The sequence below is a fragment of the Scyliorhinus torazame genome, chromosome 13 (assembly GCF_047496885.1).
Source record: "Scyliorhinus torazame isolate Kashiwa2021f chromosome 13, sScyTor2.1, whole genome shotgun sequence".
Classification (NCBI taxonomy): domain Eukaryota; kingdom Metazoa; phylum Chordata; class Chondrichthyes; order Carcharhiniformes; family Scyliorhinidae; genus Scyliorhinus; species Scyliorhinus torazame.
In genome coordinates this window covers 111,797,642-111,941,820 of record NC_092719.1, presented here as the reverse complement: position 1 = coordinate 111,941,820, position 144,179 = coordinate 111,797,642, and the positions used below count along the sequence as shown (strand labels likewise).

Genomic DNA, 144,179 nt, shown 5'->3' with positions numbered 1-144,179 from the left:
CCCCCCGTGTCAACCGTTTGCCCCAACAGCGCCGCCTGAGGGTGACGAAGCTGCCAGGGAGGCCGAAACCACGCTCCCGGAGTCGCAGCCACCTGGACCCCCACCAGAATCACCACCGAAGCCCAGACGATCCAGAAGGACGACCAGGCCACCCGATCGACTGATTGCTTCACTGTGACTTTAACCATGAACGAACACTTTGTAAATATTCTCGACAGCCCTGTAAGGAGGTATCACGGTACCTCCATATCTGATCGTACCATGTTAAAGGCGACTGTTACCACTGGCCACCACCCCCGCCGGACTCTTTTTTAACAGGGGGTGAATGTGGTAATATCAGGTATTGCTGTACCTAAGAGGCTGATGACCATTGGTTAAACTTCGGAGTTTACCATTGGCTGTTGATACATAGCTCCGCCCTGACAGGCGGAGCATAAGAACCGGTGTCGTCCCAGCAGCCTTCACTTTCTGTACCGAAGCTGCTGGGGAACAAGTTCTAGTCGATTAAAGCCTTCAGTTATGAAATCACTTCGTCTTGAGTGTAATTGATCGTGCATCACCTCTATAACAGCATGAAGTAAGAACATTATTCAAAGGTACAAAGAACAACAACAAAAAACTTTTAACTTCTATAACAGTATGAAATGGGAACATTATTCAAAGTTACATATATACGTTCTCCCTCTCTTTACTTCCATCCCAAGCCTTCTTTTTTAATAAAAATATATTTGTTCAAGTTTTTCAACAAATTTTCAACAAAGCCGCCCCCCCCCCCCCGCAACAAAAAGAAAGCAACAAGAACACAACAAGTAGAAATTATACATTGGATTTCCCCCATATATAGTAACACCCCATATAACAGTAAGAGAACCCCCTCCCACCCCTGGGCTACTGCTGCTGACCTCCTCCTAACGCTCCGCGAGACAGTCTAGGAACGGTTGCCACCGCCTGAGCAACCTTTGCACAGACCCTTGCAAGGCAAACTTTATCCTCTCCAGCTTGATGAACCCTGCCATGTCATTGATCCAAGCTTCCATACTACAGCTCCTGATAAATCGCCGAAACCCTGCCTTCTCCAACCCATACACCCAAAATCACCCTGTGCAGAATCCCACGTGCCGGAAGCAGCGGGAATTCCCTCACCTGCCGCCTCACAAATGCCCTCACTTGCATGTACCTGAAAGCGTTTCCCGGGGATAGCCCAAACTTCTCCTCCAGCGCCCCCAGGCTCACAAACGTCCCATCAATGAACAGGTCCCCCATTCTTCTAATCCCTGCCCGATGCCAGCTCCGAAACTCCCCACCCATCCTTCCCGGGACGAACCGATGGTTCTCCCGAATCGGGGACCAAACCGAGGCCCCCACCTCGCCCCTGTGTCGCCTCCACTGTCCTCAGATCTTCAGCGTCGCCGCCACCACCAGACCCGTGGTGTACCTTGTCGGCGAGAGCGGCAGCGGTGCCGTCACCAGCGCCCTCAGGCTCGTGCCCACACAGGACGCCATTTCTAACCTCTTCCACGCCGCCCCCTCTCCCTCCATTACCCACTTAGGGATCATCGCCACATTGGCTGCCCAATAATAGCCACACAAATTCGGCAACGCCAGCCCCCCTTGTCCCTGCTACGCTCCAGAAACACCCTCTTCACCCTCGGGGTCTTATTCGCCCACACAAATCCCATGATGCTCCTGCTTACCCATATGAAAAAGGCCTTGGGGATCAAAATGGGAAGGCACTGGAACACAAAGAGAAACCTCGGAAGGACCATCATTTTTACCGACTGCACCCTACCCGCCAGTGAGAGTGGCAGCATATCCCACCTTTTAAAATCCTCCTCCATCTGCTCCACCAACCGCGTCAAATTGAGCTTGTGCAGGGCCCCCCAACTCCTAGCTACTTGGATCCCCAGGTACTGAAAGCGCCTTTCCGCCCTCTTCAGCGTTAACTCGTCTATCCCCCTTCCCTGGTCTCCTGGGTGCACCACAAAGAGCTCACTCTTCCCTACGTTGAGTTTATACCCCGAAAAGCCCCCAAACTCCCTAATGATCCGCATAACCTCCGCCATCCCCTCCACTGGATCCGCAACATACAACAACAGATCATCGGCATACAACGATACCCGGTGTTCCTCTCCCCCCCGAACCAATCCCCTCCATTTCCTGGACTCCCTCAGTGCCATGGCCAGCGGCTCAATTGCCAGTGCAAACAACAAGGGGGATAAGGGGCACCCCTGTCTCGTCCCCCGGTACAGCCGAAAGTACTCCGACCTCCGCCGGTTCGTAGCCACACTCGCCACCGGGGCTCTAAATAGCAGTCTGACCCAACTGATGAACCCCTCCCCGAACCCAAACCTCTGCAACACTTCCCAAAGATACTCCCACTCCACCCGATCAAAGGCCTTCTCCGCGTCCATAGCTGCCACTACCTCCGCTTCCCCCTCCACCGAGGGCATCATAATCACATTGAGGAGCCTCCGCACATTTGTATTTAGCTGCCTATCCTTCACAAGTCCTGTCTGGTCCTCATGAATCATCCCCGGGACACAATCCTCAATTCTCGTAGCCAGCACCTTCGCCAGCAACTTAGCGTTAACATTGAGGAGCGAGATCAGTCTATACGACCCACATTGCAATGGATCTTTGTCCCGCTTCAAGATCAAAGAAATCAGCACCCTGGACATTGTCGGGGGCAAGGTCCCCTCCTCCCTCGCCTTATTAAAAGTCCTCACTAGCAACGGGCCCTGACCACCGCCTTCAACGCCTCCCAGACTACCCCCACCTGCACCTCCCCGTTGTCATTGGCCTCCAAGTATCTTTCAATACACCTCCGCACCCGCCCGCACACCCCCTCATCCGCCAACAGTCCCGCATCAAGGTGCCACAGCGGGCGTTGGTCCCTCTCCTCCCCCAACTCCAGCTCCACCCAATGCGGGTCATGGTCCGAGATGGCTATGGACCAATATTCCGTTCCCTTCACTTTTGGGATTAGTGCCCTACTCAAAATGAAAAAATCTATCCGGGAGTAGGCTCTATGGACGTGGGAAAAGAAGGAAAATTCCCTGGCCTGCGGCCTGGCAAACCTCCATGGATCCACTCCCCCCATCTGGTCCATAAACCCCCTGAGCACCCTGGCCGCAGCCGGCCTCTTACCCGTCCTGGACCTAGAACGGTCCAGTGCTGGATCCAGCACGGTGTTGAAGTCCCCCCCCCCCCATTATCAAACTTCCTACCTCCAGATCTGGAATCCCACCCAGCATGCGTTTCATAAATCCGGCATCATCCCAATTCGGGGCATATACGTTCACCAGTACCACCCGCACCCCCTGCAACCTAACACTCACCATCACATATCAACCTCCATTATCCGCTATAATATTCAGTGCCTCGAACGACACCCGCTTCCCCACCAGTATTGCAACCCCTCTGTTCTTCGCATCCAGCCCTGAATGAAAGACCTGCCCTACCCATCCCTTTCTCAGCCTAACCTGATCTGCCCCCTTCAGATGTGTCTCTTGGAGCATAACCACGTCTGCCTTCAGTCCCTTTAAGTGCGCGAACACCCGGGCCCTCTTGACCGGCCAGTTCAGGCCCCTCACATTCCAAGTTATCAGCCGGATCAGGGGGCTACTCGCACCCCGCCCCCCCCCCGCCCCCTGCCGACGAGCCATCTCCTTTTCTAGGCCAGCCACGTGCCCGCGCCTCCCGCACTCTCCAGTCCCCCAGGCGGCGGACCCCCACCCCGACCACCTCTCCTACTTCCAGCTCCCCTTTGACCAATGCAGCAGCAACCCAGTTCCCCCCTCCCCCCTCCCCTCACTAGATCCTCACCTAGCCATTTTGCTCCCCCCATGACACTCCCGTAAGTCAGCTGACTCCTGCTGACCCCGGCCACTCCCGCCATTCCATCGACCCCCCAGTGTGAGAATCCCCCCACCCCTTGGCAGTCAGTGTGTGCTCCTCTCCAGCACTGCCCTTCTCCCCCGGCCCCACCCCCATCCTTCCCTAGCGCGGGAAAAAGCCCGCACTTTCCATCTGAGCTGGCCCCGTTCCCTCTGGCGCAGCTCCTTTTTGCAGCCTTACCCCAACTCCCCATCCCCGGGCCTCCACCCCCCCTCTTCCTCCGCGGGGCCTGCTCCTCCAACACCATCCCAAGCCTTCTGCCTTCCTAAATGCCTCCAACGCCTTCACCGTTTCATAATAAAAGTCTCTGGAGTTGTAGGTCACCCTTAGCTTTGCTGGATACACCAGTCCAAACCGCACTCCACATTCATACAATGCCGTCTTCACTCAAGCGAAAGACGCTTTGCCAGTTCCACCGTCAAGTCTGATGATACGGACCTTGACACAAGCCATTGCACCTCCCACTCCTTCTTTGCCCAGTTCGATACCTTCTTCTTCATATGATATCTGTGAAAATAGATAATCACTATCCTTTGCGGCTCGTTTAACTTAGGCTTAGGCCTCAGCGACCGATGATCTCGGTCCAATTCATACCGAGAGGGTTCTTCGCCTTACCCCATTAGTTCTGCCAACATCTTGGCAAAGTACTCTGTCGGCCTTGGGCCCTCCGCCCCTCGGGCAGGCCCACGATCCTTAAATTTTGTCATCTCGAGCGGTTCTCCATATCCTCCAGTTTTGCTCGCAGCCCCTTATTGGCCTCAACCACCCTCTGCAGCTCACCTCCCATCGAGGTGAATTGATTGCTGTGCTCCTCTACTCCCTTCCTCTTCGCACTTTGTTCCCTCACCTCAGCCGACGCCTTTGCAAAACATACCTTCACCGGGACAATTGCCTCCTCTACCAACACCTTCTGTGCCACTGCATCTCTTTTCTCATCACCATTTGCCAACTGCTTTTTGCGCTCTGAAGACACCACCTCAGCCATCTTCTCTGCTGTAAGCAGTGTGGCTCCAGCCAGCGGCCCGGCCTCCGCCCTCTTGTCAGTCCCCGGACTGGTCCTCACGCTCGATGGCAAGCTCTCATTCTCTCCCTTCCTTGCTGCTGTCTTACTCTAATTTTTGGACATCTTTCGCCTCTTTGCCGGTTCTTAATCCTTCATGAATTGCCCCCAGGACCGACCAAAAAGTAAAAAAAACATATAGGCCTCAAACAGAAGCCACCCAATGTGTGACGACCCCTCTACATGCTGCCTTCAGCTGCCTCGTGTTCTGGGCCCTGCCCCACCGCTCCGGTTGCTTCAAGCACTGACCTCATGGCTGAGGGGGGCCATGCCCATGAAATGAGGGTGGCAATGTTTTCAAGAATCAGAGGGGTGGAACTCGGGGGAGCTGATGGCCACCATCCCCATTCCATGGGACGGGTCCGGGTTGGAACTCAGTGCACTCTCCTCCCGCTCAGTGCCCATAGGGCCCTGGGGTTCACCTTGGGATGGATGGGCAACTGGTCCCACGACCACTGCCACCTGCACCCAGGCCCGGTGTATGGTGGCAGCCTCCTTCCCACCCTGGGGGAGCCCGCCACCCCTCTACGGTGTTTAACAGCATCTTAAGTTCAGCGTCCACGAACCGGGTGCCGATTTTCTTGCTGCTATCTTGTTGGCTGGGATGAGTGTGTGTGGGGAGTGGAGTGCTGATATGCGGCTGCAGCTTGTCAGCCTCTCGAGTGTCAATTCCAACCTCAGTGAATTGGATCCCGTTTTTCATTGGAAGCGATCGTGTTCCACGTGGCGTTAGTGCTAGCCAATTAACAGTTGATGAATTGGTGGGGGGTGGGGGGGGGGGGGGCGTGCCAATTTTACAGTTGTAGATGTCCACTGATTTGTCAACACTTAGGGTGCGATTCTCCGAAACAATTTCTCAGTTTGTGGGCGGGATTCTCCGTTTCTGAGACCAAGGGCTGGATTCTCCGATTTTGTGGCTATGTCCGGAGGAAGTGTCTAGTTTTACAACAACAAGTGGGCTCTTGGCGGTGTGCGTAGCTGTATGGCTGCCTTGCTGGCTGCGGCAATGCTGCTCCGTGCCCGGGATGAGGTAGCAGCAGCAGTCGGCTCGGGGAGTATGACCAGGAGGAATGGCTTCCAGTGCCACCCTGGAGCACCAGTCTGGGGACGACACCGACTTCCCAACACAGCTGTCTCCAACACCTTCCACCATCCCAGAGACACTCAACTCGGTTCGGCATGTTAGTGAAGATGCTTCTCGGGCACTATCTGGTGCGCACTACACACATGCTGCGGTACGGCAGGTGGAGGTAGGAACCCCCGAGGGGGAAGACGGTCGGAGGGAGGCCCGACCCTAGGGACGAGCTGCCGTCCAGACGGTTTTCGGGCTTCTGGAAAGGACAATCCCATCGATTGTGGAGATGTAGCTGCAGAGACAAGGACTACATGAGGGTTGTCAGCGAGCATCCAGTACCTGGGGGTGCAGCTGGTAGAGTTCAACCACCTGCAGGAGCAGGAGGTGGTGCCGACTATGTGTGCCACCCAGGCAACACCGCCTGGGTGGCGTCTACGGTGGAGACCTTGGGGGCGAAGGTATCGGCCATGGGTCAAGGCGTCCAAGGTCTGGGGCACTCTGTGCGGGCGGTGGCCGAGGCCCAGGACAGGCTGCCCTGTCACAGGCAGCCATGTACTAGGGCCACCTGGACATTGCAGTGGTGCTTTTGAGCCTGGCCCAGTCACAGCGGACCATGGCTGAGGGCATCACCTGTATTGCCCGGGCACAGTCAATAGGTGCTGTGGCGCAGCCCCAGAGGGAGGTGGCCCACTGCTTGTGCTCCATGGCTGCGAGCGTGAGTTGCGGGCAGGCCTCTAGGACGGGAAGCACCAGGTAGTGGATGAGCTTTAGGGGTTAGCTCCACTTGCACCCCTCTGCCCATGGAGTAGCCCGGGGCTATTGGGCACCCCGAGGGAGGAGGAAGCAATGAGGCCCATGCCGGTGACTCCCGTAGGTGAGATGCCGGAACACCGCAGCGCCTCGGACTCCCCCCTCCTGCCTTGGCGCATCTGATGGGCAATGGGCAGAACAGGGCAGCACTATGCCACCTGGGACACCCGAGCATCAGCCGGGACCATCCAGGCCAGGACGCCCAGAAGACGGTCATCAAAGGGGACCCAGGCCACAGGGCAGGAATCACAGTAGGCCGTCTCTACTCCTGATGTACCACCTGGGGAGCCACATAGGCGTAGCGTTAGGGCCCAAAAGACCAGAAAGGTAGACACCAGTTAAGTTAGCACGGATGCAGCACACGGTATGGTGATAGGGGCTGGGGCACAAACCTGTATATATATGTTCACCATCGCACAGTAAACACGTCTTCACAACGTTTTAACCTGCCTCGATGTTCTGTCACTCTGGTGTGAGGGATGACTGGGCTGGGCTGACTGCAGAGGGGGCTATGCGGGCAGTGGATAGATGGGCAGACGTTAGGGGTGGGCCTGGGGCAGGGACCCCAATTCAGCCAGCGCTCACCACTCTGATGCCCCACCGCCATCACTCTCCACCCCATGCCCCCCCACCTCCGCCACCCCAAGTGTTTGGTGGGACTGTGTGATGGAATGGCCAGCTCGCGTGGAGGGATCACCCAGGTGGACGGTAGAAAGTGCTACCGTGGGCAGGAGTCAGACATTGTCAAACAATGTGGAGCACCAGAGCTCATCGCAGAATGGGCCATCATCAGCCTCCAAATCATTGCCCAGACTGGGTATTATTGCCAACCCAGGGCCCGCACCCTGTAGTGAGGTAGGTAGGAATCACGGAGGAGGTTGCAAAGTGTGGGGGGGGCACAGTGGAGGGGGGGAGGCGTTCATGGGAGGGGGTGATCGGCTGGGATTGGGGAGGATGGGGGTGGGATGGGATATCTGTGCCGCTGGCCAGGTGAGCCTGGAGGCGATTAGAGCCTCCTGTGCATGTTGGCCTGCGCACACATTGTGTGGTCTCCTGTGCATGCCCTGGCTATATGTCCTGCTCATCCTCACCCTCCTCCGCATCCTCCTCATCGGACAAGGCCTGGCATTCATCCCCGACCTCCAGCACTTCGCCCCTCTGCTGCGTGATGTTGTGGAGGATACAGCAGGCCACCACGATGTGGGAGACTCTCCTAGCCCTATACTGGAGGACTCCTCCAGAGGGGTCCAGGCAACTGAACCGCATCCTCAGGATGCCGAAACACCACTTGATCACGCCCCTGGTCACAGCATGGACATCATTGTAGCCAGTCTCCGCATCAGTCTGTGGTCTCCGGGTAAGCATCATCAGCCACAGCCGCAGCGGATAACCCCTGTCATCCAGGAGCCAATCCTCGCCTGGGGTGTGCCTCGAAGAGGTCAGGAATCGTCAAGTGTGCCAGGATGAAGGCGTTGTGCACACTATCCGGGTATCAGACGCAGACGTGCATGATGTGCATCTCATGATCACACATCAGCTGCACGTTCATCGAGTGGAACCCCCTTTTGTTTGTGAAGACCGGCCTGTCATGAGCGGTGTTCGTAGGAGACATGCATCCCATTGATCACCCGCATCGGCAATGGCGGTGAACCTCATTGCCCTGGCATCCTGGTTGGCGCAGTCCACATTGAATTTGATATATTGTGCCGACCAGGCATATAGGGTCTCTGTGACATTGCGGAAGCACCTGTGCACCAACGACTGTGAGAGTCCGGATAGGTCCCCACTCGGCACCTGGAAGGACCCCGTGCCGTAAGGTTGAAGGTGACGGTCACCTTGATGGCCACCGAGAGCGGGTGTCCTCCCCCATACCCCCACGGTGCCATGATCTGGCAGATATGTCGGACTGAGCTGCTTGAGAAACTTGTTTGTCATAATTGGAAAGTTTGAATTTCCACGGCCAGAACACGGTAGCAACAGAAGGCTGTTGCCACAGTAACAGATAAGTCTCAAGGGCCTTTTAAAATTACAGCAAGGATATAGTCACACAGCTTGCACACAAACATTCAATAATTCAATTGATCATACAGCTGTGAAGCGTACGAACACAGGACAATTGGATGGCAGTAAGTGACGCCACAGATAATGCATACTTCTGATCTTATGTATGTCTAGTGGCTAACAGATAAGTACAGACATCCACGTACTTGGCGATATTACAATACCATGTACGTGCCTTGATTATTATTGGTGATTATACTCAGAGGTAACCCATCATGCAATTCTAATTATTAGTTGTGAATGGACATCAATACTTTTTGAACAAATGTATTCTTTTTTAAAAAACAAATTTAGAGTACCCAATAATTTTTTTTCAATTAAGGGGCAATTTAGCGTGACCAATCCACCTACCCTGCACATCTTTTGGGTTGTTGGGGTGAGATCCACGTGAATACAGGGAGAATGTGCAAACTCCACACGGACAGTGACCCAAGGTCAGGATCGAACCTGGGACTTCAGCGCCGTTAAGCAGCAGTGCTAACCGCTGAGCCACCGTGCTGCCGCACAAATGTATTCTTTTGATTGGTTTATGTTAATTACTTGAGGTAACAGAGAAAGGTATAATTGACCTGTACTTTCTGTGCTCAGGGAGCTGGCAAGCCATCTAGTGGTAGCTTAGCTCTCCTGCTATTGCTTGAATAACGTAGTTCATGAGCTGAAACTCTGGGCGCGATTCTCCAGCCTCGTTACTCTCTCACTCAAGCGAAATGGGGGCCGGTGAACCACGGGAGAGGCCGAAAATGAGAACTGTGCCAGGCGCGAAACAGTTTGCGATGCAACCGGCCAGCTCTCGTAGGCATAATCGGGATCTCGCCGTAACGTGGTGAGAAACTAATTATCAACCCTTAAGTCCAATTTCCATACAATTAACGGGAGCCACCCCATATCCAACGGCCTTGCATCATTCATCGGCCTCCCCAGCAAGGGGTCAGGCTGACGCTGATTAGTACTCCTTTTGAAAAACTTGAAACTGGCGGAAGGACTTCAGTGGGGAGCCAAGGAGGTGAGTAACCATCTTTGCTCACAGGCAAAGAGCCCAGGGACGCTGCGCTTGCCACCCCAGTGCTCGGCGGAGGGGGGGGGGGGCCTCCGCAAGGGTGGGCCACCAGAGGAGGGTGGGCTGTCATAGGTGCGAAGACTATTACTAATAGGGAATTGGCGATCATGGTTAAGTGAGCACTTCACACGTGCCAAGTGGATTCCCGTGGGTAGGTGGGCCATGTAGCATGTGGGAGTCATTTCCTATAATCCCAATCACACCTTGATGCCTGGACACTGTACCTGAACACTGCGGGAGGCAACATCACACATGCAGCAGCCAACATCCGAACACCAAGGGGATGGGACACAGCTCCGAAGACATGTCCACGGCCAGAGGGTGGGTGAGTGCAATGGGGAGGGGGCCAGTGCCCGGTCCAGGTGATATTATGAACAGGTGATTTGGCCATTCTGAATTCTCCCTCTGTGTCCCTGAACAGGCGCCGGAATGTGGCTACCAGGGGATTTTCACAGTAACTTCATTGCAGTGTTAATGGAAGCCTACTTGTGACACTAATAAAGATTATTATTATTGGGTGTCCAGGGTGATATGTATGTTGACTGGAGTGTAAAGAGTTAACAAGTTAATGATAATGCTTTTTACCACTAGAGGGGGCCAGGCATAGAGAGCAGATGTGTATTTGAGTTGTGTAAGTTAGAGATAGCATAGTTTAATATCGAAACCTTCTACTTTAGGAATGTGAATGAATCTTAGTTAGTAGTGTAAATAAATTTATAGTCTCATTCGTTAACAAAGCTTTGTGTTCGACTTCCGGTGGCGCTCGCGAGCTAAGCGCCCGTGTTGAGAAGAGGATACCGCCGGTCCGCGATATCCCGGTCTTTTTCAGGGGTTTCCCCATTGTTTTTTCAATCCAAATGTCTTTGGCCTTTGGGGCCTGAGGGGCGGGCGCGGGTCGGGCCAGTTTAGAGCCGGTGAGGAGCCCCACGGGAGTGTCCGGCGGCCGGAGGAGCAGGGGGCATCGAGCCCGAAGTGAGCGGCAGGGGCGGAGCTTGGCACGAGGTGAGGCCCGAATCCAGGACGCGATGTAGAGGGGGAGCAGAGCACATCGGGTGGACCCCGCTGAAAATGGACGTTTGAGAAGTTTGAAGTCTGATCCCAGGGGAAGAGATTTTTTGATTTTTGATTTTTGAATTATTTTTTATTTAAAATTTTTTTTTTCTTTTTTTGAAATTTTATTATTTATTTATTTTAAGATTGAAGAAAGAAGGGGGAAAATAATAAGTTGTTAAAGGATGCCAAAAACAGCTGTGACGAAGGAAGGAAACGCAGGTTTGCCGGTGAATGAGAGGACCAGCAAAAGTGCTGACAAGATGACGGATGACGGACTGCGTAGTAGGGCCACACTACTTATGGTGGAAAAGATGACCGATGGTGATGGCTGTGGAACTGGGGAAGCAGTTTGAAAGGCACATGGAGGCGTTGAGGAAGGAGAATGCCGGTCGCACTGAGATCATTGGTGGAGGAGGGTAGCTGTGTCAAAGACATCGGTCGAGGTGAGAGAACAAGGTGAAAAGATGAAGGAAATGGAGGAGGCCGTGTCGCAGCACAGCGACCAGTTCACCTCGATGGGGGGGGGGGGGGGTGAGCTGCGGAGGGTGGTGGAGGTCAACAGAGGACTCCGAGCAAAGCTCGAGGACTTGGAGAACCACTCTAGCGGCACAATCTGAGACTTGTGGGCTTGCCCGAAGGGGCAGAGGGCTCAAAGCCAACAGAGTACTTCGCTGAGAAGCTGGTGGAGTTGATGGAGGAGGGTGAAGACCCCTCCCAGTATGAACTGGACCGAGCCCATCGGTCGTTAAGACTGAAACCCAAAGTAAATGAGCCTCCATAAAATTACAAATGCTTCAATAAAATATTTTCTTTAAAAAATGTAAATGAGCCGCCAAGAGCAGTAATTATCTGCTTCCATAAGTACCACATGAAGGAGAAGGTGTTAAACTGCGTGAGGTGCAGTGGGATGGTGCTAGAGTTCAGATTTACCAGGACTTGACGGGGCAGTTGGCGAAGAGACGAGTGGCGTTCAGCCGAGTGAAGGCGGCACTGTACAACAAGGGGCTGCGATTTGGTATGGTATACCCGGCAAAGCTGAAGGTGACGTACAACACCAAAGATGTTTATTTTGAAACGGTGGAGGCGGCTGAGGCGTTCATGAAGACAGAAGGCTTGGGACAGAAGTGAGGAGTGGAACTGGAAGAGAGATCATGGACTGTGATTGGGGAGCTGGAAAATGTATAAATGTTATAACTTTTGTTTCACTGACCTGTATTGTAACTTACTTGACTTCACATTGTTATAGAGTTTAAGTTTTTGTTCAGTTTGATTGGCATTTTTGTTCCATTTTTTTGTTGCAACGGTTATGTGTTATTTTGAATTGTATGGGTAGATTGTTTTTCTTTTTCTTCTGGGACTGGGTGGGAGGGGATGGTATATCTTGCTGGGGGGGTGGGGGGGGGGGGGCGCACCCATGCTAGCTAACTAAAGTCAGCTAGCGAATTGAGGTGAGGTGAGAGGAGGGCTGCGGACATTGGAACCTGGTTAGCAGGTTTCGATGGGCCTACGAGGTGAGCAAGTGGGCGGGGGGAGATCAATACTGGGGGAGGATTTTATTCGAGGGGAAGTGAAGGGCAGGGATTCTAGGAGCGGGTGAGGGGGTTCGGTGTAAATAATGGATTGGGGTGGGTCAGGCTCATGGGGCAATATGATGATGGTGGATAATAAGGGGGAGGGGGGTGCGAGACCCCAGTTAGGATAGTCACGTGGAATGTGAGGGGGTTAGGAGATCCAGTCAAGAGGTCAAGGGTGTTTGCGCATTGATGCTCGATCAATGACTCAGAAGCGAGATTGGATGACAATTGAAAGCTTTATTGGACTAGATGTTTCCCCCAGCAGCACAGGTACAGAATGCAACTGCTAGGGAGACACAGACTCTTATACTCCGCCTTACTGGGTGGAACCAGCAGGCAGGCTTCACCAATGATCTTCCTGTCTCAGGTACCTCCCACACCAATGATCTTACAGCCTCAACCTAGGTACCGTAATACCCCTAATACAGACTACCACACGCATCTTAAAAGTTTGAAGGCCAATGTAGCAATGCTGCAGGAGACTCACTTGAGGGTGAAGGACCAGGTGAGACTTAAAAAGGGCTGGATGTTTCACTCTGGGTTTGATGGAAGGGTTCGAGGGGAAGCAATAATGGTCAGCAAAAGGGTACGGTTCCAGATGGAGAAGGTGGTTGCAGATCAGAGGGGCGGTCGGTATGTGATTGTGACAGGGGCGCTGGAGGGGAGGCTAATGGCGCTGGTAAGTGTATATGGTCCCAATTGGGACGATGTGTGATTCGCGACGAAGGTGTGTGGGGCCATCCCCGACTTGGACACACACAAACTGATAGTGGGGGGAACGGGAACTTGGTGCAGGAGCCAAGGTTGGACAGGTCACAGCCGTGCTCGCTGGTCCCATCAGGTGGGGGGGGGGGGGGAGGGGGGGGGGTGAAGGCGTTGGCTGGGCTAATGATGAAAATGGGAGGGTGGACCCTTGGAGACTTCTGTACCCGAGGGAGCAGGAGAATTTGTTTTTATCGGCAGTCCACAAGGTATACCGCGGATCGACTTTTTCATGGTGGGGAAAGCGCTGCTGGCTTCGGTTAAGGGGTCGGTGTACTTGGTAATTGCAACATCAGATCATGCTCCACATTGGGTGGATATGGTACTGGAGAAGGGGATGGTACAGAGACCAAGGTGGAAATTAGATGCGGGACTGTTGGGGGACCGAGGGTTCTGTGACAAAATTGAAAAAGTAATCGAGGAATATGTAGGTTTCAACCGCACGGGTGAGGTGTCAAAGGCGGTTGTCTGGGAGGCTCTAAAGGTGGTGGTGAGGGGTGAGATGATCTCGTTCAAGGCGAGGCTAGAGAAAGAGGAGAGGCTGGAGCGTCAGAGGGTAATAGATGAGATGCTGGAGATAGATAGGAGGTATGCAGAATATGGGGACCCAGTGAATTTGGAAAAGAGGAAGGAACTACATGCGAGCTTTGACCAGCTATCTACCAGGAAGGCCATAAGACCATAGGACATAGCAGCAGAATTAGGCCACTTGGCCCATCGAGTCTGCTCCGCCATTCAATCATGGCTGATATTTTCTCATCCCCATTCTCCTGCCTTCTCCCCATAACCCCTGATCCCCTTATTAATCAAGAACCTATCTATCTCTGTCTTAAAGACACTCAGTGAATTTGCCTTCTGCGGCAAAGTGTTCCACAGATTCACCACCGTCTGGCTGAAGAAATTCCTCCTCATCTCTGTTTTAAAGGATCAACCCTTTAGTCTGAGATGGTGTCCTCTGGTTCTAGATTTTCCTACAAGTGGAAACATCATCTACACGTCCACTCTATCCAGGCCTCGCAGTATCTTGTAAGTTTCAATAAGGTCCTCTCTCATCCTTCTAAACTCCAACGAGGACTCCCAGAGTCCTCAAACGTTCCTCAATACACCAATTGAGACGAGCAAGGGGTGCAAGTTTACGTGCATGGAGAGAAGGCGCCCCGCGGGTCAGCTCCGGCAAGGGAAATTGTCCAGGTGCGGGACAGGGCAGGGAAGTTGGTGGTAGCTCCAGATCAGATTAACAAGGCCTTTAAGGAATTCTATGAGAGGTTGTACAGATCAGAGCCACCTGGGGGAGGCCGGGAGATGCAGGAATTTCTAGATGAGTACCTGAGATTAGGGGAGGGGGACAGGCTACATTAGAAGGGGCGATAGTGGAGCACGAGATAAAAGATGCGATTGGAAGGATGCAGTCGGGGAAGGTGACAGGGCTGGATGGGCTTCCGCTGGAATATTATAAAAAATTCAAAGATAAGCTGATACCGCTGATGGTGGGGATGTTTGAAGAGGGGATAGGGAAGGGGGTATTGCCACAAACTTTGGGGCAGGCATCAATTTGCCGGTTGCTTAAAAGAGATAAGGATCCGACGGAAAATATCAGCCATGATTGAATGGATAAGGATCCGACGGAGTGTGGGTCGTATAGACCCATATCACTTTTAAATGTGGACGCAAAGATATTGGCGAAGGTACTGGCAGGTAGGCTAGAGAAGTGCCTCTCGAAGGTGATAGGTGAAGATCAGATGGGGTTAGTGAGAGGGAGGCAGCTCTTTTCGAACTTTAGGAGGGTATTGAACCTGTTACGGCACCGGCAGAGGGGAAGGAAACAGAGGTGGTTGTGGCATTGGACGCCGAGAAAGCGTTTGACTGGGTGGAATGGGGGTATGTGATGGCAGTTCTGGAGCGGTTTGGGATTGGATCAAGATTTGTGGACTGCGTAAAGCTACTGTATAAGGAGCCGAGGGCGAGTGTCCGCACAATTGACATCAGCTCGGTATACTTTTCTCTCCACCGTGGGACTAGGCAGGGATGTCCTATGTCCCCCCTGCTGTTTGCACTCGCGATTGAGCCATTGGCCATCGCATTAAGACATCCGGGGATATGGACAGGGATAGTGCGGGTGGGGGGTGGGGGGGGGGGGGGTGGGGGTGGAATAGAGCATAGGGTGTCCTTATATGCCGATGACTTGTTATAATACGCGCCGGAGCCGAGTGTGCCGATAGGGAGAATACTGGAGCTGCTTCGGGTGTTTGGGTCTTTCTTGGAGTACAAATTAAATCTAGACAAGAATGAATATTTTGTGGTGTCTCGGCCGGGGGTGGGAGCAGGGGTGGGGGGGCTGCCATTCCGTAGGGCAGGGACTCACTTTAGATACTTGGGGGTGCAGGTTGCTCAGGATTGGTGGGGGGGGGGCGCGCGGGCCCATAGGTACAACATTTCTAGTTTGGTGGGGAGGGTGAAAGCTGATCTGGTCTTGACTGAGGGGGTAGAAGATGGTCTCCCTCTGTCACTGGCGGGTCGGGTACAGGCGATTAAAATGAACGTGTTGCCTCGATTTCTGGTTTTATTTTCCAATGCCTGCCGATTTTCCTGCAAAAGGCATTTTCTAAAGAGATTGAAGGGATGATTACCTCGTTCAAATGGGGAGGGAAGGTGGTCAGAAGGCAGGGGGTTTGGGTCTTCCGAACCTGATGTATTATTACTGGGCGGCGAATGTGGAGAAGGTGCGGAGCTGGGTCAGAGGGGTTGATTCCCAGTGGGTCAGAATGGAGGAGAGTTTGTGCAGGGGGTCGGGATTGAAGGTGCTAGCAACAGCGCCGCTCCTGACGGCCCCGGGGAGATGCTCAGGGAGTCCAGTAGTAATACCTTCTTTGAAAATTTGAAGGCAGTTTAACCAACTTTGGGTTGGGGGCAGGGTCAAGGGTAATGCCGATTCGGGGGAACTATAGATTTGGCCAGTGAAGTGGGATGGAAATTTTCGGAGATGGGAGGAGAAAGGAATTAGGACACTAAAAGATTTGTTTCTTGGTGGTCGGTTTGCATGATTGAAGGAGCTGGGAGCGAAGTAATGGGTTGGAGCAGGGGGAAATATTTGATACATGCAGGTTCGAGACTTTGCCAGGAAGGAGATACAGAGCTACTTGGTAGAGCCAGCCTCCACGTTGTTGGAGGAGGTTCTGACGACAGGGGAACTGGAGAAGGGGGTAGTGTCGGCGGTTTACGGGGCTATTTTAGAAGAGGAGAAGGCACCGCTGGATAGGATCAAAGCAAAGTGGGAGGAAGACTTGGGAGAGGGTATGGAGGAGGGGTTCTGATGTGAGGTGCTCAGGAGGGTGACGCCTCCACCTTGTGCGCGAGGTTGGGGCTGATACAGCTGAAGGTGGTATATAGAGCGCACCTTACAAGGGCGAAGATGAGCCGGCTCTTTGAGGGGGTAGAAGATGTGTATGAACGTTGCGGGGTGAGGGCCCGCAAACCACGTTCATATGTTTTGGTCCTATCCAAAGGATTACTGGAAGGAGGTTTTTAGGGTAATCTCTAAGGTGGTGCACGTGAAACTGGAACCGGGCCCTCGGAAGGCCATATTCGGAGTGTCGGACCAACTGGGGTTGAAAACGAGTGCAGAGGCAGATATTGGAGCCTTTGCCTCGTTGATCGCCCAAAGGCGGATCTTGTTGGGGTGGAGATCAACCTCTCCATCCTGTGCCTTGGCGTGGTGGGGGGACCTGCTGGAATTCTTGACTCTTGAGAAGGTCAAATTTGACTAAGCAGTAAGATGGAGGGGTTCTACAATTCATGGACGTTATTCATTATGCACTTTCGAGAATTGGATTTCATCGAACATTAGAGGGTTGGGGGGGAGAGGGACTGTTTGTGTTAATGGTGACTATGGGTGATTCCTGATTCCTTTTTGTTACTTGTTTATGTTAACATGCGGGCTAATGTTTGGGGTTTGGCGGGAGGATGGGATCGTTGTTATTGATATGGGGATTGACATTACATTCGTTACTGATTATTGTTTATTGTTGGGTATAAATTTGGGAGAAAATGTGAAAAAGGAGAATAAAAATATCTACTCAAAACAAAGCTTTGTGTTCTTTATTCAACACTACGCATCCAGACCGTCCCGATAAAGGAAAATAGAGAACACAACACGGTATAGGTACTGGGGTCTGGTGAGAGGATCCTGCTTTCGCCAGGAGTGCATGGGCAGGGGGGTGAGGGGGGGATCAATGGGCGAATGGAGGGTTCCGGGTGGGGGGGAAGGGGATTAATGGGCGAATGGAGGGTTCCGGGTGGGGGGGGGATCAATGGGGGAATGGAGGGTCCCGGGGTGGGAGCACCTCTGCTTGTCAGTCTAACACCCTCTCCCGATACCTTACAGATATTGAACACTATGGCAGGGATTGTGGACCCAGCAGAACTTTCCCTAATGGTGCTGCTTCTAGGCCGGGCAGCCAGACGCCGGAGACCCTCCTAGCGGTCCAGCCACCTGAAGCGCATCTTCAGGACCCCGAAACACCTCTCGACAACACCCTGGTCACTGTATGGGCATCATTGCATCGGGTCTCCGCATCGGTCTGTGGCCTCCGGATAGGCGTCATCAGCCACGACCGCAACAGGTAACCCCTGTCCCCCAGCAGCCAGCCCTGCAACCGGGGGGTGCCCCTCAAACATGTCGGGGATCACCGAGTGTGCCAGTATGAATGCATCGTGCACACTGTATAATGCGCATCTGTTGATCACACACCAGCTGAATGTTCATCGAATGGCAGCCCTTTCTGTTAGTGTATAGCAGCCTGTTATCTGCCGTTGGCCGTAGGGCGACATGCAAGTCATCGATGACTCCCTGAACCCGGGGCATCCCGGCGATGGCAGCAAACTCCATCGGCCCGGGCATCCTGGTGGGTGCGGTCCACAGGATATTGTATGTACCGCTCCGCCTGGGCATACAGGGCGTCCGTGACGGCGCGGATGCACCTGTGCGCCGATGTCTGTGAAATGCTGGACAGGCCCCCACTCAGCGATTGGAAGGACCACGTGGCCTAAAGGTTGAGGGCAACCGGCAGCTTGACGGTCACCGGGAGCGGATGTCTTCCCCATAACCCCGCAGTGCCAGGTGTGCCATCATCTGGCAGATATGTCTGACAGTCCTTCTGCTCATCCGCAGTCTCTGTCTGCATGCCCTGTCCGGAAGGTCTTTGAATGACATGCGGCACCGGTACACGCGAGGCCTCATGCGGCACCTCCTCCTCCTCGGCCTGCTGGGCGGCCGGCCCTCCAGCGTGTGTAGCTGCCACCTGCTGCGCTGCAGCCCGCCCCTCTGCTGCAGCCACATCCTCCTCTCTGAGTGGCCTCCGCTCATGCTGCCACAGGGCATCATGCAGAGCTGTGGCCATCGCCATGATGGCCAGCATCGCGGGTTGATGCCCGAATGCCATTGTGTGCAGGGGGTGAAAGGCCAACATGTTAGCATGGCGCATACTCCCGTGCCCAACCAGGTACCATGGGTTACATGGTGGCCCCGGTTGGCACTGCGGGACCCATCCACGCATGTGTCCCACCCCTCCGCACTCAGACCCCATTGGTGCCCCCGCTCCTGGCGCCCGTCCCTGCTGCCAGGGGCACTGTTGGCTGGCACTGCCCTCACTAGGGGCTGCCGTCAGTGTGGCCCAGGGTGGTCCTCTGGTGAGTGGCTGCCGGTTGGGTGGGGTGTTTGGGGGTGGGGTGGCGCACCCACACGGCCGGTGTCGCTGTGTAGAGCCAGGGTCCGGGATGGGTGGTCAGCAAGGTGACCGCTGTAATGCCGGTCGGTGCCTGGGCACCGCCCCAGTCCTGTGGGGGGGGGGGGGGGTTCGACGCCTGCCCAGCAACCCCCCCTCCCCTCCCCTGGTCCTATCCGCAGGCCCCCCGCCTCAGCCAGCACGGCCGCTGTCTGAGCCGGCAGCCCGCAGTCACTCCACTTCATTTCCTACCTCGTCTTTCTCACTCAGCAGCCATGACGCCAGGTTCACGATTTTTATAACCACAAGTGAACCACGCCATCGGGAAATCAGCTCATCAAAGGCGCTGAATTGGGGAGGCCCAGCGAATGATATGCCTACTGTACTTTCAGCCCGTGCACTGAGCGCCGCATTTATGTCATTTTGGGGGTGCTGGAGCATCCCGATTTGGCATCAAACAAGCGTCTACCGCGATTTTGCCATCAAATGCTATTCTACGCCCAATCGCGTTTCCCAATTTTGCTGTCGGGTAATGGAGAATCCAGCTCCTTAAGTCTGGCAGCCCACCATCAGTCTGACTCGTTTCACACAGACACAGAACACAGAACCAGTCTCCTGGGCCCCTGGGAAACGAATGAGGAAGGAGACAAAGGGATCTCTGCAATTACATTCAAATGGTATGAAGTTTGACATACACGATTCCCATAGATCATCCTATGCCCCTCCTGACCTGGCCATACATCCTGATTGGCTCACTTCTCATCCTTTTCCCTGGCCTTCTATTACCCAGCATCCTTTTCTCCTCCTCCACTGGACACCCCATCCCCCCTCCTTTGCCATGAGTTCTGAAATCCTTTGTCTGTGAACTCACTCGAATTAGACCGGCCTATATCTACATTACAGTAACTAATATCTTTAAAGTAACTATTTTATATCACATTCGTCATTCCCTCCTTTTATCATTTCATGATAACCGAACTATCCAATCCGTAGCTACGGCCCCTCATCTAAAAAGATGTGTCGCTGCATTTCTAATTCCTGCTGTAGGCCCCTTCATCCGCTGCACTCTCGTGGATCCTAACAGCCAAGATTCTTGGGGTGTCTATCTGTTCCAGTGCACCCCACATTCTACCCATCACGCATTTAAGGATGGCTGGGCCCACAAAGATTCAGCCAATAGCCACTGCTAAATACATGGCCATATTTATCAACCAGTCCTTCCAACCTCCAAATCCCCAGTTACCCAAGAGCCAGGGTCCTGCATTCCGTCCAGGTGATCCCGTATGCAATCCATAAATTTAATGATGTTAACGGTTAGGTCTTGAACTCCCATGATACACTTGCCCTGCAGTATGGCGCATACCCCACCCTCACGGCCCAGAAGATAGTCAAGAGCATACCGGTTCTGCATTGCAAACAACCGCAGCTACAAGACGCTCAGAATTTCCCACCCGGCTGAGTGGCCCCGGTTGGGTGCGAGAACCTGAGGTTGTTTCCAGTTCTCGCAGAATTCAGCTGAGACTGCCCAGCGTGCTAACTGATTATGTAGCATTCACGCCGAGGGGCAGCGGACTGTGGTAGGGACTAGAGTCCCAATAGCAATTTGGCGGGGAAATGGGGGTGACAAAACACTGGTCGCTGTGCCATTAAATAAAAAGTAGTATCCTTACTCCGTGTACAGGCTAGCATCACAATCAGTATATCGGTTGCGTAGGGATCCCCCAGTAGCCCAGTTTATCCAGCTTTGGAATGCCCATTAAGGCCGCCTAGCAATGGGGAAAGCCCTAGTCCCAACAATGATATGAGAGACACTCGCACAGCCACAAAGGAGCTGGAGGCCGGCGTTCAATGGAACGCAGGTGGTGTTGTAACAAACGCATTTGTCAGACGCCTGGGTGATATGACACCTCCTGTCCGTACAGGTGGGGAACAGACATGTTACATTTGTTTCCACCTCTACCAACAAACAGCCGTACCCGTCACTGCTGAAACAATTCTCGTACGACCGGGAGTCTCTATTGGGAGTGAAGTGGCTAGGTATGTACGCCCTCCACCGTTGCAGCCTATCATACTGTGAGTGGGAATTATCCCGAGGAAGGGGAAGGCAACTAGCCGGTGGTGCTGAACCCGGATCGTAAGGAAGAGTGACCTGCTCGGGCAGTGGCTCGGAACGCTGACAATGAACCACCGTTTGGGGAGTGCCCCAAAGCGGTGAAACAGAAAATAACCTAGACACCGCTGCAGGGTTCGGGTAGCAGACAACCCATCCCTGGCCATACAAGCGGTGGTAAATCTGGTAGAAGAGATTCATACTACCCGGGTTTTCCTCAGTCTGGGCCCTAAATGACGTAAGTGTATCTCCTGATAACCTACGTTCTAGTTGTACTCCCCTCCTTACACGCCCCGTCCTCTCTTTAGTCCCCCTCTCTCTCTCACAACCTCTTCCTACCCTCTCCTGACGGTCTGATTTTACCTTTATGGCACCAATCTTAACACATCCCAAAATCAAATTTACATGTACTCCAAAAACAAGGCAATGTCCATGTAATGTTCCCTTCCCATCGCCGGGACCGGTGCAATTGCTTCATGAGTCCTGCATTGTCCATTAACCTGGTGACCTTCCATGAGTCGATACCATGCCCTTGTATATGGGGATGATGTGGTGATGCCGGCGTTGGACTGGGGTGAGCACAGTAAGAAGTCTTACAACACCAGGTTAAAGTCCAACAGGTTTGTTTCGATGTCACTAGCTTTCGGAGCGCTGCTCCTTCCTCAAGTGGATGAAGAGGTATGTTCCAGAAACATATATATAGACAGATTCAAAGATGCCAGACAATGCTTGGAATGCGATCATTAGCAGGTGATTAAATCTTTACAGATCCAGAGATGGGGTAACCCCAGGTTAAAGAGGTGTGAATTGTGTCAAGCCAGGACAGTTGGTAGGATTTCACAGGCCAGATGGTGGGGGATGAATGTAATGCGACATGAATCCCAGGTCCTGGTTGAGGCCGCACTCATGTGTGCGGAACTTGGCTATAAGCTTCTGCTCGGCGATTCTGCGTTGTTGCGCGTCCTGAAGGCCACCTTGGAGAACGCTTACCCGGAGATCAGAGGCTGAATGCCCTTGAATGCTGAAGTGTTCCCCAACTGGAAGGGAACATTCCTGCCTGGTGATTGTCGCGCGATGTCCATTCATTCGTTGTCGCAGCGTCTGCATGGTCTCGCCAATGTACCACGCTTCGGGACATCCTTTCCTGCAGCGTATGAGGTAGACAACGTTGGCCGAGTCGCACGAGTATGTACCGCGTACCTGGTGGGTGGTGTTCTCACGTGTAATGGTGGTATCCATGTCAATGATCTGGCACGTCTTGCAGAGATTGCTATGGCAGGGTTGTGTGGTGTCGTGGTCACTGTTCTGAAGGCTGGGTAGTTTGCTGCAAACAATGATTTGTTTGAGGTTGCGTGGTTGTTTGAAGGCAAGTAGTAGGGGTGTGGGGATGACCTTGGCAAGATGTTCATCTTCATTGATGACGTGTTGAAGGCTGTGACGAAGATGTCGTAGTTTCTCCGCTCCGGGAAAGTACTGGACGACGAAGGGTATTCTGTCGGTTGTGTCCCATGTTTGTCTTCTGAGGAGGTCGGTGCGGTTTTTTGCTGTGGCACGTTGGAACTGTCGATCGATGAGTCGAGCGCCATATCCCGTTCGTACGAGGGCATCTTTCAACATCTGTAGATGTCTGTTACGCTCCTCCTCGTCTGAGGAAGATCCTGTGTATACGGAGAGCTTGTCCATAGGGGGTGGCTTCTTTAATGTGTTTAGGGTGGAAGCTGGAGAAGTGGAGCATCAAGAGGTTATCCATGGGTTTGCGGTAAAGCGAAGTGCTGAGGTGACCGTCCTTGATGGAGACGAGTGTGTCCAAGAATGCAACTGATTTTGGAGAGTAGTCCATGGTGAGTCTGATGGTTGGATGGAACTTATTGATGTAATTGTGTCGTCGTTTCAGTGTATATGGGGCCCCGAAGAACATCACCTCTGCATAAACAAAATGTCCTTGTAGTTTGGTTGGGATTACAAATGCAGATAATATGTCCCTCCAGTGTCGATTATAAATGGGTAATGTTGATCTCCTATCTGCAGAGAAATAATAGGTTCCCTGTCCGATTGGAGAGTCCTTATGACTAAATTAGCTAGTCAATCCTGTGTTGGGAAAGGGTTTGCCTGGGAGAAGTCAGTGTACCTCGTCTGTCCTCCCTTGGTGAGTACCCCCTCCTTTGGGTCGGGTAGTCTCCTTCTGCTGCCTGTCTTTTAAAGGGGCGTTCCTGTTGCCAGTGATCTGCACGGCCGCAATTAAAACATGCATTGTTCCCTCTATATCTGCCCCGTCCTCTTTTCCCAGTAGAACAATGGCCCCTCAGAGGGGGCGGCGGTTGTAAAACTGTTGGTGCATACGGTGGGCCATAAAGAGGAGCTGAGGGTCCATTTGGGTGGGTTTGATATCCTCCCCCCGTGTTGATCCACCCACCCAAGGTCACAATAGTGGGGTTCCAGCTGGTAAGCCACTGTTTCTGCTGCTGGTTGGGGTCTCAGATCATCCTTTTTCATTACATACTCAGTCTTAATCTTTGTAACTGAGCCTCCTTCCTGGCCTACCCCCTCCTTCCAATAAAATCTGAATAAATTCCAAATAAAATTCCAATAAAACGACCATTCGGGAAGGGTCGTTCTCTGTCCAATTCATGTTATTACATTTCACAGCAGTAGCCACGGAAGGTGGTAGGCAATGCATTAACTTAGCACAATATTGAGGGGAATTCTGACCATTTTAATATGGCAAGTCGCCTGACTGCCCACTGTAGATTTCATTAAAACGTTCCAGAAATTCCTCTGGCTCTTCAGCCTTTTTAGGTTTGAGGTCTAAGATAGCAGAGATGTTTATGGGCTTTTGAAATGTGTTATTCAACGCGTTCAGGATTTGTGTCCGTCTATCATCGTCCAACGCATGGGCTTGGTGAAGTGCGGCGTGGCTAGCATAATTCAAGTGGTTGAGGTAACTGCGGTGCTCTGCTGGGGTTAAAAGCTGCTGGACTAGGGCTCAGAGGTCCCTATAATCAGCTTGATAAACTGAGATGGTAGTTCTCAGATGATCCACGAAAGCAGCAGGAGATTTTTTCTGTCTGGGATTGCAGCCATAATAGCCATCATCTCACTGGGTCTCCATGGGAAATAAACGTCTATCGTGGGCTGGGCCGCCGCCGTCACAGCGTCAGGGTTTGGTATTTTCCGAATCGGCAACTGTCTCAGAGTCTCACCAGGGGGCACTCTAGCTGTTTCCTCTGGCTGTTCCAAGACTTTGACGTTCCTCCCTGTCACTAGAGGGAGCTCCAGCTCCTCAGAGTCATCCCTATCCTCTCCCTTTGTTCTCTGACTTTTCTGTCCCTCCTTATCGGTCTGAAGGGATTTAGGTGGTATGCGTGATTGTTTCTGGATAGGATCAGGCCCTTCTCTCGCTGTCCGAGATCGGGTCCTAGAGCTAATTGGGCTTGTGGAACAGAGCCCCCCTTCTCTCTCAGACAGTGAAGATGGTATCGAAGGGGCTGGAGGGGATGGCATGATTTGAATCTGGGGAGCAGTGACTGGATATAAATTATGATACTCTGGTGGTTCCGGAATTAGTGCAGACAATGTTACTGATGCAGTCAGAACCCTAGCCGACCTTGTCAAATTTTCAAAATCTTCATCCTCTGTCTCTGTCAATGCAAGGCCAGCCATTGAACTACGTAGCCCATTGTTTTTTTTTCCCCCTTCACTAATTGGAATCCCCATTTTAAGGGCATTTTCTTGCCAACTTAATAACATGATCTTATCCCTCTCATGTTGACAATATTGTCTCCATAATCTAATTAACTCTTTAGCTTTCATACTTTGGCTCTCTTTCTTTTTTATTATTATTATTTTTATTTTTATTTGCCTATTTATAACCAATGGCAATTTTTGCTACTTGGCAAAATTATTGAAAAGGTTTTAACAGTGTTCTTTTAAAACTTAAAATGTTTGAAAATTCAAATTTAATTACTGCAACCTGCAAGCTTAGCTCTGATCTCAACTCAGAACTAAATTTACGATTTGCTTAACACGAGCTTGTATAACTTTTACAACTTAATTAATTCTTTATCTTAACAATTTTTCTTTTAACAAGTTTTTCTTACATTCACAAAAGTGTTGGCTGCTATCAATGAGGGAGCAGTTAGCTGCAGTGATGTATACCGGAGCAAAGTCAACTGTCATTTCCAGATTTACACTTTTTAAAATGGTGTCAGTGAGTTTCTTTAAGTTTCTATTAATTCACAAATAAAATGAGATAAACATTATTTCAAGTAAGTAAAACTTAAGATTCTGGCAATTTCAATCAATTGCTTTCGAAAATAATAAACTTTTATCAAAGAGGTGGAGAAACCCACTGGTTTCCTTTAATTAATTCAAAACGTAACTTTGCTGGAGTTCACTGACTCGAAGGAAAGGTATCCAATTACACCACAAGCTGCCTGTTATCTCAAGCTGCTGTTAACCCTTTGAGAGACTTCTGCTTTAACTAACATGCAGCATCCAGTTTGTTTTAAAATTTATCGTTTCTCGCCACTACAGTCCAAGGATACAATTTTAGCTTAATCAACTATAGATTTAAAACACTCACACATGGAATTAAACCATCGTTTTTTTTGATGTCACATTAATCCCAAAACCTAACCCAAAACCGCATCATAACTCACACATGGGATTAAACCATCTTTTTTAGATGTCACATCAATCCCAAAACCTAACCCAAAACCGAATCACAACTCACACATGGGATTAAACCATCTTTTTTAGATGTCACATCAATCCCAAAACCTAACCCAAAACCGAATCACAACTCACACATGGGATTAAACCATCTTTTTTAGATGTCACATCAATCCCAAAACCTAACCCAAAACCGAATCATATTATGAAATCCCATCAGTTAAATTTCTAATCCCCAGACTGACCTTTGATTTCGTCGAGACGATCTTTCCGTACCAACCGCGAGTGACCAGACTAATCAGACCATAAGAAGAGGGGAGAAATCAATGCGCGGTCATTTTCCAGCTATACATTGTGGGCCCTTTTCCACTCTCCTTTGTCCAAAATCAGTCTAATTCTGATTTCGCGGTTGGTCAGAACCGTCTTGAGAAATCCCGGGTTTCCAGCACCAAATGACAAACTAGAAATTTCTTTACCCGTCAGTCTGGCCTCAATAAAACTCGAGATGGATTTTCAGGCATAGCATTAGTTATTTTTATTTGACTTGCAAGTCTGACTCGTTTCACACAGACACAGAACCAGTCCCTTGGGCCCCTGGGAAATGAATGAGGAAGGAGACAAAGGAATCTCTGCAATTACATTCAAATGGCATCAAGTTTCACATACACGATTCCCATAGGTCATCCTATACCCCTCCTGACCTGGCCATACATCCTGATTGGCTCACTTCTCATCCTTTTCCCTGGCCTCCTATTACCCAGCATCCTTTTCTCCTCCTCCACTGGACACCCCATCTCCCCTCCTTTGCCATGAGTTCTGAAATCCTTTGTCTGTGAACTCACTAGAATTAGACCGGCATATATCTACATTACAGTAACTAATATCTTTAAAGTAACTATTTATATCACATTCGTCACCCGTCGCGGCACTCCCAATTGTGCAAATTTGCACACAGTAGCCGGCTTTTAACAATGCTGGCTGCGAGCAGCCTTCAGAATGACGGCCGCAACCATATAAAACAATGCAGGCCACTGTGCCCGCTCATCGGTGCGCATGTGCAAATTCTATTCTGCGCATGTGCACTGATGAGTGGTCACGCATGCGCAGTGTGCCCTCATTTTCTTATATGGTCGCGGCCATCATATTTACCAGAACACTGTGCAGTAACTTGAATCTTATTTAAAAAGTTAATGATTAGAATTTCATTCCCTCTATAATGAAACAAATGAGTTCTTGAAAAAGAACTATTAAAAGCCGGCTGCTGTGGCTGTTCCGCGGTGAATTTGCGCAATTGGAGGCGCAGGAAAAGATTTTTCTTTAAATAAGTAATTTTCCTGCCTGAAGGGAGGCAGAGAGCAGGTCACGCCCCCTGAACGTCGACATCACGTGATTTGGGCGCGATTGCGATGCCTCCATTTTGTCAGCAGCAAACAAGTAAATGAGGACCAAGCAGGTTCACCTTCCGCATTAAAGGTAAGAGAAAATGGTGGGCCGTGAATGTCGGCCGGCGTGGGTCATGAAGGTCGGCCCATGTGTGTTGCAAAGGTCGGCCGGCATGGGTCCGGAAGATCAGCCAGCGTGGGTTGCGAAGGTCGGCTGGCGTGAGTCCCGAAGGTTGGCCGGTTGGTAAAAATGGGTCTCCGGAAAAAAGTTTGAAAAACACTGCTCTAACTGTAGCCCTTGCTTGCAGCATTGTCCATATTTCGTCAAATTGAAAGCAAGAACTTGCATTTATGTAGCACCATTCACAACCTAACAGCATCCCAAAGTGCTTTAAGCCAATGAGATTGTTTTGAAATGTTGTAAAGTAGGAAATGTGGTAACCAATTTCCACACCATAAGCAACAATGAAATAAATGACTGGATAATCTGTCATTGGAGTTGGCCAGTAATAGAACAATAGAATGACCTGGAGTCAAATGGATATTTGTACTTCACCTTTAATTCAGTTCTTCCGTTGACCTACAAATAAGGTGAGATTCAACAGATCATGGTTTAAATCCTTTAAAATGTTGTGTAATCGAAAATGAAGGAACTGTCCCCGAAAGACTGGTTCAGTAAGAGTGCTGAAATCAGCGCAAATGTGTCCTTCCATTGTTATCTTAACTCTGGAAGTTGAATGTTTCAGAAGTTTGAACTTCAGCTGCAGGAAGAGCAGCTTTGAAACAAAGAAAAGCAGAAGCCTGGAAATGATCATCAGATTGTGCTCTGTTGGGCAAATCAATAAAGGCTCTGGAAGCTCCTACTCAAAAAGACTGAAAAGCAAAATCTAGGCTGACAGTCCAGTGCAGTACAGAAGGTGCACTGCACTGTCAACACAGCTACCTTTTGTATTTGAAGCTGCAGGAATAGAACCAATAGCATACAGTTCAACAGGAGGCCATTCGGACCATTGAGTCTGTAATGCCCCTCTGAAAGAGCACTCTACCTAGGCCCACTGCCCCGCCCCATCCCCATAGCCCCACCTAACCTACATATCTTTGGACAATAAGGGGCAATTTTTAGCATGGCCAATCTGTCATGATATTCATATAAACATATCATGGTGCAATCACACACACACACTGATGGACAGATCAACGGACCAATCAACACACACGCAACATCACAGCCAATAACCAGTGAGAGCACACGCACTATAAAACAGGGAACACCACAGTTCCTGCTCATTCCAGCAGGAGATAGCTCAGAGCACAGAGCTCACAGCGTGCCACTCAGACATACACCATGTGCTGAGTGCCTCTCTAAGATAGTGTTAGGGCTGGGTCCACAGGTTAACGGGTAAAGTACGAATCACAGCCATGAGTTAACAGATGTTGTTATCAAGAGTAATAAAACAGAGTTGTACCATCTACAACCGTGTTGGTTCGTTTGTATAGCGGAACACTCAACAGGACACAATCCACCTAACCTGCACATCTTTGGATTGTGTGAGGAAACCGGAGCACCCAGAAAAAACCCACGGGGAGAATGTGCAAACTCCACACAGTCACCCAAGGCCAGCATTGAACCCGGTTCCCTGGTGCTGTGAGGCAGCAGTGCTAACCACCGTGCCGCTCACAAATCATTGTTGGCCAGAGACACCAACATGAACATTTGATATATATATATTTTTAAATCTTGTATTTATAGAGTGCCAAAGTGCTTTGCAGTTAATTAAGTTCTTTTGAAATGTAGTCGCTTGTAACCTGGAAACTGTGGCAGCCAATTTGTGCATAGCAAGATCCCACAGATAACATGACAAAGATCAAATGAACTGCTTTAGTGATGATGGTTGAAGGATAAATACTGACTAAGACCCTGCTCTCCTTTCAAACAGTGCCATGGGATCTTTTATGTGCACTCGGGAGAATAGACAGGGCCTTGATTTAAGTTCTCATATGGTTCTGTTAACAGTACAGCACACCCTCAGTATCGCACTGGACTGTCAGCCTAGATTTTGCTCTTAAAGTCTCTGGTGTAGGTGTTTCAATATGATTTTAAAATTTGGCGCGGATGTCAAGGGAAGTTCTTCCATGCCAAGAATGCGAAAGAAGTCTGTTGAGGCAGGCTCAGAGCATACCCAACCCATGGCTAGATCAAAGTAGCTGCTATTGACACCTAGGTTGCCAGAAGAAGCATAGCTTTACGTCACAAATGTAATTCTTTCCTCTATAGGCATTGGGACCAGCCTAGTTCTCTCCCCAGAGCCGCATAAGTGTCAACCAATGAGTTGGAGGTGGGTTGGGGACTTGAGAGTCTCTGAATTCACAACAAAAACTACAGCAGAGTGTTGTGCGTACAGAAGGATTATTTCTCTAACAAAACAAAGTGAGTAGAGGACAGTTACATAATACAAACTCTGGGCATAAATTAAATCCCAGTCACTTTACAGCAATGATTTAGGCATGGCCGAGGAAGCAATTGCCCGATCATCGCCATTTTGGCTGGGATTTGTGCTGTCATTATCTGCAGCTTCTTCTGTGCCTGAAGGCTAGTCTGACCCACAGCACCACGTCGTCCACCACGGGTAGAGCAAGGAGGCAGCTCCGCTGGGATTCCACCTCGGCCAAGACGGAGATCAAACCCCCACGGCTGTTGGTACTAATCTGATCCACACCGGCCATGCAGCAAACTGAGTCAGCCAACCTAATTGTTGTGTTAATGTACACTTTACATCCATGTTGTATGCTTGACGCTCTGGATAGTGATGGGAGAGGCTCCATTTTCTTTGCATCACATGGCTGACTAGGAATCTTTTCCGCTCTTATCGCCTTCCATTGGTGCCTTGGAAGGATTTTCCAAGGTCACCAAGTCCTGGAGTGGGACTTGAACCTGGAGCTGCTGGCTCAGAGGCAGGGATGCTACCCAATGCGCCACAAGGCCTCTTATATTATGCAGCTATGGCAATAAAAATAACAGCACAAGAACGGAGGTGGAAGGATGTTGGCCATTTAATTGCAGTGGAACAGCAGGAAGCATCTGCTGGATGGAAAAACTGACTGGGCTCGGCGCCACTATATTATGCTAGTGGCAATGTGTTGGACAATGTTAGAATAAAACATTGACAGACTATAAATAAACTGATTTTTATTTATAAAGAAAATAGTATTAATTTACATCACACACATTCATTTATTTGGGCACCAGTAAACATATGGCACAATTTATTGGACCCTGAGGTCTACAAGTGGCGTCCATGTGCCAGGATCACAGACTGCAAACCTAGGGAATGTAAACTAAGTCTTAACATTCATAGAGAACAAAGGAATTGAACAAAGGAACTATAAAGGAGAAGAAAGTTAATGGAGGGTACTTTCCATTTAAACAATTGGACATCTTTCTGTGGGCGACGTCCTGATTTTGACTGCCTGTTTTATACTTTTTCCAATTCTTAATTCTATTGAAGATTGAAATCAGGAGAGTTGTGAAACTGGTTTCATGCTCACTATCACGTGTTATACGCGCATTGGCGTACAATATGGCCAAGATTCTCCGATCCGAGTTTGCCCTGCCAACGCTGTCAGCGAGAACAGAAGATGTGGCGTTCAGCCAAAACTCACTGCAGAGGGACTGGAGAATTCGCCGGTGCAAATGGACGGAGAATTCAGGCCGATATATCTGTGACTGGTATTAACATTCTTGTGCCTGTTAGAGATGTGCCATTTCAGAAAGAAAACAGTAAGTTTTGGAAAAGATCAGCAGGTCTTGCAGCAGCCAGAGAGAAACTGGAGAGATAAATAGAGGGTGTGATTTAATGGCCTCATCTCGCCCAACTTGGTGTTGGGGCAAGGCCATTGAATCTCATGAGAGGCCTCTCGCTAGATTTGCAATGAGAATCCCGAGATGTCACGATCTGGATCTCGCCAACTCACTGGGCAGGATTCAGATCAGCATATTTAAATGAGCCATTAAGCTAATTTCAATATGTGTTTGTGGGATTCTCCCGGCACCCAGGATCAAATGGCTGCGACTGGGAGACCTCGCCAGGGTGCTGTTTAGCACTGGTTTCTACAATCGCGAGCCAGTCGAAATGGCACCTGCAAGGGGGGGGGGGGTTCTCCCAGATCATTAAAGACCCCGGGTGATCGGGACAGGGCAGGGTAGAACCCCAGCACTCCCTTTGGCATCCTGGCACCTCGGTACAGACAGTCTGGAAGTGCCACCTGGGCAGCCTGGAAGTACCAGCCTGACATTGCCAGAGAGGATGGATAGCACTGCCAGGCTGGCTGGGGCACTGCCAGGGTGCCAAGCTGGCATTGCCAGGGATCGCACCCTTCAGGTAGACAGGAGATGAGGGGGTGTTCTTGGGTGCCTCCCTGAGTTTGCGGGGGGGAGGGGGTGCAAAAAATGGGGGTGTGGGAAGATTGGGTCAGCCAGACAAAATGGCGCCCCAAACTGCTCCTGGCAGGAAATGGCTCTATGTGCGGCCTCAGTGTACAGAAACACCCGGAGGCCCAAAAAAGGGGCTAAATAGCAAGATGTTTTGCGGCGATGCAGCCACCGAGAAACACCTCGCTAAAAGCACCCATAACCGGACATAGATTTTTTTCTGGTTAAATCGCACCCACATTTAATGTTTTGAGTTCAATATGACGCTTCTTCAGACCTGCACTTTGTGTTTTTATTTCTGACCTCCGGCATTGGCAGTATTTTGCTTTTATTTACCTGCCATTGCCGTGTCCCTTCTTTAAGCACTCTTGTGCGCCATGCTTAGATAAGCTCAAATCACTCTATTGTGGCTGGAAACTTCAGGTCAGCCTGCTGTCCTATCTAAGCGACCTGACCCCAGAGATAGGTACAGGCTTACTGTACAGAGTCCTTGGACACTACAGGTGCTGCAGGATCAGGTCACAATGAACACCTCCCAGCCTGACCCAAGTTTCCATTGAACCACTTCACATAACTGATACAAGCAAGGAAGACTATTCGGCCCATCTAAGCCCTTCCAACCACAAACTACATGACACTTGTAATATTTTAATGACGCTATGAAGGCTCCCCATAACTGACGTTAACAGACATCAAATCAAATATATGGCCAGTAGGTCTTGCCTTTGTATTTTTATAATGAATTCACTGAATGTGGGCGTCGCAGGCTAGGTCAGCATTTATTGCCCTTCCCTAATTGCCCTTGAACTGAGTGACTTCCCAGGTAATTTCGGAGGGCAGTTGAGAGTCAACCACATTGCCGTGGATCTGGAGCCACATGTAGGCCAGGCCAGGTAAGGGCGGAAAATTTCCTTCCCTAAAGGACATTACTGAACCAGATGGTTTTAATTGGGTCATATATAATTCAGTCCCAAATTAAAGACTTATTTCTGTGCCTATTTCATCTCTAGTTCTCATTCAAATTCTCTGGCTGTTGGGATTCTCTTTTCCTGCCTTTTTCTCTTTTTCTGTACTTGATTTCCTGTTGTCATGCTTATGTCACACGTTTGGTGTCAACATTTTCCTCACTTAATTACCACATCCACATTTACAATGGGTTTTGACTATATAAATACATCACTCTGATTGTAGACTCTGATCATCATATTCCCACAAATCTCTGAAAATGTTTCTGATTTCATTTTCATTGTCATTTCCTTCTGAGCAATTGAATCTCTGATGTCCAAAATAAGAGTTAAACAAAGATTTTGTTAAAAAATTTAAAAAACTGTATATTTGATTATAATACGATTAAACTCACCAATACAATTGCTTTATGCTTCTTTAAAAGTTTTGATTTTGTTTTACTTCTTTATAGACATAATGCACTCTGTGACATACTGTTAATATATAGGACATCTTTCTACAAACAGCTATGATAACCTTATATACTGATAAATAATTTCACAAAATGTATGTGTGAATCATTCCTTCTTGGTCACCTCCTCCTCTGATGATTGTACTGACTCACACTGGAATATATTTCTCTGAACATGGAGAGGCCACTGATAACTCCCCAGGATTCATGTGAAAGCCAAGACAGTAAAAGGCTGTTTCTTTCCCACCTCCTTGCTTGGCACTACAGGCACCCAGATGTGCGGAACAGGGTTTCTGCTTTCAGGTCAGCAGGTTCTAACTTTTTATTTCATTTGAAATAATTTGAAGGGGCAGCACGGTGGCGCAGTGTTTAGCACTGCTGTCTCACGGCACCGAGGTCCCAGGTTCGATCCCGGCTCTGGGTCACTGTCCGTGTGCAGTTTGCACATTCTCCCCGTGTTTGCGTGGGTTTCGTCCCCACAACCCAAAGATGTGCAGGGCAGGTGGATTGGCCACGCTAAATTGCCCCCTAATTGGAAAAAAAAGAATTGGATACTCTAAATTTATGAATTAAAAAAAAAATAATAATAATTTGAAGTAATTTCCAAAAAAAAGCAAACGCGATATAAGAATAATCTTTTCCACACAGCGAGTGGTCAAGGTCTGGAATGCATTACCTGAAAGTGTGGTGGAAGCAGGTTCCATCAAGGCTTTTAAAAGGGAATTAAACTGTTATTTGAAGAGGATGTATGTGCAGGGTTATGGAAGAAGGCACTAAGTGAATTGCTCATTCAGAGAGCTAATGCAGACATGAAGGGCTGAATGGCCTGCTTCTGCTCTGTGGTAATTCTGTGATTCTATGAATCCCAGCTCAGTGTGTCCTGAGATCCAGGTAATGATGTAGGCTTCAGAACCAGCAGCCATTAGCCGCAGCCCCTCAACTACCACTCCAAATGACAACAGTAAACTCAGGATGGGCTGAATCCTTGTTTGTGCGATTCAAGGCGGAGCTTGAGGTAAGTTTGTTTTTGTTCCTGGTGTTATTTTAAATGCATCCTAGAAAAGTAAAGTTCCTGGGAGTCATTAAAAGAATAATGTGCATGTCAATGGCGCTTCATCACCGTTCTTAAAAGGCTCTGGGGATGATAAATGATGATAAAGGGCAGTGATTGTTTTATACGCCAAAGCTGCAGCCAATTTGGCAGATTTAAGATCCCAGTGATAAGATGTTTGCGTGATTATGCTACTTTATGCTGGTGTTGATTGAGAAAGAGATGTTGGTCCCAACAACACAAAACAAAATGCTTTTTCTTCTAAATAACATCGAAGAATCTCCCACCCTATCCCCTTTCTGGAAGCTAACTCAACAGGCAGTTTAAGGTCATCCTCTGAAGGACAATAAAAGGACACAGATCAGAGAATGGCACAATGGCACTTGCTGGGATAGTCTGGAGCGTAGACATTGTTTTCTGTGCCATATACAAAGTAGCTGTGCTCTCGTCCTTTCCACTGGAAGTACACTTTGGTCACAGGGATCAGTTCAATTGACTGCCGCTGCAATAAATGAGAGATAAATTGATTAATGATGTGCCCTGCATAAGGAAACAATGAATAATTCAAGTTCTCTGAGTAAAACATAATACACACTAGGTCTTGTAGAATTACAGGCAGTGAATTCCCTCATTCAGCCTCTCTGCTTCTCCCAGAGAAACACAGGCAGACTTCTTTTAGAAATTATTTCCCCCCAATTAAGGGGCAATTTAGCGTGGCCAATACACCTACCCTGCACATTTTTGGGTTGCGAGGATGAGATCCAAACGCAGGTGGACATTGGCAAGGCACTGCAGAGCGTGACCCGGTTACAGGGGTATCACTGAGGGTATTAGGTTGGATTTGTTTATTGTCACGTGTACCGAGATACAGTGAAAACTATTGATCCGCATACAGTTCAGACAGATCATTCTGTACAAGAACAGAAAATACACAGGGCAAACATAAAATACACAATGTAAATACATAGACACAGGCATCGGGTGAAGCATACAGGAGTGTAATACTATTCAGTAGAGCAGATGTGTGAAGAGATCAGATCAGTCCAAAAGCGGGGGCGTTTAGGAGTCTGGTAACAGCGGGGAAGAAGCTGTTTTTGAATCTGTTAGTTCGTGTTCTCAGACATTTGTATCTCCTGCCTGATGGAAGAAGTTGGAAGAGAGAATAAGCAGGGTGGGAGGGGTCTTTGTTTATGCTGCCCGCTTTCCCAAGGCAGTGGGAAGTGTAGACAGAGGTATCAACATCATAGATACACAGAAGATAGGAGCAGGAGGAGGTCTTTTGGACCTTGGAGCTGCTCCACCATTTATCACGGTCATGGCTGATCATCCAACTCAATAGCCTAATCCTGCTTTCTCCCATATCCTTTGATCCCGTTTGCCCCAAGTGCTATATCCAGCCACCTCTTGAATATATTCAATGTTTTAGCATCAACTACATCCTGTGATAATGAATTCCACAGGCTCACCACTCGTTGTGTGAAGAAATGGCTCCTCATCTCTGCCCGAAATGGTTTACCCTGAATCCTCAGACTGTGACCCCTGGTTCTGGACACACCCATCATTAAGAAAATCTTCCCTCCATCTACCCTGTCTAGTCCTGTTAGAATTTTATAAGTCTCTTTGAAATCAACCTAGTCAATCTCTCTTCATATGACAGTCCCGCCATCCCTGGAATCAACCTTCGCTGCACTCCCTCGAGAGCAAGAACATCCTTCCTCAGAAAAGGAGACCAAAACTTCACACAATATTCTAGGTATGGTCTCACCAAGACTCTGTATAATTACAGCAACACATCCCTGCTTCTGAACTCGAAACCTCTCGCAATGAAGGCCAACATACCATTCGCCTTCTTTACCGCCTGCTGCACCTGCATGTTTACTTTCAGCAACAGGTGCATAAGGACACCCAGGTCCCGCTGCACACTCCCCTCTCCCAATTTACAACCATTCAGTTAGTAATCTGCCTTCCTGTTTTTGTTTCAAAGTGAATAACCTCACACTTATCCAAATTATACTGCATCTGCCATTTATTTGCCCATTCGCCCAACATGTCTAGATCATACTGTAGGATCTCTGCATCCTCGTCACAGTTCACCCTCCCACCCAACTTGTAATCATCTGCAAACTTTGAGATGTTACATTTTGTTCCCTCATCCAAATCATTAATATATATTGTGAATAGCTGGGGTCTCAGCATTGATCCCTGTGGCACCCCACTAGTTACTGCCTGCCAATTTGAAGAGGATCCATTAATTCCTACTCTTTGATTCCTCTCTGCCAACCAGTTTTCTATCCACCTCAAAACACTACCCCCAATAGCGTGCGCTTTCATTTTGCACAATAATCTCTTATGCGGAACTTTGTCAAACACCTTCTGAAAGTCCAAGTATACCACATCGACTGGCTCCCCCTTGTCAACTTTACTGGTTACATCTCCAAAGAATTCCAACAGGTTTGTCAAGCATGATTTCCCCTTCGTAAATATATGCTGACTCTGACTGATCCTGCCACTGCTTTCTAAATGTTCCGCTATAAAGTCCTTGATAATGGATTCAAGAATATTCCCCATTACCGATGTTAGGCTTACTGGTCTATAATTCCCTGTTTTCCCTCTACCTCCCTTTCTGAATATTGGAGTGACATTAACCACCCTCCAATCTGCAGGGACAGTTCCAGAGTCCATAGAATCCCGGAAGATGACCACCAATGCATCCACTATTTCCAGAGCCACCTCCTTAAGCACTCTGGGATGCAGATTCTCAGGCCCTGGGGATTTATCTGCCTTATATCCCATCAATTTTCCCAGCACCATTTCTCTACTAATATTGATCTCCCTCAGTTCTTTCCTCTCACTAAACTTTTCATTCTCCAACATTTCTGGTATCTGATTTATGTCCTCATTTGTGAAGACAGAACCAAAGTACGTATTCAATTGCTTAGCCATTTCTTTGTCCCTTATTATGCATTCCCCTGTTTCTGTCTGTAGGGGCCTATATTTGTCTTTACCAATCTCTTTCTCTTCGCATATCTATAGAAACTCTTAGTGTCAGTCTTTATGTTCCCTGCAAGCTTTCTTTTGTACTGTATTTTCCCCTTCTTAATAAATCCCTTGGTTCTTCTTTGCCGAATTCTAAACTGCTCCCAATCCTCAGACCTATTATTTTTCTTGGCCAATCTTCTTCCTTGGATAGGATACTTTTTCTAATTTCCTTTGTAAACCATGGATTTGCCCTCTTACCCATTTTGCTTTTGTGCCAGACAGGAATGAACAGTTGCTGTAGTTCCCCCATGCGTTCCTTGAATGTTTGATTGCCTATCCACTGTCATCCCTTTAAGTAACTCTCCCCAATCTAACAAGGCCAACTCAAGCCTCATATCTTCATTGTTTCCTTTATTAAGATTCAGCACCTAGTCTCCGAATAAACTACTTCACTCTCCATCTATTTTTTTAAATTTAGAGTACCCAATTCATTTTTTCCAATTAAGGGGCAATTTAGCGTGGCCAATCCATCTACCCTACACATCTTTGGTTTGTGGGGTGAAACCCACGCAAACACGGGGACAATGTGCAAACTCCACACGGACAGAGACCCAGAGTCAGGATCGAACCTGGGACCTCGGCGCCATGAGGCTGCAGTGCTAACCACTGCACCACCGTGCTGCCAAATCACTCTCCATCTTGAGTAAAAATTCTATCATGTTATGGTCGCTCATCCCCAAGGGGTCTCGTTGGTTTCTCCACATATTGGACAAGAAAACAGTCCTGTATACACTCCAGGAATTCCTCCTCTACGGCATTGTGGCTAATTTGATTTGACCTATCTATGTGAAGATTAAAATCAGCCATGATCACTGATATTGCCTTATTACATGGATCTCTAGTTTTGTGTTAATACCATTCCCAACATCACCACTGCAGTTTGGGGGTCTATATATGACACCCACTAATGATTTTTGCCCCTTGGTATTTATCAACTCTACCCATACAGACTCCACATTGTCAGAGCTAATATCCTTTCTCACTATTGTGTTAATTTCATTTTTAACCAGCAGTGCAACGCCACCACCTTTTATTTTATGCCTGTCCTTCCTAAATACGGAATACCCTGGCACATTCAGTTCCCATCCCTGGTCTCCCCGCAGCCATGTCTCCGTAATCCCAATTATATCGTACCCATTTATATCTATCTGCGCAATTAATTTATCTCTGCATCTAAATCCCGCCTCAAGTGTCATTCTAGTAAATTTAGAATTGGCTTGTGGTGCTTCAAGCTTTCAGTATCAGATCTATGTTGGGTTGCATTGTCTCTGGTTTTCTGGCCCATTCTCACCTGTTGAAGTATACCCACTGTTCTTCCAAATTTTTCCTGGTGTTCTTGAACCCCTTGTTGGGAAATCTGATCAATTAGAGGGTCTGGAAAACCAACTATCGTATAGACCTGAGGGAAGGAACAACATAGGGATAAAGCAGTTATAACAGTTGAACTATGTCTGCCAATTCAAAGCTTTCCTTCCATAATGTTTGTTTTTAAGAGTGTGAATGCGCTCATCAAGGCGAAGGCAGTGAATACTGGGAGACGAAACACCTTTGACAATTTTATTACCCAGAGGAAACATCCAGAATTTCCAAGTCAGATATTTTCTTTCACTGGGAATGGCCATTGTTGTACAGTGTTGAATGGAATAAGACATGAGTCACAATAAACTGGAATCAGTAGTTGGGAGACATGCATGACAACTCACTATTTGAAGTTGATAATTGTTTGGAATCACATCAGATTGTTAGCAATATTTGAAAAAGATTTACTTTGGTTGGTAGATTGACGGCGTCAGTGTCAACTAATCAGAGCAGATTGCTTTGGAACACAGTGGTTAGCGCTTTTGCCTCACGGCACCGAGTTCCAGGTTCGAATCCCGGCCCCGGGTCACTGCCCGTGTGCAATTTGCACATTCTCCCTGTTCTTGCATGTGTTTCACCCTCACAACCCAACAAGATGCGCAGGGTAGGTGTATTGGCCACGCTAAATTGCCCCTTCATTGGAAAAAAAATGAATTGGGTACTTTAAATTTTTTTTAAAAGGTTGTTTTGGAGCCAGTCAGAACCAATTAGTCACAGAATTGATAAGAAGACAGGCGTGCATTTATATAACGCCTTTCACAACCATGGGATGTCCTAAAGTGTTTTGCAGCCAGTTAAAGCTTTGAAATGTGATCACTGTTGCGATGTAGAAAATGTAGCAACCAATTTGTGTACAAGCTCCCATAAGCAACAATGAGATAATGACCAGATATTCTGATTTAGTGATGTTGATTGAGGGATAAATATTGATCTGGGTGCCAGGGAGAACTTCCCTGATCTTCTTCAAAATAGTACCATTGGAACTTTTACATCCACCAGAGAGAAGACAGGGGGCGTCATTCTCCGACCCCCCGCCGGGTCGGAGAATGGCCGTTGGCCGCCGTGAATCCCGCCCCCGCCGAAGTCTCCGCTCCCGGAGATTGGGCGGGGGCGGGAATCCAGCCGCGCCGGTTGGCGGGACCCCCCGCTGGATTCTCCGGCCCGGATGGGCCGAAGTCCCGCCCAGGAATTGCCTGTCCCGCCGACGTAAATCAAACCTGGTATTTACCGGCGGGACCAGGCAGCGTGGGCGGGCTCCGGGGTCCTGGGGGGGGGCGCGGGGCGATCTGACCCCGGGGGGTGCCCCCACGGTGGCCTGGCCCGCGATCGGGGCCCACCGATCCGCAGGCGGGCCTGTGCCGTGGGGGGCACTCTTTCCCTTCCGCCTCCGCTACGGCCTCCACCATGGCGGAGGCGGAAGAGACTCTCCCCACTGCGCATGCGCGGGAAACTTTCAGCGGCCGCTGACGCTCCCGCGCATGCGCGGGGAAACTGACAGCGGCCGCTGACACTCCCGCGCATGCGCCGCATTTCCGCGCCAGCTGGCGGGGCAACAAACGCCATTTCCGCCAGCTGGCGGGGCGGAAATCCCTCCGGCGTCGGCCTAGCCCCTCAATGTTGGGGCTAGGCCGCCAAAGATGCGGAGACTTCCGCACCTTTTTGCCGGCGCGATGCCCGTCTGATTTGCGCCGGCTTTGGCGCCAGTCGGCGGGCATCCCGCCGTTGGGGGAGAATTTCGCCCAGGGTCTCGATTTTTTAAAAACATCTAATCCGATAGACAGCATCTCCAACAGTGTTGCACACCCTCAGTATTGTCTGGGAGTGTCAGCCTGATTATTCTGCTCAAGTCTCCAGACTCAAACCCATAGTCTTCTGACCCAGGGGCACACTTACTACTTACACACAGGAACAGTACGAAGTCTTACAACACCAGGTTAAAGTCCAACAGGTTTGTTTCGATGTCACTAGCTTTCGGAGCGCTGCTCCTTCCTCAGGTGAATGAAGAGGTCTGTTCCAGATTCCATCTGGAATCCAGCTAACAGAGAGAGTACCAACACACATCAACAATCACTCAAAATAATCCCCCTGTGAGGAAACCTTTGCTGCAATATTCCATGATCATTTGGCTGATCATGTTATATTATGTAATGAAGATTTTCGTAGAACTATACATTACAGACCTTGGCTCAGGATTTGAGAGCTGGTTTCTTGGGTATTACCATACTTCTCAATGCTAATACAACTGACAAGAGACCCTTGACCTCAACAGGATGGCAATGTAACAGTGAACAGGCTTTACAGAAACAGCCCTTCCTTACCAGATAGCTTTCATCAGCAAAGACATTCTGCCCAGTCACTGCACTGAAGAGTGTCACAGGGAGTCCAATTTTCTGGTCAGCCACTTGTTCAAAGACATTATTGGTCCTGGTCAAACACAACAACAGACTCATTGATGGTTGGCACCAGTGTGCAGGTGTATTTTGAGTGATACTACTGTACATCACCAAACACATTAATATTTGTGGCAACTTTCTGTGTACAAATTGACTGCTACATTTTCTACATTACAAAAGTAACTGCATTTCAAAGTACTTCATTGGCTGTAAAGATCTCCCTAAGACTAGCCCCATTCTGGAGATCACAGGTAAGATTCTATGTTTGGGAGACTGTTCGCCCACTGGAGGAGAATTACAACTGGTTTACTTATCCGATGGGTGCGCAAAACAGGAAGCCCTCTCTCTCTCTTCCCTTCACACTCCCCCTCTCTCTTTCTTCCGGCGGTATGGTAGCACAGTGGTTAGCACTGTTGCTTCACAGCACCAGGGTCCCAGATTCGATTTCCGGCTTGGGTCACGGTCTGTGTGGAGTCTGCACGTTCTCCCCCGGTTTCCTCCCAGAAGTCCCGAAAGACATGCCGTTAGATGACTTGGACATTCTGAATTCTCCCTCTGTGTACCCGAACAGGTGCTGGAGTGTGGCGATTTGGGGATTTTCACAGTGACTTCATTGTAATGTTAATGTAAGCTGACTTGTGACAATAAAGATTATTATTATTATTCCCTTGACACTCCCCCCTCTCTCTCTCCCCCTCATATTTTCCCTCTCTCTCCCTATTCACGCTTCCCCTCTCTCCTAGTCATGCTCCCCCCCTCTCCTAGTCACGCTCCCCCTCTCTCCTAGTCACGCATCCCCTTGCTCCTAGTCACGCTCTCCCTCTCTTCTAGTCACGCTCCCCCTCTAACCTAGTCACGCTCCCCCTCTCTCCTAGTCACGTATCCCCTTGCTCCTAGTCACGCTCTCCCTCTCTTCTAGTCACGCTCCCCCTCTAACCTAGTCACGCTCCGCCTCTCTCCGAGTCACGCTCCCCCTCTTCCCTAGTCACGCTTCCCCTCACACTCTCCTTCTCTCTATGCCCCTCACACTCCCAGCATAGAATCATAGAATCCCTACAGTGCAGAAGGAAGCCATTCGGCCCATTGAGTCTACACCGGCCATTGGAAAGAGCACCCTACTTAGGCCTATGCCTCCACACTATCCCCGTAACCCAGTAACCCCACCTAACCTTTTGGACACTAAGGGGCAATTTAACATATCCAATCCATCTAACCTACACATCCCTCTCTCCCTCCCCATCACATTCCTTCCCTCTCTCTCCTCACTGCCTCTCACCATCTCGCTCCCACTCTCTCTCTCTCTGTCCCCCCTCACACTCCCGCTCTCTCTCTCCACCCTCACACTCCCGCTCTCTCTCTCCCCCCCCCCCCCCCTCACACTCCTGCTCTCTATCTTTCTCCCCCTCACAATCCCGCTCTCTCTCTCCCCCCTCACACTCCCACGCTCTCTCTCTCTCCCCCTCACCTCCGGCTCACTCTCTCTCCCCCTCACACTCCCGCTCTCTCCCCCCTCACACTCCCGTTCTCTCTCTCCCCCCCCCTCACACTCCCGCTCTCTATCTTTCTCCCCCTCACAATCCCGCTCTCTCTCTCCCCCCTCACACTCCCACGCTCTCTCTCTCTCCCCCTCACCTCCGGCTCACTCTCTCTCCCCCTCACACTCCCGCTTTCTCGCTCTCCCCCCTCACACTCCCGTTCTCTCTCTCTCTCGCCCCCCTCACACTCCCGCTCTCTCTCTCTCTCCCCCTCATACTCCCGCTCTCTCTCCCTCCCCCTCAAACTCCCGCTCTCTCTGCCCCCCTCACACTCCCGCTCTCTCTCTCTCTCTCTCCCCTCTCACACTTTCGCTCTCTCTGTCCCTCGCCCACACACTCCCTCTCTCTCTCTCCCCCCCACACGCCTGCTCTCCCTCTCTCCCCCTCACACGCCTGCTCTCTCTCTCTCCCCCGTCACATTTCCGCTCTCTCTCTCTCTCCCCCCTCACACTCCCACTCTCTCTCTCTCTATCCCCCTCACACTCCCACTCTCTCTCTCCCCCTCACACTCCCGCTCACTTTCTCCCGCCCCCTCGACTCCCGTTCTCGCTCCCTCTCCCCCCTACCACACCCGCTCTCTTTCTCTCTCCCCCCTCACACTCCCGCTCTCTCTCTCTCCCCCTCACACTCCCGCTCTCTCTCTCCCCCCCTCACACTCCCGCTCTCTTGCTCTCTCCCCCCCTCACACTCCCGCTCTCTCCCTCTCTCCCCCCCACACTCCCGCTCTCTCTCCCCCCTCACACTCCCACTCTCGCTTCCCCCTCACACTCACGCTCTCTCTCCACCCTCAAAATCCCGCTCTCTCTCTCTCCCCCTCACACTCCCTCTCTCTCTCCCCCTCACAACTCCACTCTCTCCCGCTCCTCCTCACACTCCCACTCTCTCTCTCTCCCCCTCACATTCCCGCTCTCCCTCTCTTCCCCTCACACTCCCGCTCTCTCTCTCTCCCCCTCAGACTCCCGCTCTATCTCTCTCCCCCCTCACACTCCCGCACTCTCTCTCTCTTCCCCCCTCACAATTCCACTCTCTCTCTCTCCCCCTCACACTCTCGCTCTCTCTCTCTCCCCCTCACACTCACGCTCTCTCTCCCCCTCATACTCCCGCTCTCTCGCTCTTGCCCCCACACTCCCGCTCTCTCTCTCCCCCTCACACTCCCGCTCTCTCTCTCACTCCCCCTCACACTCCCACTCTCCCTCACTCCCCCTCACACTCCCGCTCTCTCTCTCAGTCCACCTCACACACCCGCTCTCTCTCTCACTCCCCGCTCTCTCTCCTCACACTCTCGCTCTCTCTCCCCGTCACAATTCCGCTCTCTCCCGCTCCTCCTCAGAATTCCGCTCTCTCTCTCCCCCTCACACTCCCGCTCTCTCTCTCTCCTCCCGGCTCTCTCTCTCCTCCTCACGCTCCCGCTCTCTCTCCCCCTCACAATTCCGCTCTCTCCCGCTCCTCCTCACACTCCCACTCTCTCTCTCTCCCCCTCACACTCCTCGCTCTCTCTCTCTCCTCCCCGCTCTCTCTCTACCCCTTACAATTCCGCTCTCTCCCGCTCCTCCTCACACTTCCGCTCTCTCTCTCTCTCCCCCTCACACTCTCGCTCTCTCTCTCCCCCTCACACTCACGCTCTCTCTCTCTCCCCCTCATACTCCCGCTCTCTCGCTCTATCCCTCACACTCCCGCTCTCTCTCTCCCCCTCACACTCCCGCCCTCTCTCTCACTCCCCCTCACACTCCCACTCTCCCACACTCCCCCTCACACTCCCGCTCTCTCTCTCAGTCCACCTCACACACCCGCTCTCTGTCTCACTCCCCGCTCTCTCTCCTCCTCACACTCCCGTTCTCTCTCCATCACAATTCCGCTCTCTCCCGCTCCTCCTCAGAATTCCGCTCTCTCTCTCTCACCCTCACACTCCCGCTCTCTCTCTCTCCTCCCCGCTCTCTCTCTTCCCCTCACTCTCCCGCTCTCTCTCACTCTCCCCTCTCACACTCCCGCTCTCTCTCTCCACCTCACACTCCCGCACTCTCTCTCACTGCCCCTCACACACCCGCTCTCTCTCTCACTCCCCCTCACACTCCCGCTCTTTCTCTCTCTCTCCCCCTCACACTCCTGCTCTCTCTCTCTCTCCCCCCTCACACATACGCTCTCTCTCTCTCCCCCTCACATTACCGCACTCTCACTCCCCCTCACACTCCCTCTTTCTCTCTCTCCCCCTCACATTCCCGCTCCCTCTCTCTCTCCACCTCACACTCCCGCTCTTCCTCTCTCCCCCTCACATTCCCGCTCTCTCACTCCCCCTCACACTCCCGCTCTCTCTCTCTCCCCATCACACGCCCGCTCTCTCTCTCTCCCTCACACTCCCGCTCTCTCTCCCCCGCTCACATTCCCGCTCTCTCACTCCCCCTCATATTCCCGCTCTCTCTCTCTCTCCCCCTCACACTCCCGCTCTCTCTCTCACTGCCCCTCCCACACCCACTCTCTCTCTCACTCCCCCTCACACTCCCGCTCTTTCTCTCTCTCTCCCCCCTCACACTCCTGCTCTCTCTCTCTCCCCCTCACACTCCCGCTCTCACGCTCCCCCACACGCCCGCTCTCTCTCTCTCCCTCACACTCCCGCTCTCTCTCTCTCCCCCTCACACTCCCGCTCTCTCTCTGTCCTCCTCACACCCTCGCTGTCTCTCCCCCTCACAATTCCACTCTCTCTCTCTCCCCCTCACACTCTCGCTCTCTCTCTCTCCCCCTCACACTCACGCTCTCTCTCTCCCCCTCATACTCCCGCTCTCTCGCTCTATCCCTCACACTCCCGCTCTCTCTCTCCCCCTCACACTCCCGCTCTCTCTCTCACTCCCCCTCACACTCCCACTCTCCCTCACTCCCCCTCACACTCCCGCTCTCTCTCTCAGTCCACCTCACACACCCGCTCTCTCTCTCACTCCCGGTCTCTCTCCTCCTCACACTCCCGCTCTCTCTCCCCGTCACAATTCCGCTCTCTCCCGCTCCTCCTCAGAATTCCGCTCTCTCTCTCCCCCTCACACTCCCACTCTCTCTGTCTCCTCCCCGCTCTCTCTCTCATCCTCACACTCCCGCTCTCTCTCCCCCTCACAATTCCGCTCTCTCCCGCTCCTCCTCACACTCCCGCTCTCTCTCTCTCCCCCTCACACTACTCGCTCTCTCTCTCTCCTCCCCGCTCTCTCTCTACTCCTTACAATTCCGCTCTCTCCCGCTCCTCCTCACACTTCCGCTCTCGCTCTCTCTCCCCCTCATACTCCCGCTCTCTCGCTCTACCCCTCACACTTCCGCTCTCTCTCTCCCCCTCACACTCCCGCTCTCTCTCTCACTCCCCCTCACACTCCCGCTCTCTCTCACTCCCCCTCACACACCCGCTCTCTCTCGCACTCACCCTCACACTCCCGGTTTTTCTCTCTCTCTCCCCCTCACACTCCCGCTCTCTCTCTCTCTCTCCCCCTCACATTGCCGCACTCTGACTCCCCCTCACACTCCCTCTCTCTCCCTCCCCCCTCACACTCATGCTCTCTCTCTCTCTCTCTCCCGCCCACACTCCCGCTGTCTCTCTCTCCCTCTCACACTCCCGCTCTCTCTCTCTCTCCCCCTCACACTCCCGCTCTCTCTCTCTCCCCCTCACACTCCCGCTCTCTCTCTCTCCCCCTCATACTCCCGCTCTCTCTCTCTCGCCCTCACATGCCCGCTCTCTCTCTCCCTCACACTCCCGCTCTCTCTCCCCCGCTCACATTCCCGCTCTCTCACTTCCCCTCATATTCCCGCTCTCTCTCGCTCTCCCCCTCACACTCCTGCTCTCTCTCTCTCCTCCTCACACTCCCACTCTCCCTCACTCCCCCTCACACTCCCGCTCTCTCTCTCAGTCCACCTCACACACCCGCTCTCTCTCTCACTCCCCGCTCTCTCTCCTCACACTCTCGCTCTCTCTCCCCGTCACAATTCCGCTCTCTCCCGCTCCTCCTCAGAATTCCGCTCTCTCTCTCCCCCTCACACTCCCGCTCTCTCTCTCTCCTCCCGGCTCTCTCTCTCCTCCTCACGCTCCCGCTCTCTCTCCCCCTCACAATTCCGCTCTCTCCCGCTCCTCCTCACACTCCCACTCTCTCTCTCTCCCCCTCACACTCCTCGCTCTCTCTCTCTCCTCCCCGCTCTCTCTCTACCCCTTACAATTCCGCTCTCTCCCGCTCCTCCTCACACTTCCGCTCTCTCTCTCTCTCCCCCTCACACTCTCGCTCTCTCTCTCCCCCTCACACTCACGCTCTCTCTCTCTCCCCCTCATACTCCCGCTCTCTCGCTCTATCCCTCACACTCCCGCTCTCTCTCTCCCCCTCACACTCCCGCCCTCTCTCTCACTCCCCCTCACACTCCCACTCTCCCACACTCCCCCTCACACTCCCGCTCTCTCTCTCAGTCCACCTCACACACCCGCTCTCTGTCTCACTCCCCGCTCTCTCTCCTCCTCACACTCCCGTTCTCTCTCCATCACAATTCCGCTCTCTCCCGCTCCTCCTCAGAATTCCGCTCTCTCTCTCTCACCCTCACACTCCCGCTCTCTCTCTCTCCTCCCCGCTCTCTCTCTTCCCCTCACTCTCCCGCTCTCTCTCACTCTCCCCTCTCACACTCCCGCTCTCTCTCTCCACCTCACACTCCCGCACTCTCTCTCACTGCCCCTCACACACCCGCTCTCTCTCTCACTCCCCCTCACACTCCCGCTCTTTCTCTCTCTCTCCCCCTCACACTCCTGCTCTCTCTCTCTCTCCCCCCTCACACATACGCTCTCTCTCTCTCCCCCTCACATTACCGCACTCTCACTCCCCCTCACACTCCCTCTTTCTCTCTCTCCCCCTCACATTCCCGCTCCCTCGCTCTCTCCACCTCACACTCCCGCTCTTCCTCTCTCCCCCTCACATTCCCGCTCTCTCACTCCCCCTCACACTCCCGCTCTCTCTCTCTCCCCATCACACGCCCGCTCTCTCTCTCTCCCTCACACTCCCGCTCTCTCTCCCCCGCTCACATTCCCGCTCTCTCACTCCCCCTCATATTCCCGCTCTCTCTCTCTCTCCCCCTCACACTCCCGCTCTCTCTCTCACTGCCCCTCCCACACCCACTCTCTCTCTCACTCCCCCTCACACTCCCGCTCTTTCTCTCTCTCTCCCCCCTCACACTCCTGCTCTCTCTCTCTCCCCCTCACACTCCCGCTCTCACGCTCCCCCACACGCCCGCTCTCTCTCTCTCCCTCACACTCCCGCTCTCTCTCTCTCCCCCTCACACTCCCGCTCTCTCTCTGTCCTCCTCACACCCTCGCTGTCTCTCCCCCTCACAATTCCACTCTCTCTCTCTCCCCCTCACACTCTCGCTCTCTCTCTCTCCCCCTCACACTCACGCTCTCTCTCTCCCCCTCATACTCCCGCTCTCTCGCTCTATCCCTCACACTCCCGCTCTCTCTCTCCCCCTCACACTCCCGCTCTCTCTCTCACTCCCCCTCACACTCCCACTCTCCCTCACTCCCCCTCACACTCCCGCTCTCTCTCTCAGTCCACCTCACACACCCGCTCTCTCTCTCACTCCCGGTCTCTCTCCTCCTCACACTCCCGCTCTCTCTCCCCGTCACAATTCCGCTCTCTCCCGCTCCTCCTCAGAATTCCGCTCTCTCTCTCCCCCTCACACTCCCACTCTCTCTGTCTCCTCCCCGCTCTCTCTCTCATCCTCACACTCCCGCTCTCTCTCCCCCTCACAATTCCGCTCTCTCCCGCTCCTCCTCACACTCCCGCTCTCTCTCTCTCCCCCTCACACTACTCGCTCTCTCTCTCTCCTCCCCGCTCTCTCTCTACTCCTTACAATTCCGCTCTCTCCCGCTCCTCCTCACACTTCCGCTCTCGCTCTCTCTCCCCCTCATACTCCCGCTCTCTCGCTCTACCCCTCACACTTCCGCTCTCTCTCTCCCCCTCACACTCCCGCTCTCTCTCTCACTCCCCCTCACACTCCCGCTCTCTCTCACTCCCCCTCACACACCCGCTCTCTCTCGCACTCACCCTCACACTCCCGGTTTTTCTCTCTCTCTCCCCCTCACACTCCCGCTCTCTCTCTCTCTCTCCCCCTCACATTACCGCACTCTGACTCCCCCTCACACTCCCTCTCTCTCCCTCCCCCCTCACACTCATGCTCTCTCTCTCTCTCTCTCCCGCCCACACTCCCGCTGTCTCTCTCTCCCTCTCACACTCCCGCTCTCTCTCTCTCTCCCCCTCACACTCCCGCTCTCTCTCTCTCCCCCTCACACTCCCGCTCTCTCTCTCTCCCCCTCATACTCCCGCTCTCTCTCTCTCGCCCTCACATGCCCGCTCTCTCTCTCCCTCACACTCCCGCTCTCTCTCCCCCGCTCACATTCCCGCTCTCTCACTTCCCCTCATATTCCCGCTCTCTCTCGCTCTCCCCCTCACACTCCTGCTCTCTCTCTCTCCTCCTCACACACTTGCTCTCTCTCCCCCTCACAATTACGCTCTCTCTCTCTCCCCCTCACACTCCCGCTCTCTCTCCCCCTCACAATTCCACTCACTCCCGCTCCTCCTCACACTCCAACTCTCTCTCACTCCCCTTACATTCCCGCTCTCTCTCTCTTCCCCTCACACACCCGCTCTCTCTCTCTCTCCCCCCTCAGACTCCCGCTCTATCTCTCTCCCCCCTCACACTCCCGCACTCTCTCTCTCCCCCACTCACACTCACGCTCTCTCTCTCTCTCTCCCCCTCACACTCCCGCTCTCTCTCTTCCAATAACCTCCCGCTCTCTCTCTGCCCCTCACACGCCCGCTCTCTCTCTCTCCCTCACACTCCTGCTCTCTCTCTCTCCCCCTCACAGTCCTGCTCTCTCTGTCCTCCCCGCGCTCTCTCTCTCCTCCTCACACACTAGCTCTCTCTTCCCCTCACAATTCCGCTCTCTCCCGCTCCTCCTCACACTCCCACTCTCTCTCACCCCCTCACATTCCCGCTCTATCTCTCTTCCCCTCACACTCCCGTTCTCTCTCTCTCCCCCTCAGACTCCCGCTCTATCTCTCTCCCCCCCTCACACTCCCGCTCTCTCTCTCTCTCCCCTCTCACATTCCCGCTCTCTCTCTCCCCTCACACTCCCGCACTCTCTCTCACTGCCCCTCACACACCCGCTCTCTCTCTCACTCCCCCTCACACTCCCGCTCTTTCTCTCTCTCTCGCCCCTCACACTCCTGCTCTCTCTCTCCCCCTCTCACACACCCGCTCTCACTCTCTCCCCCTCGCATTACCGCACTCTCACTCCCCCTCACATTACCGCACTCTCACTCCCCCTCACACTCCCTCTCTCTCTCTCTCCCCCTCACACTCCTGCTCTCTCTCTCTCTGTCTCCCCCCTCACATTCCCGCTCCCTCGCTCTCTCCACCTCACACTCCCGCTCTTCCTCTCTCCCCCTCACATTCCCGCTCTCTCACTCCCCCTCATACTCCCACTCTCTCTCTCTCCCCCTCACACGCCCACTCTCTCTCTCTCTCCCTCACACTCCCGCTCTCTCTCCCCCGCTCACATTCCCGCTCTCTCACTCCCCCTCATATTCCCGCTCTCTCTCTCTCTCCCCCTCGCACTCCTGCTCTCTCTCTCTCCCCCCTCACACGCCCACTCTCTCTCTCTCTCCCTCACACTCCCGCTCTCTCTCCCCCGCTCACATTCCCGCTCTCTCACTCCCCTCATATTCCCGCTCTCTCTCTCTCTCCCCCTCGCACTCCTGCTCTCTCTCTCTCCCCCTCACAGTACTGCTCTCTCTGTCCTCCCCGCGCTCTCTCTCCTCCTCACACACTTGCTCTCTCTCCCCCTCACAATTCCGCTCTCTCTCTCTCCCCCTCACACTCCCTCTCTCTATCCCCCTCACAACTCCACTCTCTCCCGCTCCTCCTCACACTCCCACTCTCTCTCTCTCCCCCTCACATTCCCACTCTCTCTCTCTTCCCCTCACACTCCCGCTCTCTCTCTCTCTCCCCCTCACACTCCCGCACTCTCTCTCTCTTCCCCCCTCACACTCCCGCTCTCTCTCTCTCCCCCCTCATACTCCTTCACTCTCTCTCCTCCCTGCTCTCTCTCTCCTCCTCACACTCCCGCTCTCTCTCCCCCTCACAAATCCGCTCTCTCCCGCTCCTCCTCACACTCCCGCTCTCTCTCTCTCCCCCTCACACTCTCGCTCTCTCTCTCTCCCCCTCACACTCTCACTCTTTCCCCCTCATACGCCCGCTCTCTCGCTCTATCCCTCACACTCCCGCTCTCTCTCACTCCCCCTCATTCTCTCTCTCTCCCCCCTCACGCTCCTGCTCTCTCTCTCTCTCTCCCCCTCACTCTCCCGCTCTCTCTCTCTCCCCCTCACACTCCCGCTCTCTCTCTCTCCCCCTCACACTCCCGCTCTCACTCTCTCCCTCACATGCCCGCTCTCTCTCTCTCCCTCACACTCCCGCTCTCTATCTCTCCCCCTCACATTCCCGCTCTCTCACTCCCCCTCATACTCCCGCTCTCTTTCTCTCCCCCTCACACTCCCGCTGTCTCTCTCTCCCCCTCACACTCCCGCAGTCTCTCTGTCCTCCTCATACCCTCGCTCTCTCTCCCCCTTACAATTCCACTCTCTCTCTCTCCCCCTCACACTATCGCTCTCTCTTTCTCCCCCTCACACTCACACTCTTTCTCTCTCCCCCTCATACGCCCGCTCTCTCGCTCTATCCCTCACACTCCCGCTCTCTCTCTCCCCCTCACACGCCCTCTCTCTCGCCCTCACACTCCCGCTCTCTCTCCCCCTCTCACATTCCTGCTCTCTCACTCCCCCTCATACTCCCGCTCTCTCTCTCTCTCCCCCTCACACTCCTGCTCTCTCTCTCTCCCCCTCACAGTCCTGCTCTCTCTGTCCTCCCCGTGCTCTCTCTCTCCTCCTCACACACTTGCTCTCTCTCCCCCTCACAATTCCGCTCTCTCTCTCTCCCCCTCACACTCCCGCTCTCTCTTCCCCTCACAATTCCGCTCTCTCCCGCTCCTCCTCACACTCCCACTCTCTCTCTCCCCCCCTTACTTTCCCGCTCTCTCTCTCTTCCCCTCACACTACCGCTCTCTCTCCCTCTCTTCCACCCTCACACTCCCGCTCTCTCTCTCTCTCCCCCTCACACTCCCGCGCTCTCTCTCCCTCTCCCCCTCACACTCCCGCTCTTTCTCTGTCCCCCTCACAATTCCGCTCTCACCCGCTCCTCCTCACATTCCCGCTCTCTCTTCCCCTCACAATTCCGCTCTCTCCCGCTCCTCCTCACACTCCCACTCTCTCTCTCCCCCCCTTACTTTCCCGCTCTCTCTCTCTTCCCCTCACACTCCCGCTCTCTCTCCCTCTCTTCCACCCTCACACTCCCGCTCTCTCTCTCTCTCCCCCTCATACTCCCGCTCTCTCTCTCCCCCTCACACTCCCACTCTCTCTCTCACTCCCCCTCTCTCTCACTTCCCCTCACACTCCCGCTCTCTCTCTCACTCCCCCTCACACACCAGCTCTCTCTCTCACTCCCCCTCACACTCCCGCTCTTTCTCTCTCTCCCACCTCACACTCCTGCTCTCTCTCTCCCCTCCCACACATGCCCGCTCTCTCTCTCTCTCCCCCTCACACTCCCGCTCTCTCTCTCTCCCGCTCACATTCCCGCTCTCTCACTCTCCCTCATACTCCCGCTCTCTCTCTCTCCCCCGCACACTCCCGCTCTCTCTCTGCCCTCCCCGCGCTCTCTCTCCTCCTCACACACTCGTTCGCTCTCCCCCTCACACTCCCGCTCCCTCTCTCCCCCTCACACTCCCGCTCTTTCTCGCTCTCCCCCTCACACTCCCGCTCTCTCTCTCTCCTCCCCGCGCTCTCTCTCTCCTCCTAACAAACCCACTCACTTTCCCCCTCACAATTCCGCTCTCTCTCTCCCCCTCACACTCCCGCTCTCTCTCTCTACCCCTCACACTTCCGCTCTCTCTGTCTCCCCCTCACACTCCCGCTCTCTCCCTCTCCCCCTTACACTCCCGCTCTCTCCCTCTTCCCCTCACACTCCCGCTCTCTCTCTCTCTCTCTACCCCCTCAGACTCCCGCTCTCTCTCTCTCTCCCCTCACACTCCCGCTCTCTCTCTCCCCCTCACACTCCCGCTCTCTCCCTCTCCCCCTCACCATCCCGCTCTCTCTCTCTCCCCCTCACACTCCCGCTCTCTCTCTCTCTCTCCCCCTCACACTCCTGCTCTCTCTCTCCCCCTCACACTCCCGCTCTCTCTCTCTTTCTCTCCCCCTCACATTCCCACGGTCTCTCTCTCCCTCTCACACTCCTGTTCTCTCTCTCTCTCTCCCCCTCACACTCCCGCTCTCTCTCTCTCTCCCCCTTACACTCCCGCTCTCTCTCCCCTTCACACTCCCGCTCTCTCCCTCTCCCCCTCACACTCCCGCTCTCTCTCTCTCTCCCCCTCACACTCCCGCTCTCTCTCTCCCCCTCACACTCCCGCTCTCTCTCTCTCTTTCTCTCCCCCTCACATTCCCGCGGTGTCTCTCTCCCTCTCACACTCCCGTTCTTTCTCTCTCTCCCCCTCACACTCCCGCTCTCTCTCTCTCTCCCCCTTACACTCCCGCTCTCTCTCCCCCTCACAATCCCACTCTCTCTCCCCCTCACACTCCTGTATCCCTCTCCCCCTCACAATTCCGCTCTCACCCGCTCCTCCTCACATTCCCGCTCTCTGTCTCTCCCCCTCATACTCCCGCTCTCTCTCTCCCCCTCACACTCCCACTCTCTCTCTCACTCCCCCTCTCTCTCACTTCCCCTCACACTCCCGCTCTCTCTCTCACTCCCCCTCACACACCAGCTCTCTCTCTCACTCCCCCTCACACTCCCGCTCTTTCTCTCTCTCCCACCTCACACTCCTGCTCTCTCTCTCCCCTCCCACACATGCCCGCTCTCTCTCTCTCTCCCCCTCACACTCCCGCTCTCTCTCTCTCCCGCTCACATTCCCGCTCTCTCACTCTCCCTCATACTCCCACTCTCTCTCTCTCCCCCGCACACTCCCGCTCTCTCTCTGCCCTCCCCGCGCTCTCTCTCCTCCTCACACACTCGTTCGCTCTCCCCCTCACACTCCCGCTCCCTCTCTCCCCCTCACACTCCCGCTCTTTCTCGCTCTCCCCCTCACACTCCCGCTCTCTCTCTCTCCTCCCCGCGCTCTCTCTCTCCTCCTAACACACCCACTCACTTTCCCCCTCACAATTCCGCTCTCTCTCTCCCCCTCACACTCCCGCTCTCTCTCTCTACCCCTCACACTTCCGCTCTCTCTGTCTCCCCCTCACACTCCCGCTCTCTCCCTCTCCCCCTTACACTCCCGCTCTCTCCCTCTTCCCCTCACACTCCCGCTCTCTCTCTCTCTCTCTACCCCCTCAGACTCCCGCTCTCTCTCTCTCTCTCCCCTCACACTCCCGCTCTCTCTCTCTCCCCCTCACACTCCCGCTCTCTCCCTCTCCCCCTCACCCTCCCGCTCTCTCTCTCTCCCCCTCACACTCCCGCTCTCTCTCTCTCTCTCTCTCCCCCTCACACTCCTGCTCTCTCTCTCCCCCTCACACTCCCGCTCTCTCTCTCTTTCTCTCCCCCTCACATTCCCACGGTCTCTCTCTCCCTCTCACACTCCTGTTCTCTCTCTCTCTCTCCCCCTCACACTCCCGCTCTCTCTCTCTCCCCCTTACACTCCCGCTCTCTCTCCCCTTCACACTCCCGCTCTCTCCCTCTCCCCCTCACACTCCCGCTCTCTCTCTCTCTCCCCCTCACACTCCCGCTCTCTCTCTCCCCCTCACACTCCCGCTCTCTCTCTCTCTTTCTCTCCCCCTCACATTCCCGCGGTGTCTCTCTCCCTCTCACACTCCCGTTCTTTCTCTCTCTCCCCCTCACACTCCCGCTCTCTCTCTCTCTCCCCCTTACACTCCCGCTCTCTCTCCCCCTCACAATCTCACTCTCTCTCCCCCTCACACTCCAGTATCCCTCTCCCCCTCACATCCCTCTCCCGGCCCTCAGGGCACATGCGCTCTCTGGGCCCTGTGGTAAACCACGGTATTGCATTATATTGTGTTGTGTTGTCCCTGCCTGGGCTTATGTCGCGGGCATGAACTCTAACTATATCCGTCAGCGATTATTAGAAGGGGGGACACTCGGCCTCCCAGAGACAGTACAACTCTCCAACTCGCTGGAGGTGGCCTCAGAAGATGGAGGCCTACACCTCCGACCGTGCGGTACCCTCGTGGGCGCAGCCATCAACCGACCCGAGTGCGGTGCAAGCCTGCGCCGCGCAGCAGCCTATCAATGCCGGAGGCCCGAGGTGCTACTTCTGCGGCCAGAGTAATCACCCCAGACGACGCTGACCGGCACGGAACGCAATTTGCAACGGCTGAGGGAAGAAGGGCCACTTTGCAAAAGATGGCCAGGCCCGATCTCCCCCTAAAACTTGTCGGCCCCAGTAGCGCTGCCTGTCGGGGCAGCCCCCAGCTGCCGCCCCACCCGCCATGTGCGACCCGTGGGCACCCCCAACTTCGCTGCCATCTCCAATTTCGGCCACCACGTGCGACCCATGGGGGCCACCATCTTTAACGCGTCCTCCAACCGACATTGGACGCCATTGCCGCTGCCACCCGTCATGCGCGACCCATGGAAGCCGCCATCTTGGGACCACCCCGCAGCCTCCCAGGAGCCCAGTTCACCCGACCGTACGCTGGCCGCCGCTACCTCCGACCGGCCTACCGACCGCCTTCCGACGCTTGCCTCCGTCACACTCGACCAGTCCCGGCCGCACCGCCTTGCGAAGTCCACGATGACCGTCCGAATCAACGGGCACGAGACGGCCTGCCTTTTTGACTCCGGGAGCCAGGACGGCTTCATACACCCAGACACGGTAAGACGCTGCTCCCTCCCAATCCTACCCACGACCCAGAAAATCTCCCTGGCTTCCGGATCCCACGCAGTAGAAATCCGGGGGTACTGTGTCGCGACCCTTAATGTACAAGGCGTAGAGTACACTAACTTTAAACTCTACGTGCTTCCCCATCTCTGCGCTGCCCTATTACTGGGGCTCGACTTACAGTGCCACCTCCAGAGCCTTACTTTAAAGTTCGGCGGACCCCTGCCCCCCCCTCACTGTCTGTAGCCCCGCGACCCTTAAGGTCGCCCCACCCTCCCTCTTCGCAAATTTCACCCCGGACTGTGAACCTGTCGCTACCAGGAGCAGGCAATACAGTGCCCAGGACAGGGCCTTTATCAGGTCGGAGGTCCAGCGACTCCTACGAGAGGGGATCATTGAGGCCAGTAACAGCCCCTGGAGAGGCCAAATGGTGGTCATCAAGACTGGGGAGATGGCACTGGATGGTCATCGATTACAGCCAGACCATCATCCGGTACACGCAGCTCGATGCGTACCCCCTCCCCCGCATATCTGACATGGTCAATCAGATTGCGCAGTATCAAGTCTTCTCCACGGTTGACTTGAAGTCCACGTACCACCAGCTCCCTATCCGCCCGGAGGACCGCCAATACACTGCCTTCGAGGCAGATGGCCGCCTCTACCACTTCCTCAGGGTCCCCTTTGGCGTCACCAATGGGGTCTCAGTCTTCCAAAGAGAAATGGACCGAATGGTTGACCAGTACGGGCTGCGGGCCACGTTCCCGTACTTAGACAGTGTCACCATCTGCGGCCATGACCAGCAGGACCATGACAAAAACCTCCGGCACTTCCTCCACACCGCTAAACTCAAGAACCTCACCAAAATAGAGAAAGATGCGTCTTCCGCACAACCCGCCTAGCCATCCTCGGCTACGTCATGGAGCACGGAGTCCTAGGGCCCAACCCCGACCTGGTACTCCCCCTCCCCCAAAGCCCTGAAGAGATGCCTGGGGTTCTTCTCGTACTACGCCCAGTGGGTCCCCAATTATGCGGACAAAGCCCGTCCATGGATCAAATCCACCGTTTTTCCCCTGACGGCTGAGGCCCGACTGGCCTTCAACCGCATCAAAGCAGATATTGCCAAAGCCGCGATGCACGCTGTGGACGTGTCCATCCCATTCCAGGTGGAGAGCGATGCGTCTGACTTTGCTCTGGCCGCTACACTCAACCAGGCGGGCAGGCCCGTGGCTTTCTTCTCCCGTACCCTCCAAGCCTCCGAAATTCGACACTCCTCCGTCGAAAAGCAAGCCCAAGCCATCATAGAAGCTGTGAGACATTGGAGGCATTATCTGGCCAGCAGGCGATTCACTCTCCTCACTGATCAATGGTCGGTGGCCTTCATGTTCAATAACACACAGCGGGGCAAGATCAAGAATGACAAGATTCTGAGGTGGAGGATCGAGCTTTCCACCTATAGCTATGATATCTTGTATCGCCCGGGGAAGCTCAATGAGCCCCCAGATGCCCTATCCTGCAGTACATAGCTATAGGTGTCAGAGGCCAGGAGGCTTGCTGTTTAGTGTATTAAAGCCTCAGTTACATTCATCACTCGTCGTGTGCTTATTGAAGGCATATCCGGCCCCGAACTCACCACTGGTGGTGTTTGCTACTCCTCTAATCACAGATTGTTTCTCGCACACATTTTCTGCTGTCAGGAGGTGATTGGAGGAGCAGCTCTCTCCTGATTATTCCATTCAAACTCGCCTGTTCGACCAGCATTTGAAAACTGCCTTTGGGGGCCGCATAGAACATAGAACATAGAAAATACAGCACAGAACAGGCCCTTCGGCCCACGATGTTGTGCCGAACCTTTGTCCTAGATTAATCATAGATTATCATTGAATCTACAGTGCAGAAGGAGGCCATTCGGCCCCCTGAGTCTGCACCAGCTCTTGGAAAGAGCACCCGACCCAAACTCAACACCTCCACCCAACACCAAGGGCAATTTGGACATTAAGGGCAATTTATCATTGGCCAATTCACCTAACCCGCACATCTTTGGACTGTGGGAGGAAACCGGAGCACCCGGAGGAAACCCACGCAGACACGGGGAGGACGTGCAGACTCCGCACAGACAATGACCCAAGCCGGAATCGAACCTGGGACCATGGATCTGTGAAGCAATTGTGCTATCCACAATGCTACCGTGCTGCCCTTAAGAACAAATAAATCTACACTATATCATTTTCCCATAATCCATGTACCTATCCAACAGCTGCTTGAAGGTCACTAATGTTTCCGACTCAACTACTTCCACAGGCAGTGCATTCCATGCCCCCACTACTCTCTGGGTAAAGAACCTACCTCTGATATCCCTCCTATATCTTCCACCTTTCACCTTAAATTTATGTCCCCTTGTAATGGTGTGTTCCACCTGGGGAAAAAGTCTCTGACTGTCTACTCTATCTATTCCCCTGATCATCTTATAAACCTCTATCAAGTCGCCCCTCATCCTTCTCCGCTCTAATGAGAAAAGGCCTAGCACCCTCAACCTTTCCTCGTAAGACCTACTCTCCATTCCAGGCAACATCCTGGTAAATCTTCTTTGCACCTTTTCCAGAGCTTCCACATCCTTCCTAAAATGAGGCGACCAGAACTGTACACAGTACTCCAAATGTGGCCTTACCAAAGTTTTGTACAGCTGCATCATCACCTCACGGCTCTTAAATTCAATCCCTCTGTTAATGAACGCGAGCACACCATAGGCCTTCTTCACAGCTCTATCCACTTGAGTGGCAACTTTCAAAGATGTATGAACATACTAAGAATGTCAAACTCTCAGTCAGGAGTTATTACTTTGGACACAGAAAACATTTGGGAGAAAAATTCAACTTTATTCTTAATTCCGTTGAATTGGGAGGTCGCATGGTCAGGCTCAACTTGCCGGTAGAAAACTATTGGGCTCTCAATCGCTCCTCTGACAAAGGATATTTTAGTCCATGATCAAATGTGAATACATGTACAGCATTGGATTAAAATCAGACCCACTTCTTCAGAAAAAACTCCAGATACTATTGGGTGTGGAAGGAAGTGCGGTTAATAAATAATTCACCCATTGGTTTATTTTCAGAGTACATTGGAAAAACAAACTCAGCTGGAAGAAAAAGTTTCAAAATTGAGAAAAATACATTTTCAATAAATGATTTTTTACAATCTCTCAGTGTAAACACATGATAGAATTCATAGAATTTACAGTGCAGAAGATGTTACTGTCACTCCTCACACTATGAGCACGGTTCGCTTTGTGAAGTAAAATAGTGCATTTGATTGTGGTCAGATTTGAAACTTAAATCAAAAAGACTATTAAAATTCAGTGGCGAGCTGGTTTTCAATTAATTTGGAAAAGCAAAGGAACTCAAAGGTCTGCGGCAAAAGCTTTTTGGCTGCTGAGTCAAGCTTAGAAATCGTGCAATTGTGCACACACAGACGAACACATTCTAAAATCTGGTAACTACCTTCAGTTGATCGCATTTTGAGAAACAAATCAACCTCAAGCTGAGGCTTTGAACATAGGTTTTTAACACAGGCCCATATGTACAAACCTCAATCATAGAACTCAAAAGACACAGGAGGCAAGTTTAATTTTAAATGTTCTCATAGAAATTTAACTTTTAATCCATGCTCAGGTATGGAGGTAAAATGGTACACATCAATATTTGCATGAAGTATTTTGTGTGATTTTATTGCTTTCCTTTTGCATTTTTATTAATGGTAGCTTCTGCTAACTGGGCAATAAGGATTCTCCAGAGAGTAAATTTAACAGGTTTTTGATAGAGTAGAGAGGGAAAAACTGTTTCTACTGACAGGAAGACATGGAGCTAAGATAATTGGTAAACAAACCCGGAGTGTGGGTAAAGGTTTTTTTTAGAGCGATTATTTTAGTGATTTACTATGACCTGGAATTTGCAGTCAATAACTTCCATAAGGCAATTGGAATCTGAACAATCTGCAGGACTATGGGGGAAGCTCAGGGAGTGGGGAGGACTATGGGGGAAACTCTGGGAGGGCAGGGGTGACTGTGGGATAAACTCAGGGTGGGTGGGGGGGACTATGGGGGAAACTCTGGGAGGGCGGGGGTGACTGTGGGATAAGCTCAGTGAGGGTGGGGGGACTATGGGAGAAGCTCAGGGAGGGTGGGGGGGAGGGACTATGGGAGAAGTTCAGGGAGGGAGGGGGTGACTCTGGGATCAGGTCTGGGAGAAAGAGGGTGACTGGGATAAGCTCAGGGAGGGCGGGGACTATGGGGTAAGCTAAGGGAGGGCAGGGATCGGGGGTACGATTAACTGGATAGCTCTTTCAAAAGCAGAATGGTCTCCTTCTGTGCTGCAAGATTTATGATTAGTTTTTTTTCAGTAAGTCTTTGGCCGCACATTGGACAAGCCTGCTTTAATACCTCCAGATAAGGACAATAGGTACGCATTATACTGTATAAACCTGGTACTTACCATTTTACTGTCAGTTGAATGTAGAATAGCAACTGGCCACTGGTTTTGCAGATATGGCAAGTCCGAGTGCCTCGGCCTAGGCAAGGGCCGCACCTAAGCATAATATGACACTGATGTTACCTGGAGCAAACACAATTCTTTCTCCAAACATTTGATAATCAGGATGTTATCTATTAAACAAGCTGCGCTGCATCTATACATAGTACTTGATGTGCTTTGGGACCAATAGGCCTTGTTTATTTCCTGGGGCTAGATTTTGGAAGAACCAGCAGTAAATGGCCGACAACAGTTGCACAAAATCCAATTGTTAACGTTAAATGTTAACATGTCCCTGAGCGAGACTGGTGCACAGCAGGCAGATTCATGGTGCTACACACAGGAGATTATTTGGCCCATCAGATAAGAATACTGGCTCTTACAAAGAGCTATCTAATTAGACCCACTCCCTGCTCTTTCCTCAGTGCCCTTCATATACATTGTTTTAAGAATACTGGAACCGGAGGAGACCATTCAGTCACTCAAGCTTGCTCCACTATTTAATCAGATCACAGTTGATTTGTATCTGAATTCCATTTACCCACCAATTTTCATAACCCTTCTGCTTTTTGGGGCAGGGAGTTTCAGATTTTCACTATCATTTGGCTGATGCTATGTTTTCTGACCTTTAACCTAGCTCCAATTTTAAGATTTTGTCCCAGCTGGCTGGTAATGGTTGGCTGAGTTCTCAGTTACTGCTCGAGGGCAAGCCCAGAGCAGTGTGATTGGATGAGCTGCTCAACAGTGAGTGCCATCGCACACACGTCCTGTTTCCTCCCCAAATCCACAAAGCAGTATTTTCCACAGATCTCACTGGATTGTGATATTATGTGGGGTAGGGACCCTGCCCGAACCTTCTCTTTAAGCCGGAGATTCTGCAGCCAATGGTACCAGGCCCTTCTGCCCACACTGCAAACCACTTTCACAAAATGACTCCTTTGTTCAGTTGGTCAGAAAGCAAAGGTTGAACGGAATTCATGTGGCACTGTTTGTATTTACCTTCTCATTCCTCTCCCTCCACACTGGATGCACCTCTTATTTCCGTGTACTATCCCTCGACTTCCACACGACAGGCATTTTAGCTGCATTCAAAATAAAACACTTGTGCTCGACAAGTCCATCAAAATCATTTACCTGACAGAGCGCCCCCCCCCCAAAGTTATCCAGAGAATGGATGTGGCTCAATACACCCCTACTCAACAATCAACTCACTCTCAGGCTGCACAGCAAAGTACAGGCCCCAGCCCGTATTCTCAGTCTGCAGTGGAGGGATGGGGGGCAGGAGGGCAGGGTGGAGAAGGGGCCTGGGGTGGGGATATTGGTCATTTTAACCGAACCTGCCTATCAGAAAACTGAAACCAATGAGTTGAATTTTGTGAAGAGTAATACTGAACAGCCCACCCAACCCTGTTGGTGCCCTGCCTGGCGAATGTGGTTAAAATGACCCCAGGTCGATGTAAAAGCACCATGGCACAATTTGAGAAACACAGTGGTTAGCACTGCTGCCTCACTGCACAAGGAACCCGAGTTAGATTCCAGCCTTGGGTGAATGTGTGGAATCTGCACATTCTCCCCGTGTCTGCGTGGGTTTCCTCCGGGTGCTCCAGTTTCCTCCCATAGTCCAAAGATGTGCAGGTTAGGTGGATTGGCCTTGATCAATGTGTGGGGAGTGAAGGACAAATGTGAGCGGTGCCAGAGGGGCCCGGCCAACCACACCCACATGTTCTGGGCTTGTCCCAAACTTGCTGGGTTCTGGGTAGCCTTTTCCGAGGCAATGTCCAGTGAAGCCATGCCCGATAGTGGCAGTCTTCGGGGTATCGGAACAGCCAGAGTTACACAAGGGGAAGGGGGCCAACGCCCTTGCTTTCGCTTCCCTAATCGCACGCCGGAGAATCCTGCTCGGCTGGCGATCAGCAACACCACCCACAGCTGCAGACTGGCTTGCTGACCTTTTGGAAATTCTCCACCTGGAGAAGATTAAGTACGCCATCCGAGGGTCGGAGGAAGACTTCCTGGATACCTGGGAGCAGTTTGTCGGCCTGTTCCAAAACCTGTTTGAGGCCGGCAACGGGGGGGGGGGGGGGGGGGGGGGGCAAACTTGACGGGCCGAATGGCCTCCTCCTGCACTGTAGGCATTCTACAGATATTTATCCTTCAGCCAAGATCACAAAAATTGGTGATCACATTGCTGTTTCTGGGATCTTGCTGTGCATGAATGTGCTACTGGGTTCCTGACAGACAACATTTTAAAAACTGGCTGTAAAGTGCTTTGAGATAATCCGAGGTCATGAGCTGCCTTATGAATTTACATGTGAGCTGCTTTTAAAGTCCAGCTTTATCCAATATTGAATCCCCCACTCATATATTTATATCTCCCCATCAGGAACTTGGCTCTGCATACTGCGTGTATCCAATGTCTGCCAAGCCCCCCTCTACACCTACCAGTTAGTACTCTCATTTACTTTTCAAATCACTCTCCATTTGTCAAACACTTATGTTACAACAGAAATACTCTTAAGAAGTTGGATCTTCGATGCAAGTGAAATTCCACATTGATCAAAATAACTTGTTGTTTTCATTCCCAGAATGCAGCTGTGTTAGCCCGCCACATGAGTGCTGTTAAGGGTTAACAGCTGCAGGACTGAGGCATATGTAGCCAGACTGGCCAAGGACAGAAGATTTCATTCCCTAAAGGATATTAGCTCACGAGTTGGGTCGTCACGACAGTTCACATCGTCACAGTCTTACACTGACACCAGCTTTTGATCTCCAGAATTGTTAAAATGAATTTAAAATCCCAAACTGCGACAGTAAGATTAGAACTTCTGTGCTGACTGGATTATTAGCTCAAAACTCTGGAATACCAGCCCAGTTGCATAACCACTACACTTCAAGTCTTGGACTACGCCAATAGCTTGGACAAGCCCATAATAGAGAAAGCTTGTTCCCCACACAAAGCCTGAAATGCCTTTCCCAGTGAGGTGTTGAGATATTGTAATGAATGTAAGAAATGGTTATGTTTTATATTTGTTTCAGTTCATGTTATTTAAAAAAACCTGGTTCAAAATGAATATAGCCAGTATGTCTGCGGAAGCTGTGTTAAGGTGTCATAAAAGTGAGGTAATCCTTGATTTTGCAGGGAGAGTGTTCTGCTAACTAAATCATGGGACATCTTGTTTGAGGAGACAGAAGAATGCCTTAAGCTTTGGATACAGATGATGTAATTAAGGGGAGGAGCCAGGTCTGTCTGTAGTTTCAGATTGCCATAGGATTTTAATTTGACAAGAAGTGTCTTTCGGTTTGCTCCTGAAATGTTTTCTCCAAGGGCTCTGCATAGAGAAAAGCAAGTAAACCTGACTGATGACTTTATTTATAAGTGGTATTTGAACTATATTGGTTTGCTTAATTAGAATATACAGTAGCAAGTACAGGGAATAAGTTAAAGTTTTTTGCTTTTACTTAAGAACTGTTCTAACTGTTAACTGTAAAGCTATTTTTTGTTGCTAATGTGTTTAATTATGTGCTTAAATTAAAGGTTGTTTTAACATAAAAGATACCTATGGTTAGTGTTAACACTCTTGCGGTGCAGTAACATTTCCTCACATTTTTACAAATTGAAAATAGTTGGGTTCTCATTTAGGATCCTGACAAAATGAAATGTGCCAGATTTAGTTAATCTGAACAAGGGTGGCTTCAACCCATCTCTGAGCTACAGAGGGTGGGGGGTTGTGGTGAGGATCGGGGTAATTTCCAAGTAATCCTAATCATACATTGTCATCCATCAGCTCCCTGCTGGTAGGATGACAGAATTGAGCTAGTTTGTGAGGCCACTGCAGCCAAATAGTCTGCTCACAGCTAAACAGGTAAACTTCAAGGTGCTGGCACCAGTAGAACTGTAGCCCGACCCCAGAATTAGAACCTTCAGATGTGATGGGGAGAAAAGGAATAAAGAATTTTGAAGATAGTCAGTGCTATCACACAGGCATGCTGCAGGATTAAACCATACAATCCATGACCCACCTTTCCTTTTCCACTGCAGTGTGAACACCGATATTTCCCTCTGCCCTTGCACTTGTGGCAACGCTGAAACAAAACATAATTAATCGAATTAACCTAATCTCACAGAGAGCAAATCTCCACAAACCCAACTTCAACTTTATTCTCATTCTTTGATGAGTCAGTTCCCCTATTCAGGGTTGATTAAAACTGCACAGTCCGGACCAGAACTGGGCAGATTGGATATCTGGACCTAAAATGGTCAGGCAGGACAGTCTGGGCCAGAGCTGGACCAGAACAGGATAGTATAAGGAACTTCTTACTTCCTTGTCTCTTTCGTGTTTCTCTTTTTACCCCCTGCAACATTGCAGTTTTGCTTTACAACCTGCAGACTCTGATTAAACAGAAAACAGCCCTGGTCTGTTGCTCTGTGGCATAGTGGTGATGTCATTCTGATGGACTTGGCAAGCAGCCAATGGGTGTCTCTGAGAATGTGGGACATCTTCTGTTCTCATTTGTGATTGGATGAGCTTGTCAGGGTGTTGCTGGAAGATTCTGGAAAATCCAGGCCAGTTCCATTTTTGTTCTCAGTTCTGTGAAGTCCTAGGAAGCAGCACACAAAGAACAAAGAACAAAGAAATGTACAGCACAGGAACAGGCCCTTCGGCCCTCCAAGCCCGTGCCGACCATGCTGCCCGACTAAACTACAATCTTCTACACTTCCTGGGTCCGTATCCCTCTATTCCCATCCTATTCATGTATTTGTCAAGATGCCCCTTAAATGTCACTATCGTCCCTGCTTCCACCACCTCCTCCGGTAGCGAGTTCCAGGCACCCACTACCCTCTGCGTAAAAAACTTGCCTCGTACATCTACTCTAAACCTTGCCCCTCTCACCTTAAACCTATGCCCCCTAGTAATTGACCCCTCTACCCTGGGGAAAAGCCTCTGACTATCCACTCTGTCTATGCCCCTCATAATTTTGTATACCTTTATCAGGTCTCCCCTCAACCTCCTTTGTTCCAGTGAGAACAAACCGAGTTTATTCAACCGCTCCTCATAGCTAATGCCCTCCATACCAGGCAACATTCTGGTAAATCTCTTCTGCACCCTCTCTAAAGCCTCCACATCCTTCTGGTAGTGTGGCGACCAGAATTGAACACTATACTCCAAGTGTGGCCTAATTAAGGTTCTATACAGCTGCAACATGACTTGCCAATTCTTATACTCAATGCCCCGGCCAATGAAGGCAAGCATGCCGTATGCCTTCTTGACTACCTTCTCCACCTGTGTTGCCCCTTTCAGTGACCTGTGGACCTGTACTCCTAGATCTCTTTGACTTTCAATACTCTTGAGGGTTCTACCATTCACCGTATATTCCCTACCTGCATTAGACCTTCCAAAATGCATTACCTCACATTTGTCCGGATTAAACTCCATCTGCCATCTCTCCGCCCAAGTCTCCAAACAATCTAAATCCTGCTGTATCCTCCGACAGTCCTCATCGCTATCCGCAATTCCACCAACCTTTGTGTCGTCTGCAAACTTACTAATCAGACCAGTTACATTTTCCTCCAAATCATTTATATATACTACAAAGAGCAAAGGCCCCAGCACTGATCCCTGTGGAACACCACTGGTCACAGCCCTCCAATTAGAAAAGCATCCTTCCATTGCTACTCTCTGCCTTCTATGGCCTAGCCAGTTCTGTATCCACCTTGCCAGCTCACCCCTGATCCCGTGTGACCTCACCTTCTGTACTAGTCTACCATGAGGGACCTTGTCAAAGGCCTTACTGAAGTCCATATAGACAACATCCACTGCCCTACCTGCATCAATCACCTTAGTGACCTCCTCGAAAAACTCTATCAAGTTAGTGAGACACGACCTCCCCTTCACAAAACCGTGCTGCCTCTCACTAATACGTCCATTTGCTTCCAAATGGGAGTAGATCCTGTCTCGAAGAATTCTCTCCAGTAATTTCCCTACCACTGAAGTAAGGCTCACCGGCCTGTAGTTCCCGGGATTATCCTTGCTACCCTTCTTAAACAGAGGAACAACATTGGCTATTCTCCAGTCCTCCGGGACATCCCCCGAAGACAGCGAGGATCCAAAGATTTCAATCAAAGCCTCAGCAATTTCCTCTCCAGCCTTCTTCAGTATTCTGGGGTAGATCCCATCAGGCCCTGGGGACTTATCTACCTGAATATTTTTCAAGAAGTCCAACACCTCTTCTTTTTGGATCTCAATGTGACCCCAGGCTATCTACACACCCTTCTCCAGACTCAACATCTACCAATTCCTTCTCTTTGGTGAATACTGATGCAAAGTATTCATTTAGTACCTCGCCCATTTCCTCTGGCTCCACACATAGATTCCCTTGCCTATCCTTCAGTGGGCCAACCCTTTCCCTGGCTACCCTTTTGCTTTTTATGTACGTGTAAAAAGCCTTGGGATTTTCCTTAACCCTATTTGCCAATGACTTTTCGTGACCCCTTCTAGCCCTCCTGACTCCTTGCTTAAGTTCCTTCCTACTTTCCTTATATTCCACGCAGGCTTCGTCTGTTCCCAGCCTTTTAGCCCTGATAAATGCCTCCTTTTTCTTTTTGACGAGGCCTACAATATCTCTCGTCATCCAAGGTTCCCGAAAATTGCCGTATTTATCCTTCTTCCTCACAGGAACATGCCGGTCCTGAATTCCTTTCAACTGCCACTTGAAAGCCTCCCACAAGTCAGATGTTGATTTGCCCTCAAACATCCGCCCCCAATCTATGTTCTTCAGTTCCCGCCTAATATTGTTATAATTAGCCTTCCCCCAATTTAGCACATTCGTCCTAGGACCACTCTTATCCTTGTCCACCAGTAGTTTAAAACTTACTGAATTGTGGTCACTGTTACCGAAATGCTCCCCTACTGAAACATCTACCACCTGGCCGGGCTCATTCCCCAATACCAGGTCCAGTACCGCCCCTTCCCTAGTTGGACTGTCTACATATTGTTTTAAGAAGCCCTCCTGGATGCTGCTTACAAACTCCGCCCCGTCTAAGCCCCTGGCACTAAGTGAGTCCCAGTCAATATTGGGGAAGTTGAAGTCTCCCATCACCATAACACTGTTGTTTTTACTCTTTTCCAAAATCTGTCTACCTATCTGCTCCTCTATCTCCCGCTGGCTGTTGGGAGGCCTGTAGTAAACCCCCAACATTGTGACTGCACCCTTCTTATTCCTGATCTCTACCCATATAGCCTCACTGCCCTCGGAGGTGTCCTCTCGCAGTACAGCTGTGATATTCTCCCGAACCAGTAGCGCAACTCCGCCTCCCCTTTTACATCCCCCTCTATCCCGCCTGAAACATCTAAATCCTGGAACGTTTAGCTGCCAATCCTGCCCTTCCCTCAACCAGGTCTCTGTAATGGCAACAATATCATAGTTCCAAGTACTAATCCAAGCTCTAAGTTCATCTGCCTTACCCGTAATACTTCTTGCATTAAAACATACGCACTTCAGGCCACCAGACCCGCTGTGTTCAGCAACTTCTCCCTGTCTGCGCTGCCTCAGAGCCACACTGTCCCTATTCCCTAGTTCTCCCTCAATGCTCTCACCTAGAGCCACACTGTCCCTATTCCCTAGTTCTCCCTCAATGCTCTCACCTAGAGCCACACTGTCCCTATTCCCTAGTTCTCCCTCAATGCTCTCACCTAGAGCCACACTGTCCCTATTCCCTAGTTCTCCCTCAATGCTCTCACCTAGAGCCACACTGTCCCTATTCCCTAGTTCTCCCTCAATGCTCTCACCTAGAGCCACACTGTCCCTATTCCCTAGTTCTCCCTCAATGCTCTCACCTAGAGCCACACTGTCCCTATTCCCTAGTTCTCCCTCAATGCTCTCACCTAGAGCCACACTGTCCCTATTCCCTAGTTCTCCCTCAATGCTCTCACCTAGAGCCACACTGTCCCTATTCCCTAGTTCTCCCTCAATGCTCTCACCTAGAGCCACACTGTCCCTATTCCCTAGTTCTCCCTCAATGCTCTCACCTAGAGCCACACTGTCCCTATTCCCTAGTTCTCCCTCAATGCTCTCACCCAGAGCCACACTGTCCCTATTCCCTAGTTCTCCCTCAATGCTCTCACCTGCTTGGGGAAGTAACGTCTGCCTTAAATGTCTCCAGCCAGGTTGTTGAATTGGTGAAAGTGTAAAAACTCGGTTTGAAAGGCCTGAGATTTAAATGCCACCAGCTAGCTATGAAACATAGAAAATAGGAGTAGGAGAAGCCTATCAGAGGAGCTGTGTGCAAGTGGGCATTACTATCCTGATTAAGAACTGTGAAGCCGGTGCTACAAATCCTCTCTCCTCTGTTGGATTCTTCCTGAGGGTTCAGAACAAGGCCCACTTAAAACCCTTATGCTCAGAATAATAATACTAATAAGTATAATAATCTTTATTGGTGTCACAAGTAGGCTTACATTAACACTGCAATGAAGTTACTGTGACAATCCCCTAGTCGCCACACTCCAGCGCCTGTTCGAGTACACAGAGGGAGAATTCAGAATGTGCAAATTACCGAACAAGCACGTCTTTTGCGACTGTAGTTTTAATTCAGTGAGGCTGATAGTTCATCTGGTGGCCGCAGGCTAGAATAGCACAGACCTCAGAGGGAGAATTCTCAGTGTGATGACCCTGATTGTTAAAAGTGAAAGTGACTTTTCAGAGGGACTCCTACAGCTTGCAGGTTCTGGTTGAAGACCACCATTAGAAGATTTGTTTTATAATTAGATTTTCCAATTCACCTATCCTGCACATCTTTTGGGTTGTGGGGCGAGACCCACACAGCCACAGGGAGACTGTGCAAATTTCAAACGGACGGTGGCACAGGGCTAGGATTGAACTCGGGTCCTCGGTCCCGTGAGGCAGCAGTGTTAACCACCCTAAATCATACCTCTTAATCCCGGTTATTTTTGGACCCACCCCCCGTGTGTCTGTCCTGTGTGTGTCTGGGTAGAGTTTTGGGAATAGTTAGACGAGTAGACCACTGCTCCATTATTTTGAGTAAATGTTCATTTTTTATTCTTGTTATAAATAAACAGTTTTTTAATGTTTTACTCATCGATCTGGTGCCTGTAGCTCATTGGAGCAGTCAAGGGTTAAAGATCTCAGGAAAATACACAAAGTGCTGGTTAATTCACTTATGTTGGGTCGGTGGGGCTGGAGTTGACAGTGCACTTCCCCAGGGTGTCATAACAATAGTCTGGATCAGAACTGGATAGTGTGGACTAGAACTGGACAAAGGAGGACTGGGCAGACTGGGTAGCCTGGTCCTGGACTGGGCAACCCGGTTCCAGACTGGACAGCCCAGTCCCTGATTGGGTAGCCTGGTCCAGGACTGGGCAGACTGGACCAGAGCTGGACAGACTGGTGTAGAACTAGAGACTGAAAAGGTTTGGGATCAGTTGAATAATATAATCTACCATAGTATAAAGATAACTTTAATACAAAGTATACTGTATCTACAGTAAAGTCATTACAAAATAGTGAAGGAGAAATTTGAATAAGATGGAAGAGAACCAAATACATCAGGATAGGATAGATTCTGACAGGCTGTAGTAAAACTGGACTAGATTAGGTTAAAATGGGGCAAACAAGAGCACTTAGGTTATACTGGATTAGGATAGAATAGGTGGGGAGGAGGACACCCCGAGTGTAAAAAAATAACTTTCTAATATAAATTATTTCTTTAATATTTGTGATTCACATTTATCACTGTAATCTTGGTGTTTGTTTTGACATCACAGTGAGAAAAGTGATAATCCCAGAAGGACTATTGATTGCCTGGATTTACTGGCAATCTTTGGGCAAATCTGCAACAATTACCTTGACTGCTGCCGTGTGAGGAACCGGAACTTTCTTTATAGAATCCTGAAACATTGGTGGTATCTCAACAACGACATCCCAGGGAAGGGGAGGAGATCCACAGGCGACACTGTCGACAGGCTGACCTGCAAAGGAAACATTTTACAACTCTTAATCACATGTCAAAATCAAGCAAATGTGTGAGGTAAATCATTCATAAAATGGCTCAGGGTCTCTTTATCTCCACCTGCCCCATTTCGTCTGGGCCTACAGCATCAGTCTGGGCACATTGGTAGCAATGTTACCTCAGAATGAAGGATGTTCTTGTTTTAGAGGGAGTGCAGTGAAGGTTTACCAGATTGACTCTGGGATGGCGGGATGCATGTATGGGGAGAGATTGAGTCGATTAGGATTAAATTCGTTGGACTTCAGGAGAATGAGGGGGAATCTCAAAAACCTATAAAATTCTAACAGGACTAGGCAGGGTAGATGCAAGAAGGATGTTCCCGATGTTGGGGGTGTCCAGAACCAGGGGTCACAGCTTGAGGATACGGGTAGACCATTTAGGACAGAGATCAGGAAACATTTCTCCACCCAGAGAGCTTGTGGAATTCATTACCACAAGAAATAGCTGAGGCCAAAACATTGTATGTTTTCAAGAAGTAGTTAGATATAGCACTTAGGGCAAAGGGGATCAAAGGATATGGGTGGGGAAAGCGGGATTAGTCAATTGTATTGGATGATCAGCCATGATTATAATGAATAGCAGAGCAGGCTCGAAGGGCCGAATGGCATCCTCCTATTTTCTATGTTTCAATGAATATGTTGAAGCTTGTGTGCACAATCTAAGCCAACAGCTTTCAGTACTGCAGGAGTGCTGCATTGTCTTTTGGTGATGCATTGCATTGAGGCTATCTTAGGCGGAGTTTAGGCCTGGCTGTGGGAGCATCCCTCCCTGTGTCCCAACTAGAATGCCTGCCTAAATCATCCGCCACCTCCTTCCCACCCTCCAGACAGGGGTAATCCTGTTCCCACCTGTAGGCCAAACAATGCTTTCTGACAATTGGAGGCAGGACACTGGCATCCAGTTGAATAGAAAGAAAATCAATTTAAAACAATACCGATAATAATTTAACATGTATCAAAATACATTTTTTTTTAAATTTGAATTTATTTATTTTTAAGTATTTCTATTCCACATTTTCAATACTTTCACATTTAAAAACAATAACAAACCCAGCCCCCATATTAAACCCCGCCCCCACCCATACCACCCCCCCGTGCATCCATCCTCCCCAGTTCAAATCCATGATTTCCCCGATCTGCTTCCCCTCAATCCTGCCCCCAACCTAAAATGCTGCCAAAACTGCCTCCAAATCTGTGGTGTGGTCACCATCACGGGACTCACTGAAAACCTCCCTGGGGCCAACGGGAGCGGCACCATTGCCAGCGCCTGCAACCCCGACTCGCTGGGTGTGATCCTCCGGAAAGATTTCTAAGTGTGGTAGCGAGCGGGAATTGTTGTGAGCTTCCCAGCGCTCGGCCCCGCGAGGCTGGCAAACGCTAGACAACGATAATTGGTCCACTTAATGAGACCCCACGGGCTTCTTGCCGCAAATGAAGGCTCACCAACTGATTCACCAGGAACGCGCTCGCCAGCTCCCCGATAACAAGGTCGGAGCAACTGCGCTGAGGACCCGGGTTCGAATCCCAACCCCGGGTCACTGTCCGTGTAGAGTTTGCACGTTCTCCTCGTGTCTGCGTGGGTCTCACCCCCACAACCCAAAGATGTGCAGGATAGGTGGATTGGCCACGCTAAATTGCCCCTTAATTGGAAATAAATAATTGGGTACTCCAAATTGTTTTTTAAAAACAGAAGGTCGGTGCACCATTTAAGCAGCACTTGCTTAGCCAACCCCAGTTAGCTCGCAATAATGGCGCCGAGGAGGGATGTCCTGTTCCCCCGAGGGTTCCAGAACGTCAGCCACAGGGAAGCCTGTGCTGCTTGGGACAAGGGGGAGGTGGCTGTGAGCGGTGAGAGTGTGATCAGGAGGACTGGCCTCCAGTGCGGAAAAAAGTCAACGACCTACATCGGGCAGCACCTGTGAGTAGTCCGAGACCTTTCCACCCCCACCGAGCACTTTCACCAGCCTCCAAATCCCCCCCCCCCCGACCCCCCCCCCCCCACCCCCCCCACCCCCCCACCCCAGCCCTACTATCAAACCCGAACGAAAATCCTGGCTCACTCAACTCTTCCTAAGCCTCTTCTGGTCCTTCACTCTCAGATGGGTCTCATGCAGCATCACCACAACGGCTTTTAAACTCTTCAGATGTGCAAAAACTCACTCTCTTTGCCGCCCCCCCCCCCCCCCCCCCTTAGCCCCCTCATGTTCCACATCACCATTCTGACCGGGGGGGTCTCACACCCCCCGTTCTCCTATCCACCATCACTGTTACACCAGGTCCCACCCATCCGGCCAGGCCCACTCCATCCTTTTTGTTACCATCAACCCGCCCTCCCAGAATCCCCCATCCGCTTCCTCTTGCAAACCCCTCATCCAGTATCGATCCTCCCACCATTCATACCTCCCAGGCCCAGCAACACCTGCTGAACCAGGCTCCAATGACTGCGACCCCTCCCCCACCACACCCCCATTCACTAACCAACCTTTGTTTGCAAGCGCGGTGATAATTTGCGTGAATAATCGCACCTTTAATGTACTGAAACACCCCAAAGCACTTCACAGGGGGGGTAATCAGACAAACTTTGACACAAAGTACATAAGGATTCAGGAGAGGTAAGGTAGGTTTTAAGGTGCATCTTAAATGAGGGAAGAAAGGCGGAGAATTTTAGCGAGGGGCTTTCAGAGAACAAGGTCTAGACAGCTGAAGGCATGGACACGAAAGGTTGAGTGAAGGAAGTGGAGGATGTGTTAGAGGCCAGAATTGGAGGAACCTTCAAATAGCACAATCTGTGTAGTTGCTTTTCAACAGCTCACTGAGGAACACAACACTGTCACCGAGACCCAGCGCTAAAACCAAGAAAGGATCTAACCACCGCCCCTTGACATTCAATGGCTTTACCATCGCTGAATCCCCCACAATCAACATCCTGGGGGGTTACTATTGATCAGAAACTGAACTGGACTAGTCACATGAATACTGTGGCTACCAGGACAGGTCAAAGGCTAGGAATCCTACAGCGAGTAACTCACGTCCTAACCCCGCAAAGCCTGTCCACCATCTACAAGGCACAAGACAGGAGTGTAATGGACCACTCTCCACTTGCCTGGATGAATGCAGCTCCAACAACACTCAAGAAGCTCGACACCATCCAGGACGAAGCAACCCGCTTGATTGCTCCCCCTTCCACAAACATTCAAACCCTCCACCACCGACGAACAGTGGCAGCCATGTGTACTATCTACAAGATGCACTGCAGTAACTCACCAAGGTTCATCAGACAGCACCTTCCAAACCCACAATTAATACCACCTAGAAGGACAAGAGCAGCAGTTACCTGGGAACCCCACCATCTGGAGGTTCCCCTCCAAGTCACTCACCGGCCTGACTTGGAAATATATTGCCGCTTCTTCACTGTCGCTGGGTCAAAATCCTGGAACTCCCTCCCTAACAGCACTGTATATCTACGCCACAAGGACTGCAGCAGTTCAAGACAGCAACTCACTACCACCTTCTGAAGGGCAGCTAGGGATGGGCAATAAATGCTGCCTAACCAGCGATGCCCACATCCTGTAAATGAATAAAGATCTGCAAAGGGTGTGGCACAAATTGGATTGTGGTTGATATTGTTTTCACTGATTTTGGTCGAAATGACTTTGGGAATACTGATCATAGAATTATAGAATCCCCACAGTATAGAAAGAGGCCATTTGGCTCATTGAGTCTGCAGCAACCCCTTGAAAGGCCATCCCACCATGCCCAATCTCCTGCCCTGGAACCTCACCCTAAGGGGCAATTTAGCATGTCCTTTGGACTGTGGGAGGAAACCGCAGCACCTGGAGGAAACCACGGAGACATGGGGAGGAAGTTTGATTCTGGTTTTTAATTTGTCAGTAACATATTATTATTATTTGTAGGTAGTCACTGTGAAAAGTTTAAATTAAAACTTTTGTTAAATACTCTCTTACCACTAAACGGCTCGTGTGTCCATTCAGTTTGCCGGGATTCAATGAAAGTCTCGAGACGATACTGAAAGAGAAAAACAAAATGTAGATATTTAAGGGAGATAATGTTACTGGATTAGTATCCAGAGGCCTAGGCCTATGCTCTGGCGAGATTGGTTCAAATCCTATCCTGGCAGTTGGTGGAATTTCAAATTCAATGAATAAATCTGGAATATAAAGCTAGTCTCAGTAAAACTATCATAGATTGTTGTAAAAGTTCATCTAATTCACTAAGGTCCTTTAGGGAAGGAAATCTACCCTCCTTACCTAGTCTGGCCTACTTGTGGCTCCAGACACACCGCAATCTGGTTGGCTCTTATTTGCAAGCCAGCAAGCCACTCAGTTCAAGGGAAAATAGGGATAGACAACAATTGTTGACCCTGCCAGCAATGCCACATCCAATGAAGGGATAAAGAAAATTGAGAACACGTTGGGCGGGATTCTCCGCTGCCCGACGCGGATATCGTAATCAGCAATCAGGTGGTAGCCCTTCCGACGCCCAAATTGGGGGCGGCGGCAGTTTGACACCGATTTTAGAGTTGCCGCCCCTTCTGAAATGGCGTCAGAGAGGTTTACAGCATGAAAACAGGCCCTTCGTCCACTCAGTTTTTAACCACTAAGCTAGTTACAAATGCCCACATTTGGCCCATATCCCTCTATACCCATAACTATCTAAATGCTTTTTAAAAGACAAAATTGTACCAGCCTCTATTACTGCCTCTGGCAGCTCATTCCAGACACTCACCACCCTCTTATGTGAAAATATTGCCCTTCTGGACCCTTTTGTATCTCTCCCTCCTTACCTTAAACCTTTGCCCTCTAGTTTTAGCTGCACGGCGTTGGCGTGTTTCCCGGATGGGGAAACAGTGGATAGCACTGTTGCCTCCTGGCGCCGAGGTCCCAGGTTCGATCCCGGCTCTGGGTCACCGTCCATGTGGAGTTTGCACATTCTCCCTGTGTTTGCGTGGGTTTCACTCCCACAACCCAAAGATGTGCAGGGTAGGTGGATTGGCCATGCTAAATTGCCCCGTAATTTGGGGGGGGGAAAAAAATTGGGTACTCTAAATTTTTTAAAATAAATAAATAAATAAATAAAAAGAAGGAATTATCATCGAACTAGGAAGCTTTGAGAGCCTTGTTTGGAAACAAAATGGCAGAGGCTGTTGCAGTATCAGAGTCTACCCCGCTAACTGCTGAGATGCTTATAGGCATCTTAGTGGTGGAGCTTCAGAAACTACGCCGGGAGGTCTCAGAGGACCATGAGAAAGGGATTAAGGACGCGATATCCTTGATTCGAGGAGCTTTGGCTAAAGTAGACGAGTTGGTGAAGGTGTACTGTGCGAAACTGAAAGGGGTGGGGGGTAGCTCCCTGGAAGTGGAGGTGGAGATGGCTCGTGTGACAGCCATTAACAAAATATTAAGGACCAAGGTGGACAACTTGGAAAATTGCTCTAGAAGACAGAACTTGAGGGTGGTTGGGTTGCCGGAGGGTCTGGAGGGCCCGAGCCCGACAAAGTTCATGTCGCAGTTATTTTGGAAGATGGTGGGGGAGTGGGACATGGTGACCCCTCCTGAGCTGGATAGAGCCCACAATCGTTAAGGCAGAAGCCCCGTGCAGATGAGCCACCAGGTGCAATCATCATGCACTTCCACACCTTCCAGGATAAAGGGTAAAGGATCATTACGACTGTAGATGGGAAGTCATGCGGTGAGATTTTATCAAGGTGTTGCAATGGACCTGGCCAATGAGGACTGCAGCATTTAACAAGGCCAAGGCAAAGTTCACAAGCTGTTGAGAATGCTTTGTATTCTTCATAATCACATTGGCTTGGCAATCACTTGCTGACTCAATTGTAGTTGTGCATGTCAACAGGATGTTATCAGTGATTTAGCTGCCTTGTTCTTTTAGTTAAAGGCTTTAGATAAAGAGTTCAGCTATGTATCGTAATAAGATTCGATTTGGTGTGGTTTGCCTCCGCGCACCTCTGTGTTACTTACGAAAATAGAGACTATTACTTGACTCCAGAGGAAGCTGAAGCCTTTGTGCAAAGAAATGGACTGGGGTTGAGATAATTGTGTTTTGTGTTGGTTGGGTGATGCTTGTATGGAGGCGGTGGGCGATTTCTTTTGTTTGATGGTGTGTTTATTGGGCGGGTTTGTAGCTTTTTATGTGAAATTTTATTTTGGGGGTTGGAGGGAGAGGTGTTGTTTATTCTTCATGCTTCTCACTTTTTTTCCCCCCTCTCTCTCTTCTGGAACTAATAAAGTTGGACTAAAGTTGGTTGGTGTTTTGGTGTCATGTATATTACTCTGTGTGGGAGCCACCCTGCGAGTTAAAATAATTAATGGAAGGGTACAACTGGGGATATCTGCAGCTCATACCTTTGGGAGGGGTGGTTAAGTATGAGCTTAGGAGTTTTGTTTGCATGTTGGTGGGGTGGGGAAGGTTTTGGTTGCCTGGTCTCTGCTTGCAGGGCTGGTATCTGTGGGAGGAGGGGAGGGTTAGTTTCCCAACGGTGCTGGTGTGATAAGTCCACGGAGGCAGAAGGCCCTTCACCAGAATTCCTTTTATTTACAAAACCAACAGCAGTACGACCAGGTGCATTCCGCTTGCTGTCTACACCGGGAGTGCAGAGGATCTGACACTCCCTGTTATATACACAGAAATGGGTTCCCTGATTGGGCCTCTAATCAGGGAACTCATATTCTAAAATTGGCCAATCTCAAAGGCCTGGCCTAAGTCATTACACCCCTCCTCCCCCCCAAAGTCCAAGGAGCCCCCGTGGTCTTTGTTTCTGCGCCGGGTCCGGATCCTCCACTTCGGCCTCCGATGTGGGGAGGGGGGTATAACGGGTAGGCGTCAGTCTTTCCCGTTGTGAGCGCCTGAGGGGCGGTTTACCCCCTTCCTCCAGCAGCAGGGGGACAGCTGCGGTATCATCCTTGGTGTCCATTTCAGAGTCTGATGTCTTCACCAGTGGTGCCAGAGGGGCGTGAATAGCCTGTCGGGGAGGACTCTCCACGGGCCTCGGTATGCTGGTCTGAGTCCGAGGCCCGCACCTGGTCCAGGTGTTTTTTTATTACATGTTTTCCCACACGTATCTCATACGACACAGGTCCTGTCCTTGACCGTTCCTGCCACCCATGTGGGGCCATTCGCATAATTTCTGACCCATACCTTTTCACCTGCGTTGAACTGCCTTTCTCGGCAAGTGTTGTCGTTGCCCCTGCATTGGGCCTCTTGGTGTTTTTCTACTCTTCCGCCTAAATTTGGGAATATAGTACCTCCGCTGGTGCTATTCCCATTGTGGCGTGTAGGGTTGTCGTATCGTCGAATAGCCAGCGCAACAGTTTAGTGTCGACTGATGCTGCTGACTGTTTTTTCAACCCAGGGTCTGGACGGCTCTCTCCGCCAACCCATTTGATGCCAGGTGGTATGGTGCCATCCTTATGTGCCGAATGCCATTTGACTTCATGAATTTTGTGAACTCCTGGCTGGTGAAAATGATCTATTGTCTGAAATGAACACATCCGGGATACCATGTGTTGCAAACGAGGTGCGAAGTTTTGTGATAATTGTTGTTGTATTTGCTGAGTTAATTTTGTAAATATTCAGCCTTATGGTTTATTTAATGGATTTTGATTTAACCATTGTTACACTATTTTGTTCTTCCTCGTCGGAGGTAAGTGGCGCTTCTAGGGTGTGCATTCTCCTGTACCCGGCCTACGTCTCCTTCTCCAAAATGTTGGTTTTGGGCTTCTATTTCTTCTCTCTGGCTCCGATCTCTGGCAACAACTACAATAACCTGCTGGGCGAAAGGCTGCAAGGGCTGCTGTCTGTCTGGACCTAATTTTCCCTTGCTTGGGAGCGATTCTGCGAGTGGGCCTGAGTTCCTTAGTATCCGAATCGTTCCTGAGGGTGGCTATGTAATTGCCTATCCCCCAGTGGTAGTCCCTTACCTCAGTTTCACTGGTGTGGGCGTCTACCTCCATCAGAGTACCCTGTAACTCATGTGCTCCGCTTGCCGCTTTTTCTAAGGACAAAGCCAGCTGCAATGCTTGTTTACAATCCAGCTCGGCCTCTGCTAACAGACATTTTTGTATTGCAAAATTATTTATTCCGCACACCAGCTGGTCTCAGAGCATCTCATTTCGTGTCAGGCCAAATTCGCAAATCTCTGCTAATCGCCTTAATCTTGATAAAACGTTAGTGACTGACTCCCCCGTGTCTCAGAAAGCTGAGTAAAACCAGTACCTTTGCAGGATCAGAGGTGACTTAGGGTCATAGTACTCTTTTACTAAGTCCGTCAATTCCTGGAAAGTTTTCATGTCCGGTGCTTCGGAAAAGTGAGACTGCACATAATGGCAAAGGCTGCTGGCCCACACGTGGTCAGCAGAATGGCCCATTGCTTTTCATCCAGAACTATCTTGTGTGCTCTAAAAAAGTACTTCATCCGCTCTACATATTGGGCCCAGTCTTCCACTGCAGGGTCAAAAGAGTCCAACTTCCCAAATAAAGGCATTTTGCCTGTCAGTGGCTAACCCTCAATATGTGGTGGCTGCTAATGAGCTGGTTCCTTCCGTTTTCCTCGTCGCCACTGTAATAAGTCCACGGCACAGAAGTCCCTTCCCAGAATCCCTTTAATTTACAAAACCAACAGCAAAACAAGCATTCAGCTTGCTGTCTACACTGGGAGTGCAGGGTTCTGACACTCCTTGTTATATATAGAGAAAGGGGTTCCCTGATTAGGCCACTAATCAGGGAACTCGTATACTAATTGACCAATCTCAAAGGCCTGGTCTAAGTCATTACAGCTGGGGACCTTTCTTTGTTCGGTCGTGTGGGAGATATGAAATGAAATGAAAATCGCTTATTGTCACAAGTAGGCTTCAAATGAAGTTACTGTGAAAAGCCCCTAATTGCCACATTCCGGCGCCTGTTCGGGGAGGCTGGTATGGGAATTGAACCGTGCTGCTGGCCTGCCTTGGTCTGCTTTAAAAGTCAGCTATTTAGCCCTGTGCTAAACCAGCCCCTGCAGCCATCTTGGGTGGGCCTGGTGTCAGCTGCCGTGAGAAGTTGCTGGACTGCCCCACAGGGTGGGAATGACTGACTCTGGTACATGCCGCCACCCCCCCCCCCAAAATCTGGCTGGTGACATGGAAGGTGAGGGCGTTGAGCACTTGCCCGGTAAAGATCTAGGGTGTTTGCGCACCTTCGGGTTTGAAGGCTGATGTGGTGCTGTTACAGGAGACTCATTTACAGGTTAAGGAGATCAGATAAGATTATGGAAGGGTTGGGTGGGGCAAGCATTTCATTCGGGATTTACCAGTTGGGCCCATGGGGGTGACAGCGATCTTGATTAATAAGAAGGTAGCTTTTTCGGTGACTTTTTAATGATCTGAATGGGAGGTATGTAATGGTTAGTGTGTTGTTGGCAGATACCCCAGTGGTGTTGGTCAATGTATATGCCCCAAACTGGGATGAAACAGCTTTTATTAAAAAGTTGCTGCCTTTGATCTCCGATTTTGACTCGCACCAGCTAATCCTGGAAGGGGACTTTAACTGTGATTGGATTCTTGATTGGATAAGTCAAGGTCTAAGGCTGTGAGGCCATTGGGGTGACAAAGGTACTTTGGCCTTTATGGAGCCGATAGCGAGAGCAGACCCATGGAGATTTTACGCCCGGATGAGAAGGATTTTTCTTTCTACTCCCAGGTATATTCAGGTATATTCTAGGATCGATTTCTTTATGGTAGGTTGCTTCCTGCTACTGGGGTTGGTGGGGGTAGGGTATTTGGCGTTAGTGATCCCTAATCATGCTCTGCATTTTGTGGATTTAGGGGTGGGGTCGGATCCCGCTCAGCGCTTTCCATGGAGTTTGTTGGCGGATAAGGAATTCTGTGAGAGAAGTTCCTCTGCCATTGAGGAGTATCCGGGGTTTAACAGAAGTCAGGAGATTCCACTTTCCACAGTGTGGAAGGCTTTGAAGATGGTTATTAGAGGAGAGATCATTTCTTACAAGACACATAAGGAGAGGAATGAAAGGGTGGAGAGGCAAAGGCTGGTGAATGCCCTCTTGGAGATGGCTCGCTAATGTTCAGTTAGTTCGACACCCGAGCTGCTGGCAAGTAGAAAGAAATTGTAGTTGGAGTTTTGGCTGCTTTTGATAGACAGGGCGGTGCACCAGCTGCAACGTTTGAGCAGGGGTTGATTTCCTTGGCCTTAAAAAAGGATAAGGATCTGGCAGAGTGCGGTCAAATCACCTTATTTCATTTCTGAATACAGATGCGAAGTTGTTGGCGAAGGTTTAGCTATGCACTTGGAGCCCTGCCTCCCAGCGGTTATATCGGAGGAGCAAATGGGGTTTGTTAAGGGTAGGCAGTTGTCGGCTAATGTTCGCAAACTGCTAAATGTTGTTTTGTCCCGGACATCTGGGGGCGGCCATGGAGTGAGTGATCGCACATTTGGTAGCTCCCGCTCAAGGTGGATTTTTTTTGGACCTTTCCCCGTTCAAAGGGTGGAGGTTTGGATTGATAAACGTGTAGCAATGCCACGGAAAAGTGAGACTACACTGGTGTGGCTGGTGGATGGGTCCGTGGACCAGGAGTGGGTCGATAAGAAGGGAGCTGGTGGAGCAGGAGAATCTTTGTGCGCCACGGCTCAAGATGACGGAGGGTAAAGGACCTGTCCTGCCCACCCAGTGGTCAACGGAACAGCTGGTGGACTTCTGAAATGAGAAGTTCAGCCAGCAGAGAAGGGAGATCCAGGAGGACCTAGCCAAGGTGGTAGAGCCGCTGAAAGCGGGAATTAACCATATGGAGCAGAGGCTAGAGTCCCAGAGCCAGGTGACCCAGACAGTGGAGGAGACGGTGGAGGATCTGGAGAACTACTCCAAAAGACAAATCTTGTGGATCGTGGGGCTCCGCCATTCAATGAGATCATGGCTGATCTTTTGTGGACTCAGCTCCACTTTCCGGCCCGAACACCATAACCCTTCATCCCTTTATTCTTCAAAAAACTATCTATCTTTATCTTAAAAACAGTGGGGGCGGTCAGGTGGTTGGTGCAGTGGTGGGAGATGGGGTTGTTGTTTAGTTTGAGGGAGCGGGGGGAGGTGGGCTGCTGGCAAGAGTGTGGTTGTTGTGGTGCAGTGGGAAAGGGAGTGATGACTGCAGATATTCAAGGGTGGGCCTGGGAGGTCGTGTGATTCGGGCCAGGGGCTGGCCATAAGAGTGATATTGCTGATCGGCAGGGGAGGGAGACGGGGAGCCCTCCAACAAGGCTGATCATGTGGAATGTGAGGGGGCTGAATGGGCAGGTCACACGGCTACATGTGTTTGCGCACCTGAGGAGTCTGAAGGCGGATGTGGCATTTTTACAAGAGATGCATTTAACGGTACAGGTATTCCATTCAGGAATGGACATGAAGAGGACGGGGGTGGCGATGCTGGTACAAACAGGTGGCGTTCGAGGTGGAGAACATGGTGGTAGTTTTGGAGGGGGAGGGTTGTAATGGTGAGTGGGAAGCTGGAGGGGATGCCGGTGGTCCTGGTAAATGTTTATGCCCCAAACTAGGATAATGTGGAGTTTATGAGACGGGAGCTGGGGAAGATCCTCGACCTGGACTCGCACTGGTTGATCATGGGGATGGACTTTAACACGGTCATTGTGCCAAATTTGGACCGGTCCAGCCGAGGTCGGGGAGGATGTCAGCGGTGGTGAAGGAGCTGAAGAGGTATATGGAGCGGATGGGGGCGTGGACCCGTGGAGGTTTGGGAGGCTTATGATGAAGGAATGTTTGTACTTTTCCCATGTGCACTGGGTGTATCCCCGGATTGATTTCTTTGTGGTGGACAAAGCGATTGTGGTTTCAAACCACGCGCTGCACTGGGTGGATTTGCAAGTGAACCGGGAAGGGGACCAGCGCCCCCCGCAGAGAAGGCTGGATGTGGGGTTGTTAGGAGGTGTGCAAGCGGGTGTGGGCTGCCATCCGGGGTATGTGGCACTCAACGATACGGGGGCAGTCACGGCCACAATGCTGTGGGAGGCACTCAAGGCAGTGGATAGGGGGGAGTTTATTTCGATTCGGGCACACAGGGAAAGGGTGGAACAAGCAGAAATAGCAAAGTTGGTGGAAGAGATTCTGAGGGTGGACAGGAGATACTCGGAATCCCCAGAGGCTGGGTTGTTGAGGGAGAGGCAGAGGCTGCAGATGGAATTTGGGCTGGCGTCCACAGGGAAGTTGCAGTGGGCCAGTGAGGTAATGTACGAGTATGGGGAGAATACGAGCAGGATGCTGGCCCACCAACGTAGGAAACAGGAGGCGGCGAGTGAAATTGGTAGAGTGAAGGACAGGACGGGAAAGGTGGTACTGGATCTGTTGGAGGTGAATTGGGTGTTTGAGGAGTTTTATAGGAGGTTATATGAGTCAGAGCCCCGGCTGGGGGAGAAGGGAATGTGATGGTTCCTGAATAGTGCCCTCAAACTCGCTCCCTACACAAGGTCGCCTCCATCCGCCCCCACCTCCATCACCCATTTCCTCACCATTGCCATGTTTGCCACCGAATAATAATTCATCAAACTTGGCAGCGCCAGCACCCCCCCTCAACCCCTCTCTTAAAACACCCTCCTCACCCGCGGGGTCTTTCCCAACCACATAAACCTCAAAATTATCCCGTACACCATCCTAAAAAATGACTTAAAACAAAGATGGGGAGGTTCTGGAATACAAACAAGAACCTGGCCAGCACCGTCATTTTAACCGCCTGCACGTGCCCAGCCAGTGACAGCGGCAACACATCCCACTTCTTGAAATCCACCTTCATTCTCTCCACCAGTCGTGCCAAGTTCAATTTATGTCGCTCCAACTCCATGCCACCTAGATACCGAAAACTCGCCCCCACCACCCGAACTGCAACTCCCCTAACCTCCTCTCCTGCCCCCTAGCATTAATTGGGAACACCTTGGTCTTCCCCATGTTCAATTTGTACCCCGGAAACCGGCCAGCCTCCCTCAAGATCTCCATGATCCTTGCGAAGCTGCCCACCGGGTCTGAAATATATAACAACAGGTCGTTGGCATACAGCAAGACTCTGTGCTCAGCATCCCCGCTCAATCCCGTTCCAACCCCTCGAGGCCATCGCCAGCGGCTCTACCGCCAAGGCGAAAAGAAACGGGGAAAGTGGGCACCCCTGCCTCGCCCCTCCGGTAGAGTCCGAAGTACTCTGAACTCGTCCTGTTTGTCCAGACACTCGCCATTGGCGTCCTGTACAGCAGCCGAACACACTCCACAAACCCCTGGCCAAACCCGAACTGACCTGGCACCTCCAACAAATACGCCCACTCCACCCAATCAAAGGCCTTCTCTGCACCCATTGCCCCTCACTACTTCTAGCTCCTGTCCCTCCGAGGGCATCATAATAACATTAAGCAACCTGCGCACATTTGCGAACAACTCCCGCCCCTTCACAAATCCCGTCTGGTCCTCCCCTATCACCCCCGGCACACAACCCTCTATCCATGACGCTAACACCTTCGCAACAACTTTGTATCAACATTAATAATAATAATCGCTTATTGTCACAAGTAGGCTTCAATGAAGTTACTGTGAAAAGCCCCTAGTCACCACATTCCGGCGCCTGTTTGGGGAGGCTGGTATGGGAATTGAACCCGCGCTGCTGGCATTGTTCTGCATTGCAAGCCAGCTGTTTTAAACCCACTGTGCTAAACCAGCCCCATTAACCAACGATATCGGGTGGTGCGACCCACACTGCTCCAGATCCTTATCATTCTTCAAAATCAGGGAATTAGACACCTGCAACAATGTGGGGGGGAGTTCCCCCCTACCCCTCACTTCACTGTACATTCTCACTAGCACAGGCCCTAACTCCACGCCAAACTTCTTGAAAAACTCCACTGGAAACCCGAACAGTCCCGGGGCCTACCCTGCCTGCATCGCACCAATGTCATCCATCACCTCCCTCAACCCGATTGGAGCCCCCAATCCCTGCACCTTCTCCTCCTCCACCCGAGGGAACTCCAACCCATCCAGGAACTGTCTCATCTCCTCCCCAAGCAGAGGCTCCGACACGTACAGCCTTCTGCAGAAGGTCTCAAATACCCCGTTCACACCCCCCCCCCCCCCCCCCGGGTCCAACACCACCTTGCCCTTCTCATCCCTCACCCAACCAATCTCCCTTGCCACTGCCTGCTGCCTCACCTGGTGGGCCAGCATCCTACTCACCTTTTCCCAGTACTCATACACCGCCCCCCTTTAGCCCTCTGCAGCTGCCCTACCGCCTTCCCCATGGACACTAACCTGACCTCCATCTGGAGTCTCTGCCTCTCCTTTAACAACCCCTCCTCTGGTGTCACCGAGTACCTCCGATCCACCCTCAGAACCTCATTCACCAGCCTCGCCCTCTGTTTTCGTTCCACCCTCTTCCTATGCGCCCTGATCGATATAAATTCACCCCTAACTACCGCCTCAAGTGCCTCTCACTGCGTGGCAGCAACGACAATCTCTGAATACGTCGAGACGGTGACCCCCGCCAGCAGCACCTTATCCATCACAAAGAAATCGATCCGGGAGTACACCCGGTGCACATGTGAGAAGTACGAAAACTCTTTGCCCTCGGCCTCCCAAACCTCCACTGGTCCCCGCCCCCCCCACTCCCCTCAGACACATGAACCCCCTCCGCTCTCTAGCCACCGCAGACACCTTCGACGACGACTTAGGACTCAAGTCCATCCTCGGTTCCAGAACCGTGTTAAAATCGCCTCCCCATTATCAGCCAATCCATGTCCAGGTCTGGGATCTACCCTAACACCAGCCTCATAAAATCCACGTCATCCCAATTTTGGGCGAAAATATTTACCAGGATTACCGGCATCCCCTCCAGCTTCCCACTTGTCATAATGTGCACTCATGTTCATAATGAGATACAGACAGGCAGTGATGGACACACAAAGGAACCAATCACCACACAGAATACAGAACAACCAATCAGGACACTACAGGATACATTACCAGTATAAAACACACGAGGCAGGAAAGCTCGGCCTCTTCGTACAGCTGATAGCTGTAGCAACAGTCAGGGCGCAATGTACAGTCAGCACTTACTACACATGGCACAGAGCAAGTCTGGGCAAGCCAGACCAAGGTTAGCAAGCTTAGATTAATAGAGTGTCAACCCACAGCGAACTGTGTACCTTACTCGGCAAGTTCAATAAAGCAGTGTTGAACCATCTACAGCAGCCGACCGCACTGTGCAGGCGCGAAGGCGCACGGAACGCACTGACGTCAGCGTCATGACGTGCCAAAACTGTGGCTCCGCCCATTTAAAGCGGCAATGTCCAGCCAAAGGAAGGCGATGAATCCAATGTGGAAAGCCTGGCCATTATGCGGCCGTATGCTGGTCCGCTCCACCGGTCAAAAGCCAGCGATCCCAGCTGCAACACAGACCTGTCCACTGCAGACAGCAAGGCATGCAGGATTCCGATCCCGAAAGCCCAACAGACCCAAATGATGACTGCCTCGAGTCTCCATATCAGGTGGGCATCATCACCACACGTGAGATTGTCTCCTCCACTAATGCAAAGCGCCTCTCAATCCTAAGTGTGGATTCTGATGACGAATGGCGCGCTGTCGTTAAAGTGAATCAGTGCAGAATCCAATTCAAACTGGACACTGGCGCGTCTGCAAACCTCATATCCCGGACAGACCTCGACAGCATCCGAGACCAATCCAAAGTTTTTCCACCAGCCTGCCAGCTCCTTGATTACAATGGCAATGCCATAGCTGCTAGTGAATCATGTCATCTAGTTGTATCCCACAAGGCAATCACGGCGACGTTAAGATTCAAGATTGTCAGGCCTGACAAGGCATCCCTGCTCGGTGCCCGTGCATGTAAACTCCTTAATCTGGTACAGCGAATCCATGCCATGTCCTTTGCACCTCCGACTGCCTCATCTCATGTGAATCTACAGGCTGACATAGACGACATCCTCACGCAATATCACGATGTGTTCGATGGGATGGGCACGCTCCCGTATCGCTACAAAATACTACTCAAGCCGGATGCCACCCCAGTCATTCACGTACCACGCCGGGTGCCAGCTCCTCTAAAGGATCACTTAAAAGCGCTGCTGCAAGAGCTCCAAAGCCAGGGCATCATCTCAAGGGTCACTGAACCAACAGACTGGGTCAGCTCCCTGTCGACACGAAGAAGCCCTCAGGCGAAATACCAATCTGTATCGATCCCAAAGACCTCAATCGCATCATCATGAGGGAGCACTACCCGATCCCGAAGCGGGAAGAATTAACCTCTGAGATGGCACACGCCAAATTCTTTACCAAGCTGGACGCCACACGTGGATTCTGGCAAATACAACTGGACGACTCCAGCAGGAAGCTCTGCATGTTTAACACTCCGTTCGGCAGGCACTGTTACAACCGCATTCCTTTCGGTATCATTTCAGCCTCCGAGGTCTTTCACCGCATAATGGAGCAAATGATGGAGGGCATCGAGGGTGTGCGAGTCTATGTGGATGACGTGATAATCTGATCCACGACCCCCGAGGAGCACATAGATCGGCTCAAACATGTCTTTAAAAGGGTCCATGAGAATGGCCTCAAGCTAAACAGGGCCAAATGCTCATTTGGTCTGTCTTCAATCAAATTCTTGGGCGATCAAATATCCCAGCAGAGTGTGCAACCTGAATCTGACAAAGTAACGGCAATCAATGCCATGAAGACCCCAGAGGACAAAAAGGTGGTACTATGCTTCCTGGGGATGGTGAACTTTCTGGGAAAATTCATTCCTAACATGGTATCCCACACCACAGCCCTCCAGCATCTAGTAAAAAGACCACAGTATTCCAGTGGACACCAACACATCAAGCGGAGTGGATGGAGCTTAAGGCAAAGCTCACCACGGCCCCAGTCCTGGCGTTCTTTGACCCGACCAAGGAAACAAAAATATCCACGGACGCAAGCCAGGTCGGCATTGATGCGGTGCTCCTCCAGAAAGATGACTTCTCGTCCTGGGCTCCAGTGGCATACGCATCCAGGGCCATGACTCAGTCCGAGCAAAGGTATGCACAGATTGAAAAGGAGTGCCTGGGTCTCCTAACAGGAATCGTTAAATTCCACGATTACGTATACGGTCTGCCAAAGTTCACGGTGGAAACAGACCACAGACCCTTAGTCCACATCATCCAGAAGGACTTAAACGACATGACGCCCCGGCTACAGCGCATTCTTCTGTGACTCCGCCGATATGATTTCGACCTCGTCTACACACCGGGCAAGGAGCTGATAATCGCGGATGCCCTATCCAGATCCATCACCACGCCCCGCGAACATGGAGACTTCATTCGCCAAATCGAGGCACAGGTGCAGATGTGTGCTAGCAACTTCCCGGCCACTGCTGAACGTGTCGTCCAGATACGAGCAGAAACTGCCAAAGACCCTCTGCTGCAAAGGGTAATGCACCACCTCGCAAATGGGTGGCACAAGGGGCAATGCCCCCAGTTTTTTTAATGTCAAGGATGATTTGATGGTTGTTGAAGGGATCATTCTGAAACTGTATCAGCATGCAGGCCATGGTGCTCAAGCAGATCCATGAGGGTCACCTTGGAGTCGAGAAATGCCGACGCAGAGCTCGACAGGCAGTTTACTGGCCTGGGGTCAGCCAGGATATCTCCAACATGGTCCTCAATTGCACCACATACCAGAGATTCCAAGCATCTCAGTCCAAGGAGACGCTCCAACAACATGAGCTTGTGACCTCTCCGTGGTCCAAGGTGGGAATAGACCTCTTTCACGCAAATGTACTTCTGATCGATTACTTTTCGAACTACCCAGAAGTTGTGAAGCTGTCAGACCTCACATCAAAATCAGTCATCAAGGCCTGCAAGGAGACGTTTGCCAGGCACGGTATACCACTCACAGTGATGAGCGACAACGGTCCATGTTTCCACAGCCAAGAGTGGTCCAACTTTGCACAATCCTACCACTTCAAACATGTCACATCCAGTCCCCATTACCCGCAGTCAAACGGGAAGGTGGAAAAAAGGGTCCACATTATCAAGCAGCTGCTCCGCAAGGCTGCAGACCCTGCATCTGATTTTAACCTTGCACTGTTGGCATACAGGGCAACCCCTCTGTCGACTGGTCTGTCTCCGGCTCAGCTACTCATGAATCGCAACCTGCGGACAACTGTTCCAGCCATCCACGTTCCAGACCTTGATCACCTCGCTAAGAAACGTGCAGCGACTCAGAGACCAGCAGAAGATCACGTCTGATGCTCATGCCATTGATTTGCCTGTGCTGGCTCCAGAAGATGTTGTTCACATCAAGCTGCCTGAGGGAGGTTGGTCAGCCCCAGCTGTTGTTGTACGACAGGCTGCCCCCAGGTCTTTTGTTGTTCGGATGGCTGATGGCTCCATTCTCAGGCGCAACAGAAGGGTACTGCGCAAAGTTGCCTGCCAACCACCACCTGACCACACCCCTCCGTATGTCGAGACGCCTCCTCCGGACATTTCAAACCACAAGCCCGCCAATCTGGCAGCAATCCCGCCTGTCGAGACGCCGGCGTCCTCCCCGCCACCTCTGAGGCGGTCGACAAGAATCCGCCGCCCACCACAAAGACTGGACTTATAGACTTTAACTGTGTAAATTTTGTTCACCTTGTTCTGTATATGCGCGATAGACACCTTCCCATGTATATATGTTCACTCACTCACTATTTTGCACATAGTCACACATGTAAATACAAGCACACAGCCACAAGCATCCAAAATTTATGTAAAAAGGGGAGATGTCATAATATACACTCATGTTCATAATGAGATACAGACAGGCAGTGATGGACACACACAGGAACCAATCACCACACAGAATACAGAACAACCAATCACCAGGCAGGACACTACAGGGTACATTACCAGTATAAAACACACGAGGCAGGAAGGCTCGGGCTCTTCGTACTGGTGATAGCTGTAGCAACAGTCAGGGTGCAATGCACAGTCAGCACCTACTGCATATGGCACAGAGCAAGTTTGGGCAAGCCAGACCAAGGTTAGCAAGCTTAGATTAATAGAGTGTCAACCCACAGCGAACTGTGTACATTACTCGGCAAGTTCGATAAAGCAATGTTGAACCATCTACAGCGTTGGAAGCCTGTTTTCAAGTGATACTGCATCGAGTTGCAGTCCATGTTAATCCAACATATTTAACACATCACCACTGACTACCACATATCTACCCCCCTGGATCGGCCACAATGCTCCCCACCTCAAACGTCACTTTCTTATTAACCAACACCGCCAGCCCCCTCATCTTCATGTCTAACTCCGGCTGCCCCACCCATCCCTTCCTCAGCCTCGTCTGATCCCCCACCTTCAGGTGTGTCTCCTGTAAAAACACTACGTCCACCCAGGACACTGACTGTCACCGCTTCTCCGTTGTAACCTGCCCCCAATTCACCCACCCAATGTGCCCCACAATTTACACAAAACTCCTCTCCAAAGTTCAATGTCCTCACACTTCTCCCAGTCCATGGTCTCTCATAAAGTCCATCGCCTCCTCCGGCGAGTCAAAATTAAATTCTTGCTTTCAGTGCGAGGTACAAAACCCAGAACTTCACCCATTCTTGTAGAGGGGAGCCTTTATCCATTTATACCCGGCCCACCCCTTGGCCAGCTCTGCACCCAGGTCCTTTAAATCCGCAGCTCAGTCCCCTCCCAGTTACATTTCTTGGTTCCCCCACATGAGGCCTCCTCCTCAGCACCTTGTGCGCCCAATCCATCTCGAGGGGCCGGTCAGAGGCCCACTCCCCCATCGACTTCTCACTCAGTCTTTTCTGGCTGCTCATCACCTCTGCCTCCAGCGAGGTCAGCTGCTCCTTTTATTCCACCACCGACTCCTCTACCTTCTGGTTCGCCAGGCCCTGAGCCTCCTGCCTCTGCTCCACCCACTCGATCGCCGCCCTAAGCGGCACCACCATCTTGGCCAAATCCCCCAAGACCTCCTTCCTCTGCTGCTGGAATTTGCCGTAAAGGAATTCCACCAGCTGCTGCGTCGACCACTGTGCTGGCAGCGCTGCCCCCAGGCTCTCTGCCATCTTCACCTGTGCCGCACCACGAAAAGATTCTTGCTCCAGCTGCTCTCTCTTCCTCGTGGCACATTCGTCCGATGAGCAATACACTAGGAGCTTTTCACAGTAACTTCATTGCAGTGTGAATGTAAGCCTACTTGTGACAATAAAGATTATTATTATTACCAGTCCCACCAGAGGAGTATCACATTCCCTGGGCACTCATGCATATTTTGCCCTCAAATCCACCTCGAGAGGGAGCCACCAAATGTGTGACCACTCACTCCATAGCCGCCACCGGAAATCCCATATGCCGCCTTAACCACCTTATCCATCTGTCCTGCTGTCTAAAGGGATCTATGGACATGCACACTAAGGTCCCTCTGAACCTCTTCTTCCTAGGGTCCTGCCATTCATTGTATAGTCCCTTGTCTTGTTAGCCCTCCCACGCTTTTCAGGGTTAAACTCCATTTGCCGCCGTTTTGCCCATCAAACTAGCCCATCTATGTCGTACTGTAATCTAAGGCTTTCCTTCTCACTATTTACCACCTCACCAATTTTCTTGGCATCTGTGAACTCACTGATCATACCTCCTCCAACACATAGCATTCCAAACATGTCTAACCCTTCAGACGTGTCCCTGGCTTCAGGGGCCTCTTGAATATCAGAGGGCAGATGGAACTTGCCTCACACAATTACTGATGGGTATCCATGAGGGGGAGGGCAGAAGAGAGAGACCAAGAAACAAAACGGAAGATAGAGTGACTGGGTTGGGGTAGGGATGGTGAAAGGATTGACTTTAATATGGGTGTCTTACCCTGTACATGTTGAATGGTGTGAGATCCCGAAAGTCCATGTCGCGGGCAGGGCTGCTGCTGTAACAGCAGTGAGCAGCAGCAAACTGTGTTAATGCCTCTCTCGCCGCTTCTTCAGTGATGGATGGAATTCTAGAAGGAAGTAGATAAAATGTCAAGTCTGAATCCCGAGAAATACTGTATTCCCAGCTTCACTCTTTTTGGATGGATGGTGGGGAACCTATCTCGATGGGTGGCACGGTGGTCAGACTCGATGGGCAGCACAGTGGCTAGCTCTGCTGCATCACAACGCCAGGGACCTGGTTTCGATTCTGACTTCGAGTGACTGTCGGTGTGGAGTTTGCACGTTCTCCCCGTGTCTGTGTGGGTTTCCTCCGGGTGCTGTGGTTTTGTTCCACAGTCCAAAGATGTGCAGGTTAGGTGGATTGGCTATGCTAAATTGCCTTTTAGGGACCAAAGTTAGGTGGGGTTACGGGGATAGGGCGGGGTAGTGGGCCTAGGTAAGGCGCCCTTTCGGAGAGTGGGTGCAGACCCGATAGGCCGAATGGCATCCTTCTGCATCACAGGAATTCTATGATTCTCCAGCATCCTGGCCCAACATCCGCCCCTCAATTATAAACAGATGGCTATTATCTCATTGCTCATTTCCACAGCCAATGTAGTGTGAGCTGAGGACCAGAAAAAAACTATCAGCCTGGAGTGTCTTCTGGGTGTTGGATTTATTACGGTAATTGTGGGGCTTCTCTCAGTGTCACCGTGTGAGCTGGTAACAAGCATCACCCCTCAGCCAGAGAGAGTTTAGAGCAGAATAGCAAGATAGGAGCAGGAAGAGGCCATTCAGCCCGTCGAGCCTGCTCTGCCATTCAATACGAGCATGGACTAGGCCACAGGAAGAATTTCCAATGATGTAAAGCAGCTTTAAATCATCGTAATCATTCAGCAATGAATCAATCACTTTAACGTTGATGATGTGTCTCCTACATCAAGAAAGGAGTGATATTTGTGATCAAAGAGTAATTTTAGGACTGAGGTAGGTTGAAATGAGTGATATTTTGAAACAGTTCCCTCCAGTATGCTAACAGTATGACTGAGGCCTGATGGTCCAGGACCTCTGAGAAGACAGTGTACCTCCACTCTAGCTGGGGCTGTGCTCGCTCCTTCTTATCAGATGAGTGGACTGGTGGACATATGTAGTTTCCACCTGTAACCAAGAAAAAAGATTCAATTCTTCAAGGACCCATCATTTACACTCAAATAAATATCCAGAATGAGGGGTGTGTTTCTGGGGTTACCTCAATGGGGTCTCAGGGTATCTGTGGGAACAATTAACTTTCCCACAAACCTCGCAGAATACAAGCTCCCATGTTAAGGGAGTGGGGACCTCTAAACAATGTATAGTTGTATGGTATATACAGAGGGTGGCACGGTGTCACAGTGGTTAGCACTGCTGCCTCACAGCACCACAAACTCGGGTTTAGTTCCACCCTTGGGTGATCTGTCTGTGAAAAGTTTTCACATTCTCCCCTTGTTTGTGTGGGTTTCCTCCGGGTGCTCCAGTTTCCTCCCACAGTCAAAAGTTGTGCAGGTTAGGTGGATTGGCCATGCTAAATTGCCCCTTAGTGTCCAAAGATTAGGTGGGGTTATGGGATATTGGGCCTTGGTAGGGTGCTCTTTCAGACGGTTGGTACAGACCCAATGGGCCGAATGGCCTCCTTCTGCACTGTAGGGATTCTATGATATAAAGTAGACCAGTTTGGCACCAGCAAGGCAGACCCATTGGGATCTACCATATGGTGTACGTAATAGTTACTGTAAATAAACAAAGTTTCTTGAACTACTCGGTGTAGACTCTTTCAACGCTTTATAAAAGCATCAAAAACTGAAGTTTACTAATGCTGATGAACTTATTGTATTATTCGAGGTGAATTCCTGCCTTCCCCCTCCAGCCCTGTGACCATGGCCCTGACCTGTGATCAGGCAATGGGTTCTGCCAGCCAATTCTTGACTCATGGAGGCCATTCTTCACATGTGAATTCAAGTGGTGAGCAATGGCAGGCTCTTCGGCCCTGAGGGACTTCGCACTGATCCTGTCCTCCCCTGGAATTTCCAGTGGGAATCCGCAGAAAGTGCTCAGGAGCAGGGACCCAACGCGGCACATGGGGCATCGCAGACAGTACACGGAGTGATTGAGGCGCCCCGGGAAGCTGTCTCTGGGATAAAATAACCCCCCCCGGCTTTTCAAAATACTCCTTTTAATTCATGGAAAGTTCATCATCTGAGAATCAGCAAGAGGGTAAGCACACCCTGCTATCAACTCACTATACCTGTGTGGATAATTCATTCCAAACCTACCACCACCTGCAACAGTTCCCTCGTAGCCTCTCACATTGTCCAGCATTTCAATAGGAGGCGCTGTTGGGCCTTCCTCATCCTCCAAATCCTCTGGTCCATCTGCATGAGATCAGGACAGTTAGAAGTGTGTTAGCCACCGTTTAATCTCTGACTGACGTAAGACTGTTTAAACTGGGTTTCCCTTGTGTATTCCCTGTTTTGTCTCTTATTCTTTGCTTTTATAATTTTTGCACCTGGGCAGCTGCTGGGATTTATGCCTTTCAGGTGGACTGCACTTTTAATTTTAAGACAAAATGCCCCCCCCCCCAGGCATGTTTGCTATCCCCCCCGTGAGATGTGATACTTGGTTTGGTCGAGTGGTGACACATTTTGATGGACTTGGCTGGCAACTAACCATTTATTTTTAATTCTCAGGACTTAACAGATCCTCGATGCTGATTGGTGCTGACTGTTCCAGAATGTCTCTTACCTTGTGAGGCTGGGTGTTTTTGCTTTCAGTTTTGATTTAAACTCAGAGCTGAATAGAACTCTCTCAGAAAGGGTGGAACTCTCTCTCTAATAACTCAGGCAAACAGAGCAACCAGCATTTTTTTGCTCTATCCAGTTGGTGAATGTTTAAAGCCTGAAGACAGAGCTGGGAGGGAACTTTCCAGATTCCTCACCCTGTAAGGTTACCAGATCACTCTAAGCCCTCATGGAAGTTGCCTCTTTGATACTCTGTTTATTTGAGACAGGCTCTTTATCAGTCTGCTGAAACTGGCAACAAATAAGAAATTGAATAGACCTTCCATGTACATCTTCCATGTGAAGACCAAGGTTATCACAAGTTAAAGTGACTCCCTAGAGGGGATACCACAGCCTGAGAGTCCAGCCTGAACGTTCCAGCCAGAAGATCCAAACCAACTGGTGGTTTCCGAATTCCACATCCTGGGAAGATAGCTGGCTGCAACAATCTCAATATTCATCGACTTTACAGTGCGGAAGGAGGCCATTCAGCCCATCGAGTCTGCATCGGCTCTTTGAAAGAGCACCCTACCCAAGCCCACCCCTCCACCCTATCCCATAACCCAGTAAGCCCACCCAACAGAAGTCTGTAACACTGTAACACTGATTGTTTGGTTTGCTATATTCATGTTGTTGGCTGCGGCAATGTTTATTTGCCATCCCTAAATCCCTTGGACTGAAAGGCTTGGTCCATTTCAGAGGACATTTTAAGAGTCAACCACATTGCTCTAGGCCTGTTGTTACGTGTGGGCCAGAACAGGAAAGGACGGCAGACTTCCTTCCCTAAACTGCATTAGTGAACCAGATGGGTTTTGCGACAATCAACAATGGTTTCATAGTCATCGTTAGACTTTTAATTCCAGATATTTTTTATTGAATTCGAATTCCACCAGGTGCCGAGGTGTAAACTTGATGGGCTGAATGGCCTCCTTTTGCACTGTCGTGATTCTATGGTTCTATGAAAGGATGGAAGGAGAGAAAGAAATGAAAGCATTACATTAGGCCGCTTCTTAGCTTCAAGGTGTCTCATGGTGCTGTACAGCTAATGAAGCACTTCTGTAGTCACTGCGATAATGGAGGAAATGCAACAGCCAATTTGCATGCAGCAAACCCCCACAGACAACAAGGTGACAATAATTGTCACAGGTAGGCTTCAATGAAGTTACTGTGAAAAGCCCCTAGTCACCACATTCAGGCGCCTGTTCGGGGAGGCCGGTACGGGAATTGAACCCGCACTGCTGGCATTGTTCAGCATTACAAGCCAGCTGTTTAACCCACTGTGCTAAACCAGCCCCTAAGATCAGACAATCCTTTTATTAGCAATCCTGATCGAGGGGTCATTACTGGGCAAGACACCGGGGAGAATTCTGCTGCTGTCTTCAGAGAACAATCTGTGGGTACTTTTAGGCCCAGCTGGAACACCATGTGGGGCCTCAGTGATAACGTTGCCCTGGGAGGTGTCAAGTATCTGCCACGGGAATTGAACCTATACCGTTTGACTCAGCAGTGAGGGGGTTACCACTGGTAACAGCTGACACATTTACCATGGTGGATGTGGAGAGGATGTTTCTTCTTGTAGGAGAATCTAGAATCAGGGGCCACTGTCCAAAAATAAGGGGTTGCCATTTCAGACAGAGATGGGAAATTGCTTTTTCTCTCAGTGAGTTGTGAGATTGGAATTTTCTTCCTCAAAAGGTGATTGGGGCAGAGTCTTTGAATATCTTTAAGGCAGAGGTAGGTAGATTCTTCATAAGTGAGGGGGTGAAAGGTTATCAAGGGTCAGCAGGAATATGAAGTTGAGGTTAAACCTGGATCAGCCATGATCTTATTGAATGGCGGAGCAGGCTCGAGGGGCCGAGTGGCCTACTCCTGCTCCTAATTCATATGTTTGTAAGTTTGAATGCAATGGAAGTGAACATTGGACAGGGAGTATTAGAGGTAGCTGAGTCGATACCACCTACTTTGGGGCAGCACGGTAGCACAATGGTTAGCATTGCTGCCTCACAACTCTAGGGATCCGGGTTCAAGTTCTCTTGGGTGACTGCACGTTCACCCGTGTCTGCGTGGCTTTATAGTTCCCCCCCATTGTGGTGTTGGGTGCTCTGGTGCACAGATGAGCCAACACAGTTGTATGTGGTACAACTCTATTTTATTTTAACTCTTATAATACAGTTCGTTCTGGATACTCTGCACGTGCTGTCTCCCTGAGTGTGTCGTGTAGTAGATCTGTCCTGGTCCTCCTCTGCAGCTAATACTGACCACCGGGGGTCGTGTCTGTGCTTTTATATCTTTCTGTGATTGGTTGTGGTGTTGTGTGTTCTGATTTGTCTGTTGGTGTGTCTATCATGATGTGTGTGTTTGAATATCATGACATCCCCCCTTTTTACAAAGATATGTGCCTACGTGGTTATAAATACAATTGTGTCGTGAGTGCATCTAAGAGTGTGTGTGTGTGTTATGTACAGCGTGTGTATATGACGTAACTATTTACATGGGGCGATGTCGGGTGCGTCACACTAACAAGGTTGTACCATAACAAAACATGGATGCGAGAGAAAAAAAAAACTTGAACATTGGTCCGGTCAGACGATATCTGGAACAATAAACAACAACAGGTTATAATACAGAAGTGTTTGACTTTTTTGAACGTATGAACAGCGTTATAAGTCCAGTCTAATGGGTGACCGCCTCAAGAATGGGCTGGTCCTCAAGCCGGTTCAGCTGTGGAGATTTGTGGTCACACTGGTTCACCTTGGACTGTTGGAGGTGATGCTGTTGCCGAAGTCTCTACTTTTCCATTTGTTGTACTTCGTGCAGTGCTTGGTTTTTCATTCGTGCAAATATAACATTCAACATCTTTGTTAGTGGTGCCTTGGCTGTGGTTTGGTTCTGGTGGCGATGGAAGGGGCATGATCCGTGGCATCTCCACGAAGTCATCCTTGGGAACCAGTGGAGGATCCGGCGTGTGCGTACGGTTCAGTTGCGAGCGTGGAAGGCGGCGCAAAGCTCGCTGATTGCACCTACGCACCAATCCATCCGCCCTGCATGCCAGGAACAAGGTGGAGTCTTTTTTCTTTTTATGTTTGTGGTGGACGGCATCTTGTAGCCGATGGGTCGTTGCCATCGAAGTAGCACCATCACTAATATCATGCAAGGCGATGACTGTGCCAGATGTGGAAGTTGGCCGAGACCGTGCACGCTGGTTCCGGCCACCTGCTGTGCCGGAAGGGCGACTCCGCAGAGAAAAGTCGAAGCATGTCGCCTTGGAGAGAGAATTGTTGCTCGCATCAACGTCTGGCGATGGCGCGAATTGGTGTGTCCATCTTGGACCGCCGGTGCTGGTTGTCTCTGTACACTGAGGTATGCCGGCAGGTATCGATCCACTCCTGTACCATGTGGTGTTGGGTGCTCTGGTGCACAGATGAGCCAACACAGTTGTATGTGGTACAACTCTATTTTATTTTAACCCTTATAATACAGTTCGTTCTGGATACTCTGCACGTGCTGTCTCCCTGAGTGTGTCGTGTAGTAGATCTGTCCTGGTCCTCCTCTGCAGCTAATACTGACCACCGGGGGTCGTGTCTGTGCTTTTATATCTTTCTGTCATTGGTTGTGGTGTTGTGTGTTCTGATTTGTCTGTTGGTGTGTCTATCATGATGTGTGTGTTTGAATATCATGACACCCATAATCTAAAGATGTGCAGGTTAGGTGGTGTTACGGGGATGAGGTGGGGAATGGGCCTAGATAGAGTGCTCTTTCAGAGGGTCAGTGCAGACTCAATGGGCTGAATGGCCTCTATCTGCACTGTGGGGATTCTATGGATTCTATGAATTTGAGACTAAGGTGAATTTCTACCTCACTAAATAGTTAAGTGTTTGCAAAGGGGAATATGATAGCTGTGTGTGTATTTTGGACTCTGTCAGTAGTGGTTTTGGGTGGGGTGTGTATATTGTATCCACAAGTTTTGTGGGGCAACATCTTTTCTTGTTTATGATTGTCCTTTTATTCATTTTTAAACTGCCATTGCTGCTGATTCAACATGTGATGCCCAGCATGAGCCTTTCCTTTATTCATTCATAAGATATAAATGTCGCTGGCAAGGCCAGCATATTTTAGATGTTTACTTTGGCATTTTCCAATTTTTACAGTTTAACATATAGTGCAACAGAGTCCAAGGTGAAGGTGCTCACCCGCAGCTATGTCTGGTGGCCCGGGATCGACTCAGCCATCAAGAAGGTGGTCCAGCGCTGTGGCCCATGCCAAGACAACCAGAAGACGCTGCCGGCTGCACCAATACACCCTTGGGAATGGCTGGGAAAACCGTGGGCCCGCGTTCACTTAGACTTCGCCAGCCCATTACAGGGAGCGGCATTCCTCGTGATGGTGGACGCTCACTCGAAGTGGCTCGAGGTTCACAAGGTGCAGACTGTGACCTCGAAGACAACAGTAGGAAGGCTGCGACACACATTCAGCATCCAAAGTGCTGGTTTTGGATAATGGGGCTGTGTTAACCAGCAAGGAGTTCAAAGTATTTATAGCCGCAAACGGAATTTGAGAAGTACAGACCTCCCTGCACCACCCAACATCAAATGGTTTGGCCGAGAGGGTGGTCCAAACTTTCAAGAGGGCGATGAAAAAACTGACCACAGGGTCTAGGGGGATGCGACTGGCCCAGTTTCTGTTCGGCTACTGGACGACCCCCCCCCCCCCTCATGCCACCATGGGCGTGGCACCATGAGACTTCGGCTCCAGACCTGCCTCAGCCTGGTCATCCCGGACATCGGTGCTCGGGTTCGCCAGCGGCAGGACCGCTCCGATACATAGAACATAGAACAGACAGTGCAGGAGGCCATTCGGCCCATCGAGTCTGCATCGACCCACTTAAGCCCTCACTTCCACCCTATCCCCCTAACCCAATAACCTCTCCTAACCTTTTTAGACACTAAGGGCAATTTAGCATGGCAAATCCACCTAACCTGCATGTCTTTGGACTGTGGGAGGAAACAGGAGCACCCGGAGGAAACCCACGCAGACACAGGGAGAACGTGCAGACTCCGCACAGACAGTGACCCAGCAGGGAATCGAACCTGGGACCCTGGAGCTGTGAAGCCACAGTGCTAACCACTGTGCTACCATGCTGCCCTGATACGGATGCAGGTCGACGTTTGAAGCAGCGTGAGTTCAAACCGGGTTCGCAATATACATGCACCATTTTGGCGCCGGCACCACATGGGTGTCAGGCGTGGTCCTCCAGACCACAGGTCTAGTTTTGTACTCGGTCCGGGCACAGGGACCTGAAGCAGGCTGCCATCTGGACCACATCTGCCGCCACACGCGGGAGCTTCCAGGACTCCGAATATCCCCGTTGCCGCCTGGAGCACAACGCCGGTCACCGTCACCTCCGTTCATCGAAGCCCGATAAGCTGAAATGCCTGACGCCTCATCAGAAGACTCCGACGCCGGACATGGACATTGTCCCACTCGCCGTGGTCAAATAGCCATCTGCTGCACCGACACCATCACGGGCCACGCCACACCTGCCTTGACAATCCACTCGCAAACATCAGTCTCTGGTACGTTACACACCTCCCAGTCACGTCCCGTCAACACCGGACCGCCATCCACTTCCAAAGCGGACAAGAGGACCTCAGCCCGAGGACATGGACATTTCTTCAGACTTGGAGGAGGGGGGGGGGGGGGGGGGGTGGGGTGGAAGAGATGTTATAACCCCCTTAGGGGCCGAGGACTGTGCTCCATTCGATTTTCCTCTCACACAGCTGAGTACAAACTCCCCCAGTAATTGGGGGCGGGATTTCCCCTTAACAAGGGAAGACCACAGAGTGTAAAAACCCTGCCCTGGGTGCAGTCAGGGAGGGGGGCTCTTACGGGGAGAGGACTTTAGTCTTTCATAGTTTTGTGCACATAGTAATAAACCATGCAAGTTTCTTTTCATGTCTACCCTCCAGTGTGTTCCTGTTGTCTCTCCCGTTCAGGTTCTACACATACAGTCTCTCACTCTCTCTTTCTCACCGCCTCTCTCACTCACTGCCTCTCTCACTCACCGCCTCTCTCTCTCACTCACTGCCTCTCTCACTCACTGCCTCCCTCTCTCTCACACACCACACACTCTCTCTCTCTCACTGCCTCTCACACTCTCTCTTTCTCACTGCCCCCTCTCTCTCTCTCACTGTCCCCTCTCTCTCACTCACTGCCTCTCTCACTCACTGCCTCCCTCTCTCTCACACACCACACACTCTCTCTCTCTTACTGCCTCTCACACTCTCTCTTTCTCACTGTCCCCTCTCTCTCACTGCCACTCTCACACACTGTCACTGCCTCTCTCTCTCTCTCATTGCCTTTCTCTCACTGCCTCTCTTACAATCTCTCTCTCTCTCACACGCACTCTCACACACTCCCTCTCTCACTGCCCTCTTTCACTGACTTTCTCTCACTGCCTCTCTGACACTCTCTTTCTCTCTCTCACTGTCTCTCTCTCTGCCATTACTGGTTGAGGGACAGAGATGTCAGCTGAAGAAATATCTGCTTTCCTGTTGGTTCCTTTGAAGGGTCCCCGCCCAATCCACCCCAATTTACTCTCACCATCAACTTGTCCCCCTTGTGAAGTTGGACCCCATTAAGAAAGCAAAAAAGTCAACTTACCAGCTTCTGACTGACTGGGATCCATTGGTAAAGTCTGACAGGACTAATCATGCACGAGGCTGACCTCTGTCAGCGGAAGTTGTGTTGAGCCAACAGGAATCTCTGTTATAATTGACGAGATGTGGATTTCTGCCAAGTGCTCTACTGTTTACAAGTTCCGATTCCAAGATATAAAAGCGCATGTCCTAGCTTGTTGAATCTGTACAGGCTCTGCAACATCATGAATGCTTTCCTGGAACTGAGGTTCAACACAATGGGATTAAATGCATTTTTACTATAAATAGGATCATGCCGATATGGAGGTGGCTCTGAGTTATTGAACTGAGGCAGTTAAAAGGGCACTGTCTTCCAGGAAAAGCCTTTGGCAACTTTTTGTTTCATGCACAGTGGGAGGGAGAGGAACAACAAGGACAGTTTGTGCGAAACTAAAACAAAGAACAAAGAAATGCACAGGAACAGGCCCTTCGGCCCTCCAAGCCTGTGCCGACCATGTTGCCCATCTAAACTAAAATCTTCTACACTTCCTGGGTCCGTATCCCTCTATTCCCATCCTATTCATGTATTTGTCAAGATGCCCCTTAAATATCACTATAGTCCCTGCTTCCACCACCTCCTCCGGCAGCGAGTTCCAGGCACCCACTACCCTCTGCGTAAAAAACTTGCCTCGTACATCTACTCTAAACCTTGCCCCTCGCACCTTAAACCTATGCCGCCTAGTAATTGACCCCTCTACCCTGGGAAAAAGCCTCTGACTGTCCACTCTGTCTATGCCCCTCATAATTTTATAGACCTCTATCAGGTCGCCCCTCAACCTCCGTCGTTCCAGTGAGAACAAACCGAGTTTATTCAACCGCTCCTCATAGCTAATGCCCTCCATACCAGGCAACATCCTGGTAAATCTCTTCTGCACCCTCTCTAAAGCCTCCACATCCTTCTCGTAGTGTGGCGACCAGAATTGAACACTATACTCCAAGTGTTGCCTAACTAAGGTTCTATACAGCTGCAACATGACTTGCCAATTCTTATACTCAATGCCCTGGCCAATGAAGGCAAGCATGCCGTATGCCTTCTTGACTACCTTCTCCACCTGTGTTGCCCCTTTCAGTGACCTGTGGACCTGTACACCTAGATCTCTCTGACTTTCAATACTCTTGAGGGTTTTACCATTCACTATATATTCCCTACCTGCATTAGACCTTCCAAAATGCATTACCTCACATTTGTCCGGATTAAACTCCATCTGCCATCCCTCCTCCCAAGTCTCCAAACGATCTAAATCCTGCTGTATCCTCTGACAGTCCTCATCGCTATCCGCAATTCCACCAACCTTTGTGTCGTCTGCAAACTTACTAGTGTAGCCACCTGGGTTGGCCAACTCCCGATGTAAAATGGAGAACAGCAAAGGCTGCAGGGAAATTCAGCCAACACAGGCAGAAACCAGCAGGTGCTAGTTTACTGTGGATTAAACTCTGCAAAAGCCCAGACAGCATCGATACAAGCAGCCATCTGCATAATAATGTAGCAGCCATCTACATACTGATGAGCGATCCCCGGGAACAATCGCAACATTTGGGACAAGCAAAGCTAAGCCAGACTCCCCGGCGCCAGCAGGAGCCAACACAAAAGAGGTTAACGGACACCTCAAGACCGCCCATCGATCAGGGAACCGCTCCAGTATTGGAGAAATCGAACCAAGCGATTGGAACGAAGTCCAATCACCTGGAACCAGGTACAGGGTCCGCCCCGAAAGGCGGGAAGCCCCTGGGGACTATAAAGTTAAGCCCCCAAGTTCAAATCGTTCTTCTTAACCAGGTCATTCAGCAACGCAAACCAACCTTCACCGTGACCGGTTCAACTGCCGCCGAGATCCAGTAAGTCTTAAGTCAACGCTCGCTATGAGATAAGCACTCCTAGCTACCAATCCGTACCAACTTCGAATCCCGCAGACTCAGAACCCGAACGAAAGGCCATTAGTTCCCCTGACCTGGTGGGCCAGTCCGAAGCTATGTATAGGCCTGTTAGTCGTAGAAGGAGCTTAGACAGAGAATTTGTGCATGAGTAGCGATTACTGTGCATAATAAATGTGCTTTGATTTGAATCTTACTAATCGGTGTATTGAGTTATTGATCATTACTTGGACTTGAACCTCGTGGCGGTATCATAAAGATACCTGGCGACTTGAGAGCAAAGGTTATAAAACAGAGCCAAATGAACCAACCAAAAGTTAGCAACACTAATCAGACCAGTTACATTTTCCACCAAATCATTTATATGTACTATGATCAGCAAAGGTCCCAGCACTGATTCCTTCGGAACACCACTAGTCACAGCCCTCCAATTAGAAAAGCACACTTCCATTGCTTCTATGACCTAGCCAGTTCTGTATCCATCTTGCCAGCTCACCCCTGATCCTGTGTGACTTTACCTTTTATACCAGTCTACCATGGGGGACCTTGTCAAAGGCCTGACTGAAGTCCATATAGACAACATCCACTGCCCTACCTGCATCAATCATCTTTGTGACCTCTTCGAAAAACTCTATCAAGTTAGTGAGACACGACCTCTCCTTCACAAAACCATGCTGCCTCTCGCTAATACGTCCATTTGCTTCCAAATGGGAGTAGATCCTGTCTCGAAGAATTCTCTCCAGTAATTTCCCTACCACTGACATCAGGCTCAATGGCCTGTAGTTCTCTGGATTATCCTTGCTACCCTTCTTAAACAAAGGAACAACATTGGCTATTCTCCAGTCCTCCGGGACATCTCCTGAAGACAGTGAAGATCCAAAGATTTCTGTCAAGGCCTCAGCAATTTCCTCTCTAGCCTCCTTCAGTATTCTGGGGTAGATCCCATCAGGCCCTGGGGGACTTATCTACCTTAATATTTTTCAAGAAGTCCAACACCTCGTCTTTTTGGATCTCACTGTGACCCAGGCTAGCTACACACACTTCGCCAGACTCAACATCCACCAATTCCTTCTCTTTGGTGAATACTGATGCAAAGTATTCATTTAGTACCTCGCCCATTTCCTCTGGCTCCACACATAGATTCTCTTGCCTATCCTTCAGTGGGCCAACCCTTTCCCTGGCTACCCTCTTGCTTTTTATGTATGTGTAGAAAGCCTTGGGATTTTCCTTAACCCTATTTGCCAATGACTTTTCGTGACCCCTTCTAGCCCTCCTGACTCCTTGCTTAAGTTCCTTCCTACTTTCCTTATATTCCACACAGGCGTAGTCTGTTCCCAGCCTTCTAGCCCTGACAAATGCCTCTTTTTTCTTTTTGACAAGGCCTACAATATCTCTCGTTATCCAAGGTTCCCGAAATTTGCCGTATTTATCCTTCTTCCGCACAGGAACATGCCGGTCCTGAATTCCTTTCAACTGACATTTGAAAGCCTCCCACGTGTCAGATGTTGATTTACCCTCAAACATCCGCCCCCAATCTAGGTCCTTCAGTTCCCACCTAATATTGTTATAATTAGCCTTCCCCCAATTTAGCACATTCACCCTAGGACCACTCTTATCCTTGTCCACCAGTACTTTAAAACTTACTGAATTGTGGTCACTGTTCCCGAAATGCTCCCCTACTGAAACTTCTACCACCTGGCCGGGCTCATTCCCTAATACCAGGTCCAGTACAGGCCCTTCCCTAGTTGGACTATCTACATATTGTTTTAAGAAGCTCCTTACAAACTCTCCCCCATCTCAGCCCCTAGAACTAAGTGAGTCCCAGTCAATATTGGGGAAGTTGAAGTCTCCCATCACAACAACCCTGTTGTTTTTAATCGTTTCCAAAATCTGTCTTCCTATCTGCTCCTCTATCTCCTGCTGGCTGTTGGGAGGCCTGCAGTAAACCCCCAACATTGTGACCGCACCCTTCTTATTCCTGATCTCTACCCATATAGCCTCGCTGCCCTCTGAGGTGTCCTCCCGTAGTACAGCAGTGATATTCTCCCGAACCAGTAGCGCAACTCCGCCACCCCTTTTACATCCCCCTCTATCCCGCCTGAAACATCTAAATCCTGGAACGTTTAGCTGCCAATCCTGCCCTTCCCTCAACCAGGTCTCTGTAATGGCAACAACATAGTTCCAAGTACTAATCCAAGCTCTAAGTTCATCTGCCTCACCCGTAATACTTCTTGCATTAAAACATATGCACTTCAGGCCACCAGACCCGCTGTTTTCAGTAACATCTCCCTGTCAGCTCTGCCTCAGAGCCATACTGGCCCTATTCACGATCTCTCCCTCAATGCTTTCACCTTCTGAACTATTGCTCCGGTACCCAACCCCCCTGCCATACTAGTTTAAACAGGTGAAACGAGGGAGAATTTTATCTCTTTAGCACCAAGCAGAAAATGGACGAAAAGCCCAGTGGGGTGTAAATCAGATGGGTGTAATAAAACCAGGTGTAAAACGGATTGCGTATGTCAGGTAGGGGTGTAAATTGGAGCGAGAGGAAACCAAGGCAGGTATTAAACAGAAAGTGGTTTCGGGTCAAAATCAGGGTGGCGAACATCAAGTCTCGGTGGGGATCGGGTCTGGGTGGGGATCGGGTCTGGGTGGGGAACGGGTCTCGGTGGGGACTGGGTGTGGGTGGGGATCGGGTCTGGGTGGGGATCGGGTGTGGGTGGGGACCGGGTCTGGGTGGGTACCGGGTCTGGGTGGGGACCGGGTCTGGGTGGGGATCCGGTCTGGGTGGGGATCCGGTCTGGGTGGGGATCGGGTTTTGGTGGGGACCGTGTCAGGGTGGGGACCCGGTCTGGGTGGGGAACGGGTCTGGGTGGGGATCGGGTCTGGGTGGGGACCAGGTCTGGGTGGGGACTGGGTCTGGGTGGGGACCGGGTCTGGGTGGGGATCAGGTCTGGGTGGGGATCAGGTCTGGGTGGGGATTCTGGGCTGGGTGGGGATCGGGTCTGGGTGGGGATCGGGTTTGGGTGGGGATCCGGTCTGGGTGGGGATCGGGTTTTGGTGGGGACCGTGTCAGGGTGGGGACCCGGTCTGGGTGGGGAACGGGTCTGGGTGGGGATCGGGTCTGGGTGGGGACCAGGTCTGGGTGGGGACCGGGTCTGGGTGGGGACCGGGTCTGGGTGGGGATCTGGTCTGGGTGGGGATCAGGTCTGGGTGGGGATTCTGGGCTGGGTGGGGATCGGGTCTGTGTGGGGATCGGGTTTTGGTGGGGACCGTGTCAGGGTGGGGACCCGGTCTGGGTGGGGAACGGGTCTGGGTGGGGATCGGGTCTGGATGGGGCCCGGGTCTGGGTGGGGACCGGGTCTGGGTGGGGACCTGGTCTGGGTGGGGACCGGGTCTGGGTGGGGATCGGGTCTGGGTGGGGATCAGGTCTGGGTGGGGATTCTGGTCTGGGTGGGGATCAGGTCTGGGTGGGGATTCTGGTCTGGGTGGGGATCGGGTCTGGGTGGGGATCGGGTCTGGGTGGGGACCGGGTCTGGGTGGGGATCAGGTCTGGGTGGGGTTTCTGGTCTGGGTGGGGATCGGGTCTGGGTGGGGATCTGGTCTGGGTGGGGATCAGGTCTGGGTGGGGACCGGGTCTGGGTGGGGACCGGGTCTGAATGGGGACCGGGTCTAGGTGGGGATCGGGACTGGGTGGGGATCAGGTCTTGGTGGGGTTTCTGGTCTGGGTGGGGATCGGTTCTGGGTGGGGATCGGGTTTGGGTGGGGTTTCTGGTCTGGGTGGGGATCGGGTCTGGGTGGGGATCGGGTTTGGGTGGGGATCGGGTCTGGGTGGGGATCGGGTCTGGGTGGGGATCAGGTTTGGGTGGGGATCGGGTCTGGGTGGGGTTCGGGTTTCGGTTGGGACCCGGTCAGGGTGGGGATCGGGTTTTGGTGGGGACCGTGCCAGGGTGGGGACCCGGTCTGGGTGGGGAACGGGTCTGGGTGGGGACCAGGTCTGGGTCGGGACCGGGTCTTTGGTGGGGATCGGGTCTGGGTGGGGACCGAGTGTGGTTGGGGACCGGGTCTGGGTGGTACCGGGTGTGGGTGGGGCTCGGGTGTGGGTGGGGACCGGGTCTAGGTGGGGATCAGGTCTGGGTGGGGTTTCTGGTCTGGGTGGGGACCGGGTCTGGGTGGGGATCGGGTCTGGGTGGGGTCCTGGTCTGGGTGCGGTTCGGCTTTGATGGGGATCAGGTCTGGGTGGGGATCGGGTCTGGGTGGGGTTCGGGTCTGAGTGGTGTTCGGGGCTGGGTGGGGACCGGGTCTGGGTGGGGACCGGGTCTGGGTGGGGATCGGGTCTGGGTGGGGATCGGGTCTGGGTGGGGATTCTGGTCTGGGTGGGGATCGGGTCTGGGTGGGGATCGGGTCTGGGTGGGGATCAGGTCTGGGTGGGAATCGGGTCTGGATGGGGACCGAGTCTGGTGGGGATCGGGTCTGGGTGGGGATCGGGTCTGGGTGGGGATCAGGTCTGTGTGGGGTTTCTGGTCTGGGTGGGGATCGGGTCTGGGTGGGGATCGGGTCTGGGTGGGGATCGGGTCTGGGTGGGGATCGGGTCTGGGTGGGGATCGTGTTTGGGTGGGGATCGGGTCTGGGTGGGGATCGGGTCTGGGTGGGGATTGGGTCTGGGTGGGGATCAGGTCTGGGTGGGGTTTCTGGTCTGTGTGGGGTTCTAGTCTGGGTGGGGTTCTGGTCTGGGTGGGTTTCGGGGCTGGGTGAGGATCGGGTCTGGATGGGGATCGTGTTTGGGTGGGGATCGGGTCTGGATGCGGATCGGGTCTGGATGGGGTTCGGGTCTGGGTGGGGTTTCGGCTTGGACGGGGACCACGTCTGGGTGGGGTTTCTGGTCTGGGTGGGTTTCGGGGCTGGGTGAGGATCGGGTCTGGATGGGGATCGTGTTTGGGTGGGGATCGGGTCTGGGTGGGGATCAGGTCTGGGTGCAGTTGGGGTCTGGGTGGGGATCGGGTCTGGGTGGGGATCGGGTCTGGGTGGGGATCGGGTCTGGGTGGGGATCGGGTCTGGGTGGGGATTGGGTCTGGGTGGGGATCGGGTCTGGGTGGTGATCAGGTCTGGGTGGGGTTTCTGCTCTGGGTGGGGAACAGGTCTGGGTGGAGATCGGGTCTGGGTGGGGATCAGGTCTGGGTGGGGACCGGGTCTGGGTGGGGATCGGGTCTGAATGGGGACCGGGTCTAGGTGGGGATCGGGACTGGGTGGGGATCAGGTCTTGGTGGGGTTTCTGGTCTGGGTGGGGATCGGTTCTGGGTGGGGATCGGGTTTGGGTGGGGATCGGGGCTGGGTGAGGATCGGGTCTGGATGGGGATCGTGTTTGGGTGGGGATCGGGTCTGGGTGGGGATCAGGTCTGGGTGCAGTTGGGGTCTGGGTGTGGATCGGGTCTGGGTGGGGATCGGGTCTGGGTGGGGATCGGGTCTGGGTGGGGATCGGGTCTGGGTGGGGATCGGGTCTGGGTGGGGATTGGGTCTGGGTGGGGATCGGGTCTGGGTGGTGATCAGGTCTGGGTGGGGTTTCTGCTCTGGGTGGGGAACGGGTCTGGGTGGGGATCGGGTCTGGGTGGGGATCAGGTCTGGGTGGGGACCGGGTCTGGGTGGGGATCGGGTCTGAATGGGGACCGGGTCTAGGTGGGGATCGGGACTGGGTGGGGATCAGGTCTTGGTGGGGTTTCTGGTCTGGGTGGGGATCGGTTCCGGGTGGGGATCGGGTTTGGGTGGGGATCGGGTCTGGGTGGGGATCGGGTCTGGGTGGGGATCAGGTTTGGGTGGGGATCGGGTCTGGGTGGGGTTCGGGTTTTGGTGGGGACCGTGCCAGGGTGGGGACCCGGTCTGGGTGGGGAACGGGTCTGGGTGGGGACCAGGTCTGGGTGGGGAACGGGTCTGGGTGGGGACCGGGTCTGGGTGGGGACCGGGTCTGGGTGGGGACCAGGTCTGGGTCGGGACCGGGTCTTTGGTGGGGATCGGGTCTGGGTGGGGACCGAGTGTGGTTGGGGACCGGGTCTGGGTGGTACCGGGTGTGGGTGGGGCTCGGGTGTGGGTGGGGACCGGGTCTGGGTGGGGATCAGGTCTGGGTGGGGACCCGGTCTGGGTGGGGACCGGGTCTGGGTGGGGATCGGGTCTGGGTGGGGTCCTGGTCTGGGTGCGGTTCGGCTTTGATGGGGATCAGGTCTGGGTGGGGATCGGGTCTGGGTGGGGTTTGGGTCTGAGTGGTGTTCGGGGCTGGGTGGGGACCGGGTCTGGGTGGGGATCGGGTCTTGGTGGGGATCGGGTCTGGGTGGGGATTCTGGTCTGGGTGGGGATCGGGTCTGGGTGGGGATCGGGTCTGGGTGGGGATCAGGTCTGGGTGGGAATCGGGTCTGGATGGGGACCGAGTCTGGTGGGGATCGGGTCTGGATGGGGATCAGGTCTGGGTGGGGATCGGGTCTGGGTGGGGATCGGGTCTGGGTGGGGATCGGGTCTGGGTGGGGATCGGGTCTGGGTGGGGATCGGGTCTGGGTGGGTATCAGGTCTGGGTGGGGTTTCTGGTCTGTGTGGGGTTCTAGTCTGGGTGGGGTTCTGGTCTGGGTGGGTTTCGGGGCTGGGTGGGGTTTCGGCTTGGACGGGGACCGCGTCTGGGTGGGGATCGGGTCTGGGTGGGGTTCGGCTTGGATGGGGATCAGGTGTGGGTGGGGATCAGGTCTGGGTGGGGATCGGGTCTGGGTGGGGATCGGGTCTGGGTGCGGACCGGGTCTGGGTGGAGACCGGGTCTGGGTGGGGATCGGGTCTGAGTGGGGACCGCGTCTGGGTGGGGATCGGGTCTTGGTGGGGTTCAGGTCTGGGTGGGAATCAGGTTTGGGTGGGGTTTCTGGTCTGGGTGGGGATCAGGTTTGGGTGGGGACCGGGTCTGGGTGGGGATCGGGTCTGGGTGGGGATCAGGTCTGGGTGGGGTTTCTGGTCTGGGTGGGGTTCTAGTCTGGGTGGGGTTCTGGTCTGGGTGGGGTTCGGGTCTGGATGCGGATCGGGTCTGGATGGGGTTCGGGTCTGGGTGGGGTTCGGCTTGGACGGGGACCGCGTCTGGGTGGGGATCGGGTTTGGGTGGGGTTCAGCTTGGATGGGGATCAGGTCTGGGTGGGGATCGGGTCTGGGTGGGGTTCGGCTTGGATGGGGATCAGGTCTGGGTGGGGATCGGGTCTGGGTGCAGTTCGGGTCTGGGTGGGGTTCTGGACTGGGTGGGATTCTGGTCTGGGTGGGGTTCGGATCTGGATGCGGGTCGGGTCTGGGTGGGGTTTGGGTCTGGATGCGGGTCGGGTCTGGGTGGGGTTTGGGTCTGGGTGGGGATCGGGTCTGGGTGGGGTTCGGGTATGGGTTGGGATCAGGTCTGGGTGGGGATCGGGTCTAGGTGGGGATCAGGTTTGGGCGGGGACTGGGTCTGGGTGGGGATCGGGTCTGGGTGGGGATCGGGTCTGGGTGGGGACCGGGTCTTGGTGGGGATCGGGTCTGAGTGGGGACCGGGTCTGGGTGGGGATCGGGTCTGGGTGGGGTTTCTGGTCTGGCTTGGGGTCAGGTCTGGGCGGGGATCGGGATTGGGTGGGGATCGGGTCTGGGTGGGGATCGGGTCTGGGTGGGGATCGGGTCTGGGTGGGGATCAGGTTTAGGTGGGGTCTGGGTGGGGATCGGGTCTGGGTGGGGTTCGGGTTTCGGTTGGGACCAGGTCAGGGTGGGGATCGGGTTTGGGTGGGGATCAGGTTTGGGTGGGGACTGTGTCTGGGTGGGGATCGGGTCTGGGTGGGGTTCGGGTTTCAGTTGGGACCAGGTCAGGGTGGGGATCGGGTTTTGGTGGGGACCCTGTCAGGGTGGGGACCCGGTCTGGGTGGGGAACGTGTCTGGGTGGGGATCGGGTCTGGGTGGGGACCAGGTCTGGGTCGGGACCGGGTCTGGGTGGGGACCGGGTCTGGATGGGGATCGGGTCTGGGTGGGGTTTCTGGTCTGGGTGGGGATCGGTTCTGGGTGGGGATCGGGACTGGGTGGGGATCGGGTTTGGGTGGGGATCGGGTCTGGGTGGGGATCGGGTCTGGGTGGGGATCGGGTCTGGGTGGGGATCAGGTCTGGCTGTGGTTTCTGCTCTGGGTGGGGATCGCGTCTGGGTGGGGATCGGGTCTGGGTGGGGACCGGGTCTGGGTGAGGTTTCTGGTCTGGGTGGGGATCGGTTCTGGGTGGGGATCGGGTTTGGGTGGGGATCAGGTCTGGGTGGGGACCGGGTCTGGGTGGGGATCAGGTTTGGGTGGGGATCGGGTCTGGGCGGGGATCGGGTTTGGGTGGGGATCGGGTCTGGGTGGGGACCGGGTCTGGGTGGGGATCAGGTTTGGGTGTGGACTGTGTCTGGGTGGGGATCGGGTCTGGGTGGGGTTTGGGTTTCGGTTGGGACCCGGTCTGGGTGGGGATCGGGTTTTGGTGGGGACCGTGTCAGGGTGGGGACCAGGTCTGGGTGGGGAACGGGTCTGGGTGGGGACCGGGTCTGGGTGGGGACCAGGTCTGGGTCGGGACCGGGTCCTTGGTGGGGATCGGGTCTGGGTGGGAACCGGGTGTGGTTGGGGACCGGGTCTGGGTGGTACCGGGTCTGGGAGGGGCTCGGGTGTGGGTGGGGACCGGGTCTGGGTGGGGATCAGGTCTGGGTGGGGACGGGGTCTGGGTGGGGACTCGGTCTGGGTGGGGACCGGGTCTGGGTGGGGATCGGGTCTGGGTGGGGTCCTGGTCTGGGTGGGGATCGGGTCTGGATGGGGGTCGGGTCTGGGTGGGGATCGGGTCTGGGTGGGGTTCGGCTTGGATGGGGATCAGGTCTGGGTGGGGATCAGGTCTGGGTGGGGTTCGGGTCTGGGTGGGGTTCGGGGCTGGGTGGGGACCGGGTCTGGGTGGGGACCGGGTCTGGGTGGAGATCGAGTCTGGGTGGGGATTCTGGTCTGGGTGGGGATCGGGTCTGGGTGGGGATCGGGTCTGGGTGGGGATCGGGTCTGGGTGGGGATCGGGTCTGGGTGAGGACCGGGTCTGGGTGGGGATCGGGTCTGAGTGGGGACCGGGTCTGGGTGGGGATCGGGTCTGGGTGGGGTTTCTGGTCTGGCAGGGGATCGGGTCTGGGTGGGGATCGGGTTTTGGTGGGGACCGTGTCAGGGTGGGGACCCGGTCTGGGTGGGGAACGGGTCTGGGTGGGGATCGGGTCTGGATGGGGCCCGGGTCTGGGTGGGGACCGGGTCTGGGTGGGGACCTGGTCTGGGTGGGGACCGGGTCTGGGTGGGGATCGGGTCTGGGTGGGGATCAGGTCTGGGTGGGGATTCTGGTCTGGGTGGGGATCAGGTCTGGGTGGGGATTCTGGTCTGGGTGGGGATCGGGTCTGGGTGGGGATCGGGTCTGGGTGGGGACCGGGTCTGGGTGGGGATCAGGTCTGGGTGGGGTTTCTGGTCTGGGTGGGGATCGGGTCTGGGTGGGGATCGGGTCTGGGTGGGGATCGGGTTTGGGTGGGGATCGGGTCTGGGTGGGGATCGGGTTTGGGTGGGGATTGGGTCTGGGTGGGGATCGGGTCTGGGTGGGGATCGGGTCTGGGTGGTGATCAGGTCTGGCTGGGGTTTCTGCTCTGGGTGGGGATCGGGTCTGGGTGGGGATCGGGTCTGGGTGGGGATCGGGTCTGGGTGGGGATCAGGTTTGGGTGGGGATCGGGTCTGGGTGGGGTTCGGGTTTCGGTTGGGACCCGGTCAGGGTGAGGATCGGGTTTTGGTGGGGACCGTGCCAGGGTGGGGACCCGGTCTGGGTGGGGAACGGGTCTGGGTGGGGACCAGGTCTGGGTCGGGACCGGGTCTTTGGTGGGGATCGGGTCTGGGTGGGGACCGAGTGTGGTTGGGGACCGGGTCTGGGTGGTACCGGGTGTGGGTGGGGCTCGGGTGTGGGTGGGGACCGGGTCTAGGTGGGGATCAGGTCTGGGTGGGGTTTCTGGTCTGGGTGGGGACCGGGTCTGGGTGGGGATCGGGTCTGGGTGGGGTCCTGGTCTGGGTGCGGTTCGGCTTTGATGGGGATCAGGTCTGGGTGGGGATCGGGTCTAGGTGGGGTTCGGGTCTGAGTGGTGTTCGGGGCTGGGTGGGGACCGGGTCTGGGTGGGGACCGGGTCTGGGTGGGGATCGGGTCTGGGTGGGGATCGGGTCTGGGTGGGGATCGGGTCTGGGTGGGGATTCTGGTCTGGGTGGGGATCGGGTCTGGGTGGGGATCGGGTCTGGGTGGGGATCAGGTCTGGGTGGGAATCGGGTCTGGATGGGGACCGAGTCTGGTGGGGATCGGGTCTGGGTGGGGATCGGGTCTGGGTGGGGATCAGGTCTGTGTGGGGTTTCTGGTCTGGGTGGGGATCGGGTCTGGGTGGGGATCGGGTCTGTGTGGGGATCGGGTCTGGGTGGGGATCGGGTCTGGGTGGGGATCGTGTTTGGATGGGGATCGGGTCTGGGTGGGGATCGGGTCTGGGTGGGGATTGGGTCTGGGTGGGGATCAGGTCTGGGTGGGGTTTCTGGTCTGTGTGGGGTTCTAGTCTGGGTGGGGTTCTGGTCTGGGTGGGTTTCGGGGCTGGGTGAGGATCGGGTCTGGATGGGGATCGTGTTTGGGTGGGGATCGGGTCTGGATGCGGATCGGGTCTGGATGGGGTTCGGGTCTGGGTGGGGTTTCGGCTTGGACGGGGACCGCGTCTGGGTGGGGTTTCTGGTCTGGGTGGGTTTCGGGGCTGGGTGAGGATCGGGTCTGGATGGGGATCGTGTTTGGGTGGGGATCGGGTCTGGGTGGGGATCAGGTCTGGGTGCAGTTGGGGTCTGGGTGGGGATCGGGTCTGGGTGGGGATCGGGTCTGGGTGGGGATCGGGTCTGGGTGGGGATCGGGTCTGGGTGGGGATTGGGTCTGGGTGGGGATCGGGTCTGGGTGGTGATCAGGTCTGGGTGGGGTTTCTGCTCTGGGTGGGGAACGGGTCTGGGTGGGGATCGGGTCTGGGTGGGGATCAGGTCTGGGTGGGGACCGGGTCTGGGTGGGGATCGGGTCTGAATGGGGACCGGGTCTAGGTGGGGATCGGGACTGGGTGGGGATCAGGTCTTGGTGGGGTTTCTGGTCTGGGTGGGGATCGGTTCTGGGTGGGGATCGGGTTTGGGTGGGGATCGGGTCTGGGTGGGGATCGGGTCTGGGTGGGGATCAGGTTTGGGTGGGGATCGGGTCTGGGTGGGGTTCGGGTTTTGGTGGGGACCGTGCCAGGGTGGGGACCCGGTCTGGGTGGGGAACGGGTCTGGGTGGGGGACCAGGTCTGGGTGGGGAACGGGTCTGGGTGGGGACCGGGTCTGGGTGGGGACCGGGTCTGGGTGGGGACCAGGTCTGGGTCGGGACCGGGTCTTTGGTGGGGATCGGGTCTGGGTGGGGACCGAGTGTGGTTGGGGACCGGGTCTGGGTGGTACCGGGTGTGGGTGGGGCTCGGGTGTGGGTGGGGACCGGGTCTGGGTGGGGATCAGGTCTGGGTGGGGACCCGGTCTGGGTGGGGACCGGGTCTGGGTGGGGATCGGGTCTGGGTGGGGTCCTGGTCTGGGTGCGGTTCGGCTTTGATGGGGATCAGGTCTGGGTGGGGATCGGGTCTGGGTGGGGTTCGGGTCTGAGTGGTGTTCGGGGCTGGGTGGGGACCGGGTCTGGGTGGGGATCGGGTCTTGGTGGGGATCGGGTCTGGGTGGGGATTCTGGTCTGGGTGGGGATCGGGTCTGGGTGGGGATCGGGTCTGGGTGGGGATCAGGTCTGGGTGGGAACCGTGTCTGGATGGGGACCGAGTCTGGTGGGGATCGGGTCTGGATGGGGATCAGGTCTGGGTGGGGATCGGGTCTGGGTGGGGATCAGGTCTGGGTGGGGATCGGGTCTGGGTGGGGATCGGGTCTGGGTGGGGATCGGGTCTGGGTGGGTATCAGGTCTGGGTGGGGTTTCTGGTCTGTGTGGGGTTCTAGTCTGGGTGGGGTTCTGGTCTGGGTGGGTTTCGGGGCTGGGTGGGGTTTCGGCTTGGACGGGGACCGCGTCTGGGTGGGGATCGGGTCTGGGTGGGGTTCGGCTTGGATGGGGATCAGGTGTGGGTGGGGATCAGGTCTGGGTGGGGATCGGGTCTGGGTGGGGATCGGGTCTGGGTGCGGACCGGGTCTGGGTGGAGACCGGGTCTGGGTGGGGATTGGGTCTGGGTGGGGATCGGGTCTGGGTGGTGATCAGGTCTGGGTGGGGTTTCTGCTCTGGGTGGGGAACAGGTCTGGGTGGAGATCGGGTCTGGGTGGGGATCAGGTCTGGGTGGGGACCGGGTCTGGGTGGGGATCGGGTCTGAATGGGGACCGGGTCTAGGTGGGGATCGGGACTGGGTGGGGATCAGGTCTTGGTGGGGTTTCTGGTCTGGGTGGGGATCGGTTCTGGGTGGGGATCGGGTTTGGGTGGGGATCGGGGCTGGGTGAGGATCGGGTCTGAATGGGGATCGTGTTTGGGTGGGGATCGGGTCTGGGTGGGGATCAGGTCTGGGTGCAGTTGGGGTCTGGGTGGGGATCGGGTCTGGGTGGGGATCGGGTCTGGGTGGGGATCGGGTCTGGGTGGGGATCGGGTCTGGGTGGGGATCGGGTCTGGGTGGGGATTGGGTCTGGGTGGGGATCGGGCCTGGGTGGTGATCAGGTCTGGGTGGGGTTTCTGCTCTGGGTGGGGAACGGGTCTGGGTGGGGATCAGGTCTGGGTGGGGACCGGGTCTGGGTGGGGATCGGGTCTGAATGGGGACCGGGTCTGGGTGGGGATCGGGTCTGAATGGGGACCGGGTCTAGGTGGGGATCGGGACTGGGTGGGGATCAGGTCTTGGTGGGGTTTCTGGTCTGGGTGGGGATCGGTTCTGGGTGGGGATCGGGTTTGGGTGGGGATCGGGTCTGGGTGGGGATCGGGTCTGGGTGGGGATCAGGATTGGGTGGGGATCGGGTCTGGGTGGGGTTCGGGTTTTGGTGGGGACCGTGCCAGGGTGGGGACCCGGTCTGGGTGGGGAACGGGTCTGGGTGGGGACCAGGTCTGGGTGGGGAACGGGTCTGGGTGGGGACCGGGTCTGGGTGGGGACCGGGTCTGGGTGGGGACCAGGTCTGGGTCGGGACCGGGTCTTTGGTGGGGATCGGGTCTGGGTGGGGACCGAGTGTGGTTGGGGACCGGGTCTGGGTGGTACCGGGTGTGGGTGGGGCTCGGGTGTGGGTGGGGACCGGGTCTGGGTGGGGATCAGGTCTGGGTGGGGACCCGGTCTGGGTGGGGACCGGGTCTGGGTGGGGATCGGGTCTGGGTGGGGTCCTGGTCTGGGTGCGGTTCGGCTTTGATGGGGATCAGGTCTGGGTGGGGATCGGGTCTGGGTGGGGTTCGGGTCTGAGTGGTGTTCGGGGCTGGGTGGGGACCGGGTCTGGGTGGGGATCGGGTCTTGGTGGGGATCGGGTCTGGGTGGGGATTCTGGTCTGGGTGGGGATCGGGTCTGGGTGGGGATCGGGTCTGGGTGGGGATCAGGTCTGGGTGGGAACCGTGTCTGGATGGGGACCGAGTCTGGTGGGGATCGGGTCTGGATGGGGATCAGGTCTGGGTGGGGATCGGGTCTGGGTGGGGATCAGGTCTGGGTGGGGATCGGGTCTGGGTGGGGATCGGGTCTGGGTGGGGATCGGGTCTGGGTGGGTATCAGGTCTGGGTGGGGTTTCTGGTCTGTGTGGGGTTCTAGTCTGGGTGGGGTTCTGGTCTGGGTGGGTTTCGGGGCTGGGTGGGGTTTCGGCTTGGACGGGGACCGCGTCTGGGTGGGGATCGGGTCTGGGTGGGGTTCGGCTTGGATGGGGATCAGGTGTGGGTGGGGATCAGGTCTGGGTGGGGATCGGGTCTGGGTGGGGATCGGGTCTGGGTGCGGACCGGGTCTGGGTGGAGACCGGGTCTGGGTGGGGATCGGGTCTGAGTGGGGACCGGGTCTGGGTGGGGATCGGGTCTTGGTGGGGTTCAGGTCTGGGTGGGAATCAGGTTTGGGTGGGGTTTCTGGTCTGGGTGGGGATCAGGTTTGGGTGGGGACCGGGTCTGGGTGGGGATCGGGTCTGGGTGGGGATCGGGTCTGGGTGGGGATCAGGTCTGGGTGGGGTTTCTGGTCTGGGTGGGGTTCTAGTCTGGGTGGGGTTCTGGTCTGGGTGGGGTTCGGGTCTGGATGCGGATCGGGTCTGGATGGGGTTCGGGTCTGGGTGGGGTTCGGCTTGGACGGGGACCGCGTCTGGGTGGGGATCGGGTTTGGGTGGGGTTCAGCTTGGATGGGGATCAGGTCTGGGTGGGGATCGGGTCTGGGTGGGGTTCGGCTTGGATGGGGATCAGGTCTGGGTGGGGATCGGGTCTGGGTGCAGTTCGGGTCTTGGTGGGGTTCGGGGCTGGATGAGGATCGGGTCTGGGTGGGGTTCTGGACTGGGTGGGATTCTGGTCTGGGTGGGGTTCGGATCTGGATGCGGGTCGGGTCTGGGTGGGGTTTGGGTCTGGATGCGGGTCGGGTCTGGGTGGGGTTTGGGTCTGGGTGGGGATCGGGTCTGGGTGGGGTTCGGGTATGGGTTGGGATCAGGTCTGGGTGGGGATCGGGTCTAGGTGGGGATCAGGTTTGGGCGGGGACTGGGTCTGGGTGGGGATCGGGTCTGGGTGGGGATCGGGTCTGGGTGGGGACCGGGTCTTGGTGGGGATCGGGTCTGAGTGGGGACCGGGTCTGGGTGGGGATCGGGTCTGGGTGGGGATCGGGTCTGGGTGGGGACCGGGTCTTGGTGGGGATCGGGTCTGAGTGGGGACCGGGTCTGGGTGGGGATCGGGTCTGGGTGGGGTTTCTGGTCTGGCTGGGGGTCAGGTCTGGGCGGGGATCGGGATTGGGTGGGGATCGGGTCTGGGTGGGGATCGGGTCTGGGTGGGGATCGGGTCTGGGTGGGGATCAGGTTTAGGTGGGGTCTGGGTGGGGATCGGGTCTGGGTGGGGTTCGGGTTTCGGTTGGGACCAGGTCAGGGTGGGGATCGGGTTTGGGTGGGGATCAGGTTTGGGTGGGGACTGTGTCTGGGTGGGGATCGGGTCTGGGTGGGGTTCGGGTTTCGGTTGGGACCAGGTCAGGGTGGGGATCGGGTTTTGGTGGGGACCCTGTCAGGGTGGGGACCCGGTCTGGGTGGGGAACGTGTCTGGGTGGGGATCGGGTCTGGGTGGGGACCAGGTCTGGGTCGGGACCGGGTCTGGGTCGGGACCGGGTCTGGATGGGGATCGGGTCTGGGTGGGGTTTCTGGTCTGGGTGGGGATCGGTTCTGGGTGGGGATCGGGACTGGGTGGGGATCGGGTTTGGGTGGGGATCGGGTCTGGGTGGGGATCGGGTCTGGGTGGGGATCGGGTCTGGGTGGGGATCAGGTCTGGCTGTGGTTTCTGCTCTGGGTGGGGATCGCGTCTGGGTGGGGATCGGGTCTGGGTGGGGACCGGGTCTGGGTGGGGACCGGTTCTGGGTGGGGATCAGGTCTGGGTGAGGTTTCTGGTCTGGGTGGGGATCGGTTCTGGGTGGGGATCGGGTTTGGGTGGGGATCAGGTCTGGGTGGGGACCGGGTCTGGGTGGGGATCAGGTTTGGGTGGGGACTGTGTCTGGGTGGGGATCGGGTCTGGGTGGGGTTTGGGTTTCGGTTGGGACCCGGTCTGGGTGGGGATCGGGTTTTGGTGGGGACCGTGTCAGGGTGGGGACCAGGTCTGGGTGGGGAACGGGTCTGGGTGGGGACCGGGTCTGGGTGGGGACCAGGTCTGGGTCGGGACCGGGTCCTTGGTGGGGATCGGGTCTGGGTGGGAACCGGGTGTGGTTGGGGACCGGGTCTGGGTGGTACCGGGTCTGGGAGGGGCTCGGGTGTGGGTGGGGACCGGGTCTGGGTGGGGATCAGGTCTGGGTGGGGACGGGGTCTGGGTGGGGACGGGGTCTGGGTGGGGACTCGGTCTGGGTGGGGACCGGGTCTGGGTGGGGATCGGGTTTGGGTGGGGTCCTGGTCTGGGTGGGGATCGGGTCTGGATGGGGGTCGGGTCTGGGTGGGGATCGGGTCTGGGTGGGGTTCGGCTTGGATGGGGATCAGGTCTGGGTGGGGATCAGGTCTGGGTGGGGTTCGGGTCTAGGTGGGGTTCGGGGCTGGGTGGGGACCGGGTCTGGGTGGGGACCGGGTCTGGGTGGAGATCGAGTCTGGATGGGGATTCTGGTCTGGGTGGGGATCGGGTCTGGGTGGGGATCGGGTCTGGGTGGGGATCGGGTCTGGGTGGGGATCGGGTCTGGGTGAGGACCGGCTCTGGGTGGGGATCGGGTCTGAGTGGGGACCGGGTCTGGGTGGGGATCGGGTCTGGGTGGGGTTTCTGGTCTGGCAGGGGATCGGGTCTGGGTGGGGATCGGGTTTGGGTGGGGATCGGGTCTGGGTGGGGATCGGGTCTGGGTGGGGATCGGGTCTGGGTGGGGATCAGGTTTGGGTGGGGTCTGGGTGGGGATCGGGTCTGGGTGGGGATCGGGTCTGGGTGGGGACCAGGTCTGGGTCGGGACCGGGTCTGGGTGGGGGACCGGGTCTGGATGGGGATCGGGTCTGGGTGGGGTTTCTGGTCTGGGTGGGGATCGGTTCTGGGTGGGGATCGGGACTGGGTGGGGATCGGGTTTGGGTGGGGATCGGGTCTGGGTGGGGATCGGGTCTGGGTGGGGATCGGGTCTGGGTGGGGATCAGGTCTGGCTGTGGTTTCTGCTCTGGGTGGGGATCGCGTCTGGGTGGGGATCGGGTCTGGGTGGGGACCGGGTCTGGGTGGGGACCCGGTCTGGGTGGGGAACGTGTCTGGGTGGGGATCGGGTCTGGGTGGGGACCAGGTCTGGGTCGGGACCGGGTCTGGGTGGGGACCGGGTCTGGATGGGGATCGGGTCTGGGTGGGGTTTCTGGTCTGGGTGGGGATCGGTTCTGGGTGGGGATCGGGACTGGGTGGGGATCGGGTCTGGGTGGGGACCGGGTCTGGGTGGGGATCAGGTCTGGATGGGGATCGGGTCTGGGTGGGGTTTCTGGTCTGGGTGGGGATCGGTTCTGGGTGGGGATCGGGACTGGGTGGGGATCGGGTTTGGGTGGGGATCGGGTCTGGGTGGGGATCGGGTCTGGGTGGGGATCGGGTCTGGGTGGGGATCAGGTCTGGGTGCAGTTGGGGTCTGGGTGGGGATCGGGTCTGGGTGGGGATCGGGTCTGGGTGGGGATCGGGTCTGGGTGGGGATCGGGTCTGGGTGGGGATCGCGTCTGGGTGGGGATCGGGTCTGGGTGGGGACCGGGTCTGGGTGGGGACCGGTTCTGGGTGGGGATCAGGTCTGGGTGAGGTTTCTGGTCTGGGTGGGGATCGGTTCTGGGTGGGGATCGGGTTTGGGTGGGGATCAGGTCTGGGTGGGGACCGGGTCTGGGTGGGGATCAGGTTTGGGTGGGGACTGTGTCTGGGTGGGGATCGGGTCTGGGTGGGGTTTGGGTTTCGGTTGGGACCCGGTCTGGGTGGGGATCGGGTTTTGGTGGGGACCGTGTCAGGGTGGGGACCAGGTCTGGGTGGGGAACGGGTCTGGGTGGGGACCGGGTCTGGGTGGGGACCAGGTCTGGGTCGGGACCGGGTCCTTGGTGGGGATCGGGTCTGGGTGGGAACCGGGTGTGGTTGGGGACCGGGTCTGGGTGGTACCGGGTCTGGGAGGGGCTCGGGTGTGGGTGGGGACCGGGTCTGGGTGGGGATCAGGTCTGGGTGGGGACGGGGTCTGGGTGGGGACGGGGTCTGGGTGGGGACTCGGTCTGGGTGGGGACCGGGTCTGGGTGGGGATCGGGTCTGGGTGGGGTCCTGGTCTGGGTGGGGATCGGGTCTGGATGGGGGTCGGGTCTGGGTGGGGATCGGGTCTGGGTGGGGTTCGGCTTGGATGGGGATCAGGTCTGGGTGGGGATCAGGTCTGGGTGGGGTTCGGGTCTGGGTGGGGTTCGGGGCTGGGTGGGGACCGGGTCTGGGTGGTACCGGGTGTGGGTGGGGCTCGGGTGTGGGTGGGGCTCGGGTGTGGGTGGGGACCGGGTCTGGGTGGGGATCAGGTCTGGGTGGGGACCCGGTCTGGGTGGGGACCGGGTCTGGGTGGGGATCGGGTCTGGGTGGGGTCCTGGTCTGGGTGCGGTTCGGCTTTGATGGGGATCAGGTCTGGGTGGGGATCGGGTCTGGGTGGGGTTCGGGTCTGAGTGGTGTTCGGGGCTGGGTGGGGACCGGGTCTGGGTGGGGATCGGGTCTTGGTGGGGATCGGGTCTGGGTGGGGATTCTGGTCTGGGTGGGGATCGGGTCTGGGTGGGGATCGGGTCTGGGTGGGGATCAGGTCTGGGTGGGAATCGGGTCTGGATGGGGACCGAGTCTGGTGGGGATCGGGTCTGGATGGGGATCAGGTCTGTGTGGGGTTTCTGGTCTGGGTGGGGATCGGGTCTCAGTGGGGATCGGGTCTGGGTGGGGATCGGGTCTGGGTGGGGATCGGGTCTGGGTGGGGATCAGGTCTGGGTGGGGTTTCTGGTCTGTGTGGGGTTCTAGTCTGGGTGGGGTTCTGGTCTGGGTGAGGATCGGGTCTGGATGGGGTTCGGGTCTGGGTGGGGTTTCGGCTTGGACGGGGACCGCGTCTGGGTGGGGATCGGGTCTGTGTGGGGTTCGGCTTGGATGGGGATCAGGTGTGGGTGGGGATCAGGTCTGGGTGCAGTTGGGGTCTGGGTGGGGATCGGGTCTGGGTGGGGATCGGGTCTGGGTGGGGACCGGGTCTGGGTGGAGACCGGGTCTGGGTGGGGATCGGGTCTGAGTGGGGACCGGGTCTGTGTGGGGATCGGGTCTTGGTGGGGTTCAGGTCTGGGTGGGAATCAGGTTTGGGTGGGGACCGGGTCTGGGTGGGGATCGGGTCTGGGTGGGGATCAGGTCTGGGTGGGGTTTCTGGTCTGGGTGGGGTTCTAGTCTGGGTGGGGACCGGGTCTGGGTGGGGATCGGGTCTGGGTGGGGATCAGGTCTGGGTGGGGTTTCTGGTCTGGGTGGGGTTCTAGTCTGGGTGGGGATCGGGTCTGGGTGGGGATCGGGTCTGGGTGGGGATCAGGTCTGGGTGGGACCTGGTCTGTGTGGGGATCGGGTCTGGATGGGGATCGGGTTTGGGTGGGGATCGGGTTGGGGTGGGGACCGGGTCTGGGTGTGGACCGGGTCTGGGTGGGGATCGTGTCTGGGTGGGGATTCTGGTCTGGGAGGGGATCGGGTCTGGGTGGGGATCAGGTCTGGGTGGGGATCGGGTCTGGGTGGGGATTGGGTCTGGGCGGATATTGGGTCTGGGTGGAGATTGGGTCTGGGTGGCGATTGGGTCTGGGCGGAGATTGGGTCTGGGCAGAGATTGGGTCTGAGCAGAGATTGGGTCTCGGCGGCAATTGGGTCTGGACGGCGATTGGGTCTGGGCGGAGATTGGGTCTGGACGGTGATTGTGTCTGGGCGGAGATTGGGTCTGGGCGGAGATTGGGTCTGGGTGGAGATTGGGTCTGGGCGGCGATTGGGTCTGGGCGGAGATTGGGTCTGGGCGGTGATTGGGTCAGGACGGTGATTGGGTCTGGGCGGAGATTGGGTCTGGGCGGAGATTGGGTCTGGGCGGCGATTGGGTCTGGGCGGAGATTGGGTCTGGGCGGAGATTGGGTCTGGGTGGAGATTGGGTCTGGGCGGCGATTGGGTCTGGGTGGAGATTGGGTCTGGGCGGCGATTGGGTCTTGGCAGAGATTGGGTCTGGGCAGAGATTGGGTCTGGGTGGTGATTGGGTCTGGGCAGAGATTGGGTCTGGGCGGAGATTGGGTCTGGGCGGCGATTGGGTCTGGGCGGCAATTGGGTCTGGACGGCGATTGGGTCTGGGCGGTGATTGGGTCTGGACGGTGATTGGGTCTGGGCGGAGATTGGGTCTGGGCGGAGATTGGATCTTGGCGGTGATTGGGTCTGGGAGGAGATGGGTCTGGATTGGGACCTGGCCTGGATGGCAAACGCATCTTGTTGAGCATCGGGTCTAAATGGGGATTGGCTCTGGGTCTGGATGGGGATTGAGTCAGGATGGGGATTGGGTCAGGATGGCGTTTGGGTCTGGATGAGGATCGGGTTAGGATGTGGATTGTGTCAAAATGGGGAACGGGTCTGGATGGGGATTGGGTCTGGGTGAGGATCGGGTCAGGATGGCGATTGGGTCTGGGCGAGGATCGGGTTAGGATGGGGATTGGGTCAGGATGGGAAACGGGTCAGGATCGGGATTGGATCTGGATGGGGATTGGGTCCGGATGGCGATTGGGTCTGGGTCTGCGCACGGCATTGGGTGGATGAGAATTGGGTCAGGATGGGGATTGGGTCTGGATGGGGATTGGGTCTGGTTGGGGATCGGGTCAGGATGGGGATCGGGTCAGGATGGGGAGTTGGTCTGGATGGGGATTGGGTCTGGATGGGGATTGGTTCTGGATGGGGATTGGGTCTGGATGGGGATTGGGTCTGGATGGGGATCGGGTCTGGATGGGGATCGGGTCAGGGTGGGGATTTGGTCTGGATGGGGATTGGGTCTGGATGGGGATTGGGTCAGGATGGGGATCGGGTCAGGATGGGGAGTTGGTCTGGATGGGGATTGGGTCTGGATGGGGATTGGTTCTGGATGGGGATTGGGTCTGGACGGGGATTGGGTCTGGATGGGGATCGGGTCAGGGTGGGGATTTGGTCTGGATGGGGATTGGGTCTGGATGGGGATTGGGTCAGGATAGGGATCGGGTCAGGGTGGGGATTTGGTCTTGATGGGGATTGGATCAGGATGTGAATCGGATCAGGGTGGGGATTGGGTCTGGATGGGGATTGGGTCGGGATGGGGATTGGGTCAGGATGGGGATTGGGATTGGGTCAGGATGGGGATTGGGATTGGGTCAGAATGGGGAACGGGTCTGGATGGGGATTCAGTCTGAATTGGGATTAGGTCTCAATGGGGATCAGATATCATAGAATCCCGACAGTGCAGAAGGAGGCCATACGGCCCATCAAGTTTGCACTGACCCTCTGTAAGAGCACGCTACCTAGGCCCACTCCCCCACCCTATCTCCATAACCCCAGTTAATCTGCACATTTCTGGACACAAAGGGCAATTTATCATGGCCAATCCACCTAACCTGCGCATCTTTGGACTGTGGGATGAAACTGAGCACCTGGAGGAAACCCACGCAGGCATGGGGAGAAAGTGCCTGGAATTGAACCCGGGTCCCTGGCGCTGTGAGGCAGCAGTGTTGTGTCACCGTGCTGCCCTAATGGGTGGAGATTAGGATTATTTGTAGATTGAGTCTGGAGGGGCATCGTATATGGATGGAGATGAAGATAGATGTGGATCGAGTCTGGATGTGGATCGAGTCTAGTTGTGGATTGTGTATGGAGCAAGATCGAGTTTGGATGGGGATTGTGTCTGGATGGATATCGGATCTTAATGTAGATCAGATCTGACTGGAGATCAAGTCTGGATGTGGATCGAGTCTGGATGGGAATTAGGTCTGGGTGGGGATTGTGGTGTAGGGGGTAACAAATTTGCATGGTTAGAGGATTGGTTAGCTGACAGGATATAAATACGTTAGAAATAGTTCAGAGAAGGTTCACTCGATTGATACCTGGGATGGAGGGTTATCTTATGAAGAAAGGTTAGAAAAGCAATTAGAGTTTAGAAGAACGAGAGATGATCTTATTGAAATATGCAAGTTCCTGAGGGGACTTGACAGGACGGGTCTGAGAGGATGTTTCCCCTTATGAAAGAAACTAGAACTAGAGGATACCATTTAAAAATAAGGGATCTTCTATTTCAGATGGAGATGAGAATATGTTTTTTTAAGTCTCAGAGTTCCTCAGAAAGTGATGCAGGCATAGTTATTGAATATTTTGACGGTAGAGGTAGATAAATTCTTGACTCACAAGAGAGTCAAATGTCACTGGGGGTAGGTGCAATGTGAAGTTGAGGCTACATTCAGATCAGCCATGATCTATTGAATGGCAGAACAGGCTCAAGGGACCTAATCCAGTTCCTAATTCATATGTTTTTTATGAAGTACCACCCAGACCACTTTAGGAGCTGAGTTATTCACACACAATCAAGAATGGTATCTCATATCAGCAGACCATTACTTACATTTTCCTTTTATCCGGAAGATGAATGACCTGAGAGCCGCAGTAATCACCTCAGCAGTATCAGCTCTGTTTGTTGAGCAAGGAATTCGGAAAGGTTAATATGTGACAGTGGCACTCAGCTCACATCCAGGGAGGTTAAGGAAGTTGCTGACAGTATGGGTTCAACACCATCACATTACCCAAGGTGACACTGGTTTATTGAAAGACACCTCCAGACGGTAAAAAGAGCCCTTGTGAAATGCCGAGAGATACAGGAAGATCCAAACCTTTCCTCGATGCCACTCTGATCCACCTCTCAAAGCTGAGGTGAAATAATTTGCAGAGTTGCCGAATGGAAGAAAATATCTCTGCCAACCAAAAAGGTTGGGTGGGGTTACTAGGTTACGGGGAATAGAGTGATGGTGTGGGCTTGGGTAGGGTGCTCTTTCCAATGGCTGGTGCAGACTCAATGGGCTGAATGGCCTCCTTCTGCACTGTAAATTCTATGAGATTGTATGACATAAGTGACCAAGTGGGACAACTCACTGAAACACAGGAAAGAGGAGGTCAGCACTCCCAATAAACAGCCCAACCTGAACTGTTGAAAGGACATTGTACATGTACAGGGCCCAATCATGAAAGACTGGAGCCCAACAAAAGTTGTTGTTGAAGCCGAGACACCAAAGTCGTACATCACTGAAACCCAAACCGGTCAGTGACTGAGAAGAAACGGGGTCCATATGCACCCTACACCAGCGCTGGAGAAACAGAAAAGACCATCAATAACACTGGAAATGTTAATATTCAAGCAGCCAACATTAGCAAAATCACACCACATTAGCAAGAGCAAGCACAACTCCTGCAACATCTGGGACAATGTACACAAAATTACTTGTACAGGACGCCAACTCACCACTAACAGCAACAAATACCAAATCTACAAGATGGAAATGCAACATCTTACCATCTAAGCCACACAACAATTAAATTAATCAAGGCAATCGAGGATGGGCAAAAAATACTGCCTTGGGGCCCCGAGAACAAAATCTTATATAGAGATCAAATAAAGTTTAAAGTTAGAACCATTTGTGAGTGAGCAAGCAGCTGACGTAGCCAACCACAGAGAGAAAAACAGAAAAGACTGGGGCGAAATTTTACACAGATCTGTCTTGTCTGTGAAGCAGATGATCTCTTGTGACATCTGCTGGCTAAACCTTTACAGGAGCAGCCCTTTGGATTTCGGCGGCAGCGGTGCGCAGGGGCCTTCTTGGAGGTGAGTAGTTAGTTTAAAAGCACTTACCTTTACAGGAGCAGCCCATTGGATTTCGGCGGCAGCGGTGCGCAGGGGCCTTCTTGGAGGTGAGTAGTTAGTTTAAAAGCACTTACCTTTACAGGAGCAGCCCATTGGATTTCGGCGGCAGCGGTGCGCAGGGGCCTTCTTGGAGGTGAGTAGTGAGTTTAAGAACCTTACCTTTACAGGAGCAGCCCTTTGGATTTCGGCGGCAGCGGTGCGCAGGGGCCTTCTTGGAGGTGAGTAGTTAGTTTAAAAGCACTTACCTTTACAGGAGCAGCCCATTGGATTTCGGCGGCAGCGGTGCGCAGGGGCCTTCTTGGAGGTGAGTAGTTAGTTTAAAAGCACTTACCTTTACAGGAGCAGCCCATTGGATTTCGGCGGCAGCGGTGCGCAGGGGCCTTCTTGGAGGTGAGTAGTGAGTTTAAGAACCTTACCTTTACAGGAGCAGCCCTTTGGATTTCGGCGGCAGCGGTGCGCAGGGGCCTTCTGGGAGGTGAGTAGTTAGTTTAAAAGCACTTACCTTTACAGGAGCAGCCCATTGGATTTCGGCGGCAGCGGTGCGCAGGGGCCTTCTTGGAGGTGAGTAGTGAGTTTAAGAACCTTACCTTTACAGGAGCAGCCCTTTGGATTTCGGCGGCAGCGGTGCGCAGGGGCCTTCTGGGAGGTGAGTAGTTAGTTTAAAAGCACTTACCTTTACAGGAGCAGCCCATTGGATTTCGGCGGCAGCGGTGCGCAGGGGCCTTCTTGGAGGTGAGTAGTGAGTTTAAGAACCTTACCTTTACAGGAGCAGCCCTTTGGATTTCGGCGGCAGCGGTGCGCAGGGGCCTTCTGGGAGGTGAGTAGTTAGTTTAAAAGCACTTACCTTTACAGGAGCAGCCCATTGGATTTCGGCGGCAGCGGTGCGCAGGGGCCTTCTTGGAGGTGAGTAGTGAGTTTAAGAACCTTACCTTTACAGGAGCAGCCCTTTGGATTTCGGCGGCAGCGGTGCGCAGGGGCCTTCTTGGAGGTGAGTAGTTAGTTTAAAAGCACTTACCTTTACAGGAGCAGCCCATTGGATTTCGGCGGGAACCGGAAGTTCGACCTCTGGCAAGTCCCCCCCCCCCCCCCCCCCCCAATAAATTCTGGTGGAGAGGAAACCCGAGACACTACACGTGTAGTGTCTCCCACCCACCCTCCTCCTCTAACCTAATAATAAGACCCATTGGTGTAAGGTAAGTGCCATATTATATTATATATTATTAGCATTGTGCAGGCCAAGGATTGGAGGTGGAGGAGCAGTCTCTGTCAGCGAGAGAACCTGAGAACATCTCAGAAGGTAAGCAAGTGATTTTTACTTTTATACCTTTTTTCAAATTGTGTGTGTCGGGGGGGACAGAAAAGCTGTGACCTGAGTGGCTGGTTGGGATTCTAACCTAATTTTTTTTTTTGACTATTTGGGAACTAATTAAACATAATAACTTAATTATAATTTAGAGGATATCTAAGCCAGAGATCGGAGGATATTATAGTTAGCTATCGCATTTCTATTAGAAATCTAGTGCTAGGAAACAGATAGTTGACAGTAACTTTGTAATTTAAAAAAAAAAGTATTTATTAAAAAAAAAAAGACAAATTTTAATTTTAATTAATTGACGCAATGTCAGTTAGAGGGGTGCTGTGCTCTGACTGTGAGATGTGGCAGGTCCGGGAGGCTTCCAGCGTCCTGGATGGCTTCATCTGCAGAAAGTGCACCCAACTGCAGCTCCTCACAGACCGCATGGTTCGGTTGGAGCAGCAATTGGATGCACTTAGGAGCATGCAGGTGGCGGAAAGCGTCATAGATCGCAGTTATGTAAGTGTGGTCACACCCAAGGTGCAGGCAGAGAAATGGGTGACCACCAGAAAGGGCAGGCAGTCAGTGCAGGAATCCCCTGTGGTTGTCCCCCTCTCGAACAGATATACCCCTTTGGATACTGTCGGGGGGGATAGCCTATCAGGGGAAAACAGCAGCAGCCAGAGCAGTGGCACCACGGCTGGCTCTGATGTTCAGAAGGGAGGGTCAAAGCGCAGAAGAGTAATAGTTATAGGGGACTCTATAGTCAGGGGAACAGATAGGCGCTTCTGTGGACGTGAAAGAGACTCCAGGATGGTATGTTGCCTCCCTGGTGCCAGGGTCCAGGATGTCTCCAAACGGGTAGAGGGAATCCTGAAGGGGGAGGGCAAACAGGTAGAGGTCGTTGTACATATTGGTACTAACGACATAGGCAGGAAGAGGCATGAGGTCCTGCAGCAGGAGTTCAGGGAGCTAGGCAGAAAGTTAAAAGACAGGACCTCGAGGGTTGTAATCTCGGGATTACTCCCTGTGCCACGTGCCAGTGAGGCTAGAAATAGGAAGATAGAGCAGACAAACACGTGGCTAAACAGCTGGTGTAGGAGGGAGGGTTTCGGTTATCTGGACCACTGGGAGCTCTTCCGGGGCAGGTGTGACCTGTATAAGATGGACGGGTTGCATCTAAACCGGAGAGGCATAAATATCCTGGCCGCGAGATTTGCTAGTGTCACACGGGAGGGTTTAAACTAGTATGGCAGGGGGGTGGGCACGGGAGCAATAGGTCAGAAGGTGAGAGCGTTGAGGGAGAACTAGGGAATATGGACAGTGTGGCTCTGAGGCAGAGCAGACGGGGAGAAGTTGCTGAACACAGCGGGTCTGGTGGCCTGAAGTGCATATGTTTTAATGCAAGGAGCATTACGGGTAAGGCAGATGAACTTAGAGCTTGGATTACTACTTGGAACTATGATGTTGTTGCCATTACAGAGACCTGGTTGAGGGAAGGGCAGGATTGGCAGCTAAACGTTCCAGGTTTTAGATGTTTCAGGCGGGATAGAGGGGGATGTAAAAGGGGAGGCGGAGTTGCGCTACTTGTTCAGGAGAGTATCACAGCTATACAGCGAGAGGACACCTCAGAGGGCAGTGAGGCTATATGGGTAGAGATCAGGAATAAGAAGGGTGCAGTCACAATGTTGGGGGTATACTACAGGCCTCCCAACAGCCAGCGGGAGATAGAGGAGCAGATAGGTAGACAGATTTTGGAAAAGAGTAAAAACAACAGGGTTGTGGTGATGGGAGACTTCAACTTCCCCAATATTGACTGGGACTCACTTAGTGCCAGGGGCTTAGACGGGGCAGAGTTTGTAAGGAGCATCCAGGAGGGCTTCTTAAAACAATATGTAAACAGTCCAACTAGGGAAGAGGCGGTACTGGACCTGGTATTGGGGAATGAGCCCGGCCAGGTGGTAGATGTTTCAGTAGGGGAGCATTTCGGTAACAGTGACCACAATTCAGTAAGTTTTAAAGTACTAGTGGACAAGGATAAGAGTGGTCCGAGGATGAATGTGCTAAATTGGGGGAAGGCTAATTATAACAATATTAGGCGGGAACTGAAGAGCATAGATTGGGGGCGGATGTTTGAGGGCAAATCAACATCTGACATGTGGGAGGCTTTCAAGTGTCAGTTGATAGGAATACAGGACAGGCATGTTCCTGTGAGGAAGAAAGACAAATACGGCAATTTTCGGGAACCTTGGATGACGAATGATATTGTAGGCCTCGTCAAAAAGAAAAAGGAGGCATTTGTCAGGGCTAAAAGGCTGGGAACAGACGAAGCCTGTGTGGCATATAAGGAAAGTAGGAAGGAACTTAAGCAGGGAGTCAGGAGGGCTAGAAGGGGTCATGAAAAGTCATTGGCAAATAGGGTTAAGGAAAATCCCAAGGCTTTTTACACTTACATAAAAAGCAAGAGGGTAGCCAGGGAAAGGGTTGGCCCACTGAAGGATAGGCAAGGGAATCTATGTGTGGAGCCAGAGGAAATGGGCGAGGTACTAAATGAATACTTTGCATCAGTATTCACCAAAGAGAAGGAATTGGTAGATGTTGAGTCTGGAGAAGGGGGTGTAGATAGCCTGGGTCACATTGTGATCCAAAAAGACGAGGTGTTGGGTGTCTTAAAAAATATTAAGGTAGATAAGTCCCCAGGGCCGGATGGGATCTACCCCAGAATACTGAAGGAGGCTGGAGAGGAAATTGCTGAGGCCTTGACAGAAATCTTTGGATCCTCGCTGTCTTCAGGGGATGTCCCGGAGGACTGGAGAATAGCCAATGTTGTTCCTCTGTTTAAGAAGGGTGGCAGGGATAATCCCGGGAACTACAGGCCGGTGAGCCTTACTTCAGTGGTAGGGAAATTACTGGAGAGAATTCTTCGAGACAGGATCTACTCCCATTTGGAAGCAAATGGACGTATTAGTGAGAGGCAGCACGGTTTTGTGAAGGGGAGGTCGTGTCTCACTAACTTGATAGAGTTTTTCGAGGAGGTCACTAAGATGATTGATGCAGGTAGGGCAGTAGATGTTGTCTATATGGACTTCAGTAAGGCCTTTGACAAGGTCCCTCATGGTAGACTAGTACAAAAGGTGGAGTCACACGGGATCAGGGGTGAACTGGCAAGGTGGATACAGAACTGGCTAGGCCATAGAAGGCAGAGGGTAGCAATGGAGGGATGCTTTTCTAATTGGAGGGCTGTGACCAGTGGTGTTCCACAGGGATCAGTGCTGGGACCTTTGCTCTTTGTAGTATATATAAATGATTTGGAGGAAAATGTAACTGGTCTGATTAGTAAGTTTGCAGACGACACAAAGGTTGGTGGAATTGCGGATAGCGATGAGGACTGTCTGAGGATACAGCAGGATTTAGATTGTCTGGAGACTTGGGCGGAGAGATGGCAGATGGAGTTTAACCTGGACAAATGTGAGGTAATGCATTTTGGAAGGGCTAATGCAGGTAGGGAATATACGGTGAATGGTAGAACCCTCAAGAGTATTGAAAGTCAAAGAGATCTAGGAGTACAGGTCCACAGATCACTGAAAGGGGCTACACAGGTGGAGAAGGTAGTCAAGAAGGCATACGGCATGCTTGCCTTCATTGGCCGGGGCATTGAGTATAAGAATTGGCAAGTCATGTTGCAGCTGTATAGAACCTTAGTTAGGCCACACTTGGAGTATAGTGTTCAATTCTGGTCGCCACACTACCAGAAGGATGTGGAGGCTTTAGAGAGGGTGCAGAAGAGATTTACCAGAATGTTGCCTGGTATGGAGGGCATAAGCTATGAGGAGCGATTGAATAAACTCGGTTTGTTCTCACTGGAACGAAGGAGGTTGAGGGGCGACCTGATAGAGGTATACAAAATTATGAGGGGCATAGACAGAGTGGATAGTCAGAGGCTTTTCCCCAGGGTAGAGGGGTCAATTACTAGGGGGCATAGGTTTAAGGTGAGAGGGGCAAAGTTTAGAGTAGATGTACGAGGCAAGTTTTTTACGCAGAGGGTAGTGGGTGCCTGGAACTCACTACCGGAGGAGGTAGTGGAGGCAGGGACGATAGGGACATTTAAGGGGCATCTTGACAAATATATGAATAGGATGGGAATAGAAGGATACGGACCCAGGAAGTGTAGAAGATTGTAGTTTAGTCGGGCAGTATGGTCGGCGCGGGCTTGGAGGGCCGAAGGGCCTGTTCCTGTGCTGTACATTTCTTTGTTCTTTGTTCTTTGTTCAATGTTCCTCTCACATCCTCTGGTCTCTGCTTGACTCCTGATGCATATTTTGGATATGAATGTTTTAATATTGTGTGCTCACTCTGTAAAACACCTCTTAAATATTATCAACTTTAGTACTTAAATATCTGAAACATTTTTGGATTAAGGTAAGAATCAGTTGCGTTTTGGTGGAGTTCATCGTTTTAATGATTGGAAGTGATAAATGTAGAATGGTGACAGGACAGAAGGCCATTCAACCCATTGCGCCTTGTCAGCTCTCCCCAACAACAGCTTACCTAGAATCACTCTGTCACACTACTGCTTGAGTGCGTGTCGTGTGAACTGTGGGTGCTGGGTTAAAAGTACCCCCTCCAATACAGAGCTGGCAAGAAGCCAGACAGAAAGCGAATCTTGTGCCACCACTGGATCCTTTATTGCCCCCAGAAATTCCATATCGAGAACATGTTTGAGAGGGAGGACTTGTATTAATGAGAATAAAACCTGCCCATTGGGCTAGACTATTTAAACATTTGAAAATATAAATTGTGAGCTAAGGAATTACAAAACATTAGGATCAATCTAGATTGTTAGAACATAAATACACAAAACCACAACTAATGCAAAACATATTGAATTACTATATATTCAAAGAAATCTTCTTCGGCGATCAGGCACGAATGAGTATGATTGTCCACCTAAGAAACTCCGTGTTACTGGTCCTGGGTTCTGTGGTTCTTGAGTGGCTGATGAGCCCAATCCTAGAGCCCCATCTCTGATCATACACTTGTCCGGTATTTCTGGGCGGTGGGATTGGTCCTTGGATTTGATTCGCTGGTATTCCTTTCTCAGGCTCCTGTTCCAGGTCTCCTCTTGCTGTCGCGTGTCCTTGAAGAATTGTGTCCCTTCAAAATAACTAAACTTACAAAAATAATCCCTCCCCCTTTGATGGACCATCAATAATAGACAAAGCGAGTTATAGAACTAATTGTGGCTTTAATACACTGAGATGTGTGCCTGCCTGCTGCTGATCCCTCACTGGGGGCAGGGCCACAGATCAGCCAACTATATACAACGCCCGAGGGGCAGAGCCACAGGCGGAGCCAACAGAAGCAACAACAACAACAACAGTAAGTAACAACGGAACAAACAATAACAATGAATATATACAGCAGTGAGTAACAGTGGAACGTGGTTCACCACACACTTTGAAAATTCAAACCTATTCTGTCAATATCAGTTTAAGGTTTCACTTCCACACGGGCATATTAATTGCCCTCTACGTACGTACCCCTTCTCCCTACTTTGGGTCCCAGCGGAGGAATGCAGAAGCCATACCTCATCAACAACACTCAATGGTGCAGAGACCTTAGTTCCTCTTGTGCCCTTTAACTAAAAGAATTGAAAGGGGGAAAATAGTAATCGTCCAAGATGGATACAATGGCACATGAATTACATTTTACAAAGTCAGTGTCCAATAACGTATGTTCGAAGATTTGTATAACTAAACAAGATGTTTTATACTTTATGTGTGCGAGTGTGTGCGTGTGTGGGTTTTTTGTGACGGGGCTCTCTGTGACACTCCCCACTTTCTTCCCTTGGTGCTGCAATTTTTTCCATCCAATTCTCTTTGGAAAGTGTCAACCGAATCAGCCGCCACCACACTGTGTCCATGCATTCCTCATGATTTAGCACACTGGGCTAAATAACTGGCTTTTAAAGCACACCAAGGCAGGCCAGTAGCACGGTTCAATTCCTGTACCAGCCTCCCCGAACAGGCACCGGAATGTGGCGACTAGGGGCTTTTCACAGTAACTTCATTGAAGCCTACTTGTGACAATAAGCGATTTCATTTCATTCAAATACTCGCTGTCCAAAAACGATTTTCCTCACGTTGTCATTAGTTCTTCTGTCAATCACCTTAAATCGGAGTCCTCTGGTTCTCAATCCTTCCCACACAGGGAAGAGTTTCTCTCTATCAACTGTGTCAAGAGCCCCTCATGATTCTGAACATTGGGCAGCATGATGGCGCAGTGGGTTAGCCCTGCTGCCTCACGGCGCCGAGGTCCCAGGTTCAATCCAGGCTCTGGGTCACTGTCCGTGTGGAGTTTGCACATTCTCCCCGTGTTTGCATGGGTTTCACCCCCACAACCCAAAGATGTGCAGGCTAGGTGGATTGGCCACGCTAAATTGCCCCTTAATTGGAAAAAATGAATTGGATACTCTATATTTATAAAATAAATAAATGATTCTGAACATCTCCATCAAATTTCCTCTTAATCACCTTCAAAGAGAACAGCTCCAGCTTTTCCAATTCATGTCGCAGCACCTGCAGTGGAGGCTGGATGTGGGGTTGTTGGTGGATGAGGAGGTGTGCGAGTGGGTTCGGGCTGCCATTCGGGGATACATGGAGCGAAACGACACTGGGGAGATCGTGGTCACGGAGATCAGGAGGGAGTTCATATCGATCCGAACACATAGGGAGAAAAAGGAGCAGGAGGAGAGGGCCAGATTGCTGGATTTCCTGGATGGGTTGGAGTTTGGGTTGGAGCGGAGGGGCTGGTTCAGGGTCTAGGAGCCCCAATTTGGCTGGGGGAGATGATGGAGAGTATGGGAACGATGCAGGCGGACGGGTTCCCGGTAGAGTTCTATAAAAAGTCGGGGTGGACCTGGGGCCGCTGCTGGTGAGGGCATTTAATGAAGCAAGGGATCTCCGCGCGCCCCCCCCCCCCCCCACCACTTTGTTGCAGACATCCATCTCTCTGATTTTAGAGAAGGATAAGGATCTGGAGCAGTGCTGGTGGTACAGCCCAATATTATTAAGAACATGGATGCCAAGATATTGGCAAAAGTGTTGGCTTCGCGAATTGAGGACTGTGTCCTAGGGGTGACAGGCGAGGATCAAACAGGTTTTGTGAAGGAGAAGCAGTTGACGTCGAACATGAGGAGGCTGCTCAATGTGATGGTGGTGCATTCGGAGGGGCAGTAGTTGGAGGTAGTGGTGGCGATGGATGCGGAGAAGGCGTTTGATCGGTTGAATTGAGAGTATTTGCTGTAAGAGTTGGGGCAGTTTGGGTTTGGGCAGGGATTTGTAGATTGGGTCTGGCTGTTGTTTAAGGCACCAGTTGCGAGTGTGCACACTCAAGTTGAAGTTATTAATATGTATGGGTAGAACAGTGGTTAGCACTGCTGCCTCACAGCACCGCGGACCGGGTTCAATGCTGACCTTGGGTATCCTTGTGTTGAGTTGGCACATTTTCCCCGTGTCTGCGTGGGTTTCCTCCGGGTGCTCCGGTTTCCTCCCACAGTCCAAAGATGTGCAGGTTAGGTGGATTGACCATGCTAAATTGTCCCTTAGTGTCCAAAGTTGTGCAGGTTAGGTGGGATTATGGTGTTACAGGGATAGTGCTGGGAGAAAGTGGGCCTAGATAGGGTGCTCTTTCAGAAAGTCAGTGCAGACTCAATGGACCAATTTGCCTCCTTCTGCACTGTAGGGATTCTATTGTTTCCTCTCACTCAGCCAATTTCAAATCCATGTTGTTGCTGTCCCCTTTATATCTAATTTTGCTCAGAGGTCTACTGTGTGGCACTTTATCAGATGCCTTTTAGAAATACATGTACACCATGTCAACAACATTACCCTCATCGACCATCTCTGTTACCTCATCAAAAGCTCCTGCAAGTTACTTTGCCTTTAACAATTCCATGCCAATGTTCCCCAATTAAGGCACATTTGTCCAAGTGACTGTTAATTTTGTCCTGAATTATCATTTCTCAAAGCTTTCCCATCATTGAGGTTAAACTGACTGGTCTGTAGTTGCTGGGATTATCTTTTAAGTCCTATTTTGAAAAGGGTGTAGCATTTGCAATTCTCCACTCCTCCAGCACCACCCCTGTGTCTAAGGAGGTTTAGAAGATTATGATCAGTGCTTCTGCAATTTCCATCCTTACTTCCTTCAATATCCCTGGATGCATCTCATCTGGTCCTGGTGATTTATTAACGTATTAAAGCAGCCTGTTAAACTTTGTACAGTCAATTGGGGAAGGAGGGCACCCGAGGTCAATCTTTACACAGTTCCAGATATATTCAAAGAGTGAAACATGACAAGTGTACAGCTCCTAACCCCACCACCAGTGTCAGTGTGTGCTTCTTTATTTCTCTAGCAAAGGGATTATGAGGAAGAATAGAAGGATGGAATGGAATGCCCAGAGGCCAGATATGTCAGGCAGCAATCTCCCTGCCCGGGGCAGTGGGCTGGGAGGCGCAGTGGGCAGGGAAAATAATGGATTCACGTGTCCCGATGGCTCCTGGCACATTTCCGAGGAAGTTTCCCAGCTGCGGAACCAGATGTGGGTGGAGTGGCTGCCATCAGTTGGAGGGGGGAACAACCAATTTAAATAATTAAGGCTTATAACAAATTGCGGTCTTGAATAAACAGATATTTGCAGCATAATATAAAACCTTTATAGAATAAGCAACATTGATTGTCTCTCTTGAAAGAGGATTTTTAAATTCTTGACCTCTGAACAGTCTTACTTCAGGCTATCAAAGAACAAAGAACTGTACAGCACAGGAACAGGCCCTTCGGCCCTCCAAGCCTGCACCGATCATGATACCTGTCTAAACTAAAACCTTCTGCACTTCTGGGGTCCACTTCCCTCTATTCCCATCCTATTCATGTATTTGTCAAGATGCCTCTTAAACATCGCTATCGTATTTGCTTCCACCACCTCCCCCGGCATGTTGACATTCCTGCGATGTTAAGTGGCGTCCTGTGCGCCCCCTTATCTCCCAAGTGTTTGGAAAAAGACCAAGATGTGACCCTCGGCAGCATGTAAACAGAAATGCTGATCTCGAACAGGGTGACAAACAGGGGAGGTGGTAACCACCCTGACATTTGGAATACCTTTCCTGTATCCATTGGTCAGAATAGATAGCTAGATGATTGACACTGGGTAAGCTACCAGCCCCAGAAAAGGGGTATATATATTGGTGCTATACTGGTGACAGGGGGCTGAGCTGTTGGTGAGGTAACAGTGCTCATTGGACATCTGCCTTCTTCAGAATGTGAGGAGGAAGAGGAAGATGAGATCAGCACCCCCTGTGCCAAGTGTTTGTCCACCATCTGGGATCTTTCTTTTTTTAAATTTTTTTTATACATTTAGAACGCCCAATTCATTTTTTCCAATTAAGGTGCAATTTAGCGTGGCCAATCCACCTACCCTGCACATCTTTGGGTTGTGGGGGCGAAATCTGTAACGATATGTATATAGTCAGGTTAGTGAAGGGTTAATAATTACATCTCTATGTAAATCAAACACTGGAGGGCGTTACCACTTCTCTGTATTTAAGTCAGACTCTGAGGGAATTCTGGGAGTTGCATAAGGAGAAAGCATGGTGAAAGCATAAGAAGAAGATTAGAGTCGATAGAGTTAGCAAGCGGTTAGATCATAGTGTATTTAGTGACTAATTAGGTTATGGAGTACTGTAAGACAGATTCATTATCACTTAATTATTATCTGTAGCTCAGTAGAGTGTGCAAACTTCATTTAATTACATAGAACATACAGTGCAGAAGGAGGTCATTCGGCCCATCGAGTCTGCACCGACCCACTTAAGCCCTCACTTCCACCTAAGCCCTCACTATCCCCCTAACCCAATAACCCCTCCTAATCCTTTTGAACACTAAGGGCAATTTATCATGGCCAATCCACCTAGCCTGCACATCTTTGGACTGTGGGAGGAAACCGGAGCACCATGAGGAAACCCACGCAGCCACAGGGAGAACGTGCAGACTCCGCACAGACAGTGACCCAGCAGGGAATCGAACCTGGGACCCTGGTGCTGTAAAGCCACAGTGCTAACCACTATGCTACCATGCTGCCCATAAAAGATGGTACACCATAGTACTGTAATAATAAATTAGTTTTGTTTCAATCTTTTGATTGGTATATTCTTTGTCAACACTACATCGGGTCATTCTGGAAGAAAGGACAAAGAATATAACATATTACCAATCATGGTAATATAACAAAACCCATGCAAACACGGGGAGAATGTGCAAATTCCAAACGGACAGTGACTCAGAGCTGGGATCGAACCTGGGACCTCGGCGCCGTGAGGCAGCAATGCTAACCATTGCGCCACTGTGCTGCCCATCATCTGGGATCTTGACTGTCACGGTTTGTATACATTTTCTGTCCAATTAGTTACTGCATTATATTTAAACTGTTGCTTCTTAATCAACTTAAGAAACCATCTTAAAATTTCTTATGGCTAGTCAACTGCCTATTCAGGCATCTGTGCCCCCCCCCCCCCACAAAACTTTAAAAATCTTATAGGCTCCTGTTAGGGATTGCTCCAAACCCCTGGCAATTTGCCAATGGCTGAGCAGCCCACACCTGTGAGAGGAGGCTGCCTACTTTACGGAGGGAACCTCCCTGTGGCTGTCTGGAAGGCTTTTGGAGGCTGGGGTCTCCATGGCTCATGGATGGAACCATGGGCAGGGTAAACCCCTGTGGCTCCATCAAGAATGGCCTCTGATGGTTGATTATATATTTACCTCTCTGAGGCTGCCTCCATGCGGCGGCGCGCTGTCGATCACCGACATGCCTCAGCAGTGTCAACTCTCCTGGTGGGGCTGCCAAGGCTCTGGAGCTGCTGGCCTTCTGATTGGGCCAGCAACATCAGGAGCCCATCCACTACCCTTAACTCCAGTAAAATCGCCGAGCCAGTCCTGCTGCTGGCAAGTGCAGGCTCGGGGCCCCCCAACCTCATTTCACTCCAACATCTGAGTTCTGAAAGCCACGGCAAAACCATGCCCATGGGGTTCACTGAGGTGTTCAAAACGGAGTCTGACATTTACAACAACAACAACTTGAATTTATATGACACAGAGTTACAAATGATATGGAGTATCATTTGGAGTAACAGGGGCTGGTTTAGCACAGGGCTAAATCTCTGGCTTTGAAAGCAGACAAAGGCAGGCCAGCAGCACGGTTCAATTCCCGTACCAGCCTCCAGAATGTGGAGACTAGGGGCTTTTCACAGTAAGTTCATTTGAAGCCTACTTGTGACAATAAGCGATTTTCATTTCATTTTCATTTCATTACAGCACAGAAACAGACTGTTTGGTCCGACGAGTCTGTGCCAGTATTTGTGCTGGACACAAGCCTCTTCCCATTCTTCTGTCTGAACCTATCAGCAATATTCTCCTTTCTCCCTTAGAGTCATAGAGCACAGAAACAGGCCCTTCGGCCCACCATGTCTATGCTGACCATCAAATCCAATCAATACTAATCCCATTTACCACACTTGTGCCCTCTTAATTTCACCTGAATGGATCTATGCGATTCACCTCAAATACTCCCTGCGGTAGTGAGTTCCATATTCGTGATTTTTTGGGGGCAAAACAAGTGAAACGTCCCAAGGCCCTTCACAGGAGTTTAATCAGGCAAACTGACAGGGTTGCCAACCTTCCAGGATTGTCCTGGAGTCTCCAGGAATTGAAGATCAGTCTCCAGGGCACTGCTGTGTGCAACCCTGGACAACAATCACTGGGACATAAAAAAGATTGTGTTTTTTTTGTCATTTTCTTTGAACATTTCTCTTTACTAAATATAAAAATATAGAAGATTAGCGACCGGTGTTGGCGAGGCTTTGACATTATGATAGGAAGTATTTTTAACATTTGTTCTTGATGGTTTTGATATTTGTGGGAATGGGTTAGATATTAATGTGAATACTTATGAAGCGGTAACAGAGTTGTAGGGGTGGCACAGAGGCTCAGAGGTTAGCACTGCTGCCTCACAGCACCAGGGACCCAGGTTTGATTCCAGCCTCGGGTGACTGTCTATGTGGAATTTGCATGTTCTCCCTGTGTCTGCGTGGGTTTCCTCCGGGTGCTCCCACAGTCCAAAGATGTGCAGGTCAGGTGGATTGCCTATGCTAAAATTGCCTCTTAGTTTCCAGAGACGTGTCTTTGGTCTATATGACTCTCATTACAAAGGTGGAGTAACATGAGATGATCCACAGCCTAATCCAATGCAAGATGTGAATTTGGACTATTTCCAAATAGGGAGGAGGAATAATGAGAATTGGGGCTAAAGGTTGGCAATTGTAATCTTTGTTGGCACAGTGTTACCATGGCATATGGGGTACATCTCTTCTGGACACAGTTCGAAGTTACTTCAATGACAGAGAAAAGCAAGATATTGCTTGTGCTGGCAATGCTCAAGGACTCCTAGGACCTTGAGAGATGAGGGACTTGCATGGTGTCTTCACCGCTTTGTGCAAAATCTTATTTAATACATTCCACTTGATTCATAAATTCTAGTTATTTGTACCTCGTTAGGTGAAGCAGAACTGTGGACCTTAGTGTTAGAAATTAAGAATTTAGCCCTTGGAGTTTTTTATGAGAAGCCTTTTCACACCTCGAAAGCCAGATATCTTAGATATTTAGTTAGATATGAGGGTATTAAGGGGTGTGGAAAGAGGCGGTGGGTTTGCAATTGAATAATTTGAGCTGTCATGGTGAGGACTAAGCAAACTTGATGGATTCATGGTCTACTTCAGATCTATTGAAACATTGTCACACAAATAGGTGCTCCGGAGGCTCCAAATCGCAAGGTGGCGTGATGTAAGAAAACAAAACAAAAAGTTGCTCGCTCTGTAAGGGGATGAAAAAAAATGAGAGAGTAAAATGTCTGACTGATTCCTCTGAGGGCTGGGAATCCAAATTAAAATAAACATGGTCAATGTTTATTAAGAACAGAACCAAACAGATCCTTAGCTGTACTGACAAGATCAACAATGGTGTCAAACAGTTGAGCCTGGGTTCTGCTTGGCTGGACATATCCAAGTGAATCCAGATCACACAGCAGAATGATAAAAATAGACACCAGAAGATTAACAATCGTTGGATCATCCTCAGATGCTGACAACAAAAACAAATCATTAAAAATAATACAAAGTCAGAAATAACGGCAGCAAATCTGGTTGGCAGGGCTGAATGGCTGGTCAGTGGTTGTAAAACTGATTCTAGAGGGCAGTAGGGTAGCACAGTGGTTAGCAGGGTCCCAGGTTCAATTCCCAGCTTGGGTCGCTGACTGTGCGGAGTCTGCACGTTCTCCCCGTGTCTGCGTGGGTTTCCTCCGGGTGCTCCGGTTTCCTCCCAAAAGTCCCGAAAGACGTGCAGGTTAGGTCATTTGGACACTCTGAATTCTCCCTCTGTGTACCAGAACAGGCGCCGGAATGTGGCGAGCAGGGGCTTTTCACAGTAACATCATTGCAGTGTTAATGTAAGCCTTCTTATGACAATAAAGATTATTATTGTTATATTTGGGATCAGTTTATGAATAATCACAAACCGAGATAATCTACGCAAATTCAGTGACTTCATAGAACCCCACAGTGCAGAAGGAGGCCATTCGGCCCATCGTGTCTGCACCGGCCCTCTGAAAGAGCATCCTACCTCGGCCCAAACCCCACACTATCCCTATAACCCCACCTAGGGCCAATTGAGCACAGCCAACACACCTAACCTGCACATCTTTGGACTGTGCGAGGAAACCGGAGCACCCGGAGGAAACACACGCAGTCATGGGGAGAAAGTGCAAACTCCGCATAGACAGTCACCCGAAGGTGGAATTGAACCCAGTTCCCTGGCATTGTGAGGCAGCAGTGCTAACCACTGTGTCACCGTGTCACCAATGTCATTGTCATTGACTTAAATGTCAGTGAGATGGAAGTAAGTCCGAGACATGGTTAAAAGGACTGGAAGTAAATAAATCTTCAGGATTAGTGGTATTCATCCCAGAGTACAGAGAGAGCCATTAAAGACTTGTGCATCGCTTACAGCTATTCTGAGGGAATCCCTGGATTCTGGACCAGCTGTCAGATTGGAAATGGTCTGATTGGAAACAATCCAATTTCAGGCTAGATAGTCTTACTTTTACTCCAGTGTCACTTAAGAAAAATCAATGCAACAATAATATAATAAACGGCAGTCAACATTGCTTTAGAACAAGAGGATCCTGATCAATCTCTCTGATTGCTTTCAGACAGTGGCAAAACAGGGACCATGAGAAGCCCTATGATGTGGTGCACCTTCAGTTCCAGAAGACGTCTTGACAAAGTTCCACATGAAAGGCTTTTAATTAAACTCTTGACTATGGGGAATTGGAATTAATGCTGAGACTAGGAAGCAATTGGACAAAGGGTAGAAAGTGGATAGCTCTGGGAGAGTTGCATCTTCTTCCTACCACCAGCATCCAAATTTCTCTGGAATGATACTGCACACATCAATCGCTCTCCGGGTAAAATAAAATGCCCCCATATCAACAGCCTTATTCAATGCTTCACCAGTTTACAGGGCTAACCCATTGTTCTTTCATTGCTTTATATGGCTGATCTGTGTCAAAGCAGACAGCACAGAAGAAGGCCATTGGGCCCATTGTGCCTGTGGCACCACTTTGAAAGGACTATCTAATTAATTCCACTCCCTCTTCTCTTGCCCCATGGCCTTGGCATTTCCTTGGAATTTTTTGCCTTTGTAGGTATTTAGCCAATTACTTTTGAAGGTTGCTACTGAATCTGCTTCCACAACCCCTTAGAATCCATAGAATTCCTGCAGTGCAGAAGGAGGCCATTAGGCCCATCGGGTCTGTACCAACCCTCTAAAAGAGCACCCTACCTAAGCCCATTCCCCTACCCTATACCTGTAACCTGGCTCATTAATCATGGCCAATCCACTTAACCTGCACATCCAGATGCTGAAGGTCAATTTAGCATGGCCAATCCACCTAATTTTTTAAAATATATCTATTTATTGAGTTAACAAACAATATTAACTAAGAAATATATATATTATACAGGTACAGAATCAAAGAAGTGAAAAACAAATACATTGGTTTAAGCAACAATGATTCTTAACTAATCCCATTATAACCTGACCCCTTAACTCTCAACAGTGTCCAGTTTTTTAAAGAATGAGATGAATGGCCTTCTTGAGCTGATGTGGAAGAAAACGACCCGCCTTTTGCCCATGTTCATAGACGGCACCCCTGGAACATCGCAACTGATGAACAGCTTTGTCCATAGACATCAATTCGAATCGGAGTTGTAAATTTGTTCTGTGCATTAGTAGATCTGCATTGGGGCAAGTGACAGCCAACCTCCAAAATGGAGACCATTAGCCTTTGTCATTCCGCTCATTCCATTGTCATGAGCTTTGTATGAGATCATCTCCCCCCATGTTGGCCTTAGGGTTTCCCAAAGTGTTGAAGGAGATTGACTTTGTTTTGTTGAGCTTTATAAAGTCTGTTAATGCAGCAGACAAATGCTCACAAAATTTGTCATCAGACAACAAAGTTGTGTCTAGTCTCCAAGGTGGGTGTTTGAGAGGGCCAAAATCAAAACGAAAATCAACAAAATGACAGGCATTGTCAGAGATGACAAGTTCCGAGTATTCAGCAGCCACCGCTGAAGGGAGGAGGGACTTATCAACCTAAAACAAATCAATTTGGGAATAGGCATGGTGAACATGTGGAAACAATTAAAATTCTTTACTGTTTGAATTCTGGAAATGCCACAAATCGACCCCCTCAATCTGTTCCATGAATGAGATCAGTGCCCTGGACATCCCAGATGGGATCAGAGGTTTTGGCATGGAACAGTCCAATTTAGGGTCCAATACACAATTTAGATCAACTCCTAAAATTATCTGATGTGAGTATAAGTCAGGGAAGACGTTCACTAGAGAGTTTATAAAACTCGGATCCTCCCAGTTGGGATATAAATATTTACTGAAATAACCAACGTGTTTTCCAGTGAACAATAATGTAACAGCCATTGGGGTCCTCCATAATCCAAGAGGGAGTAAATTGTATTTTTTTATGGATTGTATTGCCGTACCCCTAGCCCTTAAGTTAAAGCCTGAATGAAAGATTTGTCCCACCCAATTTTTGCAAAGCCTTATCTGGTCCTTCATCTGTAGAAATACGACATCCGAGTTTAAACCTTTAAGATGAGTAAAAACCCTTGCCCATTTCACTGGCCCATTTAGACCCCTAACATTCCAAGTTATAAGCAAAATGGAGATCCCCCATTGCCTCTCCCTCTGAGGTCAACCATTATCTCTGAAGATTAACAAGTAAAGAATCTTAACAAGCCAAGGTGAGGCAATCTCACCAGGACAGTGGCCACACCCGGTCCAATAACCAGACAAACACAGAGTAGTGGACAACGTCAAACAACTAACTTTAATTCCCTCTCCACCACCCCCATCCCTCCCTAACCTAAGGCCATCTAAAATGGCCACCCGCAAAGGTCGAAGGGAAATTTGGCCAAGCCTGATCACAGACAGGCTGCAGCCTGCAAATATACAAAAGCTGCAGCCCAGACTTATGCAGAAACTAACACAGGAGAAAGGCCATTAAAAGGTCTTCCCGGGACAATGGGCTCCAGGTGGAAACTGACAATAAGTGGCATACTCAGCTGTGCCTGCTTTCCTTATTTGGGAAGGCATACGTGCCTCGGACACTAACGGCCATGGCCGACCGGGACCCGCCCAGCCATCAAGGTGTCCGCCCCCAATTGGTCAGGATCGATCAGGGTGATCGAGACCCTATCGATCCATTGGACCTTCACCTGGGACCACCCACAAGGGCACAAAAGCAAGAATGATAAAGGATGCTGCGTAGCCCACCACTCGCTCTCTTGACTGCAACCTTAGACAGCCAACAACAACGCTGATACCTACACCAGTCAAGAATAAGACCACCCACGCCATCCACAGAGGGACCAGAGCTGAGGACACAGATGACTAGCAACAGAACTCCAGCACTGCCAGATGACCA

The 144,179-nt window shown here is 52.1% G+C and overlaps 1 protein-coding gene across 1 annotated transcript; it reads right to left on the bottom strand.

Annotated features, from left to right (window-relative positions):
• Positions 1 to 30,402: 30,402 nt before the first annotated feature.
• On the bottom strand, positions 30,403 to 100,823 carry LOC140388235 (protein SSUH2 homolog). Its single transcript, XM_072472058.1, has 12 exons — positions 100,363 to 100,823; positions 93,199 to 93,297; positions 91,975 to 92,047; positions 90,849 to 90,978; positions 73,898 to 73,958; positions 69,768 to 69,892; positions 63,927 to 63,989; positions 60,906 to 60,988; positions 59,871 to 59,963; positions 40,846 to 40,951; positions 38,460 to 38,567; positions 30,403 to 34,631 (listed from the first exon to the last, which is right to left on the bottom strand). The coding sequence occupies exons 1-12, from the start codon at positions 100,385 to 100,387 to the stop codon at positions 34,491 to 34,493; spliced, it is 1,107 nt and encodes a 368-aa protein (XP_072328159.1). The 5' UTR covers positions 100,388 to 100,823; the 3' UTR covers positions 30,403 to 34,490.
• Positions 100,824 to 144,179: the final 43,356 nt, after the last annotated feature.

Bases quoted from the DNA above. Each gene is read 5' to 3' on its own strand.
- LOC140388235 (XM_072472058.1), bottom strand. From the start codon at position 100,387: ATGGATCCCAGTCAGTCAGAAGCTG. The intron at 69,893-73,897 runs GTAAGAGAGTAT...TTTCCTTTGCAG, and splicing joins GACACACGAGCCGTTTAGTG to GTCAGCCTGTCGACAGTGTC. The intron at 59,964-60,905 runs GTAAATACAAAC...TATTATGCTTAG, and splicing joins GGAGGGAGAGGAATGAGAAG to GTGCGGCCCTTGCCTAGGCC.